This window comes from Perca flavescens, chromosome 8 (assembly GCF_004354835.1).
Source record: "Perca flavescens isolate YP-PL-M2 chromosome 8, PFLA_1.0, whole genome shotgun sequence".
Lineage (NCBI taxonomy): Eukaryota > Metazoa > Chordata > Actinopteri > Perciformes > Percidae > Perca > Perca flavescens.
Window position 1 is genome coordinate 17,036,362 of NC_041338.1, and position 112,930 is coordinate 17,149,291.

The 112,930-nt window shown below is 40.6% G+C and overlaps 3 protein-coding genes across 4 annotated transcripts; all 3 read left to right on the forward strand.

Annotated features, from left to right (window-relative positions):
* Positions 1-51,001: 51,001 nt before the first annotated feature.
* pparab (peroxisome proliferator-activated receptor alpha b) lies at positions 51,002-87,234 on the forward strand. 2 transcript variants are annotated; one of them, XM_028585828.1, is made up of 7 exons: positions 51,002-51,252; positions 66,545-66,793; positions 68,539-68,702; positions 72,701-72,839; positions 79,754-79,953; positions 84,656-85,109; positions 85,354-87,234. In XM_028585828.1, exons 2-7 carry the CDS (start codon positions 66,586-66,588, stop codon positions 85,596-85,598), a joined length of 1,410 nt encoding a protein of 469 aa, XP_028441629.1. In that variant the 5' UTR covers positions 51,002-51,252; positions 66,545-66,585; the 3' UTR covers positions 85,599-87,234. The 2 variants fall into 2 exon arrangements, with proteins under 2 accessions (XP_028441629.1, XP_028441630.1); XM_028585829.1 differs by lacking the exons at positions 51,002-51,252; positions 66,545-66,793; positions 68,539-68,702 and adding an exon at positions 69,349-69,544.
* A 4,136-nt stretch (positions 87,235-91,370) lies between these two features.
* Positions 91,371-97,793, forward strand: yars2 (tyrosyl-tRNA synthetase 2, mitochondrial). Its single transcript, XM_028585827.1, has 5 exons — positions 91,371-92,354; positions 93,658-93,825; positions 94,363-94,518; positions 94,702-94,872; positions 97,034-97,793. Exons 1-5 carry the CDS (start codon positions 91,567-91,569, stop codon positions 97,191-97,193), a joined length of 1,443 nt encoding a protein of 480 aa, XP_028441628.1. The 5' UTR covers positions 91,371-91,566; the 3' UTR covers positions 97,194-97,793.
* Positions 97,794-99,766: 1,973 nt separating this feature from the next.
* cdkn1bb (cyclin dependent kinase inhibitor 1Bb) lies at positions 99,767-102,663 on the forward strand. Its single transcript, XM_028585429.1, has 3 exons — positions 99,767-100,589; positions 100,838-100,965; positions 102,392-102,663. Exons 1-2 carry the CDS (start codon positions 100,148-100,150, stop codon positions 100,951-100,953), a joined length of 558 nt encoding a protein of 185 aa, XP_028441230.1. The 5' UTR covers positions 99,767-100,147; the 3' UTR covers positions 100,954-100,965; positions 102,392-102,663.
* Positions 102,664-112,930: the final 10,267 nt, after the last annotated feature.

Here is a 112,930-nt window from a genome sequence, read left to right on the forward strand (position 1 = left end):
GAATTTCTACCCATCTGACACCCGTTGTTGGAAAAACCAAAGTGATACAATGTGTTTTTCAATACTTTGGTGTTTATGAAGAAGCCGTGGGAAAGGTAGAGGCAGGTCCATCCAACACATCACCGTGAACTGAACTAATTGAAGATTATGGTGGGGAGTATGCCATGTCTCTGCCAGCAGATAATCCCTCATCAGCTGCCGTCTTGACTCAGAATGAGGAGTGCATTTCATGAAGTAACTCCCCCCATGGAGCTGCAGAAACTGAGAGGCAGCCCTGTTTAATTACTGGCCACACTAACAGCACTTAGAGCAGGTGGAATACAGAGACTGGGGTGGGACAGCGGACCGAGGTTCTGGGAGTGTTATGGGGTGGGGGTGGGCGAGGGTATGCCTAACCCCCCACCCCCCCACCCAACTGTGGAAAACAGGAACAATGAGATTTTCTTTAGACTGAAGGCTCTGCAGCTTTGCTTCAGTTGCCATTGTCTCCCATGCCTTTTCTTAAACCCTCGCAGGTTACAAATCCAGACGCACATTGAGTCATTCATGCATCTGTCAATGACAGGGTGAAGCCCACGTAGGGACTCCTGCTGGGAATTTAATGAACATGTCTTCCTACGGAGGAAGCTGAGCTCGGGAAGTTAACAGACTAGCACAAGGGAGAATGTGAGAAAGTTAGCGACAGCCAAGAGTCTGAGGTCCTGTGCCAGTTTTGGTTTACAATCCTGTTTGATTTCATGCAGTAGCTATTTTAGGAGATGTTTTGTCAGTGAAGTTGACACAATGCTCAGTGCTTAATTTACTAAAAAAGGCATGCTTTATGCAAAAACAGTCCCATTTTCTTAATTCGGAGCAAATGAAGGCCTCTACTACAAATGTAAAGTATAAAAAACTGAAATGGGGTCCAAACATGGGTGCGAATGGTTTCTTTGTGCAAAGTGGTCTTATTCAGAGGCTGGAGGGTGAGCGTCAAGAACTTCAGCAAAGCATTCTGTTTAAGCATGTCTTAGTGTGCAACGAGCCTCCAGACATTCTGAGGTCAAGGAGCATTCAAGCAAAACATCTCAGCTTTACCCCAAAGCTGGAATTCACATGCTTATGAATGATGGTGAACACCATTGAATTCTGGAAGAAGCAATGAGACAAGTAAGTCGTAATCCTTAATCTAAATATCAAGTGGTTTTGCATTTGCAAGCATGTTGTGTCTGGACTGTTGATCAAGCAGCATAAGAGATTCATTGTCTGAAGCAGAGTATGGAAACAGGGTGCGGGTGCGTATTCAAGGTCTGTTGCACAATTGTTGGAGTGACTTTGAATAAAAAAAATCAGAATTTAGCTTTTTAACTTGTTTGGTGCTGGAGTGGGTGGAGACCAAGAGCAGCTATCCTGGGGAGAAAAACAAGGCTTTCATTATTTCAAAGTAAGTATTGATTTGTGAAAGTGGAATGGTATTGTGTGCACAATATAAATAAAATATATAATGTAAAAATATTACAATATATGAAATTTCATAGGTAAATACAATGACTTGGCAACTGTAGGCAAATTGTGTCCAAACTTGTCCAATGCACAAATTCACTTCAGCCATAAACTGTCATTTTTTTTTCTGTCAGTACACCCCCTCAGGAAATGCACTTATGATGCAGAAAGGCCTGACAATCATGCCCAATAATGATACAAAGCTAAATACTGCTAAATCTGGTACAACTGCTTGATCCAGTACTAAGCAGATTTATCTCCTTTACAGTTTAACATCAAGTCGACAGAAGTGATTTGATATGACAAGCAGAATCCTAGTTGTGTCTTTGTCCTTGTGTCTGTGTCTGAAGCAGCCAGACGGGTGGGTGTTGAGGGCAAAACCTTGTGGTGATTCCAGAGACTGTGTGAGGAGTCAGTGTCAGTGGTTCATCTACTCTAGCCAACAATAGCTTTTTGTATTGCAAACACACATCCATGAATTCTTTGTAAAATAAATAAATAAATAATAATAATAATAATAATAATAAAGTTTGATACCAGAGTATTTGCCTATTGAAAACAATTAACGTTCTTTTTTTGCTGAATGAAAGAATAAGAGCTTCTTTCGTAACCTGATATTTTCTGTGGACATCCATATACATTGATAAATTAATCGTACAGTAAAAGCGGCAAAGCTTCGAAAACTCCAAAAGACCAGAATGCATTGCAGCCACAAGACATGCTGCATTTCGAGTAAGTGATAAGAAATACCCCACTGTTCATAGCAAGTAAAGATTACCCATAGAACCATATTCACTACCTTCATTCAGAACAACAAGTTATATCCTTTATCTGGCATTCCAGGACATACAATGGATGGTTAACGCATGGTTAATCTGTTTTTTTTTTTTTATTTGTAGATACCGCAAAAGAAATTGAAATATCACTGTGGATTACAACATGGCCCAAAAGCTGAACCATTTGTCCCAGTGCATTCAAATAGGATATACCAAATATAAAAAAGAGGCAGAAAGTTCTTTGTGGAAACAGGCAGAAATCCCAAACATTATATGCCATTTCCTTTGGCACAATCACGTGGTGCCTAGCTCCTGCCCTGAACTTGCCTCTCTGTGAACCCAATCACCCCGTCCAGTAATCCTCGCTCTCCTAACAGCGGTGAGTTTGTCACTTGAACTGCAGAGCCTGCAAGCTGTGCATGCACAATCAGGAGAAGACGCGTCACAAACGACAGTCACACTCATGCACGGCTAATCTCATTACATTTGTATCTATGCAATAAGGGGTCAACAGGGTTTTGTTGCATGGGCCACTGCCATGCACTGGGATCAAAAGGACCATACATTTCAGTAGAGGCCTCACAGAAACATGAGTCTCCTTAATGAAGGAGGTGGTGTTCGTATTAATAGATGCTATCAAGCGGCATAAGTGACCTGGCTTTAAAACACAACATGTTGCTGGGTAGACTTTGTTTGTGTGCTCAGGATGAAAGGTATGTGCAGCCTGTGTTTACTGTCTGTCAAGTCTGGTACTCTAGCACAGTGCATGCAACAGGTGCAACTTAAGATACAGTGAGAGTTATTCTGAGTGATAGCTCAAGTCACCATTAAAACATCCCCAAGGCCACTTAGTTTAAAGGATTGCAGAGTGACTAACTTGACTGCTTAAGTGCACAATGAACAGAGGATGCTTGGTGCTTGACTGCCGAGATATCGAATTGGAATTTATTCCAAAACTCATTTAAGAAGCACTTGGGATACAACTCAACAAATTTGATGAAATGAAAGAGTGTTCCAGTTTTTCTGACATATGATTTATCTTCAAAATAGGGCATCCAACTAGTGACATACAGTGGAAATTAGAAAGTATAATGATTTAAAGCAAAAAAGCGGTGTTCACCATTTGTCTACACTTTGCATTGACAAAGGCTGAATGTTGCATTGATCACAGTGTCAAGGCTGTTATTTAACAGTAGTTCATGGGGTGATTTGGTATTACCAAACACTTTTATTTCACAACTTTAACTTTATTTTTTAATTCCTGTTATACAAACCTACGTAGTCTAAATATCTATCAGTTAAAACATGTTTTATGACACACCAACCAAGACTAACAATTTCAACAACTGTTTTCACTGACTATGTCACTGAAATACCCTACTTTTTGAGTCATGTAATGCTGATTAAGTATGATACTGACAATTTATGGGCATTAACCTTAAATGCCACAGTAAATAAACCCCATGCCCAAGTCATAGAGCTTATTCTACAAAACTATATGATGCACTGGTCATTTCCTAACTCAGTTCTTCACCAGAGCAGATGTGTGGTATTGATCAGTCTTCTGGCATCAAATATTAACTTCCATTCGTCCTGCAGGCGGAATGTAATGTAGGCCACATTATATGACAAGCACTGTCTGGGCATCATGACTCCACTATATGAACCTCAAACTCTGCAGTCATTGTCTGCCGTCAAAGCCACTGCAGGACTACACAATCCTCCACAGAAAACAATTATCACAGACGACACGAGGCCCCAATATATATTGGTTTCCCACAAACGTTACTAGTCAAAACCCCTGTTGACTGTGATAATAGCTTGCAGTCCAGAAGCATTCACGCACAGTCTGACTCGCCATGCAGCCGTGCGGAGATATTGAGGACAGCCTGCGCAGCGGATGAAACAGATGAAAAGCTTTCGCCTGGATGTGTATAATCCTGTCCTCAGGACAGTCGTCAGACCACCTCGCAGATTATAACTCGCATTGAGGATCACTTTCTAGGCTATTTGAATTACACGAAGAGCGGCGGTGACACGCACAGTTCTTAAACTGCCCTTTTCCTGACTTATTTCTGAAGCACCAAAACAACACGCAGCAGCTGCAGCCGGAGAGAATGCCAGGATATGCCGCTTTTTTCTCTCGGTTTCCACTCATGCCTGTTGCACTGTGGACGCGCTAGGAGGAGACAAGCAACAAGCACATGGTGCGTTATTATGGTGAGTCCACTGCATGCTTTCTTTGTCCTGCGACGTGTATTTGACGTGTTGTCGCTTATTCTGAAAATCTTTTTAAAATTATTATTATTATTATTATTATTATTATTATTATTATTATTATTATTATTATTATTATTAATGTAGGCCGAAATATGTTTTACACAATAGGAACTATCTGTGGAAAACGTATATAAATAGTCGTAGAATATTTGTAGTAGGACTTGTAGTGTGTCCTTTGTGTGCATATTCGAGACTTCATGGTAGTTTTCCTCTAGTGTCAAAGTTATTGTCCAATAAAAAGTCCTCTTCTGTGTAGCACGGAAAGGAATTTAGTATATCATATTATATATATACATGTTTCTAATATTATATGGGATATTATAATGTTATACTAGTATTTTAGACTAGTTTACACTGGTGCTGTGGTGGAAAGTGTATTCCGTTGTGGTTGTTCTCTTTTTTAGTTTATTTCCTGTATTTGTACACAGTGCCAGCATGTGGTTTCAGGTTCATGGGAAGGGGTAAAAAGCATCTCTTTAAAATCTTGAAAAAGAGATGCAGTTTTGCAGTGATACTGGAAAATACTATTCCATCAAGAAAAACAGAAAATGATTTGTTCAGTATTAGTATTGCAGCATAAAGAGGTGAGGCAAAAATGCACTCCCTCTGAGTGGTCTGGTCCAAAGACTTAACAGAAATTTACAGAAATATAATTTACTGAATTTAAATGAGACTCTTGGGTCCCATCAACCTATGGAGGAAGAGCACCCAGTAAGACATTATTGAAAACATAAAACATCAAGGTAATAATAATCAAAATACAGCACAAAGTACACATTAAAGTAACTTGAATGTGTGTTCGGATAACACTTTAGTACTGCAAGATGCATAGTGTGGAGCAGGTGGCACAATCACATTTGAAGTACAGCATTTAGGGTGTCATGAGACCTGAAAAAAACTCAGACCTGAGTTGTGTAGTTATAAAATAAAATAAAATTGCAACTTTTCTGCAGGTTGAATTGTTCTACATCAAAATGTCATTTTTGTTGTATCTGTGGCTGTATTATGTATGAGGTCAAAATCAATCTACTGTAATTTAATGACCTGTCGCTGACGACTGTTCATAACCACACTGCATGGCTTTTACAGTGCTTTAGACTGGACATTTCTCATTTCATCATGACAACATTTTTTTTTCTTAAATACCAGACACTTTGAAGTCAGTTGAGAATGAATTTGGGATTTTTGTCAAAGTCTATTTTCTTACCAAAACTGGACACCAAACTCAAACTCTTAATCCCCATTCTTCGTAAAACTGCACATTCAAACTGATAATGATAACACTGAAGCCCTTGTTGTTTCTCATAGTAACTTTAGGGATTTTCTTTGCTTATTCCCCCCTAACCTCCTTGGTGGTCAAAGGTCACAGAGTGAGTGCTTCACTCAAAGACCCTTCAGCAGCTCTGCACTTTGTCTTCAATCTTACGTGCCGTTCCTAACAGAAAATGCTGCGTTTCTTTATTTACAGTTGCAGAATAGCAACGTCTGGAACAAAATTTAAGAAACCCTCTTTTAAAAAAGTTGAAATAAAGTCCTGCTTTCTGTCATACACTCATACAGAAGCCTCGTTGCCAAAAACAATTTTGGCAGCCATCACAATACTCACTATTCATCTTACCTTTTGAAATTTGTAATTTAACACTTGTGTGATCTGAAGATATTTGACTGATTACTGTTCATATATTTATGTATTTACCATACTTTTTGTAAATCAAGGATTTTGTGTTTTCTGCAACAACATTGGAGGTTATATAATATGACGCGGCCTGCTTATTCTCACTTCCAACCTCCCTAACGTCGTCCAAACACTTCCATGCCTCTGTCCAGGTGTGTGTGTGTGTGTGTGTGTGTTTGTGTGTGTGTGCGAATGTGCGTGTGCATATCTCTTAATGTTGCTGAATTCTGTTTTTCAGTTCTTGCGTGTAGCGCTCATCAGTTAAAAGCTACAGTATGTGGAGGAATAACATTAGGTGAATCATAATTGTATTACAGCTGCTATTAAAGATTTTTCAGCATAATTTGATGACTAAGCACTGAACAACAGTGAAAAGATAGACAGTACAGTGATAACTTACGCAATAGATTGTGATGAATGTGTATCTTCAGTCCTTGATCTCCTCCCTTTTCACTGATCATTCTTTTGATCTATTATGATATCTGTGGCATACTATATGACTGATGCACTGCAAAGCAGCTGCACAAATATATACTGCCATTAGTAGTAGCATAGTTATGCGTGCTTGAAAATCTCCTGGCAAAACCATACAGAAGGCTTTTATCTTTTCTATGTAACCTAATGCTTAATGTTTGCTTAGTACAAGATGTAATTTTAGTGGGAGACTTAATGAGTGGATATTTACAAAGTGAGCCGCCCTCCTCCATCACTAGCTTTAGATATCATGTTATGCTGACCTACAGAAGCAGACTGTAATTTTTTTAAGCCGTGTTGTATTTTTGATTGTAATTTTTGATTGTGTATTGATTTATAACTGCTGCTTTTCCAAGGCAGTCTTTGTGGGTGCTAAAAATAATGACGAATAAGTTTGAGCTTCCTGTTCTTGCTGTGCTGCCTGCAGCAGACTGTTGACTGTCATCCTGCAGTGGATGAAGGAACAGGTGAACACTGTCAGGCAGCTGAGCCAGACAAGCCAATAAACTACCCTCAGGACACTGCTGACTGATGCAAAACTTGCCTTTAGTCCTCCCTCATTCCTCAAATGTGCTGCTGCACTGAAAATTGAGTGCATAGAAAACACTGTTTGCCGCATTGTTATGGTACAAGCTGTTAGTGTACAGTACAGAGTGCATGCAAAAAGGCCCTTCTTGTTTGGGTTTTTCTTCCATGTATGTGGTTTCCCCCTGTGACTTTGAAAATGTCTTTTTAAAGTAGCGCATGTTTATGTGTCTGTGTTTTGCTGCTTGCATGACCTAATTCCACAGTGAGCAAAGAATCTGCGGTGATGGCTGTGTGGTCATGTGTAGGTGTGGACACGTGTGTGTGTGATTGAGTGTGCAACCGTTTTCTCCCTCCCCCATCGCTTCCTATTGAAAGCCGACAGAGAGCACACTAAGTTCATCTGAGGACAGGGAAATGCTTTTCTTTCCAGTGTGAATCATTTTGGAAAAATGAGCCTCTGAGCTGAATTGCCCCAGCAATTTGGCATGTTTCTCCATTCTGCTTTATTGTCTATTTTGGCTGAACTTGCAGTTCTTCATTTCACTGCCAAGAAAACTTCAGGTCCTATACAACAGGCACAGTTTCTGAGTCAACTGCGGCCTTTAGGCAAATAAAATAAATCTCTGCAGAATACTGCCATAGCTTCCTGTTTAGTTGTGAATTCCAAAGAGAAAAGAGCGAGCCATGTCTGTACTATAAATCCAGTGTTCCCTACACCAAAAAACAGCGTGGACAATACCCATCTACAAGCTTTACTCCTTCATAAAAATTGTACAGGTAAAATAACACAAGCCCATTTTTCATAAAGCCATTTTATATGTTTAGATTAAGACCCTTCCTCTTTTGAAAGCCATTTTCTCAGCACAATGTCTCTGCTCTTGCGCTCATGCAGTTGTAGAACAAAACTCTGCAGTGCAGTGAAAATAAAGTGGGAGTGGGAGCGGTTTTGGGATGTAGATAAGGAGGAAGGGAGGGAGATGGGGGGGACTTTTTAATTTTGCAGTCAGCCAGCCCCCCTTATAATTCTGCTGGTCCCCCCAGCAGAGGGAGAGGAGAGGAAATGGTCTGTGTTGAGGTTTGGGTGAGCCAGTGGTGGGCTGTGGCAGCTGGCAGCTGGGCTCTCACTACCTATGTCCTACAGCTCCAGCCTGAATTATGAAGGCTTGGTTATGGCAGCCAGCCTAATTACAATGACTGATTGCCCGTCTGTTGGCATTTCTCAGACGGTGATTGTCGTGTGTGTAGGATACAAGGGGAAGGAGGAGGGCCATTTCTCATTGGCCTTCTCCTCTCTTTCTTTGCATGAGAACAGCCAGAGATGGAGATCTGATTGGTTGCAGGGAAAAGAGATGTTTCATGATTTGATGAGGCAGAGATGGTGTAAAGCCAGAGACAGGTGATGTTGCACCAATGATGCATTGTAGCATATTCAATCTCTGGCACAAAATCCTTAAAAAAAACGTGTTTCACCATGAAAGACTTATTCTAGTTTTTGCTGTCGTGTGGAAATACTTGAAATCCTTTCAAAAAGTTTTTGATGCTGATAGTAATCATGTGAACATCCTGTGAAGAATGTAGGAAACATTAACTGATCTCTAAATACACCAAATCTTCAACCTGTTGACTTCTTACTGTGTATCTTGAACGTTTTCTTCATCTACCCATCCTGGCATTGTAAAAAATAAAATAAAATAAAAAAAGGAAAAAGAAGAGGTATTGAATTGGCCATTTGTATGTCAGCAGAGCACTCAGAGGTGTGATGTGTGTGTTAAGTGGAAGCTGGTTTGAGTTGGTCTGCTCCGCTTTGTCCAGTACTTTGGCTTTTGTTCCTCCAGTAATGAATTGTGGAAGCCTTGGCTTCAGCTGGAGTGTCTCATAGCAACTGAAAAGAGAGAGGGAGAGCTGGTAAATGGAGAAAAGGCCAGGGGAGATCATGTGTTTCTTTCAAAAGGGCAAGATAGACCAGAGCATAGTTTGGGCATTTCGTAAAGAGGAATAATCAAAAACTGAATGATACTTCTCGTACCCAGGGCAAAATTATTTATTACCTTTATTTCAAATGACTGCAAATGCATTTTGGGGTCTGGGAAAGCAGCATGTGTCCTGTAAAAAGATGTATTTTACCATAATATTTACATACATTATATTTACGCTCAGAAACAGGCAGATCGCTCTGGTGGCAAAGACGATCTTGTGAATGAAAAGTCAGTCCCCTGTAAGTGTCCTCTCTACATGTTCTTTCCATCGACCCCTCTAGTGACATGTACATGGATTATTCATTTTTACGTGACTAAATGAATCGCCATCCAAACATTTTACTGTTTAATTGCTGGGCCCTTTTACCAGTCACCTGTCACTGGGACTCATGCTGTTAATACGTAGTGATGGGGTTTTAGCCATCTTGAATATCCAGTGCCACTGTTGATTAACTGAAACCCAGTACCGCTCTGTGGTCATATCAGTTCAACTTTCACCTGAACCTTTGTGCATGCATGTACATTCACATTTGCATTTTTGTGAATGCACACATGCGTTTGCCCAGATGTGTGTGTGTTCACATTAGGCAAGTTTTTTATTAACCAGCGGGCAGTGCTGAAGCCTGGCCATGTTTGCCCTGTGACCCAGACACTACCTGTCTGCTGTCATGGTTACAGGGGACGGAGCAGGTTTAGTGGCCTGACTCCAGGGATTACTTTCCCTGGTCTTAACAATCAGGCATGTGCCCCAGTGTCTGTAAAATGGACGAAACTGCACCCTACCAGTTAATGGAGCTTTGCAGTGTGCCCCGGTGGCCTTTAAAACTGTCCTAAGTGCTGTGTAAGGGATTAGACCTGTACAATGTAATTGCTTTGGTGTCAGTGACTTTCCCTTTGTGATCTGGTTCACTTGTAGTGATTAGCTCTCATAAATGAAAGAGCTAACAGCACACACTGGAGCAGGTCTGAAAGGCTTGAGCTAAAACACATGTTGAACCATTTCTTTGTCTTTGAGAGTTTAAGAGTTTGTCACCAGACACAATTTTATATTTATGCACAGACTGACAATGTTGTTTCTTTCTGTTTACCCAACAGATCCACAAATGAAGAGGAAACGAAGGCCCTGAAACAATCACTGTAAGTACTTAATATGTACAGATGGTCAACACAGTAACATCTGTAAAATATAATACCATGGAATATATACTAGTTTCTTTAAGGTACATATTGTGTGTCCGAGAGCTTTCTTTATGTGGTTTTTGAGACAATTTAATGATTGGATTACAGATTGTAATAACAGAGGCACTCTAAATTGTAATAATAATGATAATATATAATACATAAAAAGGCACAAGGCAAAAACACACAAACTATGCCCTCAATTATCAATACAAATTGAACATTGTGTTTTACAAGCGTATAATTTATTTGTTTAAAATATATATATATATATATATATATATATATATAGATGTTAAATTAATTGTGTCTACGTTTTATATATCTGTATGTATGTGTATAATATATGTATGTATGTATGTATGTTTGTGTGTGTGTGTTGTGTGTGTGTGTGTGTGTGTGTGTGTATATATATATATATATATATGTGTGTGTATATATATATATATATATATATATATATATATATATAATATATACATGGGGTGGGATTTCCTGCCCACCCCAAAAACCTGGTCTTTGTCTGGCTGACCAGATTGGTGTTGATATTTGTATTTCCATTCACTGACTGTTCATTGATATTTATGCTGCCTTTGATTTTGGGATTGAATGCTCAGATTAAATATCCCACATGGCTGCCGTGCTGAAAGCTGTGGAACTGGCAGGAGCACTGAGGGTCAGTCTGGTCCAGATTATTGGTGATTTAGCAGAATCACAAAGGCTTCTCTTATTCACTCCAGTGACTTGCAGTCTTACAGGTGTCCACCAGATGCTGCAGGCAGCCTGTACTGTCCCTTGCATGTCATCCAGTGGAGATGTGCTATCCACTTCGGAGCAAAGAGTTGGAACTGTTTCCATGGTGTTAGGATTAAATGTAATTTAGTTGTGCATCAGAGAAAATAGGTCCCATTCTAGGCTAATAAGTAGCTTTGATGATGCATCTGTAAACTGAGGACAGTGTAATTGAAGACATGTGTTTAATTCCAGTGGTTAATTTAAGTATTTGAAGAGATGATGAAAAAAGGCATTCTGAAATAAAACATTATAATATGTCAGTTATGACCACAGTTTGGAGGTTAGTGCGGTTTTTACAACCACAGCTTTCAAATTATAGTCATGCAGAAAAAGTTGTAAAAGATTCTTGAAAGCATTTTCAATATTCTGTAAATTCTGTAAATACATATGCATGTGAAAACTTAATTCTTCTCGTGGTATATTATGTTTCTCATGTAATCCTGCACGGGTAAGAGTGAAGCAGGGTCTGTACTGTATCTCATGTCGAGCAGAGCAACTTCACAGTTAACTTTGTGAACAAAGCCATCCCAGCTGAAAGGCATGCTGGGAAGTTTGGCTGCTGGTGAAATTGCCTGCCAACGTCCAGAGAGCGGCTCTGAAAATTTTTGCAAGGGCTGAAAATGAAGTTTGAAAGTAGAAATAAGAGGAGCAACAAAGCAGAGAGCTCTCACAGCTGTAGGCTCAGCCTTCTCTTAAAGAGATATTACCAAAACATTCCTCAGTCATGGACATGGAGATGGGGCTGTACACTGAAGTGCAGTTTAAACGTACTGTACGTCAACAAATCAGATCTTGTTTTTAGAGCTACAGTTAAGTTATGGCCCGATTTGGATTTTAAAAAGTTGGTGTTCTCTGATCTGATTAAGCGTCTCACTTTTGCAGTATCAAACTGCAGTTTAAAAAAAAATTAAATATGCTGTTGCAGTGATATTGAAATAACCAGAGAGAAACAAAAGAAAAGTGATTAGAAAAATATTAAGTTTGTACACTTGGCTGTTATTATCAAAAAATACTAATACCAATTTACTGTAGTAATCTTTTTTTAAGTTTTAGCTTTAGAGAATTGGAGAAATATCAATGACTGAACTAGTGTAACTTGGTTGTTAATGCTTATGAAATACCAATATTGTTTTATTGGAGCTATAATTATTATTAAGATTATGCGATTAAACTATTTTTGTGTTCTACTGTAGCTAAAAAAAAATATCTCCAATGTAAAACAAAGACAGAAAACTTGGTTTTACAGTACAACGATGACAGATGCAATAATGAAACCGAGAAAGGAATTAATCCATGTTTTTGAATTTGATGTGATGTCTAAAAGACACCTTGTAGCATTAGCATTTCCTCTTTTGACTTAGCCTATATCTAGAAATGAGTAAGCATAAAGGAGCTTCAGTGTCTTGCTCAAGGGCAACAGGTTACATTGCTGTTAATTGACATTCACTGTTGCAGGAATCAAACATTTTACCTCTTAAATGTCAGATTTGCTGTCTAACCACAGGAAAAACATACAGTGATGTGGCAAACCTTCATAGTTTAAATACCTCCTTTATAGTTTAAAGACAAGTCTTCATACAGTTTACAGTAAAGTATTTAAGATCAGAAAGTAACTTTCTAATCTTAAAGTAAAGTTTTCAAATTTTGCGGGGTTGTGTGCCTTGTTCATGTCCACATTAGTTTCTTTTATATCATTTTTATTTTGTATTTGTAATTTCTTATTTAGATTACCATTTATAATTTCGTTTTGAGTTTAGACCTATTAGTGCAGTGTTAGCTAGGCATTTCCGAGCAGAGAACTGTAGCGGTGGTGGTCAGCTTTGTGCTGTGGAAGCAGCCGAGGCTCAGCTCAACAGAGGCAAGCAGCCTGGAGGGTCCTGAGCCTTCACTTCACAGCTCCCTGTTTGGCTCTCACGCATTGTGCCATTCAGAGCCCAGACCGTATATTCACCCTGCTCTGGGCACCCCACTATTGTGAAAGTGAGTTCATTTCAAAAGCCTTAAGGATTTTTTGATGCGAGCAAGTCAGCGCTATTTGCATTTGTCCCAGTCTCAAAGAATTTACAGGTCAATAGAGACAAGCGGATGTCGAACATACCAAAGAGAGTTTTCCTCTTCATCATCCCCTCGTCTTCATTTGTTTCACCCAGTCTTTGTGTGTCACCAGTCTCGATTTACTAAAGTACAATACATTAGCACTAACTATCTGCTTTCTGTGAGAAATCAATATTAAATATATCCAGGAAAGTATTTAATCATAGATTGATTTCACTTAGTAAATGCCCTTAAGTCATTGATATGATGAATAAATATAGAAGATAGTTTTAAAGCAGTGATTTAGCTCAATTTGGCAATTTGATATTATGAAAGTAGTCCTATCACATTATACTATTTTGAATTTAAGCCCTCCTGCTGTACTTTCTATTGCAGACAAGTATACCTCCATATCTCTCTCCCTCTCCCTGTCTGTTGATAAGCGGCAGAAATACCTTTGTGGGCATCTAGGGTAGCAACAGGGGATCAGATAGAGAAGAGAAGGGTAAGTGCCAGCCTTTCATTCCTGGCCTCCTGGCATGCTTACTGCAGGCGGGCTGGGCATGAGTTAGGCCAGAGCCAGCAAACCAAGACAGTGCTCAGACAAAAACACCTAATCACTTTAATTACCATAAGCCTACCTTGTTGGACTAGCCATCGTGTGTGTGTGTGTGTGTGTGTGTGTGTGTGTGTTCAAGTCCAGTCTCAGGTTGTTAAGTTAAAATCTGAGATGAGTCAACTCTAGGCCTACATTATTGTTTAGACTTGACAATATGGCTAATTAAAGAGTTTTACATATATGTAAAGTTACCTAACATTAAATCAAATCAAAAGAACTTTATTTTTCCCGTTTGTGGTTACGCACATTCAAACACAACATACAACAATACGTAGTCCGTATTAATCATACAGAATAAAGAAGAATAACATAAAAAACACAAAAAAATAACTGTATTTTTAGACAGTTTTGGAATTAGGGGTTTCAGGATTCTCCAAATCCTCGATTCAATTTTGACATTCAATTTTAATTTCAATCAAACATTATTTTGTTCAGCAATGAGGGCAATGCCACAATACGAGCCACTAGATGGCAGAAGGGGGCTTTACAACAACAGTTTAACTTTCTCAGAGTTTACGTGGTGCAATTGAATGCACCATGAGTTTAATGTGGGGCATCTGAATACACCATGAAGTCATGTCGGAGCCCACGCGTTGCTTGTTTGTTTACGTAACTCCCTCATGGGCAAGTCAAAATGTTGCCACACCAGTGAGTTCAGGAAAATTTTAGGATTTTTCAGTTCTGTTGTTTCCCCGTCATCTCCAGCTCCGGCAGTGACCATGGTGTCTGGAAAAATGCAGCTGCAGGCTACTGGTAAGCTAACGTTACACTGTGTCTTTAGCTGCATGCTACCAGCTGGTAAGCTATGCTGGCTGTGTTGTTGTTTTCTTCAGACGTGCGCAAGTAGGTGTGGAAAGAGAGAAAATATACTAGGGGAAACACGATATTGTTTTAAAAAAAATTTAAAATCAAAATCTTGACACCCCTAATTGGAATTAATAATGGCCCATACCTGCAGACAGATATGGGCTCTGTTTGGTTGCTCAGCCATGTCATGAGAAAAACATCTTGTTCTTTGGCTTGCTAAATATCTGTCGTTCTTCAACAAGCATAGTTGTTTACTTTGGCTCTCTGCCATGTCCGGATTCCTGCTGGACAGGTAATGTACAGTTAGCTTGTGTTAGCTCCTTTATTGGGAGTGGCTCTATGCTGCTCCCGTTTTTATACAAAGCGCCAAGCAGCATTCATTTGGTTTTGATAGTTTGGCTAACAAAACAAAATAAACTGGCTGAAGCTGCGCAGACCTGAGCGTTAATTGTCTTTGGGATAGACTACTAGCAACCTTTTTACATTAGCATGAGTCATTTGATTAAATGTTTATGTTATGTTAAATAGGCTAGCAATAACAGGCATAATAAACACACCATTAGCATCATTAACAACAACCCTCTAATATAATATATATATAATATAAACAAAACACAGTCATTTACGATTGCTGTTTTTGCTTTCAGGTGTCCATCTCATAAGTTTGACCATGAACCTTGAACCCCTTGTACTTGACCGCCAATGTTAAAAAAAAACACATGCTTAAGTTTCATTTGAAGGCAAGAAAATTGCATTATAGTGGGAAAAACTGTTCATGCCCCCCTCTTTTGCTAGCAAGCTTACTATAGTGAGATGTAATAATAATAATAATAATAATAATAATGACTCACTCGCTAGCTAACATTCACTCATTTGATTAACTATCAAGCATGTTAGTTAATGCTTCCCCAGGCAGATCTCTTTAAGCAAACTCTGCACTTCTAATATCTTCCAAGTCCTTTCATTTGAATGTTAACAACTCTCAGCTCAGTGCAAGTGTATCAGTAGCTTCAGCCTTATGTGAAGGGGTTAACGTGACTGTCAGTGTGGGGGGTGTTGTCCATCTGTGCACTGGTGAAAAAAAGGGCCATATGACTTTGTGCTCTGGCAGGATAGGAATCTGTCTGGCTGTAGTGTTAAGATGTCCTGGTCAGTGGGAGGAGGCTGCTTAAAGGATGTGACGTCTTCTCAGCAGATGGGATGTCAGTAGGAGTCACCTCTTCTCTATGGGGAGAGGTGGCACCAGGATAGAAGAGAAACTTTCAACATTTAGCTGACCGTCTTATCTAGAGATTGATAGATTGCAGTCATAACAAAGACTGTACAAGGGTCAAAGCAACAGCACTGAGATAATAGTGCAGCAGACAGTGGCAGAGTCATCTATGAGGGAATACATTTGAAGCTGATCCTTCACATCAGGACTACATGTACTACCTTTTTCAGCTGGTCAAAAGCACAATGGTGGTTTTTGAAAAAAGGTATTAAGTGATGCTTATGTTTGTTTAACCTGTTAGGAGCATGTGATAGTTGGCAATAAAAAGTAGGTTAAACTTCTCTAACCCAATAATCCTGAGTTATCAGATAAATTTGACATGATTTCCTGTAATTGTGTAAACTCTCCGGTAATATGGCAAACCATGCTTTCTCAAACAAACATGACAGATTATTTGCAAATAATATTTGACCCTGGTCCACTTGTTAGACAGTAGATGTGACTCTCTCTCTAATCCCACTATGGGGTCACCAGTTTCGATATATCCTCTTAGCAAGCCTTATGGCCCTTCCTCCCTAATGTATGAACTTGACAGGACCAGGATGGCTTGGTTCAACTTTTCAGTGCCCCCTCCCCCCACCAGACACAGTGATGGCACTCAGTGCCAGCGACACCCCTCCCGCCTCTCCCTCCCCTTCACCAACACTCTCCTCTCCTCTCCTCCCTCCCTTCCCTCTCCGCCGCAGGCAGACCCAGGCATGGGATCTCCATCTGTGCACAAAGGAGCCTCCTCTATCTGCATACGCTGCACATAAAAGGGCCTTTTGTCATGAGCTCTGCACACATGACCGTCCGCCTTTCACCCCGCTGGAAAAAAAGATCACTCTCTCCAGCAATCCAACCCCACCCCCAAAACCAGACTCAACCCCGACCCCCACCCCGCCAGATTTTCGTCTGGAGAGAGAGAAGAGAGAGAGAGAGAGAGAGATCCACTCTCAACTTTGTCGAATAGAGACAACAGTCCGATTAGGCTGCTTCCATCACTTTTTCCCCCTTTATCATTTCCCATTTTTCATGTCCCTGTTCTCGTTTTCTCTCTCATGGTGTCCTTGTGAGCACTCAGTGTGAGGCATCAACACATTACAGCATCTGCCATACTGAAATATGAATGTGCTCTTGTTTTTGCTGTCTCCCTTCCTTTCTGCTGCAGTCTCTGGCATTTAAGGGGCATTAGTGGTTGGTTCTGTGCCAGGTTATAATCCCCCCCCCATTACAGAGGCACTGGCTCAATTGACAGCAGTCCGAGAGCTGATGCTTCCTCTCCCTCTCATTACATTGTCTCTTGCCTTTTAACTTCTTGGGCCTACACTGCTTGGCAGGTGTTTGTAATGTGTCGAGATAATGACAAAAAAATGTTTGTGCACATGAGAACCATATCAAAATGAGGTAGGACTCTCCATTGGGACAAATGGGCTGCATGCCACTTTGGCTACTAAAGATGACATATATTGGTGTTGAGGGATATTGAGTAAGGGTGGGGACGGAGCAAAGACACAGAGGCAGGCTAATACACTGTCAAGTGCACAGTTGCCTTCACAAAAAACGCTTTCCTCAGCGTTTCCTTTGAAATACACACGGCCCTGATGCCTTGCTCCCAGCCAAACGAGTGTGGATTTTGGAAAGCCGTGTAGCTCATCTTGCTGTCGCTGCACACAGGCCTGTGGCGGAACGGAAGGATAAGATTGACTTCTCCCTTCACCGCCATGTCCTCTGAATGACCCTCTGCCTCTCTAAGCTGGTATGAGGGGTCAGCGGCTGTCATATCACGGTTTCCCGCGTGCTGTCCACACCTTTACCCACATATGTACAATGTACAGTTTTAGAAATGTACAGTGTCTCTTTAAAAGAAAACCAATTTGGCATTTGCTTCTCTTAGAAATGATATTTTACTGGAATTGAAAGAGCCACTAAGTTGGCCAAAATAGCCTTCAGAGTAATAAAACCTCTGTTTACGCTGCTCCACGTCCTATGAAGTGCTGTTTTGGATAAATATCACTCTGTTATCATTGTGCACATCAATTACAGCCTGCCAGCTCAAGTGGAATTTTCCTAATCAGTGTTTTTATTCTTGTCACTTTCATATCAATAATACCAATACTTTGTCCCCTTTTAAAGGATACCGCATATTGTTTTACTATGCATAAAGTTAGATGGTTATCAAGCTCATTAAATGGCATTGCTGAATTCAATTCATTCATTCTTCAAAAAAAAATGTCAACATCAAAAAGTAACGTTACGTGAAAACAGCGTGTAGTTTCTTTTTAGAATCTCACATCACACTTTTCAGTCACTATGACCACTACTACTACGGTCAGAAACATTGTGCCAAAATATGAACAATAATGTCGCTGTCAACAGGCTTATCTGCTAATGTTAGCTACTGACCGTTACCTTGAAACCATCCAGCAAATAGACGGTAACGTAGGGTGCCATTACCTGAAACCGGTGACAGACACAGTTTAACAACAAAACAAAACGCTGAGTGAACATTACTAGCTACGTTTTCCATGTTGGTTTTGAGCGGTATGCACCTTCACTAACCTAGAAATCGGTTTAAAACAGTAACGTTAATACCGCGTGTCGGAGGAATACGGCGTCTCCTGCAGCGGGGAGTCAAAGGCAGAGGGACCGCAGCATTCGCTAACGTTAGCTTCTTGTCTCATCTGGGGTCTGATAAACAGTAAATTCATCAAATTCAGTGTCCACAATGCTATTTTCCAATAAACTGTAGCTGTCATATTTCACGGGACCCGCGTGAGTGCGGATTTCATGTCGCGGCTGTCGTCGCTGTTTGTCACTTTGCCTAAGATTGTGTGACAAGTAGTTCTCGCCCTGTTGTTTATGTGGTTGCCATGACTTCGCGATTGATGACGTCCTGTCACTGTTCCAGTTGCTCACCCTAAAAGGGGAGAGAGGGCGGATGACAGTTCGGTTGAGTTTAGTAGAGCAGACGGCTCCGCAGAGTCGTGTAATTATGACTTTATGACTTTTCACAAACAGCGGAAGGAGCGGAAGGAGCGGAAGGAGCGGAAGGAGCGGAAGGAGCGGAAGGAGCGGCGATGCGCGGTGTACATAGCGGAAACCCTGTTGTGCGTCTGCCCTATTTCTGATACTGTGGCGGCAGAAATTTTACCGTGGTGGCTAAATCAACATAGAGGAAACACTGGACTGAGCTAACTTTACTATGGTAATCAGAAGAGAGAACAAGTGATTCAGTGGGTGAAGGCTCAGTGGCTGTGTTGGAGAAGACACCTGGAGGAGAGCATCTTTATGAAATGGATAAAGCATATTAGGTGCATTTTTTGTTGTTCTCAGTAGAGCAAGGATGCTAGAGAGAGTGATTACAAAACAGTGCACATGAAGTGTTTGTTGAGGCAGTGAACCGCCGAGTGTGTATGCCTTGACTGTTGGACTCCTTGCAGCCCTGCAGTGCAGACACAGGCGTTGTGACGTGGCCCCGAAAATGCCAGGCCTGTGCACTCCTGGCTTAGTGTTGAGGAAGAATAAAACAAAATGGCCAAGGCTGTCTAAAGTAGGTATTAGCAGCCCTCAGGATAAAACTGCAAAGGGAGAGTTCAGGTATGTAGAAGCCCGGCACAGTAGTGAAGTGAATTAGCTTTTTTATTATTGCGTCTCATTGACTTTTGAGAATTTGTTCCAGTAGCTCAGGTAATGTAGTGCCTTAGATCATTGTTTTTACAGTGCAGTTTGGGTAACACCACTTAATACCCATTATTATTATTATTATTATTATTAGTATTATTATTATGTTGCTGAAATTATATATTACCGCATAATGACCATAATAACATGGGTATTACAATTTGATAAATAACTTTTAAATGGGTTCTTCAATTAAACTGAAGTACATTTTTGTATATTTTAATATCATTATTTTATATTATAATTAATGTAATCTCATGTTAATGCAAAACATATTTGTGCTTACTTCTACTATGATATAGTTTTGTCACATAGGGTCAAATGAAAATGTAGCTCTTCAGACTCTGATATATGGTTAAATCGGTGTACCATGTATCAGAGCTTAATTATGGTCTTGTAACATCACAGGATGAACAAACTAATTGTAACCATGTATGTAACACATAATAATAGGATAGATAATATTTAATAAATCATAAATCTACGCTAACTGTCAGGAGTATTCCCCTTTTTGTCTCAGATGGCTCAAGGTGTAGAAATGTCAGTTTAATCTGTTTTAGTCTGAATCACCTTAACATGTTTAAATATGATAAGCAAAATCTTGACGGTATCGTGGTTTACAGCTAAATCTATACCTCATTAGGAAACACATTAATTTACTTTTAATGCATCGTTATCAACTTTTTAATGCCATTATTGATACTGTAGTTTGATGTGATTTCTTGCCTGAGCTGCCCTAGTTCGATGCTGCCATAGGAAAGCTGCCCTGATCCAGGACAATATGTTTGGCTGTTGAAGGGCTGCCAGAAGTAGTTGTTAGTTACAGTTAGGGCGCGTCCCTCTTTGGATAGGTTGTCCACTCTGAGGTCTGATATCGAATAGGTCCATAATTTCCAGCTTGTTCCCAGGAGGAACTTTCCCTTTCTCCTTTTCTCTCAGTGTCTCTCTTCCTCCTCTTCTTCCTTTTGAATCCTGTGAGAAAGAGTAAGGTGAGTTAATTCCTGCTTTTAAAAACCCTATATGTCTTTTTTCTTGTTAGGATGAATCGATGCAGTGTGCATTACCTTTCTTCAAATGTAGTTCTTTAGAAAATGTCTTTAGATTTATGCAAAACACAGTTCTTACCACTGACTTGACTTAAGATGTTAAAAATGACAGCAGCAGATTAAAAGATAACTAAATTAAAAAAAATCCCTGTCTCTGCTTTGCGATTTGAGATTAGAAGAGTGCACCACGGCACATAGAAAAATATTTCCGGCAAAATCGATTGAACTAAAGTCTAATAAAATAAATGCAACAATTCATGCATTTACAGGCAATCAAGTGATTTTGAAATATGCCACGTTTAAAAATCTGCCACCAAATAATCAGATCTACTTCCAGGGAAATAAGTATTGCCTTCAATTATTACATTTATAATCATTAAAACAAACTGTATTAATTTAAATCCAAATCAGAATGCTAATGGTTATTATTACAGATGCAATTTGTAATAAAATATAATTTGGTCAGAAGTTTATTGTTACACACTTATCTTTTATATAGTTTGCTGTGGCTAAAATCAGTTTTCTTCAGTATTGATATAATAGCAAACTTTAATGTAAACAATCTAAACACCCTTTTGTGAAGCACAAATTTCAATAATTCCTATTGAGTTTCAGTGTGTGTATGCTATCTCTGCCCAGGGAACTGCAGAAGTATAGTATTAGACCACATGATTAGGGGAGATTATATATTTATAGGTTGGATATGTGTTACAGTGTTATAATTTTTTTCAGAAACAAAATGAAATATGATTGTAAAAATAGATGGGTTTTATACATTATACAAACCCACACATTTTATACATTATTGAATATTTGCCCAAACAAAATCCGTCTACTTGAAGTGTTTATTTCGTGATAATAAATCCCCTCTTATACATTACAAAGAAAGCATACATGAAGAAAAAAGAATATGTATATTTTAGATGTTAAATTAACTCAAATATTTCACATTTGTTCATAATTTCTTTCACAATTACATACTCCTCATAAATTATAATTTAACATTGACCGTCTCTTTTTATTACAGAATGAGCAGCACTTACAGAGAAAGCAAACAGACAGAAGTGTGTTGGCTTAATCAGCGTTTTAACCTAACAGCAAATTCAAACTTAATCTATATTTATGAGATAAATTAAATACTGGCTTATTCGTTTTGTAATATGTCGATTTTAAAATGTCCACAATACATTCAACTATTGAATTACATATTTTTAAACAAGTGCTCAATTGTAATACAAATTTTACAGGTTTTACATGACAAGACAACTTTTGGGAAAAAGTTGTATAATTACATTTTTATTTTACATTCCCTGCACAAACATGGACTTGACCTTTGGAAAATCCACAAATTGTTTTTTGTTCTGATTACCTTAAATAAATATGCCCATGCTATTTTATCTTTATTTTATTTGCAAATTATCTGATCACACACAGTAATTTCGGAGATGATGAGTGGGAATTATGTCTCATTATAAAGTCTGATCGGTTTGCTCTTTCTGGACAGGTAGGGTTAAGTAAGCTCAGCACGGCATTTTACTTTTACCTCGCTGCTGATGCAAAAGTAATGTTTGAACAGCATCATGGCAGAGTGAAGTTTGTGAAGAAATGGTCCCTTTCTTGCTTTTCATCATATGATCATCTGGAACATCAATACTGCGCATGTCTTGTGTCCACCATTTTGTGATGAGAACTTTATTGCACATGCTCCCATTTTATGAACTTCGGTAGAACACAAGTATGCTTCAGAGTCTGAGGCCTTGAAATCAAATTGCTCTGATTGATCATGTTTAATTAGGAGGTGCTACTTAGTGGAACTATTACTCAGATTATTTTCAGATACACAGATGATGCACAGTCTGCTAATGCAGGTCAAATGTGTCATGAACAGGAGTGCATTAACACTGAAGATACTGTGCAGTGATAACACTGTATCATTTATTCATGTTGGTCCAGAAAACAATTGTTTTTTGCAAGCTGTGCTGCACCTTGTCACGTGTGTGTGTGTGTGTGTGTGTGTGTGTGTGTGTGTGTGTGTGTGTGTGTGTGTGTGTGTGTGTGTGTGTGTGTGTGCGCGCACGTGCGCGCGTGTGTGTGTGCGTGTGCGTGGCTGCCTGAGGTCAAAGGCCAGGTTGTGTTAATAAGACGTGATGTGCTGCCCTGAGACCTCGGTCCCATGAGGGATAACCCCCTAATCGGCATTAGTTAATGTGTTAGTAACCTTTACCTTCTTAAAGCAAACAGCAGTGCAGCATTCAATGGGCTTGCTTGGCCTTCCGTGTAACGCTTTTGACCTAGGGGTCATGGCCTTTGTTCCCCGCTCGATGGGGAGAGCCCTCAAAGGTCTCGGGTGTAATAGAGAAGTTGTTTAGACACGTGCGGGGCTTAAGCAAGACCACCTCATAGACTCCGCTCCTGCTCCTGGAGAGCATAAAGTCTCCCCTCGTAGTGTAGGGATACTTTTGTGGTTAGCTTTTATCCCCTTGAATAAGTCCATTAGAATATATATGTTTTTATGTGCCACATATCATGTCTAGTATGTTGATGTATTGGTGGTTGCTGACCAAGCACAGAACCCCCGCCCCCCCTCACCCCCCTAACCTCCTAATGCCTCCTTGATGTTTGCAAATGACTAAGTGCAAATATAGTTGGTCTTTGCTGATCCCCTGCCCACTGCAATTTCTAATTTCTCCAGCTTGCCTCACTGTTTCCTGTGGCCGTAGAAAACTATAGAAAAACAACGTCTTCATAATGTGTCCTTGTCCTGTCCCCTTATCTGTACTTTCTGTAATAGAGTGATTGTCCATGACTGACACTTAAATATGTGTTTATTGTGTTCTCCTGACTGCAGCAGACCACAGCACTCATGAGGCCAATAGCTTTAATCAGTGTGAGACTGGAAGTTCATTCAAGGCCCTGACACCCATATTATCATTTATATTTATATTCAATTAATATCTTTAAATAATTTTAAACATATTTATTCCACTGTGTAATCATTTTAATATGCTTACTGTGTGCTTTTTGTAAGATACAAAACTTTGACATTTTAATATAACATCAAAAGAAAGTTTTTCGTATCTAAAAATTCGAGTCAAATGATGTCAAGCAGGGTCCATAACATGGCGCCGTCTGCCATTTTGTTTCACATGGTATTATCAATTGGCCTGATTGACTGCTTTTGTAACACACAGATGTTGCAGCCATGTACTGCAGATGAAAAGCTGTTGCTTCGCTCTTCTTAAAGGTAAGTACATCAAAGAGCAGTTAAAGTGGTGTGTCATTATTTACATTATAAAATGTTGATTTTATTTCATCTGAAAAAATGTTGCAGTAGTAAAAAGAAATTAAGTAAAGGTTTGCACTTCATATGCATTTAATCTGAAACTGATTTAATTAACCAGTCTTAGTTGCTAAATTATTGTAAATTATGACTTTAAAATTGAAAATGGATCAATTATTTTGAAATGCAAACAGAGGAGCGATGTCGAGGAGCACAGTGGTGAGAGCTGGCAGGTGACCCAAAACCAAAATTGTAATCTCCCATTAACTATGCCATGCAAAGTGCACTATTGCACACTAAGCATAAATACACAAACGTCTGTCTTTCTAAAACAGCTATGTTTAATTATTGGACCTCTAACATATTCTATTTTATCATCCACATTATTCCCAAATATGGTCTCTGAACATATACAGATTACAGCTTTATACATTGAATCCATAATGAAGTCATGGGTTTCTCAATTGGTTAAAACGCATGGCGAGATGTGACGTAGAGCTGGACTCTTTCTAATAGGATTCTATAGCTCATGCCCATGTAGATGCCTGAACCGAGCTCATAACTCATTTAGGGAAGGAGAGAAAACCGAGAACAAAAAAATTGCAGTCCAGCCTTTTCCGATTCAAATTAGTGTCAGTGATGCTAGCATTTTCTATTTGCACACCGTCAGTGTTTAGCCTGTGTTTTTATTGAAACCTGTGGAGCAAAAAAAGAAGTGCAGAGAGGAGAATCGTTTTTGTGGAGAATCCAGTCTCTGTGCTGCTGTAGGGAGGAAGAGAGCCGGCTAGGAACGGGGTGGTGGCCGTGCTGTGAAAGCAGTCCTCACAAACTGTGCAGCCTGAAGCAGTAGCAGCCATGTTAGATACATTTGCGTGAGCTCACTACAGTAATAATGCAGTGTCCTCCAAACAAACCAACAGAAAGTTTTCACAGAGTAAAAGTAAGAAAAGTTAAACCCCACCTTTTGTTTCTGTTATTGTCTCTGTTAGGCATGTAGTCCCCTCTTGCCCTCTTTAATTCTCAGCAGTTTATAAAGCAGAAATGCAATCAAAATAGTTCCTCAGCAACAGACACACTTTTTATATCTCGTTCCTCATTTTCTTTCCTTCTAGAGCTCCTTTAGCTTAAGGCCGAGGGGAAAAAGTTGAAGCCACAAGCTCTGCTTTTGCAGTTTGTAGAACCAGAGCCAAAAGAGGCAGGAAGTTGTTGTACAATAGCGTTACAGTAATCTGCCACAAATGGAAAAAGCCAAATGCTGATCGCCGAGTAGAGAAGGTGGCAGAACAGAGGCAGAGAGAGGGAGGGACAGAAAGGGAGAGAAAGAGAGCTAGCGTGAGTGTGTGAGAGAGACAGACGTTACAGCGAAGAATAATCAATACAATCTAAGATGGTGGAAACAGCCATGCTGTTTCGGTCTCTCTCTCTCTGGTTAACTATTTGGCTTGCTTACTCTTCGTGTAAATCAGTTCATGGATTCAGTTAGGACAAATGATTAAGACCATCTTATTTTCTTATTTTATTCCTCCTCTATTTTAAACAAGAAGAATCAGCATCTCTGGGGGGGCTTTCTCGGAATTTTGTCCGAACAGTTGAATGCATTTTACCGGGCAAGTGGCAGCTGTTTTTCCTCGAGGAAAAGCAGTGAAGTCTCACCCAAAAATGCTTATCAGCCTTTTGACTTTGTGCCAAAATAGCTGCAAGGGTTCAGCTGCAGCGTTCAGCTCGCTTTGTGACAGAGCTGGGGCAAGGAGGAGGGTCCTAGCCCTGCGTTCTTTGCCACATGTTACTGAAATAAACACTGTTGAAGCTTATCTTTTTCCTGTGTGTATGTGTTCGTGTGCGTCTGGTCTATTCTGTGCATTCACGCCAGTCATTGTGGCATGCTAAAGAGTTAATACACTCTGAGAGTGTGTCCTCCTTTCAGAGTGTGCTTCCAAGGCTGTTCCAGCGGCAAGAGCCCCACTACAGTAAGAGTTAAGGTTAATAATTTAACCAGCTCTCAGAAGTGTTGCATATTTCTAGGATCCTTCGACAGGGCAGTCCATTCTGAATGCATTCTCTTTTTCCTCTTTTTTACTAGTTCATATAGTAGCTGAGGTACTGTATAGTGTATCCCAGTATGGCGTGTAAGTGTGTGGACTGCGTCTGCGCACTGCTGGAGGAGTGGATTTCTGTGTCATTATTCCTCCTCCACCCCTCCCACATTTAGTGCTTTCCACCCTCCCACTCTCCCTCTCTCTCTCTCTCTTTCCTTCTGTGTCTCCGTCTCCCACCCATCTTATGCTCCCTAGCTCCCTCCCTCCTTCGCCCCCGTCTCCGGTGCAAATACAGTTCCTTGCCGTGTTGGACATGTAATGAAAAAGTGACTCGTTCGCGCGCTCCGCCGCACCTCCTATTTCATCATCAGCGGAGCATTTCTCCCCTTCACTGTGCGCTCGCTGTCTCCTCCTCTCTTCCTCTCTCTCTCTCTCTCCCTCTCTCTCTCTCTTCTTTTTCTCTCTCTGTTTCGCTTGCTCCCCTCTTTCTGCTCCAGCCACACGCAAGGGGGAGACTTAAGCTCTGCAAGAGGAAAAAAAAGAAAAAAAGTCTGCTGCTATTTCTACAGTCAGGGCCTCCCCACAGCCCGCCCTTCCATAGACGGAGCTTTTTTTCACTCACTACTAGCTGGATTTTAACCCTCTGCCTCCAACTAGCTGCACAGCAGCTCTGCAAAACCTGGCAACAAGTTGCTTTTTAGGGGCCTTTTCTCACTTTTGGCACATTGATTTTTGCATCACTTTGGATTTGGGTGCTGTTTTTTCCACTCTTTGGTATTTTTTTTTTTTATTTTTTTATGGATGCACTGCATCTTCCTATTTTTTCTCTGCTGATGGGTTTCTAGTAGTATGTACTGTATTTAGTTTCTTTCTTTTTGGATGGAAATTCGTCAAGGTGGTGTTTCGCCATGTGATGGGCCTTGTTCCACCTGGAGTGTTGAGGCGCCATTTCTGACGGGTAACCTGCTTGGGGTTGGCTCTTAGTCTGGATGACCACTATGGATGACAAGCACAGAATTTGACCAGTATCTGAGCGCGGTACACATCTGTGTTTTAAAGACCTTCATCAGCAACTGGCGTGAAGTACTGCACCTCCTTCATCTTTATGCCTGTCTGTCCTTCTATTTCCTTCCCATGTCCTCTCTCTCTCTCTCTCTCTCTCTCTCTCTCTCTCTCTCTCTCTCTCTCTGTCTCTCACTCCCCCTTGTTCTCTCTCTTTCACACTGACTTGCTCTCCTAACAGGAGAATGAGTGGTGTGCTGAGCCGGAGCCCTTTCTGGGACAGGTGCCAACTGCAAACAAAAGACATTAAAAGGCAATAAGAGAAAAAAAAAATTGTAATTGCGAAATATTATCATATTGTTGATAGCGAAATGACAGAAGTAGCCTTGCATGTTGTGTCTCTACATGGTCACTTTGCGCTATTATTGCATATTTGTATGAAGTATGAAAACAGATTTTTGGTAAAACAGAGGTTTGAATACTTTGCCACACTTATTCTAGTGAAGGCATTTCATTTGGGAAGAGGGAGGGAGTAATGTGGGAGAGCAGCATATAGACTGCTGAATTATTCATGTGCCCAGCCAAGGCTGTGACTGGACTGGTTGTGCTATTTGCATGCATCAGACATGCTGTTTGTCTGTTTGCTAACATTCCTCATTCAAAGACTTGTTAACTAGCAGACGGGCTTAGCTAGAGCCTTGCAGACAGCCTCATGGCCTCCCATTGTTTCAGGCCTCAGCAGGCCTGGACCAAGCCAGTGGCGGGCGAGCCGTGCAGCCCTGAGCTTGTGGCTCAGAGTGTGGTTGGAAGAGGGAGTGAGGCTGGAGCTGAGATTCAGGCTGGGGTTCAGGCTGGAGCTGGGGCTGAGGGGACAGGCTGAGGGAAATCTCTTCGTCTAGCAAGAACCACCAAACGAGAGCTTATGGCTTTCTCCTCTTCTTGACAGAGATGTGGATCAAAGCGGGAAGAACATGCCGAGTTTCCCATCCCGACCGACATTTGAAAATTGGTGAGTAATATCTGTTTTATTTTGTGTATGCTTGCGTGGTTTCGATGGAAGTTTATCCGTGTGTGTTTACTTCTTAGGCTTTCAATGTTTAACAGGCACCCTGTTGTACACAAAGTTTCTTTGTATTAAGTGCGCATTTATACGTCTGGATGAAAAATTCTACATGCTCATGTAGTTTAGGAACATGTACAATAGCACATATAAGCAACAGAGCTATTCCTTCAACTTTGAAAGTGCTTCTCTATAACTTTTCCCAGCCCTCCACAAAACCTAGTAGTTATTAAGTAATGCAAAGACAAAAGTACAGTCATTAATAGCACTTTGATTGCTGCCAGGATAATCCTACTCCGTGGTAATGGATGAGCGGAAGGCCACGGTTGTGGAGGTATTTCATATGAGTGATGTGGTCCGGGCTTAGTATGTAGTGTATGAACAGAATTAATGTTCTCAAAAGGTTGACTGGAAAATACAGGTCTACGCCTAGTATTTGCCAAGTTTCTATTTCGTTTAAGAAAAGAGAGAAGACAGAATAGAGAATGAATATAAAATAGTCCATCACTTTGCTATTTGTAAGATATTTGTCTACACACACTTAATTGTAATGTTGATCGCATCAATTCCTGATTTTTCTTACTTCTTTGAATACAGGATTTCACAGGATTTATGCTTTGCAACATTTTGTTGCTAGGGTATGCAAAGACTTTCTCAAAATGTTTTAGTAATTATATTAATGAATGAAAACAGTCCCTTGTTTTCATTTAAAGAAAGAACAAACCTCATTGAGCAATAAACCTGTATATGCAATCATAAAATAATTCCACAAAACAATTGTACAATGATGAGCTTGACTTTAGATAAGTTATTTTGGACAAAATGTTCATTTACTTTGGCTCTTTGTCAGGTACTTGGTAGTTAACTTTATCAAATTAATGGAAAATTCAGGTTGCATAAGTGAATAAGACGTACATATGGCAATTTACAATCCCCAGGTCTATTCATCACATTACATTGTAGCATTACCTGTAAGGAGAACCAAATACATAATAATCACTGTTTTTGAATTTGGTTTTTTTAACCTGACATATTAGCAGTTCATTCATAAAGGTCTTACATTTTTAGTGTTATGGTATAATGTCTGCTCAGATGTCCATCTGCTTATCAGGGTTTAAATAAAAGGGGACTTTACAAAGCCGACCCGATATTACTCAAGGCTTCCAGGTGATTCAGGTTTGGTTTTTCCATACATAGTTGATTATGTTCATACATATGGCTATAAGGTCTGCTTAACTAGCAGTGGACACATAGTTTTGGCTGGCTGAGTATCACACTACTCCACCCCTAAGGCCTTTTTGGCTGTAGATGGCAGGAGTCCAGGGGAAGGATGCATGTTGAGAGGCAGATGGCAGGGTGGTGAGGGTTTGCAGTATTTTCACTCTGTGTAAAAGTATACCTGACCAATCCAACAGCCTGGTACAGTCCACAATTAGGCATTCTGTGAACTTCAGCTTTACTGCAGCGACATAGCAAATACAGCAAAGCCAATAATGGGACACACACACACACACACACACACACACACACACACACACACACACACACACACACACACAAATACAAGTGCACAATCAAACATACATATTTGTATGTATAATCAAATTATTTTCATTGTGCAGGATGTCAGATATTACATACTTTCTAACAATAGTGAACATACTTTTTATATTGTCTGTTTTTGCACTTTTGGTGCTTGACGAAGTGGTGTATTCAATTCTATTAAACCTGAACAGTCAAAAGTGCATTTGTAATTGATTTTATCAGTCTATATATTTCATATATTTTCAAACTATTTTTAAAATATAGCTTTTAAATACACGAGTACCAGTGTTTCATGAATATACTGCAAAAGCGGCGCTAAAGGAAACTGCAGACCACAGCTAGAACAATTTCCCAAACTTGAACTTGACTTTAACCTTGTACTTGAATGCGAAATTTTTATTAAATTATATAATTTAAATCAGTGTTTGCTTTATTATAGTACTAGTTACTGCTAAGTATTGTATGTTTTTGTAAAGATGCAAGAAAAAAAAAACTCATAACTTTTTAATGCTTATAGGAATGGACCAAAACAGGCCAGCGAGCACTCTGGAAATGAATTATACATTGTATAGAATTGTATTTCTACAGTGTTCACAATAATTGTAAGTAATTGTTACAATATAAAGTAATTCATGCTTTTAAAACAATACTTGAATTATTTTTCGTTTATGGTTGACCTAGCTGTGTTTTTGGTTTGATTTATACGTATTGTGAGTTTGACATGAAAATATTGTCGTATTTAGAGAGAAAAATATTAAATCTTGCGAAATAATGTATTCCCTTATTTTTCTTTAAAAAAAAAAAAAAAAAAAAAAAAAAAAAAGTTCTGTCATAAAGTTCAGAAGAGGAAATACTTGCAGAAAAAAATACCTTCTTTTTTTTATTGAATAAGCATATGTCTAAATAGAAGAAAATATACCCCAGAGAGCATATGATAAGGTGTGTGTGTGTGTGTGTGTGTGTGTGTGTGTGTGTGTGTGTGTGTGTGTGTGTGTGTGTGTGTGTGTGTGTGTGTCCACTTTCTTGCTGGATCACTTTTTTATAATATTGACATTATTGCAATATTGCATGTTTTTTCATCTTTGATATAATAACCAAAAATATATCAAGTGTCTCATTACTATTATTTGACTTCTAAAGGGTAATTCATGTATTTATTTATTTAAAAATATTCTTGTCATTTAGTTTTTCCTAATACTAATCTAGTTGTGCCCTTACACTAGTGTAGAAAATGATTATGTCAAGGCATCTTTTCTTAAGTTATTTATTCTCAATAATGTTATAAGCTCAAAAAATATATCGACGTTGAAGAAAAAAAGAGTTGCAAACTGCCAACCTTGAGGCATTGCCACATGTCTGAGTTAAGCATACCTAATATTAAAAATGAACACATTAACATTAAAACATTAACACATGGAATTAACAGATGAAAATAATAGAATTTAGGGGTGTAATATTATTGTTTACTTGTGTAATCTAAATAAAAATGAAACATTGTTTTGATCTCTAGATTACTTTTTGAATAAGATGTTTCCTGCAGTAGATTTTAATGGTCATGTGTGGTGCCGCAGCACTGTAAAGACGGTATGTTTCTAGATCTGACTATTTCTGCCAGATACTTTTGAAGTGTTGAGTATGTGGTTAGGATCATGTGCCAGTGCTCAGTGTATTCTTTCGAGTGCAACACAGTGAAAATGAGTCACTCACCAGAACAACACAGCAATAAGCCACCAATACACTGCTTCATTTGTTAAGTGGATTAAATTGGAATTTAAGATTATGTGATTTTGTTTCATTTATGAGCTTGCTGTGATGTTGTGAATTCCATCCAATTTCCTCCTGGCTAATATGAAATCCAGATTGGAGTGGTGAATGGGGGCCAAGTAAGCACTCACTGTAAATATATGTTTCTGCCATAATTATGAAGCCTCTTTTATTTGTCCTTCAGTGTGCAGTTTTAAGTACAATAAAGCTGAGATTGCCCAGCATAATGAAAGTTATATTGTATTTCTGAGCTCTCTGGAGGACTGTCAGGGTTAGGGATTTGATTGACATATAGTAATGCCTGGGTTGCCTGTACTTGCTGTACTGTACATGCATATAGGTAGTCCTGTAAGGGGATTTTCTATATATTCTCCAACTCATTGTCATTTTGTTATCTATATGTAATCAACAATGATACAATATGTATTCATTTTAAATTAGACTTTTTTTGACATTAAGAAAGGAAATATTTTCAAGTCAAATTATTGCTACATAAACCACATGGCCAGAAATGTAGACATTTATTGTGGAACTCCCTTGCTGCAGCAAAAGCAGCCACATTTTCCAATTCTTAATTTTTTAATTTCAAGTAAATGGATACTCACTCCATTTTCTTATCCATAACATGAAGGACGTGGGAAATAAAATCTGAAATTATATTATGTTGAAAATATGTTTATATAGGGTATATGTCAACTTTGCAGTCTCGCCTTAGATTTAGGTCCAATTTAAATTTCCCACTTTGGCAGCATAGTACTTCAGAAGGTCACACAGTGCATTCTGCAAAAACCTGTGAGACAATTTCTTACATTTTACATTGCTTGTGTCAATCATAGCTAACCTCTGCTTCAGGCTTTCATTTAGCAGTTGTAAGTTAGTGGAAAAAGCTGTTGAAATGTCCTCAAGGTGAACGACAGTGAAGTCAAATTGGGTCTCTGCGGTAGAAGCTGGCCAGGCTCCCTGTTGCCCTCCTGTACTGTGAATGTGGGAGAGCAGATGAGTGGGTCTACAGTGGCCACTACAGGCTGTGGCACACTCATACAGAATAAGCACTACAGTACAGTAGGAAGTAGGCCAAGCCTGAAAAGAGAGACTGGACAAAGAGGCCCGAGACCCCGATACGCACGCACGCACACACATACTGTACGTTTTTGGGGTTAGTGTTGTGTATACGAGTTCCAAAAGAATTGCACAAGAGCACAAATTTCAATGCTTAATAAACAAAGTAGTAACACACATGTATGCTGATGCACTCACACACCTATTATATTTGTGCACATACACACCAAAGTCTCTAAACCTGCTTTTTCTGGCTTCTCTCGCCTTACATGGAAGCTATTAGTCCATTACCCCGTCGACTACTGAGGGTTGTGGGCCATTTTATTCTCCCTGTGTTAATCAGGATGTCAGCTGGGTCACATGTAATTTATCCACAAAACCACAGCAACTCCACAGAGATGGTGAGCACAGTCATAATGACATAATATTGGACTGGGGGAGAGTTTTTGGGGGTGACAGATGATGTCAATTTTCCTTCCCTGTACCCCTTTTCCTCCAGACGTTCTGAAATGAGACCTATGCAACTTTCACCTTTACATGATGGGCCCAAGGTGTTTTTTTTTTTTTTTTTTACCCAAGCCCAATTTTCTTATACTTGCTGTACTACGGGACTCCTACTGTATTTGAACTACTTCATCAAGGGAATTTGTCAGAAGTTTGACTGGCAGAGTGATTTATTTCACCCAAACCGACTAATATTTAGAATAATTTAAATAAAACACGCTTTTCTTTGCCTCTGACCACTCAATGTATTCAATATGTATTTTAGAGACTCAAGTCTACAGCATCACGTGTGAGTGTCTCTCAGTACACATTGTCGGACTAGATACTTGTTTTATGTACCTGCCAGGCAAAGCGATATTCCAGATAACGCTGAGCTGCACCCACTCAACTTTTCCTTTGCAATGCTCATATATTTCTTCAGCTTTTGGCCTCTGCTGTCGCCAAGGCAATTTAGTCAGAGAAAAACTGCAGAATCAGCTAAATTGTTTCACTTGAAAGTAGAGCTGGAAGTGTTGAAAGGCCTCGCCTGCAACTCTCCGACAATCAAAATACTGTAAATCCCTTCCCTCACCCCACCTCCATATTATCACTTTCTTACTATTCATCAGCGCTGAGATGAATTAAGTTGGCTACATTTAGTAATGAAAACAAATACACTGGCTTGAGCTGTCTTTGTGTTACTCACTTTTCTACGGAAACATTAACATTACATTACTATGTGCTTTGATTTGCCATCACCTACATCCTTTACTGATTTGACTGCAATTTCTACAACTGTAGTACTGATTTGTACTGTATAATTCAGCAGTCTAGTAATTTATATATAGAGAGGTTTCCTTGTTTACACTGCTATGCAATGGTAGCATGACCAAAAACTTCAGGGTTTAGAATCAAAGACTACACAAGTCACACTGTCTAACAGATTACTTTAAAACTGTTGTAGAGAAAGAAAATGTGTTGTAATAGAGATCAGTTTAAAAAAAAAATGTATACTGTATATTCTGGTCTCTTGTAATACTTGCAGCCATCCATGTGGTATAGACTAATATACTGTAGACTATGCCCTCTGTACATACTTGCCCAGGCTTCATGAGTCATCAACATGCATACACACAAACAACACACACACTCACACACAGAGTGCAGTGAGTGCATAGAGTGCACAGCTCGGGCATGAATCTCCCTCCACGGGCTGGAGGAGTTGGGTTACTCATGAGCCCATAAACATGTGCTGGCGGCAGTCCAAGGCACTGCACTGTAATTACAAACGCTAGAAACAATATATAAAAGACCCTTCCCCGGCAAGGCCGTGTCCCACGCTGCAATTAGTGTCCTTGTACAGAATTATCACCCTTCAGCAGCCGCCGCCACCACACTAAGTGTTCGTTTACATGTACCCGTGTACATATGCCGTCGGTGCTGTCAAGAGCATGCCAAACCTGTAGGTGGCAGCGTAACAAGAAGCGCAAGCCCAAGTTAGCTAATCAGAATCCCGAACTTCCTCTCTCTTCTCTTCCTCACTTCCTCGGCGGCCTAAACCTTTGTCTCAGTTTACATGCAAACGTGCAAACGAAGATTTCCAAAATCTCCACTCTGGCCGGAGGTTTTAGAAAGACTCGTTTTCAGAGGCAAATTCTCCATTTGTGTGTAAACGAAGGGCCCAAACGAAGGGAAATGTCTCAGTTTTTCAAAATAACCATTTACGTGTAAACAGGGCCTAAGTGGAGGCCTTTAACTAGCAGCGTCCTCTTTGGTCCGCTAGAGGACAGCCCTCACGTCTCCATTGCCCTCTTTATTTTTCTGCAATCTGAGATTTGACTATTGATGACTAAATAACTCAGTTTTCCTTTGTCCCCTTTCACCTCCACACATTGGTCCTGACATGAAACGCCTACATATGCACAGGATAACACAGGCACATGTCAAAAGCTGCCTTGTAAATTTAACGCAGTCTGTACATGCCCTCCTGTGTGAACATGAACATACGGTGCTGCATGTGCAGAAAATGTTTTATTTATTATGCTCACAAGTACAAGGCATACGCACCACTTCACCCACGCACATGACACTGTAGGCTTTCAGTAATACAGCATGCCAAAGTGTGTGCACGTATGCAGCGAGTGGGTGCTACTGGGCAAGGCGAAGGCCATGGAGCTTGTGTGTTGGTGTTGGGTGAGCATGCGGCAGTGAGAGTTGGCCGGTGTACAGGCCAGCAGAGAGGGTGCGGTGTGTTACATGTTCCACTAATGAGTTTCCTTGGCCAGGCAAGACCGTGGGGCGAGCTTATTAGTAAACAGGCTACAGAGAGGAGCCCCTACAGCCCTGTGCTGCTGCTGCTGCTGGCTGTCCAACTGATCACTCTCTCTGCTTCTCTCTATTGTTTTTCTATGTTTTCAATTCTCTACACTCACTCTGTCTTTCTTTCTCTATCTCTCTCACTGTTGTAGGCAGTAAGATGGGGTTGGATTTCAGCCACAGGCACAAACAATTTGACCAACAAGTGAAATCATGGACAGACAGACTGGCGATTGCAGCAGCATTGTAAGTACCATAATGTATTGTAAATTGAATATGCTGTTATTTAATGATGTATTGTAATGCGGTTCTATTGTCTTGCATTTCATTTAATGAGATAAAGGCTGTAATTATGCTTCATAAGTTTCATTTGTAATATGCATGGCATAAGCTGCTTTGTCTACATATATTTTCTTTCTCTTCCTTCAACTCATTTTAATGTGAGCCTGCATTAGATTAAATCATAATGGCTGTATGTTGTGCCTTTATCCCATTTGAAAGGCCAAGTGGTCCCAATGGCTTGTTAGTGCAGTAGATAAATAAAAATAAATTAAAAAAACATGCACAGAAAACTCTCGGGGTGTAATCTTAATTGTCCACTAGGCATAGGGGGTCTTGACTCTTCCTGCGTTGGGGTCTGGTCTGTTAGAAAATGGCTTCCACTCGCTGCCTTCCAGCTCTCAGCTCCCCGCCGCCATTTTGTGTATCACTGCCAAAGTAGTCAGGTAGCAGGATGAGAGGGACAGAGTAAAGTGGGGGGAAAACGGGGGTGACACTGGATGCTGGGTTGAGGAGCAAATTAAAATAAACAGAGAGGAGCGGTAGGAATTGAAGAAAAAAGGTGCTCCAATGTACAATGATAGAACACTTGATATGTATTTTTCTGATGGAGAGAGGTTTTTAATTGTTGCCGACTGACTGCATACAAACAAGCAGCCTCCCCTCTCGACCCTTCCCAGCTCTTCTTCTCAAAGGGCTGACCTTGGGGGGACGCCATAAACGGTTCTTTTCTATTGGGGCAAATGTGCTTGCAAGGCCCACAGCTGCATGACCCCCCTTCCAGGCTCCATCAGTCCTCCACACCAGCCAGAGTCCTCAGCAGCATGGCCCTCATAGTAACACAACCTGCCCACCTTTAGTGCTATATAGCCATGGGTAAAGCTTTAACCTTTGCTTATGTACATGTCTACACCCTAACCACAGCACACTGTTAGCTGTAGCCTCAACCCAAACTGTGCCTGTATCATATGCACTCAGTAACCCCAGGCCCCACCCTACAACCTACAGTAGCCAGCTGCCTGCGGCTCTGGAATTCTGTATGTGCCAGGCATTTGATTACATGTGCAGATGTTATTAAAATCCTCCTCTCATCTGCCCCCAATACCACGGATACTATATCGAGCTTTCAGTACGTAGGTGTCTGCTGCTGCTTTTCTTTTGATCAGCCATTGCTAAACTTACAGACCCACACAAGATCATCAAGCATTTTAGCTTAGAATATGTTGAATCATAGTGGAAGATTAGTGTAAAGAGGACCATCGTTAAAGGAGTAGTTTTTGTAATTTGTGGATTTTGTCATTTGACCTCCATCAAGATTAATTTACTTAATAGCTGATCCAGTCCAATTTACTTTTTGCTTTTATTAATCTGTTGTACACTTATTCCACTAGCCACCACAATCAAACTTTATGGAATTAGCTTTTTAAATATTAAAAAAAAGAGTATTTTTTCTTGCTTGCTCAAATTCAACTTACAATTAACTCATGGAAGCACCCTAACCAGACACACACACAGGATTTGGGTGTCTTATTTTGTAACTTAACAGGTAAGGTGACCAGTGTGCCAACTCATACATTTGGTGATTTCCTATTAAGGAATGTAGAAGACATCAACATGTGTATATGATAAATGCACTGAAAAACTTGTCGTCAATGGGGCAGAACATATTGACAGCTTATACAGAAAAAACTTTATCGGATTATGGCTTGAAGTGATACTGTAAAAAGTATTACTGTATCAGTGTGTATCTTTCTTGGCATGTAACTGATATAGACTCTTGGTGCAAAATATAGCAGAGGTCCCTCCAGCAATAAGACCTGGCCTATTTAGGCCTGTCACAAACAAGCTCTCATTGAGACATACAGTCAATGACTTTGCTAACAGTTTAAAATGCACTCTGTCCCTTTTGATTCCCCAGTCCTTAATCTGGCCATGTGTTTGCATATGGGACAGAGTGGCCTCCATATTGTGTTTGTGGAATGAATTATGAATGCTATTGCATAACCGTGGTCTATTTCTAGGGCATATCTCTACAGCATCTACCCAGAGACCAAAGCATGAATACATTTACCCGGCACAGACCTCTTGGAAATGATACTGTGAAGCTGGCCTGCCTGCGTTTGTTTATGGTTATATAGAGCAGATGGCCATGCAACATGGTCACATATCACACACTGGCTGCCTTGCTGGAACTGCCACACATACAAATGCTTACAGGCAGAAATGTAGGACTATTTGAAGGGGATTCAAATCCACAGAAATTCATTCATTATTCTTTTATAACTTACAGAGTGAGAAGTGTTAAATCTCTTTTTAAGTACATTGCTATATATTCTCCTTCATGTTGGCAGCTGTCCTGGAACTCTAGGCACTGGTGGTAATAACTGCTGCCAAATCAAGCTTTTCAATGCTAACTGTGGTTAACTGTGCTGTATTTACAGCCTTAGCTATAGCTCTAACTGCTAACCACTGTAGTCAGTCTGACTACTGCCAGCTGTAGCCTGGGGATAACGAGCTCTTCAAGGTAACAAACTGTACAGATTTATGTCTGCCTACTCTGGCCCTCTGTCTGTCAGCTGAAGTTCATATCCAGTGAGAACGGTATTTGTCCCACCCTCTAAATATAGCTGGCGACAGATGCAGCTTGATGGGGCACTGCCGAAGCTGAAAGGGGCCCTGCAGGCAGGCCAGAGCAGAGCTAGTTTACAGAGTGCTTCACACTAGCAAAAATAAAAGCAGAATCCAATAAAATGATACTACAATAAAAGGAGACTAAAAAGAACCTAAAAGTAAAGAAAAAAGTAAAGCATACAATCAAATATAAAAAATATAAAACATTGTAATTGAATATTAAACATAGCAAGCAATTGATTAAGCAAAAGTGTGTTCTTTAAAGTTCGTTTTTAAAAGAGGACAAACATGTGGCTTGCCGTTTCACCAGCTTTCATTAGCATGAAGTCCCAAAGACTGAGCCTGTGAATATTTACATGATCAAAAAATTTATATTAGATGTATTTCTATTAGTGCATTGTGGGAAAACATCACAATCTGTGTATGTGTGCACACACGTGCAGGCATGTGTGTGTATGTTTCTCTGTGTACATGTGACTGTATACTGTGTGTGAGAGATGAGAAGCAGCTGGCAAGGTTGGACGGAGTGGTCTGGGCGACCCATGCTGCGTGCCCTGTCATTACAATGATTGGGGTCGTTTTTTACCTCTAAAGATGGGGCCGGGGGGGTGCACTGGGATCAGCTAACTCTGCCTAATCCAGCCCTCTTCACCTGGCATGTTTATGGCTGTGCTGGGGGATGGAGGGGTGGATGGAGGTGTAAGTCACTGGGTTCGTCTCACAGCCTGACAAGCAGACACACATATTATGCACGTAGGCGTGAGTACATGCACACTCCATCACTCATGTGTACATACACATGTTGATCTATCTGCGCACACACACCACGCATACTGTAAGCTTGCACTAATGCATACCTGTAGCTCCATATACAAAGACCCATAAGACCATACTGTACATTCAAACACCTTCATATACACCCATACATTCCCTCTTCTTTCACTCCTCACACACACTCACACAGGGTTTGAGAGCTCAATATTGGCCTCATGCAGAGGTGACGGGGAGGTCAGCCTGTCTGACTTTGAGCAGAATCCCCCTGTGGCTTGCCCCAGCCATCCCCCCTGGCATGTGTAACAGGACCTACACATGCAGCCTCTCCTTTTCCCCTGCTCCTGTCCTCCCCCTGTCTCCCCCCTGGCCCTGGTATAAATAGATGGGTCATGCCTGCTGTGCTACCCAGAGGGGGCTGTAAGGGGGCACAGAAGCCATGCTTCCCTTTATAAATGCTCCACCGTGTCTATCTGGATTCCTCCTGTCTCTGCCCAGACACCACTTCACTTGTACCAGCGCACACATATAGATGTATACAGACATAAGAGAAAAATATATGCGCACAAGCGTGTGATGTCTCATCTCACCGCATGGTTCGGCTCAACTCAACTCACTTTTGGAACAGGTGCTTTTCTCTATTTCGTTTCCCAACGCAGATAGTATCCTCTCAGTGTAGGAGGGATTCTTAGCTGATCGCCATAGCAACGGTGCATAAAACTGCCGTGACTTCCTGTCTTCAACTTGACACTCGCTAGATCCTTTCATCGGCAATGGTGCATTTCGTAGTTTTGCGGGCTGCCATTTAAAAAAAATCTGGGGCAAGCTACAGTGAGCAGACTTTCTACACTGGATATCATTTGAATTATTTCCGTATTAGTGCCAATTTAAAACCTGGGTTATGTTACCAGTACCTTAGAGAACCTTAAAGAATATAAGACTTGTTTCTACAGAACACACAAAGTGGCTCAACATACCCCTAATAAAATAGTCTAATAAAATAGGCTATAAGAAAATAATCTAAATGTGGCTAGTTATGATATAACTACAATGTTTGATGATAGGAAGTGAACAATACTCTAAGTAAGCATTTTGATGCCAACTTTCTGCAATACTGCTACAGGCACATTTATGTCTACCTAAAAGGTATTGAGGTTTGATACGAAGCATTATGTACGGGTCCTACACTTGCCTAGAACGTCAGTGGATTTGCATGATGACATTATTTGCGAAATGTAAACTGTGGTGCCATTTTGACCAGGACACTCTCACAAAAGACACATTCTGATCTATGGTCAAATAAAGATTAAATTAAGAAAATGTTAAATGCATAAAACTCCACACCCTAAAACACAGGTCAAGAATCTAGGACCTGGACTAGTGGGACCACATACACACTAAACAAATTACTGGATCATAATGTTTTTAATTATAGCTATGTGGATGAGTAGAAACTGATAGAAAATAATGAAAATTGGGGCTGCATAATGTGTAAATGTCCAGCTTCTTTTTCCGAATTACTTGCCGCACTGACTGACCACAAACCACCAGAACCCCGAAGATCAGTTTACAAGGTTACAGCACTCCATCTTGCTATCACTGCAGTGAATCTCAGCTTCAGTATTGATTGAAAGGCACTGTAGCACTTAGACTGAAGTGTGATTGAATTAAAGTGGATTTTTAAGCAGTGTGTGCCTTTGCTGTGTACGCTGTGTGAAAATGTGACGAGGTGAATAAATATCATGTTTTGCCTTTTCCTTCTAAAGGGTATTTTTCCGTGTTTGTTTGTGAATGTGTGTGCATATGTGCCTGTGTTCGAAACTATGTCCTTCTGTGTGCGTGTTTGTATGAGTCCCTGTCACTCTATGATAGCAACTGGCATCACTTGAAAGCAATAGCTTTCCTGGACATGCACTCTGTTGGTCAGGGCCCCAGAACCATCTACTATATTAGATCGAAGTATGTCCAGTCAGCAGACTGAGAGGACAGTGTGCCTTGACCTTACCTTATGAAGTCTGGACCCCACACCGCTGAGCGTTTTGCAGGACTGCACAATGAGAATAGACTGTGATAGGAATGGCGATATGCTTTAGGCTGAGCAGACAGTTTTGTAGTGACTGTTTAAACACTTAAAAGAGAGTAAAGCCTAAACATTGCTTGGTTATGATGGGAAAGGTTCTCTATGTGCTACTTGGGTTTTCTGCAAAACGGTAATCTAATGCTGCCGACCTTTTTCAATTTCACAATGTAAACAGTACATTTTATTTTGGTTTCTCATTGAACATTTAGCTTAACTATATTAAAATAAATCAGTTAGCTTTATATTAAATATATTATAAGTAAATTAAGTCCCTGTTCCTTTTTTGTTCATTTCTGTCTGTCATTACTGTATGTTTACATGTATGTGTGTGCATACTGTAGGTTGCCATCCTGTATCTTTCCTTCTGTCCGCAAAGTGTCTGTGTGCTCCTCGTGTGTGTGTCTGTTAATCTTTAAGGGTGTGTGCTTGCGCATACTTACAATCCACTCATCCAATGCTATGGTGTAAGTACAGCAGTGTTGAATAATGCAAAGAGCCTCAGACTCACCACTGAGCAGACACAATGGGGCCTCTCAGCCCAAGACATGCCATTCTGTATTATGCTGTGCTGTACATTTGTGCCTTCACAGACCGAATAATGTTACTGTAGAGGTACGTGCTGATAAATATTATCCTGATTTGACTTTGTTTCAGCAGATTGTGTGTTAAACATGCAGGATGGTGTGGTTTTTCTCACAGAAGTATGAGCTATACCAAATTCCATACAAGCATATTGTAAACACACATAACCACATATACAAATTGCAAGCAAACTCAGACGATGTGTTTTCACCCGAGAATCAAAAACAGTCTTGTAAAGACTGTCAGCCACTGGAGTGTTTGCGATTGATCTCACAGAAAGCAAATCTAAAAGTCATTGTGTTGAAGTATTTCTCCATGTTCTTTGTTGCAGAAGTAACAGATCTTCCCTCTCTGGGATTTTCAGACGAAGGCTACCTGACATGCTGCTGAAACCGTGATGGAGGTTTCACCCCCCCCCCCCTTCGCTGCGTGTTACAGAGCAGGTGAGAAACATTAACAGCGGCAGCATCTGCGGCCCTCTGCTCTGCACATGTGGGATATGCGCCAGCTTAAGCTTGCCCACTGTCAGCACTGGTCACTTTTGTTAACACGCTCCTTTCTGAAGCACACAAACAGTACTGAGAAAGAAGGGATACGATTGTTATACAATTATTTACTTATATTACAATGTATTGTATCTACTTGCAACCTCACGTCACATGTAGTTCAACCAAAGAGGGATTTTTCATTCACAAAAATGTGGTCTGCTTATTTTAAAATGGACAATATTTAATGAAAGGAACATTTTAATAGTTTTGAGGTTTAACAATTTCCCGTAAAATCCTTATTTTGTATTTCACAGTACCCTTTAAGTTATTTGCTGGTCACATTTGAATATGGAAATATCTAGTCCTTACAATTTGTTTGGGACATATCCACCTTGTTGGTTCATTTGAATTCCCACTGAGCTTGAGCTATGAACCCGAGTGACCCAGTCTTCACATTGTGTTCTGAACACACAGACTCCGGTCACACTGGTGAGGTGTCCCAGAGGAGAGTGGCATGTGTATTTGTGTTTCAGTGAGTCATAACCGCTGTTTTTGCATTCATCGAAGTGTGTCAAAGCGGATTACCTGCATGAACGGGGACCTGAAATGATTTAGTTATTAAAGACTGTCCTTTGGGGTGAGGTAGTAGGTTGTATAGTTTTAGGGTCATACCCTTCCTGTCAGATAACTATACAACTTACTGTCTTTCCTGAAGTGGCTGTAATGTCATCAGATGCCGTTGTTGGAGCTTTTGGATCTGGATCAACACTGCAATGTGCATGTTTACTCACTGACTGCTAAGAACATAACTCATTTACAGCATTTGATAGTGCTAGGTCATTTAGGATTCTAGTTGCTGTATGTCGTTTTCTCATGATTTTCATGGTTGTACTTTAAGACTTTATGATCAATAAAAAAAACGGCAAAAATAATGTCTTCTTCACTGTATATTGTGTTAATTTCCACACAAACCTGCTCTCATCTGGTTGTCATCCTCTTTTCTTAGCTCTTCTTTCTGTCTTTTTTAATTGTCTGTTATGATCATCGCAGGATTTTAGGATTTTGTCAAAGCTCTCTGGCTATCCTCAAACTGTTCTGACTGCATGTAATGTTAGTGTTTTAGAATTTAAAACTCAACTTAGTCATCGTCTGTCATTGTTAGTTGACTTTTAGATATCAAGTGTGTTTATCTTCAAAATGTAAAAAATGTATGAGGATGTTTTATAAGAAAATGTACAGTGTTTATATGTCACTCCACCTTAATGCTCTCCAGTACAAGTTACACCCAAACTTGCCAACCTGTACGACCTTTCTGATGTTCGAACGGGATGAGGTAGTAGGTTGTGTGGTTTCAGGGTAGTGATTTTGCCCAATCAGGAGATAACTATACAACCTACTGCCTTCCCTGAAGGGCAGCAATACGTCACCATACAGACGACAGGGGGCATCTTATTCACGGCATCAGAAAAACTCCCAAAATCAACAAACCTGCTCCCTGTTAACTTCTTACCTGGAACATAGGCACGACGGCAAATCATAGCAGCAGAGAGGATCAGCGGGTAAAGTCTGTTCACTATGGGATTTGTCTTTGATTTGTTTATTCAAACTGTGTGTTTCAAATGAATAAAGAATAAGGTAATTAATACATTTTGTCTTTGGCTTTTATTTCTGTTCTTTGTTTCAATTTAAATGTTTCAGACTTTCAGGCTATCTGCAGTGAAACGACTGCATTGGTGCCCATTGGTTTCTAAAGCATTGTCGTTTCTGTGATGAAGTTTACATACAGTATAGATTGAAGGAGTGCTTGCTCTTTTCTGGTGAAAGCCACAAACCAGTCATCAACTACCAAATTTTAGTAAATCTTCAGTTGGTGCTACTAGTTTATCGATTCTACTAGCCTGTATCAAACGTAACCAAACGTTTTTATCGTTGTCTGTTGAATGGTTGACATTTTTTTGGAAATGTCTCTGAAATACCCTGACTTGATAAAGTTCATCCTTTCCTGGAATCAGCCAGCAGCCCAGAGCAGAGCAGATGGAAAGAAGAGCCATGGCAGAATCTCACCTCCTGGGCTACAGCATGATTCATATGGCAACAGATGATGGTTACAGTATTCTGACACTCTCTCTGGCCAACAGCTCACATAAATACACACACACACACACACACACACACACTCAAAGAGAGATAGATAGATGTGAGTGCCAGCCGGTATCAGGCCAACTTGGGCATCAGACATGCCTCACTGTCTGAGACTGCAGCCCTGTATCTCATATCAAGGTCAGACTTGGGGGTTGTCATTCACAGTGAGAGCCCTCGCTCTCGTATCTTCACTTTACAATCAAATAACCAGTGATTAACTTTGTGTCACAGTAAACTATTTGTTTCACTACTACTATTAAAGTATTAATAAGCATTTTACTATGAATATGTCCACTGTACACACTTGTTCATCCTGGGTTTGCACTTACTTTGCATGTCGTGGTTTCACACATATTAGTCATACCAAACGTGCTAAGCTAGTAACACATTCACCAAATGTCTGTGACACTGAGAAGGATTATGTGACATATACATCACAGGAGTAGCACAGCACAGAGGAGTAACATTGCAGCGTGGGAAAACAAAATCCACCACTGTACTGTATCCTGTGTCTAGACCAGTGTTGGATGTATTTCTATGTGGACTGCACCCACTGCATAGCTGTCCCCTGCCAGCTACCATATTGAATTGATTTGAGCTTTGGCCCTGGTGATAGAGCAAAGTGAGCTGAATACTAAGCCTGGTGAGACAATGGCTCTGTGTGCATCCTGTCTCTGGGGTTGCATCTCTAAAGGCCATGCTCCATCCTTCATCTCCTCCCGCCTCACAGCTTCATCGGAAACATTGCAAAAAGCTTTGACATCCACCTTTGGATATTCTTTTCCCATGCAAAAAGGCACTAATGAAAAACTTTTGAGACTCAGTCTAAAACATATGAGTCAGAATTCAATAATATGTTGTTGTTTTATCCAAAGTTTCCAGGAATTTGACAACAATAACACTCATAGCACTGCTTTTCTATGATGTCATGGCTGTATAAATGGAATAGTGTTATTGATTGAATGTAAGTGGATAGGATTGAAGGCTTTTTGTGAGCCACTGAGCAGAGTGCATTGGCTGAAATGAAGAAAAGCTAGATTCAGGCACATTAATCTGTGCCATGAAGATTATAAAATGTAGCTAACATTTAGTCTGAAATGTAGGGCATGTATATTAAATCATGTGTCTCTGTTGCAATATTTTGTCCAAATTCATATTTAGATTTTCTGCACGTAGAAACAAACCATTTAAATATAGTTAATAACCAACAGCCGTTACCGGACCTCACTCACTTATACATGTGGCAAAAGTGCCACCTAGTGGATGCTAATTCAACATTCTTATTCATGCTGTATTCATATACAGCATCTTTGCACATTATTTACCTACAGTAGTGTTGTCATTATCTTTCTCTACATTGTAATTGTGCTATTGTTATTTCTGCCTACTCCTAGGGCTGCAGCCAACGATTATTTTCATTATCAATTAAAGCTTTAAGTGTGTAACTTTTTGATATTAATGAACGCCCCGTTACATTCAAGCCATTGTCAAATGAGTTGCTACAAAGCTAATTAAGACCTTCAGCTCCACACAACTCTCTTTATATTTCTCAGTCTGGCTATGTTCAGAAGACTGTGGCATCCGGTGACTTTCCTGAAAAAGTTGCTGATTAATTTTCTGTCATCAAAAAATTTAGTAATTGACTAATCATCTACTTTTTTTCCTGTTGAAAGAAACAAGAGTCTACAGCTAGAGGGTGTTATAAAGCCATTTGGGGCAAATTTGTGATTTTGTTGTATAGCCTAAATGAAATAGATTGGACCTAACATGCCACACATTTCTGGGCAGCAGGTGGCAACAGAAGCCTGTCTGCTGATTAAACCTCAACATTGACCCACTTACTGTACTTCATGGGTCATCATATTAACCCTTGTCAAACAAAGTACATGATAGTCCCCTAAATGCCTCATACTTTTTCTATAAAAGGCTACAGCCTTTTTATGTGACTGAAAACTAGAAGGACTACTTTGATTGAAAATAAAATGTCAAGGTCAAGTCTGATTTGACCCGTTTTTGTTAAATTGTAAGGTTGAATGTCATACAATATTAACACTAGTTCATGCTATTACCAGAGGATAACGCACACAAGTACTACAAACACTAGCATAATCATATTTGCATATTTGTTTATTTCATTACAACCAAAAATTCACATTTTATGGTTTGATTTCGTTTGAGGCTTCAGAAACAGGCAAATCCATCTTGGCAAGCCGGACAGTGAAGCAGTAAGTCTTAAGCTATAATTCTTCCATTTCATAACCATAAATTACTTCATCAAGTTTTTTGCTCCTTTATTGCAGCCAAGTTCAGTTCAGGGACGGACATGTTGTAAGCAAATGGGGCAGTTGTCATTAGATGTGGAAAGCATTCTGATTCTCCCCTTAATTGGGAAACCAGCTGTTGTCCAGACAGAATGTCTTGACCGTAGCCCATTACTGCGGACTCTGTTTCTGCCTGCTCTCTTGAGTCTTGTTGCAACGAGCCGTAGCTTTGGAGTCTAATGTTTCTCCATGTCCTCCTCACATGGAGAAATCACCAGTGGCTGTGGAGGAACTCAGTGCACTGCAGTTGACATCTGTGTGGGTGTGCGTTTGAGATTTATCTGTTTCGACCAGATTTTGCATTAAAATATTCTATATTCCATATATGTAATGTAGACTGTTTCTCCCTGATGCTCTGTTAGCAGGCACACTATAGCTCTACTGCAGTGTTTGCAAGGGCGTAACTTTGGGTTCAACATTGGGGTAGGGGGTTGAGATCTTCAACTATCTAGGGAGGTCCCGGGACATGTATGAAAGATTTTTTTAAAAGCGACAAAAACATCAAAATTGTCCAAAAAATACTTGAATAAGGCAACAAAAACTCTGAGAGTTTTGATTATTGTATTGTAAATTACGCCTATGAGTGGTTGAATATATGAATTATACAAAAGAATTGTATGTATATAAAAGTACATTTACTCAAATATTTAAGTGCAGTTTTGAGGTATTCATCCTTTTACAACTATACTTTTACTTACCAACTGTAATCTAATGACCTCCCCGATTTACTTCTAATCCACTACATTATGTTACTAGTCACTCTGCAAATCAACATTTTAGATACAAAACATACGACCAGCCTATAAAATATGATCCATTGTTATAGATTGTATTACCCAACAGTATATTAGTTTTGACAAACCAATCCCAACTAAGAAATCCTAAAAGTGCTATCTGAAGAATGCCGAATGCTGAAATCCGCTCGTATGTCAACAGATCCATCTTAATGACAACACAATCCACTGATGAAAACCGTGGCATATGGTTGAAAGCTCCATAGAAAGCTAGTAAGTTACTTTACATGAGATTGTTTTGTCTAAACTACTAGTTCTAAGGTCAAAAATGATCTCTTGTGTATACAAAAAGTAGTTAAAACTATCAACACTTGGACCAACTACAACACTGAAATGCTACTTACACATTAATCCACCAGTATTAACAACTAATAATAGTATATATAAGACTCACAGTTTAAGTATTTCTGCCTAAATACTAGTATTTTCTGTAGTATTGTAGTATGGTATTACTACTTTAATTCATGTAACTGATCTGAGTACCTCCACGATTGTATTGTTTTGGTCTAATGTTTCTTCATGTTATTCTCCACATGGAGAAATTGTTACAGATTAAAGTGCACACCATAAAGAGGCACAGTGAACTGGATTTTAGATGCATCAGTACTGATGTTTATAATACATAGTACTGCAGTAATTACAATCACCAAGATGTTACTTTGCAAAGCACACTTTGAGTTAAGGTGATGCACAACTTATAGAGGAGGGAAATCTTTACTTTGCTTTCACATGTGGGCCTCGAACGCAGGGTCTCCAGTTGGATCCTACAGAATCTCTATTGATGTCACCATTCTGCAGAAATTCTCTCTATGCAGTACCAACACATCTGAAGAGTCGTCTTCAAGCAGTATCTGTCTGTTTGGAAAGAATGAAAGTAAGTACTGTACTTAAGTACAATTTTAACAAACTAAAATTCGACAAGCTTTATGTGTGTATTTGATTAGTTTTTGTCCTAATTCACAGTTCAGAAGGAAACATTTTACTCCCCTTCATATTTTTGGAAAAGCTCTACTTACTTTGCCAGTTAAGATTTTAGATACAAAACAGATGACACACTTACAAAATATGCTGCCTATATGTTGCCTATAGTTTTATAGATCCAACAGTAAATTATTTAAATCAACTTCACCTCAACCAATTGTAACATTAAAGTGCTGCTCACGCGATAAGGCATCAGGCAATGGTACAATTTCAAATGAATATTTTTTTTAGGTGTTCCTTTTTCTTCTCAAGAAAAGGATCTAGCTACTTCTTCTACCACTATGCAATGTTAGTGCGGAGTGTGCCTAGAGGTCGTGAGGGGGTCCACTGTGGTCCTAGAACTCATACAGAACAGCCAGTATCCGCTTCCAGGCCTTGGGCCAAGCTGTCGAGTGACGCCCACATTGCTTTGCCAGAGACGTGGACAGACTGTGATGGGGAGCTGGATGAGGAAAGAAGAGAGCAGAGAGATGCAATCTGCAAACGGGGTTGCACACTCAGCATCTGGCGTGAGCGGAGAAAACAGAGCTGTTTCATTAATGGGCCGTTTATTTCAACAGTTTGATTGGAAACACTCACAAATTGGCCTGCTGTCAGTGAGCGACACAATGTTTCCCCCAGCGGCCATTTGATTCTCCTGAAAAGTGCATAGGGGTTTTTATACACAATTAGCAGGACCATTGTCAACATCCCATAAACTACACCATGCTGCCAAGGCATCTGGGAATTTAAAGACGTTGTGCTTTTGCTCAGATGTGAGAGAATTGTGTGATCAACAAAAATCTTGTCAGACTCCTTCAGTTCTCAAGTTTTCACATGACGAGGCATGTACAGTACAGGCCAAAAGTTTGGACACACTTTCTCATTCAATGCGTTTCCTTTTTATTTTCATGACTATTTACATTGTAGATTCTCACTGAAGGCATCAAAACTATGAATGAACACATATGGAATTATGTACTAAACAAAAAAGTGTGAAATAACTGAAAACATGTCTTATATTTTAGATTCTTTAAAGTAGCCATCCTTTGCTTTTTTTATTAATAAGGGAAAAAAAATACAATAATTAACCCTGACAAAACACACCTGTGAAATGAAAACCATTTCAGGTGACTACCTCATGAAGCTCATTGAGAGAACACCAAGGGTTTACAGAGTTATCAAAAGAAGCAAAGGGTGGCTACTTTGACATATTTTGAGTTATTTCACACTTTTTTGTTAAGTACATAATTCCATATGTGTTCATTCATAGTCTTGATGCCTTCAGTGAGAATCTACAATGTAAATAGTCATGAAAATAAAGAAACACATTGAATGAGAAGGTGTGTCCAAACTTTTGGCCTGTACTGTATATAAGCAAAAATATCCCCCTGCATTTAACATGTGTTTTGCTTGTTACTTCACTTAGATGTTTGTGCTTCACCGTACAGGATGATTTATGTGCCGTGTTTGACACTACTGTAGAAGGCTTTTTCTCATTCATCAGCAGAGGGGAAAAGTTTCTCTGGGCTCACTTTAAATCTCAGTTTAAGATGACTCTGTGTCATCATCACCACCAGTTTGGAGGCCAATCTTGGTCCAAAATGAAACTGACAGAAGTGTGATGTAGAAACTTGAAGCCTCCATTGCGCATACACTGAGAATGGGCTTCTCAGTGAAGTAAGAGACATCCTGCTTCCAGCCACATAGTCATAGATACTGTATTTCTCATGAGAGCGAAGCAGTAAAGTACTACATTTATAAATTGTCAAATTATTATTAAAGCAAATGTGTCTTAAATGTATGGAGGTAATTTGTTTATCAGTCAAAACAGGTTTGTGATGAGATAGAGGTAAATGTCCAGACAAAATATAACCAAAACCAAACTACAGTATATTACTTTCCCGAAATTTTCAGTCAGACCTGCAGTAATATAATATAGTAACACTGACAGAGGCATTCTGCAGTTACAGTAGTTTTGATATGTTATGTACATTTTCCCGTTAATACTGTGCTAATGTACTTTTGCTAAAGTAAAATTCCAAATGTAGGACTTTTGTAATGGGCTATTTTTTATAGTGTTCGTACTGCTACTCCCATCTCCAACATTGTACCCACTTGCCTGTCCTTAAAAATGATATAGATCTTTGTTTAGCTTTGTTGTCTTTGTGCAGCTGTTTGTCCATATGTGTATCCTCCTGCACATGTGTATGAGAGTAGGAGTCCATTTTCATGTCAGTCATGAAGCAACACAATTAGGATTTTCTTTAAATTGTGTTTTTATACTGTATTTTTCCAGAAGTGTCTTCTTTCTCTCTCTTATTGTGAGTGTTTCGCAGCAGGCTATTCCTTTTGAAGTATTATCAGTAATGACTTTTTTATGTATATCACTGTATTATTTACTTTTTTATGGTTATGCTTTAGAAACATGTTTGAACAGAGCTGTATGCCAATAAAACGTCATTGAACTGAATAAGACTGCGTTGAATTGAGAGCAAGAGAGAGGAAAACAATTCATATGCTGGTCATTTGAGGACAGTGTCATTGGTATGCAAATATTCATACAACACCATTGCATCTGACTACCACAGTCCTATATTCTGACCTTCTATTTTTGCAGTCGGCGCCTCTCTATTTGTTGTGTTAGCATTGTACTGCAGGAAAGCGTGTATACTGTGTAGAGCACGTTTAGAGGAAGGGGCTTTTTTTTTCTTGCTGTCACCATGGTTAGGGGGCGTCCGTCTCAAAGGAAACGGCTGCGCTCTCTCCATTCGCTGAGACTATAGGTGTGTCGGGGGGTGTGCGCCTTCTTTCCTCCAGCTGTCAGTCATGAGGTCACTTCCTGCGGGTGTGAGCTCCACGGCTCTGCTTTGTATGGACATGGTGGGGGATTTTTGACAGCGGCAGCGCTGCTGGGAAACAAACAAGGACGTGGTTGGGGTTGGGGGACTATTTCTTCCCTCCTCGCTCCTCTCTCGATCCCACGCCGACCGCTTCTCAACCCAGGGAGATTTCCAAGGATATGGCGGCTTCGGATTGGGCTGTCTGTTGTAAGGTAGATGTCTTCATTTGGCCTATTTATCCAATAAATGCACCCTCCTGCAGCAGCTGAGAGGCTATCTTTAAGGCAATTTTGTTTAATTCACAGATGACTGCAGCCCAGAAACGGCGCATGCATGTTCTCCACTTTTAGAATTTGTCCAGTTTGCAGTCCAACACCTGCACACGAATGTTTACAGGCAACTGGGGCACATTAATAAATTCTTCCAGGATTATAGGACCATTGTTATTGTGTGGAGGCAGGCTAATCTGATTTCAGTTTGCACGCCTGCGCAGATTAAGTGGCGCTTGTTAATCAATATGCAACATCTATATTCATTAGTAAGCCATTCACTCAACACAAAGGCTATTTGTTGGCTTGTTGGTGCGCCCAATTACTCTAATAGCGGTTTTAAAGAGGCTCTGTATTACTTATTATAATTGTTTGTTATGGAGGCCTTTGGTCAGTTTAATGCACCGGGGCAGTGACAATGTCAGAGGTCAAATCTGTGTGTTAAATTCACAGTAAACGTTAAGACTCTATTCAAATGCTGTTTCTGCTGTAATGCTGCAAGTCTGAAGCACTGGAGACATGGTGCTTTAATTGCTAGAAGCACCTGCATAACACCTGCATATGGTTTCTTGAGAGTGAATATTGTTTCCAAAGTGTGTAAAGGAGCTTCATATTAGAGATGGATTTTGGGATTTTTGCTAGGGAACTTCTAGTGAGGGGAGAGGACAGGGATTGTTATGCAACAAAGGCCCCCAGCTGGACCAGGCGTCCAGGACAGGTTTTAAGTATTGTCTGGAAATCATAAATCTTTTTGATTGCTTATGGTTGTTGATCACTGCTTTTGCAGAAGGAACGCTTTACTGTGAAGTGTTAAAAGGACGAATGTGCAAAGCAGCGGTTAATATGTAGCTGTGGGTGCTCTGAAGTAATTGCTGAAATACCCCTGAAGCATCTCTCTCTCTCTTTCTCCGTCTCAATGACTCCTACTCCCCTTGTGTGTGATCATTCATAACTAACAGAAGTCACAGCATCAGAAGAGCTCAGTTACATATTATCCATTAATTAGTGCCTCTCAAACATGAAACTGTAGTCGATTACTGCATGATCATTCCTGATTGAAGTTCAAAACTCTACCCAGGCAAAAACACATTGTCATATTTAGATCACCTTATTTGAGAGATTGTGTGAATACTGTGTGACATTCTGCAGCTCAACTGATAACGTAGTCTAAAGAAAGTCTAAGAAAATTGACCGCCTGGCAGCGCTCATCTCAAGGGAAATTTAAGCCAAATCCTGCTCTACCTGTCCCGTTCCCTTAAGCAATATAAGAATGTATACCTCCCCACCCCCCCAACTGCAGTCCAGTTCTCATCTCAGTCCTTTGTGTACCCCCTCTGCTAACCCTTAAAGCCTCCACATTGATGTGGCATTTACCTTCAGATCAAAGGTCTTCACTCAGAACCACCTTATCATTCTGTTGAGTGTGGTTAGAAATCCATCAATAATCATGTAACGTTTGACGCAGCCTCAAAGTGACAGTTTTTTTTATTTGTATTGAGGGAGTAAAGTTAATTGAGAACAGGAGAAATTATCTCTCTGTCTGCAGAACTTTTATTGCACTTGCAAGTAGCCATGTTTTTCTTTTGCTCTTTTCTAAAGGTGTGGTGAATCTTTTAGTCCTTGTAATTCATCTTCAAACTTCACTATTAGTCGGAGGGAAACAATGCATTTAAGATAGTCTTATCTCGTATGCACAATGCATGAAAAATGTCTTTAGCAATAAATTGTCTGAACTCTGCCCATGCTCAAAAAAAGTGTTTCTTTGAGTCAGCCTTAAGTTTTTTTCAGTTTAGTTTCTGTCCAACTGTGCTGCTGCACTCAGACAGTTTTGTCTCCAGGAACCTGAGACCTGTAATCAGCTTTTGCCTGGTTGCATTCGCAGCGTGGAGTGACAGTTTAAGATGCAGAAACAAGAACAGAGTGAAAGGCACAGATATTTTTCCTCGCTGCTCCTCAAACAGGACTTTCAGGTTCTGTTCTCAAGTGCACAGTCTCAAGAGTTCATCATTTGTCTCTGTTATGAAAAGATGTATTGTAAGCGTGTTTAGCAACAAAACCCTAGTTCCACTGACCTATTTTCAAGTCCCTGCATCACTGCTGGCCAAAGAGCAGTGGAAAACATGTTTGCATTGGGCATAGTTTATAGAACACGTGTAAGCAAAGTCACTATCTTTGACATACAGCTTTGTTTTGTGTGCATAAAAAATGATTTTGAGGACATGTAACTCCAGTAGCCTCTTCCACCTCTTGTAGACACTCACTGGAAATGATCAACGGTCAGAGAAACCCGAAGGAGTCGACAGGTTTTACCAAGTGGTTGTACCGAATGTCATTTAAAGGCAACCGTGTTTATAACCGTTCCAGATGGCTACACAAGAGCGGTCTGAAAAGCCTACCCACACATAGCACTGCAAGCCAAGATGCAATAATCATTCAAATGAGAATGAAAGGGTGCACTTATTTGCAGTATCTCCTCAAGAAAGGGTTGCACTCATTCGAACGCAAGAAAATCCAGATGCCGAGAGGCATGGAGGGAGGTGTTTCAGACGCTGCTTGAGGATCAGAGAAACATTTTGTATGCCGCCTTGAGGCTGCATTCAGAGCGACAATAGCATTCACAAAACGTAACCTCTTCATTCACGTCATCGAGGCCACAGAACTGTCACAACGGGGGTCCTTGGATGGCTCCTGCAAAAGAATTAAACTCGGCTCAACTTGCAAATACATACTCGTAGATTACATTGTAATGGCAACAGTTTATTTCTACTGTTTACTTCACAGTCATGGAGATGGAGGATAAAATTAATACCACTGTAATGACTTTCCAGAGTTGTAAAATCCCTCAGCTGACCAGTGTTGTGGCTTCTGATAAGCCTTCAGACATGGATGTGTTATTTAAACCTGACCTCTTGAATCACATTTCACCCTCTCTTTTGGTACCTGTGGTAACAAACCCACAAAACTTTTTTACACAGTGCTATTTTCAGTCTTTGCGGCTGTTTTTAGACACTCCTATGGTCTGTTTGTTTTGCAACTTGTGTCCTCTATCGCCCATGTTTGACCTTCATTTGAGCCAAGTCTATTCCCCTTTGAGCCTTCATTAAGGTAAAGTCATCCTGGGTTGAATAGGATTGAGGCCCTCCAGCCAGACTTACAGTAAGCAGCTCTGGACAGGAGATTGACCTGGGAGGGATGCTGTATGGAAGTGGAATGTATATGTTGAACCACGTGGGGAATAGACAGGAGGATTTGACGGGTCTCTTAAATAAATGTCTTTCTTTAATCCTCATTGTCGCTCCCAATCTCTTCAACATCCTATTTGTCTAAGACCGACCCATTGTTGGAAGGTTTACAGTCTCTTCCCGTACTCAAGTGGAAGTACAGATACTTGTGTTAAAAAAAAAATGCTCTGATAAAAGTAGTACTGATTTGAATTGAAAGTAACAAAGTACAGGCTTGGAAATTTAGTATAAAGTATAAATGTAAAAGTAGCCTTGCGAATGACAACTATTTTTTTATGCAAAGCTACCTGGACCACACAAATGTTACTAGAGTGCAAGCTGAGAAATTTCAGTGGACGTGGAAAAAAGGCTCTTTATATGCCATTGCATACATTTTAAATGGATGTCTGCCAATAGGCCTAAAACATCGCATATATGATTATTGTGACAAAGACTGGGACTCCAGGTTAATAAGACTTTGACTGAGTAGCAAGATATGAATTCAATTGTGATTCTGTGAGAATTCCAACATGAGTCCTCTAACTTACGTCTGGGAGGTTTGAGACATTAACGTTAACAATAGGCCAAAATAAAGTCGATTTGAGACAAGATCAAGTAACCTAAGTGGTCTCGAAAACAAGAACGGCCTTGAGTAACATTAACGTTACTACAGCACTGTTACACTAAATCAAGTTACTGAATTTGTTTTTAATATAAAGCTATACATGCTGATATTGTATCAAATTTATTTTCAAATAAACTGAACGCTCGCTAACCTTAACGTTACTTGGGTTATTCACTAAATGCTAGCGAACCAAGGCATCATCATTGCTAGCAGGATAAAAAATGTAACTGACCATGAACGTAAACTTAATAAAGTTACAGAAACAAACAACAAATAGCTTTTGATAACAACAAAAAGATGCATGCTATGTGTTTTTTCCAATTTGATGGTTCTTTCAATTCTTAAAAGCCAGCAGTTTGTGGTGTTTCGGTTGGCACAATTTGCAGCATATTATAACCTATTCCCATCCAATTAGATTGAATCAAATTGAATTCGGTATTGATGACGGTAACTCCACTGAAATTATTTGTAAAATGTAAGGAGTAGAAACTACCGATCGTGTTAAAAATGGAGTAAAAGTAAAAAGTCGGCACAAAAATAAATAGTAAAAATATCTGAAAAATCTACAGTAACAAAGTATTTGTACTTCGTTACTTCCCATCTCTGTAGGTGAGGCAATGGGGTCTGAGCCTCATCCTCGTGAGCCACGGCCGGTAGAAATCCTCATCAGTGACTTATTCCTGGTCTTATCTACTACTTATCCACTCTAAATCTATTACTGGCGAAGCCCACTCTCTTACAGCTCCACTCATAAGCTCAGACAACGCCATCATCGGTTTTACTCGAGGCCTCTTCTGTATTTATCTGATGTCAGTTCTGTTTGTTTTGGTGTAACAGAGGTCTTCGACACTAGCATGGCAATTGGCAGTGCTTATTAACATGACAAGAAGTTTTGATTGATTTTGGTTTTGTTTTAAAGATTGCTAAGAGAAGCAGCGTAACCATACTACTGTGTGTCAGCTGTATAGCTTACATGGGTGTAATGAGGTGTTATAAGGTGATGACAGAGTGTGTGTATATATGAAATTAATGAATAGGCCCTTGGAACACCAACACTGATTTGCTGATTGCAGCTTTTGCTCGCTTGCTGAATGAAGGAAGCTAAAAGAACCCTTTGGGTTTTTGTCATACTCTGTGATCCCGTTACAGTAGCAAACTAGTGTTGTTCTGTCACCAGGCCTGTGTGCTGCATGCCTCCCCACAAACATGTAGGCTGGTTTGGCAGCAAAAAGGGGGAACTCAGGACTCCTGTGTCATGCTGGAAAATGTAATATAATACACACAGCTGTCTGAGTAGAGAGAAATGCTTCCAGCGTCATGTTGTTCTCATCTCAAGTTCTGTGATTTCTGTACTCTGGCCCTCCCCATTGTTTTCCAGTAATGCAGAAACTCTCGTAAAACATGTGTTGGAAAGTTCTTAAGCACGCCTTTAGCATGATTGTTTGGGGCAAAGATGAAGGTAGCATGGGAGAAGGTTGAAGACTCATGCCTTATTAAAGTGGAGATACTTTGACTCATCATTTCAGCCCCTAACTATATACATGATTTCTCCCAGAGTGATTCCTGCACATCATTTAGCATCATGGTGAAAATGTAAATACCCCCTGTAATGTTGTAGCACATGAACTGTCCTCCTAAATCAAGCCACAGCATGTAAAATGTTATATATTTCTTGGCAGCATTGCTCTCAAGGTGGTCAGTCCAAGTCCACAGGGCTAAAGACTGAGAGCTGTGTCTGCTGTCCAGAGCAACTGGTAGAACAGTACAGACTCTCTTGAACATTCCCTTCTCTTTGGCACTTGCCATGATTTGTACATTGTACTGATGATCATGTGTACTTTTTTTTTTTTTTTTCTGGATGGGAATGTGCACCTTCCTAAACACAGTATGAGTCTGTACTGATATGTAGAGCACACATAATATTCAAACTTGCTGGTCTCTGTTAACCTGACTCCGCCAGATGGATTGCTTCGCATTTGCTCGGCATATCCATCTGGGAACTTTCCGTTGGAGAACTTTTGGGAAGGGGCGGAATACTGGTTATTTGATTGGATGAACCATCTGTCTATCACCTATGTTGGTGATAGACGGGCCAAATCAACCAATCAGATCCACGAAGCGTATGAAAATACAACCACAAGCCCGCCCCTGCTGCTGCAGGCAAAGCATAGCTCGTAAGCTCAGCATGCAAGCAACATGTTGGTAAAGGATATTTGCCGTTTGTGTAACGAGAATTTAGGAATAAAAGGCACCATTTCAGGTTCCCGGACCATATTCCAAAAGAAGGATCCAAGAGAAAAAAAGCATTAGCGAGCGGCTAACAGAATTAGGGCTACCGCTGGCTGATAATACTGGTTAGCTGATTGGATAAACCATCGGTCTATCACCACCTAACCCACCTCAAAACCAACGCTGATTGGCCCGGTCGTTTGGCTAACGGCTCCAAATTTTCTCTGCCTCAAGATGCCAGACTGATCTGCAAGTGGAAAACTGGAGCTCGCGAGATCAGGACGGTCTCACGAGGCTAGGTCTCTGTATCCAAGCCTAGAAACTTCTGAGAACTAGAATTTTTTCCACTCTAAAATAGTTTACAAACACGTGCATATAAGTTATGGATACAAAGCCATATCCACATGTATTGCATCAATGGAAAATGCTAAATACTGCAATCTTTTTATATTTGTGTACAATATTGTACAGTTCTGCCATCCAGTACAGTTGCTGTATGTCACTACAGGAGTATGCAATGGGAGAAAAATCAGTAGAATTTAACACAATATACCCAGAGCAACAATGGCATAGATCATAAAAAAGGGGAAAGTTAAGGTGACCTGTACAAGCACTTTATGGTGTTGTTGGCCCAGTTTAATATATGCAAGTGCCGCTTGCTGTCTTGTTACCCCTGCCTGACATCTGTCATGTGATAAAAGCAGCTGGAACAGATTGCAGCAGTTTCCCCCCGTCTGAAATGTACAGTTTGGATGCCCCGCAGGGAGGTTTTGTAATAGTGGCTTTCTTGATCCTTGTGACTGGTTTGGAAATAAGCGCTAAGGGGCAGCCAGAAGCCAGCGTTTGGCACCAAATGGAGGGTTTGCTTAAGGACAGTGTTGTTAGCGATTGGTGATGTTAGCAGCTGGGAACAGTGAGGGTCGAGCCTGCCATTCGTTCAGCTGTAAATACATCTTACACACTGGGGTAGCCAGTTAAGCTGTGGCTATACTGCTGGTCAAGGTTAAACAGTAGCAGTGTCATTTCAACATATGACCTCACTGTTGTTTACACATCAGACTCAATCCAAAGCAGAAAACATATATTCTTATTAACAACCAGGATGTCACGACCACTTGCTCATATCGTTCCCTGACAAAAATGTCCCATGCATTTAGATTTACTGTAAATAATATGCTTTTTAACACAAATGCTCCATAAATGCAATGCTCAATGCTTCAGCATGCAACCTTATTGTGTTTGACAGGTTATTGGAAACTAATATTTATCTATTACTTATGGTAAAAAATGCTTAATGTATCTGCCAAGTAAACAGCCAGAAATGCCTCATCCATGGTAAGTGTATGAGAAACAAAACATTTCGAGATAATGGCAGCTGGTCAAATTAAACATACTTTAGAAAATATCCAAAGAAATGCAAGTATTTAGAAACTTTGAACTTGCTCGAAATAAACCGGAGCCAAAAATATTTAGGATAAATCAAGTTACCACGAAACCTTTAGAGTTTATTCGAGGTCACGACAACAGGCCGTCCATGTGTCTAAATTCAGATTATTGAAGCGTTTTCTATGTTGCCACCTGTTTCACCCAAACTGACAACCACGTTTTTTTCACTTTGCAAAGTTTTTGTTCACTCTGAGAATATCACCACACATTTTCAATTCATGTGCTTGTTTTGAGTCCACAACACACGCACATGCAGGCACACTTTCCATCACGTCATGATCTATAAACAGCCAGTGTGATGGCTCAGGTCAGCGTAGACCTTTTGAGGTAACTTGAGCCACTGTCACATAGCACCTTCTGCAGTTTTTCATGGTCAGATTGTAAGGGCTCTGTCTTGTGAGCGTGTGTGAACATTTTATTATTATTTTTGACACTGAACACGCTGTCAATGCAGAGCTCAGAGTCCACTGGGGCTTATGCAACTTAGTGTTTTATTTCTCAACTCGATGCAACAGTGGGTGTTTAATATGCTGACAGCCAAAGAGAGGTCATCTTGAGTAAGTTTTCATTCAAATCACAAGTATTGTCCATTTAGAAATAGAATATGTGAGAAACACACAAGTCTCAGTTGGGAAAAAATGTGACTTATCAATCAATCAATCAAATCAATCAAATCAATCAAAATGTATTTGTATAGCGCTTTACAACAACCAGCAGGTATCCAAAGTTCTTCACATCAGGAACTAAGAATAGAACAACATATCGTGAGCTTAGAATTATAAGGTTCTATCTCCACTTTTGGTCGAAATTGAGTTTTTGACATAATCTGATCCATTCTGTGTTTATTAATGCCTGTGCTGTGTTATTTTTGTAAAAACAATATTTTGTTAGTTATTAATAGTAGATCATACTACATAACAGTTTCGCCAGCTGGGATGTAAAAACTTTGATGCTCAATATCTCAGAACTACCCTAAACGGAGATAGAACCTTATAATTCTAAGCTCACGATATCTTGCAATAAGAAGAATGAAACGTAGAAAACAGTAGAATCATAAAAAGGTTACATACAGGAAGAGGAAATTGTCACACCACTACTGAGTATTAAAAGCCATTCTAAACAGGTAGGTTTTGAGTTTAGACCTGAAAAGAGCAACATCTGTAGTTGTGCGAATATCAGGGGTTAACTTATTCCAGAGTCTCGGGGCAGCAACCGCAAAAGCCTGATCACCCCATCGTTTGTACCTTGACCTTGGCACTTCTAAAACCAGTTGGTTAGAAGACCGCAAGGACCGACTGTGCTCACGCAGGGTTAAAATCTCAGACAAGTACTCCGGGGCCAGGCCATTGAGGGCCTTAAAAACAAACAATAAAATCTTAAAATCTATTCTAAAACAGGGAGCCAATGTAGGGTGTAAAGAACGGGAGTGATGTGTACACTTCTAGATGTATTTGTTAAAAACCGAGCAGCAGCATTTTGCACAAGTTGAAGGCGTGAGATGGAGGTTTGATTCAAACCAACATAGAGAGCATTACAGTAATCCAACCTTGAACTAATAAAAGCATGGATCGCCTTTTCTAGATCATGCCTGTTAAGGAATGGCTTAACTTTAGCTAGGAGACGGAGCTGGAAAAAGCTCATTCTAACAACATTGCTGATTTGTTTGTCGAATTTCATGTTGCATTCAAAAGTAACCCCCAAATTTCTGACAGCTGGCTTAAAGTATGAAGCCAGTGCTCCCAAACTCAAAGATGGACCGTTTGTCGTGGCTGAAGTACTGAAGATGATGCACTCCGTTTTATCTTCGTTCAAATTAAGAACGTTTTGTGACAGCCACAACTTAATATCATTAATACAATTAAGCAGGGAGTGTAGTGTGACACTGTCATTCGGTTTCATAGGCAAATAAATTTGCAAATCATCTGCATAACAGTGAAAAGACAGGTTGTGCTTTCCTATAATAGTCCCCAACGGCAACATATATAAAGAAAACAGGATGGGGCCAAGAATTGAACCCTGGGGTACCTCACAAGAGAGAGGAGTGGTTGACGAGGAGCAGTCACCAATCATGACAGATAAGCTTCTTTTCGCCAAATAGGAGCTAAACCACTGAAGTGCCGAGCCTCGAATGCCTACGCACTGATCAAGGCGAGAGAGGAGGACTGCATGGTCCACCGTATCAAACGCCGCTGTGAGGTCCAATAGCACTAAAATAGTAGGATTCCGGGCATCTACAGACAGGGCAATATCATTGTGCACTCTAAGCAGTGCAGACTCAGTGCTGTGACGTGATCTGAAACCAGACTGAAATTTTTCAAGCACAGAGTTCATTTGCAAAAAGGCTTGTAACTGTATAAAAACTTTTTCTTGGTGTCATTAAAAACCTCCTTACTTATCCTGTTGCACTATCTCAGAAAGCAATGTCAGAGAAACTGGCTGAAATTCCTCAAACACAGCAGAATGCATAGGAACAGCAGGTACAAACACATTAAAATTAACATAGCATCCCGTTCCAAGCAGCCATTATTTCCATCCATTTCTATTTGATATGAAAATCTATTATCTATCTATTATCTATAGTTGTGTAATCCTTCAAGTCTGCATTATTTTTCTCAAAATTACATTGCTGTTATGAGGCAATATAGTGTGATATAGAAGTTTAAGTGAACTGCATTACCACATAACAATAATGTATTATTTCCATAGTCTAATGCAGGCATAATGTTTATGGGGATGGATTAAGCAACTCATAATAATAATAATAATAATATAAACAATTTTAAATTGACTATAAACATGTAATTGGATGATGATATTAGGATTAACAAAAATCATATCACATATTGACCCTGAGATGAAAAGGTAAGTGATCTGATCCTGATCTAACATAATGATTGAACTGTTCAACGCTATCTGCTATTATATGGCTAATCTGTTGGGAACTACAGCTAAAGTCCAATGTCAATCACTTCCCCTGTACTTTGGTCAATCTCCATAGCGATAAGAGGGCACCAGCTATAGCATATCAGCTCTGAGTGATAAGGGTTCAGTTGAGTGTTTACACTGTGGGCACGGTCCAGACTGAGCTCATAGAGTGAACTCTTCAAACAAATTGACAGGCAGAGCTGGCGGGTCAGCCCCATCAGCCCATATTCCTGCTCTAAGACCACCGTTATGCCCCTAAGGCCCTTCTTCTGACAGGCCTGTTAGCACTCAGACCACAGGATTAAACATTAACCTGTGGTCTGCTCTCTCTCACACACAAACCCACACGCGCACTGAATGATCATACAAACTTGTGGAAAGAGCTGGATGTCGTGTTGTCAGGGACCACAGTTACATGGAAGCCCACATTTTTGGATGAGGAAGGTAGGGAAGTAGTGTTTGTTTACTTAAGTTATTAATGGGTTTTCATATTCTACAAACTATACTTACCAACAGTCTTTGAAAAAACACATTTTATAGACTGGTAGCAATACTGAAGACAAACAAATGGTATGTAAGCAGCTCTTCGGTCTCCTCTCATTGCCAAGGTATGTTCTCCTGTACTTTGGAAGGACTACAGTGTTTTCAGTAATGTTTTTTTTCCACGCCTTGGTGAGACAAGCCCATACACACCTTTAATGTCTTAGTCTGCTGCCAGCTTTATCTGTGATTTCTTGTCATCACAGTCTGCTTGCTGTCCTCATCGTTTGATGGATTTGAAGAAAAGCATTGATGTCGCAGAAACATTAGTTAGTCACGGAGGCTGTGTGATCTTTGATTATACTTTTCAGCTATCAGCTATAGCCTGTGTGGATTTAGAGATGCCACAAGATCAGATAACTTGAAGTGCACTACTTCTTGAGTGGCGGGTATTGCTACTGAGACTGTCGGCTCAACAGTGCTGGTGATTTATCGATCATTTTCTTAAAGATCTCAAACGGCTGTGTAAACTAACTTCATGCTGTTCTATGTTGTTTCCGGTAGGGAGAGTAGGAGGCTATCCACATGCCTGGCTCTCATTCAGAGCATGTTTATCTGCCTCAGCCGGAGCTTACTAGCAGTTTCATGGCCTGTCTGTCTAATGTGGGTCTTCACTGAGATTGATGAGCACAACATGGGGGGGCTGGATGCACATGCTCAGCAACTGTGCAGAAATCAATCGGACAGTATGGATATTTTTGCTCCACATATACATCCGGCCTTGTGATCACCAGCACAGACCTGCTAATACACAAGTCTGTAATGGGATTTATTGGTTTTGATGATGAGCGATTGAATTCCTGTTATAGTTTGTAGCTGTCTTCACATGCCTGCTGCCCGCCCTCCGCCGCTGATTTCAAAGCGTTATCCATGTGTCGGCATTGCCATGGCATCGTCATGGCGACCTCGGTGGCTCTTGGTTAGTGGTCTTTTGTCAGTTTAAACCCCACCCCCTCCTCCCCTTTTGGACCCTAATTCCAACCCTAACCCACACAAACACGTTGCTCATCTTCCTCTCAGTGTGCACAGTGCCCTCAGCAGGCTTGGTTGAGTGAGCACTTGAGAGGGCTTGACCTTAAAGACAAAGGCTTGCTGTTACCGTAGGAACCGCTGTTTTCCTTCTCTCTCTCTGCCTCACATGCTCACTCTGTCTCGCACGTTGCTGATAAAGACCCTGTAATGTAGCTTTCCTGACATTCCTCTCCACCCCCTGTGTCTCTCTCTGTCTTTCTCTGTCTCAATCCACAATACCTCTGCAGTCTGCAGCTAAGCAGATCTGTGTGTTTTAAATTGTGATGTTACATGGTGGTGGCAACACAACATTAGCTTGGTCCACTTCATAGCTGCTGGTAGGGACTCATGAGTTCAGAAAAGGACTCCTGTCATGTCATTTGATAAGAAAGTCATGCATGCAGTGGGTGTGTGTTGACACAGAATGTTTTTTTTCGGATATTCTGTAAATCCAAAGTTATCTCATCTTACCACTAGATATAACGTGCAGGTTAATGGAGTGTAATCCAAATAGACAGCATGGAGGTTAGTCCAACTGTAGCCAAGACGCATCTTTATTTTTCCCCTTGAAGCATTATTATGATGAGACCGTGCTCAGTGAAGTGAGTGTATGAAACAGGATGTCCTCCAAAAGAAGACCTGAGGGTCAGGAGCTAGCGGCTGAATGCTAAAGAGGTTTGCTTTATCATAGCAGAGCTAACACTGCCTCCATTTAGAATTGCAAGTGTATGGAAGAGTGAGTAGCTCAGTAAAGCTGCCCGCTCACATGCCAGGATTCTTTTCATGTAAAGTAGTGTTTTTAACGAGTGGGAATCTGCAAGGTCGATTAGATTCTGTTTAGTTCCTTGGGGCTGTGATTCTTGATGACACAATTAATTTTATTGCAATGCGATTGTTTTTCTCTGCTTCTTGACCCGGTTTTAAAATCTAAAAAACACTTGCTGTGCTGTCTTTCCAATGGCTTGAGCCCTAAAACATTTGTATTCATATTCATCCATTAGCCAATATACAAGGCACCATTACAATACCAGTGTCTTCAGTAGAGTGCAGTTTTAGTATTAGGGTGTCGTATTGCCAAAATTCCTAACCTCAGCATACCAGAACATACAGTTGGATGCAAGTTACCATCAAGTTCCCTCTTTAATATATTTGCAAAGGCTGACGTTTCCAGTGCAGGAGCAGGCAGAATTTTTTGTTTTTTTGTTTTTGTACATGGTAAATTGACTGCACTTGTATTGCTTCTCAACAAGACAGAGTTTTATTAGACCATGTGCTCTGTGATTTTAAAGGATGGCTTACCGCTTATTCATATCCACATTCATCCAAGTCATACCAAGTGATTAGACTTTGAGGTCTTGTTGTTGTGCTGTTATTACATATTTGTCTATATTTCAGTTCATTAATCTTCTTTTGGTTATTCTGCCCCACTCACCTACCAGTCCTGAAAGTAGTAGGGACCTCTCCCTCCTACTTGAAGGTTTTAAATGTCACTGAAAAATAAATTAATTCTACTATTATTAACCGTCACATAACGCATAGAATCACGTTTAGTTCATCCATTTTATTTGCCGTCTGCACTCAAGGTTAAACTATATGCAAATTATCTTTACTTTCTGTAGCTGCTTCAATGAAATACCATTCATGTCTGTCGTTAGATCTTTTAAATAGACTCACAGGGAGCACGGAGGGCAGAAACGTTTTAAGCATGCAGTCGGTCTTTCTTCTCAAACAACCTACAGTACATTGCACAGTACGGGGTAAGTTAAGGTTAAACTAAAAGTGGACATGTGTAAAGGTGTAGAATGGCTGATAACAGCCAGCAGCTGCTGTCTTGTAGGTGTATAGCCACCCTCTACCGCACCCCCTCACCTCCCCCTCGTTTGATGTTCTTAGTGGGGCCTGATGGAAAGGGCTTACTGAAGATTGACCCAGTTTACATGCGGATGTATGAAGTTCTAATATGTGATGTAAGGTCCATTCCCTCTGCTAGTCTTAATCTTAACCAACAAGCTCCTCCCGGTTCCCACTGTGCAATTCAGCAAAATCTCACCCATCTACTGCAAGCCAGTCTGTCGTGTCTCCTCTATTAGCCAACCCCAGAACTAGCCTATCACAGTACAGCCTAAGCCAGCCTAGTGACCCACATTCATCCCACATGTCCCTGTGCTTCACTTTCTGTCTCTCTGTCCTTTGTCTTTCTATTTTGGGTGCACTATGAGGTTTACAAGGATAAGGTTACTGTATTAGGAGTAAATAGCTCATGAGCAGAGGGGTCTGTGCTATGTCATAAAATACTCTGTGTGTCCTTCATTCCCTTACTATCCCCCCACTATAGCAACATGCAGCACCTGTTAGTGTGGATGGCCACACGTTGCATCAACAATACTCATTAGGCCTGAATGCATTATGTATGCTGTGTTGAATCATGTGCACTGAAAAACAGTAACAGCAATGTTACTCTGTGGTGTTGATGGTGATAATGATGTAATCAGTTATTAGCCATGCTTGTGGCTCAGCTTTGTGGATGGCAATGGTCAGTTGGTCCACTATTTTGATCCCGACTGAAATATCTCAACATGTTTGATGAATTGCCAAGGAATTGTGTACAGACATTCATGGGGCCCAGAGGATGGACTGCCAGCATACATTTTCACTTATCTAGTAAAATATCTCAACATCTTTTAAATGGATTGGCAAAACATTTGGTACAAACATTCAGGGTTCCCAGATGATGTATTAAATGATTGTGTAGATCTCTCTATTTTTCCTCTAGTGCCACAATGAGGTTGTCATTTTTGGTTTTGACTGAAATGTCTTAACGATTGCCATAACATTTTGTACAGACATTCATGTCCCCCTCAGGATTAACTGTAATCACTTTGATGATCCCCTGACTTTATGTTTTAACCATCATCAGGTCAAAGTTTTAATCTCTCCAATAATTCAAATTTTGCCATACATTTTGGTTTATGAAGCAAGTCTAATGACCACTTTGTGTTCATCGCTAATTACCAAATGTTAGCATGCTAACACACTAAACTATGATGGTGAACATGGTAAACATTTACACCTGGTAAACATCAGCATGTTAGCAAGCTTACTCTCTAGAAATTCAGACAGAGGTGACCTTAGAAATGAATTATCATCTTTATTTTCTCTGTCTGCCTGTTTGTGTTTCCATACCCTCTTTGACCTTCTTCTTTTCCCCCTCCACCCTTCCCCTGTCCTCCGTCCCCAGTCTGATGAGTGAAAGTGCCACCGACCCGCTCCTCCACCGTTATGGTCGACATGGAGAGCCATTACCATCCCCCTTCGCCCCTGGAGGACTCGGTGCTGGGCAGCCCCCTGTGCGCCAATCACGACTTCATAGGCGGCATGGAGGAGCTCCAGGACATCTCCCAGTCCATCGACAACGACATCCTCAGCTCCTTTGATGTCCCCGAATACCAGTCCTCCAGCAATGGCTCTGAAGGTTCCACTGTTCTAGGTGAAGTATAATTATCATTAAACTGAAATGATCTATTTATATTAATATTGGTGAGATGACAATTTTGGGTTTGCCCCTATACTGTCATTTCACAGTTTAAAAGTGTCTCTGGCAGTTCAGTGTAATCTCCTTGCCATTGCTGTTGCCAGAGCAGGGGTCCCTCAGTTTACCCCTCTTAATCCCTTGTTTGCTCCAACTGAATGTTCGGAGAGGACATACACTTTGGCTAATTTAACCTCTTGCTTTGACCTTCAACAAAGCTGCACTACAGTACAATCCTTGAACAGCCCTTTGTTTACTCAGATTGTCTGAGATTGCTTTACCCTTTTGGGCAATAGTCCATTGATCTTAATCAGTTCGTTCTTCTTGTCTCTGATTTATTGAGCGAGTTGATGCATTTTCCTGCCAATTTATTTCCCTATTTCCTCCCCATGTCTTCTTTTCTTTCTCTGCTTATATACTTCTTATTTTCTGTCCCATTGTTTTACCTCTTTGTCCTCTTCCAGCCCTTCTCGTTGACCCATATCCATTGAGAAATTCATACATTTTGCTACTGTGTTTCCTCCTAAATAAAAGACACATGGGCATCTCCTACCCAGTTATGCAACAAGTGAAGAAGTCATAAATAGTACAGAAAGATAAACATGTAATGAGAGAATAGAGGGTGTGAGTGAGGGAGATGGAATGAGAGGAGAAAAGTGAGGGAAGTATGGGGAGAAGTCATCACGGAAACATTTGATGATGTCATGGAAAAGTCAGTGAGAGGGTGTTCAGGATTTATGGGTGTTCAGAAGTGCTAAGAAGCAGAAGAAACACTGACATGCTTTTCTTGTCCACAATCAGTTAAAACATATGCACTTGTACCATGCTGGAACACAGCTCCAGGTCCGCTGTCAAATGCCGCTTATCCCCGTTCTGGCTTCTCTCGACCAACTCATGTGGCTTGACTTAGTGCCACTGTTTGGTACCGTTTCACATTTGCTATTTGTGTACCAAGCAAGTTCTACCAACCATGCTGCCTTCACAAGGTGGAAATAGAAAACTGTTGGCAACCTCAAGACCTGTCATCCACGAGGAGGATCAGTAATACTACTCCAACACTGTTATGCTTGTGACAGGCAACCCAATGCAAACAACATGCGATTATCTCTGAATATCTAGTTGCTGTGATGGAACAGACTGTCCTTTTTCAGGGCAAAAAGTTCAAGCTGTACTTTATATTCCACTAGTTCTTTGCCGGAGGGAGGTGAGACAGTAGAGATGCATTCATTAAGGCAGAGGAAGGTACATTTCTTTCAAGATTGTGACTCAGTTTGTCGTCTGATTGTTGTGACAAGATCAGCATGTATCCTGTGTACTGCAGGCTATGACAAAGTATGATAGGCCCATCAATTGTTATACTTAAAAAAAAAAAAAAGTATTACATTGCCTACACTCTGGCACCATTCATGAAACTGAGCAAAGCAAACCCCCATTTACAAAAGACCGCTTGAGAGACAAGTTAAAGTTCCTGTATACTTTCTCTCCTTTACACACCTGGCCAATCAGTGTGTGAAGTGGGCCTGCTTGTCGATTTGGTTTTTCCATGGGATTTTGTTGACTATGAGAAACATATACAATATCACCAGACTTATCCAGACTTATTAATTGGCTACCAGTGCAGTGTTTGCCTTAAGATGTGTGTATTGATCAGGGGGCAGTAATGCAATGACACATGTAATCATCCATGTGCTTGTGTTTTGTAGATGCCCTGACACCAGCATCCAGCCCGTCGTCGGTTGTTTACGGGATGGCAGCGGGCCAGGATGAGTTCTCATCTGCCTCCTCTTCGCTCAATCTAGAATGTCGAGTTTGTGCTGACCGTGCCTCGGGCTATCACTATGGAGTCCACGCATGCGAGGGCTGCAAGGTGAGACGAAGATTAATTGGTTCTATCTCAATATTTCACCTTAGACGTTGGCAAAGACTAGACCAGTGTACGGACGTTATTGTGAGGATTGAATCTGAAGTTATCACACATGCCTGGTCTCTCTTAACTTCTCACCCTACAATGTGTTTTACTTACTACTGGTTTCTCTCCATCAATCAATATTTTTGTCAATATCCATCAATCGCTCTCTCCCAAAGTAACCCACACTCAAGTACAGACAAGCCAAGAATCTCAAACCGCCTTTTGACTACACATTAACCAATTTCAAGACACTGAAAAAAAGTAGGACATGCCAGAAATCCAGAGGCAGTATGTCTTGTGACTGATTATACTTTCTTAAAGCTTCAGAACTACCAGGCTTGGCCTTTACACGTGGTCGCTCAATAATCTTTGAGTTAATTGTTTACCAGTCATGTTGAACAACTCAAGGATCTTTTTTGAGAGGCAAGGACGAAGATAGTCTAACTTGAGGTGTGTGTGCATGTGTTTTTGAGCTTATGTTGGTGTGTCAGTATTGTGTACTCTTTATAAATTTTTTCTTTTCTATCAGTCGCTGAGGGGAAAGTAGCTGAAATGAGCGACTTTTCTACACCTCCACACTGTGAATCCACTGGGTGCAGCTAAATGTGTCAGCCAAGAGAGCAGTAGGAGTATGAATGTCAGGAAGTGATACATAAACTCAGCAGCTCCGTGCATCAATACAGATGTATCTACACTGGACAAAGGCCTTGGTCTTGTCCACAGGGCAGAGCCAAAACTATGTGACCTATGCAGAGTGAAGTCGTAAATCTCTAAAACAACACGTCATCACAAAAGCCAAGGTAAATTTGTTTAGTAACAACATCTATATTTAGGAGGGGTGATTAAAAGTACATATATCAGAAGTGACCTATGAAGTACCAAAGGGTAATGTGGAAGCCCCTTTTTGCGATAGCAAATCACTGGATATATTAATCAAGTCTTAAAAATATGAAAAAGTGTTGCACACCCTGGCTCCAAAAGCATTTATGGGTCTGTTATTAGAGAATAAAAAGAGATATGCATATGGAGCCAGAGTGTGCAACATTTTTTTCTTATTTTCAAGTCTTATTTTCAAGTCTACCTCCAGTGCTACCTCCAACGCTTTTATATTACAAATCAAGTCTGTCATAATAGGCCAGCAAGGTTTGTCACATTTCAATTTCAATCAAGAATTCCAGTTCCATCTTTAAAAAAGGAAAGAAAAAAAGTTGGACAGTAGAGAGGTGTCAGGAAATGAGAGGAGATAGAGATGCAATGCAGAAAATGCAGTATACTGTAGGTTGTCCACTGGGTCTTAAAATCCATCCATCCATCCATCCATCCATCTTCGTCCGCTTGTCCGGTGTCGGGTCGCGGGGGGAGCAGCTCCAGCAGGGGACCCCAAACTTCCCTTTCCCGAGCAACATTAACCAGCTCCGACTGGGGGATCCCGAGGCGTTCCCAGGCCAGGTTGGAGATGTAATCCCTCCACCTAGTCCTGGGTCTTCCCCGAGGCCTCCTCCCAGCTGGACGTGCCTGGAACACCTCCCTAGGGAGGCGCCCAGGGGGCATCCTTACCAGATGCCCGAACCACCTCAACTGGCTCCTTTCGACGCAAAGGAGCAGCGGCTCTACTCCGAGCTCCTCACGGATGACTGAGCTTCTCACCCTATCTCTAAGGGAGACGCCAGCCACCCTCGTTCTTTCGGTCATGACCCAGCCTTCATGACCATAGGTGAGGGTAGGAACGAAAACTGACCGGTAGATCGAGAGCTTTGCCTTCTGGCTCAGCTCTCTTTTCGTCACAACGGTGCGATAGATTGAATGTAATACCGCACCCGCTGCGCCGATTCTCCGACCAATCTCCCGCTCCATTGTCCCCTCACTCGCGAACAAAACCCCAAGGTACTTGAACTCCTTCACTTGGGGTAAGGACTCATTCCCTACCTGGAGAAGGCATTCCATCGGTTTCCTGCTGAGAACCATGGCCTCCAATTTAGAGGTGCTGATCCTCATCCCAACCGCTTCACACTCGGTTGCAAACCGGTCGCAGGCCGATGATACCATCAGGACCACATCATCTGCAAAGAGCAGTGATGAGATCCCCAGCCCACCAAACTGCAACCCCTCCCCACCCCGACTACGCCTCGATATCCTGCCATAAATATTACAAACAGGATTGGTGACAAAGCGCAGCCCTGGCGGAGGCCAACCCTCACCTGAAACGAGTCTGACTTACTGCCGAGAACCCGGACACAGCTCTCACTTTGGTTGTACAGAGATTGGATGGCCCTGAGTAGAGACCCCTTCACCCCATACTCCCGCAGCACCTTCCACAGTATCTCCCGGGGGACCCGGTCATACGCCTTCTCCAAATCCGCAAAACACATGTAGACCGGTTGGGCATACTCCCAGGCTCCCTCCAGGATCCTTGCGAGAGTGAAGAGCTGGTCCGTTGTTCCACGACCAGGACGGAATCCGCATTGTTCCTCCTCAACCCAAGGTTCGACTATCGGCCGAACCCTCCTTTCCAGCACCTTGGAGTAGACTTTACCAGGGAGGCTGAAAAGTGTGATACCCCTGTAATTGGCACACACCCTCTGGTCCCCCTTTTTAAAAAGGGGAACCACCACCCCAGTCTGCCACTCCTTTGGCACCGTCCCAGACTTCCACACAATGTTGAAGAGGCGTGTCAACCAGGACAGCCCCTCCACACCCAGAGCCTTGAGCATTTCTGGACGGATCTCATCAATCCCCGGGGCTTTGCCACTGTGGAGTTGTTTGACTACATCAGTGACTTCCGCCTGGGAAATCGACAGTCCCCCGTTATCCTCCAGCTCTGCCTCTAACATAGAGGGCGTATTAGTCGGATTCAGGAGTTCCTCAAAGTGCTCCTTCCACCGCCCTATTACCTCCTCAGTTGAGGTCAACAGTGTCCCATCCTTACTGTACACAGCTTGGATGGTTCCCCGCTTCCCCCTCCTGAGGTGGCGAACAGTTTTCCAGAAGCACTTTGGTGCCGACCGAAAGTCCTTCTCCATGTCTTCTCCAAACTTCTCCCACACCCGCTGCTTTGCCTCTTTCACGGCAGAGGCTGCAGCCCTTCGGGCCCTTCGGTACCCTGCAACTGCCTCCGTTGCAGGGTACCGAATTATCAGAATTGTTATATTTTTGTATATAAAACAACTTGACATGCACACACATATCCTCTCATATGCATCCTTCCCCTTCAGTAATAGGAGGAGGCCGACCTCTGTGTTGTCCGCACACTGATCCTTTACGACAGTGAACACAAGCAGCGTCGACATGAAGCCCATGTAGCCTGACCTCCGTGTGTGTGTGTGTGTGTGTGTGTGTGTGTGTGTGTGTGTGTGTGTGTGTGTGTGTGTGTGTGTGTGTGTGTGTGTGTGTGTGTGTGTGTGTGTGTGTGTGTGTGTGTGTGTGTGTGTCAGGGTTATGTAACACGTTATGTAACACGTGGTTGAAGTTGAAGCGTTTCCCACCGACACTGCTATGTCCCATTATACCATGTGTAATCTTGTATTGTACGAATATTTTCCTGTCTTTCATACTGTGTGTCATTTGGCACGCTGGGTGACAGTTTTGGATAAAATTGCAAGTTGCTATGAAGTATGGCTAAATATGTTGTTAAGCAACTCCCCGGGCCATGTTCTACCCTCTGGCCAACCATAGACATGCCACTTGCTCGATCTGTTCCTCGCCAAAGTTAAATGTTTGTTTTTGTCAAGCTTGTGTAAGCGAGGATGGTATGGGAATAAATAACTGCTTCTCTAAAAATAATCTTCTTTCTTAATAAAGAGTTAGTTAATAGTTTTTTTTTTCTGGATCCTGAAACTGATTTCATAACCGCACAGTTTATTAAAAGGTAATTTACTTGTCTCTCTAACTGTATTATGTTTTTTGGTTCATGTGAGCAGTATTCACATTTTAGCAATGTTTTCCCTTCATTCGTTCAGGGTTTTTTTAGGCGGACCATCCGTCTGAAGCTGGAGTATGACAAGTGTGAGCGTCGCTGCAAGATCCAAAAAAAGAACCGCAACAAGTGCCAATACTGCCGCTTCCAGAAGTGCCTGTCAGTGGGCATGTCCCACAACGGTGAGTCCTACAGGGCAGGGTGGGTCTAGGCTGTGATTCAAAACCCAGCACATGTGCACATGTGCACATGTGCACACACACACACACACACACACACACACACACACACACACACACACACACACACACACACACACACACACACACACACACACACACACACACACACACACACACACACACACACACACACACACACACACACACACACACGGTTCTTGTTACTTGTAAACACACACTACTTAACAGAGTACCACAGTCGTGCGGATGTGAACAGGCACATATACACATAATTAGCACAAATAAGAAATCTAACACCTCAGTTGAGTGTTAAGTTGCATGCTAAGGCATGTCTCTAACTGAAGACTAATCCAGGCTATTTGACAGCTTCTTCTACAGATACCATCTGTAGATCATCTGTATTTTCCTTTATTCAGAAAAATACATCTTAGATCTGCAATTCACTCATGTGCAGTACATGGTCTATCTGTGTCTGTGTAGCCTTTGCAGTGCTGGATTCATGTTGAATTCCAATGGCTGAACCCTTTTGTTGGAAATATGATAAGTGAGTCGATCCACCTGATTATGTGACAGACAAAACCCATAATAGCACACCTATATTTAGCGTTGCTGCAGCAATAGAGGGCACATGGTAAGAGCTAAGGGTGTGACGAGATCTCGTTTTACGAGATCTCGCGAGATTAAAACGTGACGAGATTTCTCGTCGAGGTGAAAAGTTGTCTCGTGAGGCGATGTGATGTCAGCGTGATGGAGCGTGAAATTACTATTGAAGATCCCCCTGCAACTTTTAAATCATTTGTGTGCAAACATTTTGGTTTTCCTGCGGAAATAATAAACGGCGAAAGAGTGACAGAAAAGACGAACACAATATGTAAACATTGTAAGAAAAAAATGCCGTATACCGCGGCTAACACGAGCACTATGCAAAAACACTTACAGCACCACCACAGCTCTCTACTAACTACTGCACCCGCGACGAAAACATTAAAAGGGCAAACAACTCTAAAAGCCTTTGCATCTCTGCAAATAATTGCCGTGCAAGAGCCACGGCAATAACGAGGGACATAGGCGTTTTCATTGCAGCTGATATGAGGCCATTTTCTGTGGTGGAAAATGTCGGATTTCGGCAACTCCTAAATATTGCTGTCTCCACTTGCCAAAGCATACCTTTCCATCCCTGCTACCTCTGTTCCAAGTGAGTGTGTTTTTTCTACTGCAGGAGACATAGTTACTGCCCAAAGGTCTCAACTGCTGCCAGAAATAGTCGACATGCTTATATTCTTGAAAAAGAACATGACCATATCTTAGGCTGTTCTGTGTAGTTTATCTTATAGAAAAAAAATTGTTTCGGTTTGCACTTGTAGTTTTGAGAGAGCAGTACTTTGGTTATTGATACACTTACTGTTTGCATTTAAAGTTTTTCTGTTATTTACACATTTATTTACGCATACTGTTTATTTTTTTATGTTCGATTTGTGGAAAGGAGTTAGATTTCTCATGTGAAATTGTACAGGGCAGAAGCCAGTTGGTAGAGTTTATACAAAACATTTTGCAGTGTTTGCACGTCCTTTACTGCATATGATTCATTAAAATAGTAAAAAAAAAAAAGTAAATAACATTCATCATTAATAGTTGATTTCAAAATGCACACAAATTGTTTTGCATTTTGTGATTTTTCAGTTGAATAAAAAAACTATTTTCCATTCATATATTTCATCATTGAGGATTTCTTTAAAAAAAAATTTAAAATCTCGTCTCGTTCTCGTGAACCCAATCTCGTGATGTGTCTCGTCTCGTGGAGTAAGCGTCTCGTCACACCCCTAGTAAGAGCCCAAAATGTAAAAAACAAACAAAATTAATGTTAATTAATCACATATGCTAAGAAACCTTGTCATCCAATAACTTAAACCATATTGCATTTGTATTCATTTTCTTGCTGGAAGAGAGCCTGCACTGTGTTTTACAGCAATCATATTTTTTTGTTTACAGTGTACATTTCCCTGTGAAATCTGAGATTTTTCAAACAATTATTTGTAATATTTTATTATAATTTTGAAGGAAAAAAAATATTAGGTGAATAAAGTCGTAAATTCAATGTCAAATTAAGACTTATGGTAACACTATCAAAATGACTTTTTTCTTGAAAAAGTATGACTTCATCTTTTTTTTGTAATATTGTGACTTTTTAAAAATTGTGACTTTAGTCCCATAACATTGCATCACTTTCTAAAATTATTAAGAGTGTATTTTTAAAATCTCAGTCTCAAAAAAATGCATCAATATTTTGTGATCATTAATCCAGCCAACGCAGTCTGTTTCATTCTTGACCGTCGCAGACAAAGCATTTGCACATGCAATATATGTGCACACTCTAAAAAGTATTGTCTTAAAAGCCTTACATCAGACGTGCAACTCAGCATTGCAATATCTTTGTTTGGAATACAGGGATTTTGAAGTCAAACTTTGTGATTCTGGTGAATGTTGTTTACTCTGTGTAAACGTACAACATAGCATGCTGACCCTTGGTCATGGTCAGTGTCCTGATTGGGAAACAAGCACTGAAACTGTGTGTGTGTGTGGTGTGTGTGTGTGTGTGTGTGTGTGTGTGTGTGTGTGTGTGTGTGTGTGTGTGTGTGTGTGTGTGTGTGTGTGTGTGTGTGTGTGTGTGTGTGTGTGTGTTAGAACCATCAAAAAGGGTCAATGTAATCGGTGGGTTTACTTATAGTCTGTGCACACTTTGCAAATATCCCACAATGCTGGCAGTGACCTGAGGATGCAGAGGCTGGGTTGAGCATCTTATTTTGACCCATGGGGTTATTGACATTTTGAGACCTAGCCCAGATTTTGATGATGATATGGTAGTGCCTTAAAGTACTAGTATTTCTGTAAGCTCGACTTCCTTTTACAATTTATATGTATTGAGTTTCATGAGCTAATTGTAACCGTAGAGGGGGAGGAAGGACATTTGAGACATCTTTTGGAGTCTGGTGGTTGAAGAGACTACAAGACCGCAGCAATGCTAATTTTGGAGCTTTGTCCCTCTGTTTGTATCGACGGACTGAAGATACTGGATGTTCCTGTGTTCCATTTTGTTAAGATATATTACTTATAACAGTAGGCTCTGTTGTATTCATTTCAACATAAAATCATATCTATCTGTCCAAAACTTGTTGATAAGGGGCCATCGTAACAAAAATGCAATACAATCTGATTTTGGCTCAGTAAAACAAAATGTATATCATTTATATTTTGAGCACATTGAATGCCTTTATTCTAAAGTGGACAGTGAAGAGGGGAAAGTTACATTTGTATTGTAATGACTTAGGCCACTCAATGTTGTCTTGGGGTAAAATTGTATTACAGTGCTTTAGTTTTCTAAAATATCAACATCTCTTTCTTGCTGTTGCAGAAGCAGCAACATGCTTTTTATCACACAACACACAAGTGATTGAAAGTTTCTTGACTCCAGCAACTTAATAATGTCTCAGATCTCATGTACTGACGACATGCGCTGCCATAAACACATTATTACATGTTTTGGCAGTTTGTGAGAAAATGGCCACACTAACCAGTCTTACAGTGGTGTGGTGTGGTGTGGTGTTTAATGGCTGAAATGACTTAATAGAATGACAGACTGTCCCCCTACCCCCACCTCACACTAGATTTTAGGAAATTGACTTATGCTCAGCTTAACATCACTCACTTCCTCTCATCTTAATTAGACTTGGCTCCTGCCAAGGTGCCCACTGTGGAGCTTTACCAGCTTCAGATGATCCATCCACTTAGTGAGCAGTAATCTAATGGGCCCTCGTGCTGTCTGCTAGCTCGGTATCTTTGCTCAGTCCGTCTCGGTTGGTCTGGATTTGTTTCAACAGTGGGCGGCTCGTTGGAAAACAGGGAAATCAGATCTCCTTTTAAGCCTTGATGGTCTCATAAATGCAGGTGGTAGGTGCACCTGAATGTTGGGTTCTCAGAGAGCTTATGTGTGTGGCATCAGCTTGTGCACATTTAAATTGGTGAGGAGGGGTTAAATTCTGTTCACCTCTAATCTTATTAGTCAAATGGGATCAGACCGTCTGAGAGATGCTGGCATCCTCTAGTAGAAAAACAACTCTTGCATAATGTTGAAACACACTTCACACACACCTTGTAATGTGTAGTGCCCTTTTGTGTTTATTCCTATTTTTCTCATTGCTGTAATGCATTTCAAGGAAAGTCTTTATTTATTTGTTAAAATATGTTTCCCTCCTTTCTGTCCTTCTCGCATAAACTTTCTCCCCGTCTCACCAAGTCCAACTGTGATGACTGAGTGGACCCCATCATTTCTCTATTCTTTCAGCACCAGATTTCTTCATCACCTCCATACATTTCACTTGTTAAAAGTGAAATATTTGGACCCAGATTTAACCTGAATTTAATGTGTATCTCACCATGGTGTTTCATAGGGGTGGCCACTCACTTTAGGGTGGCAAAGGAATGAGGGCTAGATTTATCAAGCCGTTTGCGCCTGTTTCCAGGCGCCATTTGGTCGTAAAGACGGACGTAACCGATGCGGGCTATTTACAAACAGGGCGCACTTGGTTAAAACCGCAGATTGTCTGCCACATGAGCGAGAAGAGACAAGTTGCGCTTTCAATATGCGTTCGTGGGAGGGTCGTGGGGAAAGTGGGAGTTCCACCCAAAAAGGTGGGAGGATAAGCGCAAAGTGCGCCTAATTATATATTCCGTGGTATTTACAAAGACTGTCCGTAAGAGCGCGTCTCTATTCTGCGGGGGAAATTCTCCGCCTCTTAAAAGCAGGTCTAAACCAGCCGCAATCGAGTTTCCTCGTAGACCTTTATGCCGCTGGTGAAATGGCAACAGTAATTTGAGCAAGACGAAGACATAGGCAAGGCTGAAAATATTTTTAACACAAGAATCACACTTTGTCAGTGAACACAACATCATTTAGCGTTACAGATCAAGCAGCCATGCAATATTAGAGTTACTGGAAGAAATCAAAGATGACATTGAATCTCCCACTCAGCGTTCACATTCCATTCCAGCAGTTGTTAAACTCCTCGCTACATTACAAATATTGGCAGCCGGATCATTTCAAACAGTCATAGCATCAGCAGTGGGAATATCTCAGTCTGCACTCAGCCATATCATAGCACAAGTACCGCTTCGCTACAGCGCAATTTACGGTATAGTGGGCGGAGAAAGACGCTGATTGCCTGATGGGTGTCAGGGTTGATAAATACTACGCAAAATGTGGAAGCATAGCGTGCGCTATTACCGAACTCGCATAAACAGACGCAGAGCAAACTGCGCTAGTGTTAGTAAATCTAGCCCTGAGTGTCTTGTTCAGTTTTTCTGTGTGGCATAGCAGCAGTTAGACTATGATGTTTGCTTATGGCCCAAATGTGTGCATCTAAAATAAACCCCTCAGGGCTTTTTTTGGTTATTGTTTTTTCTTCTTCTTCCAATTAAGGTTTTAAAGCGTTCCTTATTAATAAAAAATGTGAATCTCCTTTTATTTAATTAACTTTGTTGGGTGGAATTCAGGCTTACATTGATGAATTAGTTTATTTCAGTGTTGTGAGGGGCTGCTGGACCTGTTGCATTATGATCCTTATGCAAGATTCACAATATTTATTTGAAGTGATTTTCTTGCGTAACCTATTTCTGCTGTTCATATTCACATAACAACCTATGACTATACATTTAAATATTCATACCATGAAGCAAAGAAGCACATTGCATTAAAAACCCAACAAACCAACACTCCCCACCCTCGCTTCATTAAATCCCTGCTGTTTTGCAGCAAAAATAAATTGCACGTGTTTGACTGCAGTGTTAAGTTATGTCAGGGCAGTACTGAGGGTACATTGGCGACCCGCAGACTTTACCTCAGGCCACCACCTGACTCCGCCAAGTGTTGTTTTTTTTTGCACAGAGGACTCTTGGTGCTAATTTTGGATGATTTTACTGCCAATGTGAAAGAGGTCTGCATCTGTAAAACTTAAATAGTCAGGTAATGTTTTTGTCTTTTAAATAACGTTCTATGGCAAACTGGTCTGTGTTTTTCTGACCTTTTTCTCAGTGGAAGATTGTTTTCATTAGAATTAGTGTGTCTAATGCTTGCATTTTGCTGTTTACAGATCTAGTTGCTGCTGTATTGTTTTATAGACCGAATAAATAAATACATAATCTTAATAAAAGTAGAATTTAGCTTCACTGACTTTGTAATTAAGGTCTGGGACTAATTGTATTATGGCTAATGGTATTCTTTTACATTGACATTAAAAAATTAGAGATTCAAGTAGCATCACTGGTGGACATCTTTGTGCTCATCAAGTCTTTGATCGAGTTGATCTGTGGTGCGGGCGTAAAGCCAATTGGACTTTTGCTGAATATGACATTATGTTTGTCAAGGAAATGTGAGATTCTCTTCTTTAGAATACTACAGAATACTGTCCTTAGATCCATAGATTGGGAGAAATAACTTTTTGGCACATTTTCAGTAGTGCTATTTTAGAACATGTCATTGCTACTGGGTTAATTTCAAGTAGTGGGTGTGTTTTTGTAGAGAATTTGAAAATGATTCCTCCAGATATCACATCTTTAATAAGTGATTATTGTGGTTTTGTGGAGTTCAAGCTATTTTACATTTTCCAAAACTGGGTATGTTTTGAAGCACTCTGTGCCCTCTCTTTGTTCTTATACAGTAGTTTTCTCTGTTTTATTGAAAAGGCTGTTTATAATCATATTATTAAATCTAATATTTACATTGCATTTGTTTCATTTTCTGCAACACCTGTTACACTGTATATTTGATCTGTGACATGACAGATTTGTACGGGCATAAATTCTGTAATCTTAGTCTGACTTCCTGTCTGCTTTGTTTACAGCCATCCGTTTTGGTCGGATGCCCCAGTCAGAGAAGCTAAAGCTGAAGGCGGAGATGGTAACGGGGGACAGGGAGGTGGAGGACCCCCAGGTAGCCGACCAGAAGACGCTGGCCCGGCAGATTTATGAGGCCTTCCTCAAGAACTTCAACATGAACAAGGCCAAGGCTCGAACCATTCTCACCGGCAAGACCAGCACCCCTGTACGTTAATTAAGTGAAGTGGGTTGGTGAGTGAAAGGTGTTGCGAGTGTGGATTGCGCGTTCGTGGCTCTTCTCATTACCAGGATTTCCTCACAAATCAAGGTCATGTTGTCTTGCAACTTTTAATTTATGTCTTCCCCATTGGAGTGATTTGAATCCCCTTCTGAGCACATTGAAAATTTGTAATCAAACTAATGTCTCAATTTGACCTCACCTCAGAGTGCAGCCAGCCAATGACAGAAATAACTTGCTCAATCAGTAGTGCAAGCCAACACACAGGCTGGACGAGGACACATCTGTATCTGTATAAAGAGCCACTGTATGAGCCCCTCACTTCTCCCTCCGCTGCCTGTTTCCCTCCATGCCTGCACTCTTTTCATCACCCATCCCCAATCTCATCAGAAAAATTATCTCGCAGCCTCGTTCTTTTCATTTCTTTTCATCGGAAAAGAGGGGCCGACAAGGGGAGGGTCAGGGACTGCAGACCAGAGTTGTTGTGAATTCTAAGGGTGGATGTGTGTAGGTGTGAAATAGGTCAAGAGCGACAGGTCAGTCCCAGTGCACATCCATGTTCAAACACAGACCACACCCAATGCTTCTAGAGTTCAAAGTTTCTAGATGGATAAGTGTCCATTTAGAGTCCAGAGGAGGTCTGGAGTTTGTAGCCATTGGAAAGCAGTCCGTTGGAAATGCACTGTTGTAGCCTATTGTTTGATCCACCTCTTGATTTTTGTGTTCATTTATGGTGTTGCAGCACTTTTATACATGGGACTTCCTGTGAAAGTCATATTGTACTGTTTGCCACAGCTTTGTGTACAAATTCTGACATGTTGCATAACTTTGATTCTGAGATTGTTGGCCTACAGTATAAAATGACAGCTTTCTAATGTTGTTGTATCTCACATTATTTTAATACTAATTTGAATGAGTGGATAAATACTATAGAAGATACTGTTCCAAGATCACGTATGATGTAGAAAATATTGAACAAAATATATTTGAATCCCCGTTGTGGAAAAACTGGATCTTCCATCAACTTATTTGGACCTGTAACTAAGCCAGGAATTTCCCGTCAGGTTTGACTCAACAGTCAAGAGCCATAATTGTGTCACTGCTGGCTCTGATTTGTTACAGCGAAGTTTTATCGTCTGACTTAGCTGGTTTTGCTGTGGTATGATTCATCTTAAACAGTTTGTACAGTCTTGACTGGATGTCAAAAAGCAGCTACAGAAATGTGAAGCTGTTGCTGCTGAGTTACACTGTATACTGGATATGGATATACCCTGAAGTTTATTGGGAAATACAAGAGGGAGATTGCCTTTTACAAATTATGACTGTTCTCAGTAGGGCTGTAACTAGTGATTATTTTCATTATGGATGTTTTTGCTATTACCTAATCCTCCAATTGAGTTATATTTGAAGGTTCAGCATAGTAAATCATAAGAGGAAGGCTATACATTGTTCTTAGTTTAAGTCATGCTAGCAGCGTGGCTCTTAGGACGGCCATGTTGCTTCAGTTGGTTCATTTGGGTTGGTCCACCACTTTGATCCAACTGTACAACTGTCAATATTCTGCACATAAATAGTCCCCCAGAGGATGAAGCCTACTTTGGTGATTTCTTGATTTTTCATCTAGCAGCATTATCAGATCAAATTTTAATAATATATTAATATTTTGGTTTATGACCGAATACATACAGCATTAAATACATTCCCATCAACTACAGCTGTTCATAGCAAATGCTAGCATGCTAACATGCTACAAAAAGACAGATAACATGGTAAACAATATACTAGGGCTGCAACAACGAATCGATAAAATCGATAAAATTCGATTACTAAAAAAGTTGGCAACGAATTTAATTATCGATTCGTTGTGTCGCGCAACTATTAGGCCACCTAGTCGCGGAGATAAAAAAAACATTGAGTTGAGCGCAGAGCGGAGCAGCGCGGAGCGAAAGAAAAGAAAAAAGAGCAGAGCGGGGGTAGAGGAAATACGGAGAGAGACCGGAGAGACCCGTAACGTTGTTCTGAAACACTCGGCGGAGGCAGAGAAATCAGTACGACCTAAGTCATCCAAGGTGTGGGAGCATTTCACACTAAATAAATCAAAAACGTGTTTATTGCAAGATAAGCAAAAGCGACACGGCATGGCACGGGCGCACCACGGTGATGAGTCAGCACCTAAAACGTAAACATGTTGGAGTCCTTGATGAGGAGGAAGGGAGTTCAACAGCAGGGTAAAGTCACTACACTATCCTCCTTCTGTTCCGTTCTGAAGTGAGGAACGTACCGTCCCTCCAGTAGCTCTTCTGGTGCTGCTGTTTACTCGTTATCCAGCTGACTAGCATGACAAGCTAGCGTTAGCTCGGTAATAACCGTAATAAAGCAGGGGTGGTATAGTTTCACTCGCCTTTTTTGGCCCATTAATTTTTCAATCTGTTATGTATATATTATGTGCTTTGTCCCATATCAGTTATTGTTGACAAATAAAATAGTGTGTGGTGTATAAACGAACTTAACTTGCACTTACTACAATGATGGTAATAATTTAATGAATAAGTGTGTGTGTGTGTGTCTGTCTGTCTGTCTGTCTGTCTTGTCTGTATCTGCTATTTGGGTTACTTACCTTTACACAACTATTAACTAAAACAATAAGTATGCATGTATTGAGTTGATGTAAATTAATGCTTTTTTTTTATCCGATTCATCGATTAATCGAAAAAATAATCGACATATTAATCGATTATTAAAATAATCGTTAGTTGCAGCCCTACAATATACCTGCTAAAGATCAGCATGTTAGCGTTGTCATTGTGAGCATCATTGTGCCTACGTACAGCCACCTAGAGTCGCTAGCCTGGTTGTAGACTCTTCTGTTCTCTTCCAGTAGCTGTAGACAGCTTCTGGAGCATACATAACATTTTGATAAGGCTAAATTGATCCACTTTTTTTCTCAAATGTGTTGCAGCAGTTAGTCAGGTCAAGTGTAGTGCTCTCAGTGTAGCACCCCTGGCTCTGCTTCCAGTATAAACTGTATTAATATGTATAGAAAATGGCCTACAAAGCCCTTTGACCATCCATAAGGTTGTCGCTGCAGGGTCAAGGAGAGCAATTCTGTCATCATGGAAATCTCAAGAGTCAACCAGGGCTGTGGGCTTTGTACCTCTCTCTACCCACTGAAGTACCTTTCCACTGAAGTACAAGCGCCTGAGGTTATTGTGACAATAAGATGACAAATGTGGCTTCCTTACTTCTGCAGAATCACATAGCATCAATCCAGGCAGTGAACCCCAAAAAAAGAAGAGAACAGCCATTATAAAAATTGAAGACTTACTTATTTACTGTATACAACGTGCATGCAGTTTCAAGGCAGCCTGAAACCGAGATTATTATTTCATGAACAAAACTTAGATTGTACCTTGTTCAGAAGAACATTATGTTTGTTATATTGACTTCTTTATTGTAACACATTGTTACACATTATGTGATGATCAAGTGTTTAAATGATGTAGAAGTAGTACAACCATAGGTGCCGATTTATGTTTTCCTCCGTGGGTGCTCACACGCGCACACCCTTTTAAAAAAAAAAAAAGTAGTCAAAAAATGTTTGCATTTCAGAACCTTAGGAAATGGACAGCGGCCGACACGAACACACACGCCATAATAAAGCCGTAAAGTAGGGTATCTTTCAACTCAGGACAGCGCCACTTCTCACAGATACAGACAGGATTGGAGATGAGAAGTTTAACTGGCACGTATAACCGCGATCAGCTTCGTGGGAAAAATAATGCCACCGACATAACCAATCGCACTATGACAGACGCTCCACTTAGCACCAACTGCAATGGTTAATTTTAAATGAATGTAAAAATGAACTGGCAGTCTGGTACACGTGGGTGCTCAGTATTTTCCGCGGGTGCTCGAGCTCCGGAGCACCCACGGTATCGGCGCCTATGAGTACAACAAAATTAAACAACTCTGTGTCACGACCCTTACACCTACACCTGCTACTCTAGCCCACATTTAGCTCAGCACTCATGAGTCAGAGCTCTGATCTGATGTGCAGCAGCAGCTGTAGCTGCTCATCAGATGTTTTGTCACTTCAACTGTGAGAAGAGTGACACAGCTACAAAAAAAACACATATTAGCTGGAATCAAGGGCATCAGTGCTAGCATTAGCTTACACAGCTGCTTACCTTTACATACATGGATTCCTCCAACGACATTATTGGGATTGTGTATATTTCCATTATAAAAAGAAATTGCCAGCTGGGCTTTTTGACATTTTGAGTTTGCCCTGGTAGGCCCTCTTTGCTCTGACACTGCTTTACTTTCACCATTAGCTCTGTTCTTAAATTTCTAGGCATTATTTGCACCTTAAATCTCTTTTGAGTGGCCTATAATTATATAGCTATAGAGTCAAAAAGAGTAATTATGTCATTGTGGAAATATGTGGGCAATAACAGCTCTGGGCTTAGCCTCTCCTTTCAGTAAGGACTATGGGTCGCTACAGTTTTTCATGTAGAGAGGTTTGCTGACTCAGCTTTTCCACATTTATGTAGTCAGGTTTATTTATGTAATGTATGCCAAAATCACAGTACACGCTGTACTGACTGTGTTGCATTTCAACTTGAAAACCCAGTTATAACCATACTTTACACATATAGCTCATAAATTTGTCATTCGCCACTGTCCACAGCCTTTCGTCATCCATGACTTGGAGACCCTACAGCTGGCAGAGCAGACGCTTGTGGCAAAGATGGTGGGCTCAGCAGGAACGCTAAAGGACAGGGAGGTAGAAGTACGGATTTTCCACGTCTGCCAGTGCACGTCGGTGGAAACCGTCACCGAGCTCACAGAGTTTGCAAAGTCCGTCCCCGGGTTCTCGAGCCTGGACCTCAATGATCAGGTGACTCTTTTGAAATATGGCGTGTACGAGGCCCTCTTTGCCATGCTTGCCTCCAGTATGAACAAGGATGGGCTACTTGTAGCGTACGGCTCTGGCTTCATCACCCGGGAATTCCTCAAGAGCCTGCGGCGGCCGGTCAGTGATATGATGGAGCCAAAGTTCCAGTTTGCAATGAAGTTTAACGCGCTGGAGCTGGATGACAGTGACCTGGCACTGTTTGTTGCTGCTATCATCTGCTGTGGAGGTGAGGATGCAGGAAAAATAATGTTTATAGTCTTCATAATCAAACTATTAATTTGCTGTATGGTATATTAGAATTGTATTTCTCCTTTTACTCGTTGGGAACGTTTAATCAATCTCTTCATATATAAAATGCTTCCTATTTATTCATTCTGGTACCACCTTGCTATAGAATTATTTTTTTATTCCAACAGGAGACAATGGTTAAGGAGTCTCACTCAAGTTTATTTTGCTTCCTCTGTGATTAGACCGCCCAGGCCTGGTGAATGTGGCGCACATTGAGCGAATGCAGGAGAGTATTGTGCAGGTGCTACAGCTCCATCTGCTGGCCAATCACCCCGACGACTCTTTCCTCTTCCCCAAGCTACTGCAGAAACTGGCTGACCTCCGGCAGCTAGTCACTGAGCATGCACAACTGGTGCAGGAGATCAAAAAGACAGAGGACACCTCACTGCACCCACTCCTGCAAGAGATCTACAGAGACATGTACTGAGGGTTGTGGAGGAATAACCAGGAGAGGCACTCTACAAATCATCTCCTTTTTTCAGGGACACAAGAAGAAGAAGAGTCCTCCATAAGCTAGGTTGAACCACTTAAACCCCCATAATGCAGCAAGAGTTAGCTTTGGCTTCTGGTCAGCACAAGAGGTCCCGTTAAGGTCCTGGCAAGAGGCTGATGATTTTCTTGGCTTGACACAGTGCTCTCCACTCCATTGTGTGGACCTTCATTGGCAAAAAAGTCATGTATGCAAAGATGTGACATACACAACTGATTGAGCCCCTATCTAGATACCAGTGTATGCAATCTCTGACCAAACACTTAATGCTAATTTGATGTAGTTGAGGTGATCTACATGGTTATCCCTATCCTGACCCTTAACGAGCCCTAAAATGAGGAAAAAACGTGAACTTGATAGTCACCACTCCAGCAGTATGCTTGAAAGTAGATTTTTATACTGATGTCAAAGAGCAACAAGCCATATACCTTCACAGCTAACAACGCCCATATGACTTCAGTAGGCAGCAACAATAAGACAGTAATGATACAGTTTCCAAGCAAGACAGCTACTGCCAAATTGGCTGTCAATAACGGGTGGTGATGGTTATCAATGCACCCCCTAGCATGTTCCTTCCCCGTTTGTATACCCAGAGACATAACTGTGGTGCCACCAGGCTCCTGAACATAAACATGTATTTGTACTGTAAGCCTTCTAAGCCATACTGTGTTAATGATACTGGAAATGATTTAATGTTTCTTTTTTTCAAGTCTTTCATTTAGTTGCCAAGGTCATCCAGTCTTTTTTCAAACAAGTCTTTGAGGTTGCTAACCTCCGTTAGGAGTAGCTGTGCCCAGTCAGGTGTTTCCTCATCATTTGTTTGATTGCCGCACGCCACTCACTTTTCTTTGTTTTGGCTCGGGTTTCACAGGAAAAACCAGCAATAGAAATGCAGATAGGCAACTATGTTTTAAGCAGACAAATCCAGATCTTTAGTTTAAGTAAATTGTCATTTGGAGGCCCAACATCAAGTTTTAAAGGTACATTGTGTAGGAATCTAGCAGTAAAATTGTATTTTGCATTCAAACGAATAGTGCTCTCTAGCACCTCGCTTTTTTAAATGCGTATTGCAACTACGGTAGCCGTTATGTACCAAGAAGCTATTCATCGAGTTTTCTTTCGGGTGATGAGGTTCGTTATTTCAAACAAACTGCAAACTGCATTGAATCATTACTGTGAGCATGTATAAGTAATTATCCTTGTAATTTAGACCGTAACATTGACTTGCCTGTCAAGAAGAAAGCCGGCAACTTCAGCGTCCCTTTGAAAGTCTTTTTCCTTCATTAGCTCTTTCCACCTGGGAAAGGCTACCTCGATGTTTACCCTCGTGTTTTGAATTCGCTGGTCACGTTGACTTTTTAATTCCCTTTTTCGCTTTTTTGGCGACGAGGATTCCTTCTCCTGTGGCTCGGCATAAGTATGATCCATTATGAACTAAAGTGCAGTGCAGGCTTTCAAATTTGCCGGGGCAGTGACAAGCGCCTCTCACTGATCTCCTTCTCCGTTTCAGCTGGTTTCAGTCACGTGACGCTGGCTCTGAACGAAAAAGCGTTGCTAGTGCTTTATGTCCCTCTCAGCGATTTATAGTTTTTCAAAATGGCGGAACGACATGGAAGCCTCCTTGGACTTACCCGTCCAATGTAAATACAGATGAGAAATTCTTCGCTTACGGGGATAAGTCATATCGTTGGCAGAGGTAATTTTACACCAATGAGGACATATTTATGAATGATGACATTGATATTAGTTAATACAATACTTAAAACGCTACACAGTGTACCTTTTAAGGACAGAGCTGTGCAGGAATATTCAGCATGCCATTCCTCTCAGTCCAACAACAACAATGTCTTTTGAATTCTTTTCTCTTCCTAACAAGACATTATCAAGACAAGGTATTGATTTTCATCACTTATAACTCAACTTGTATAGTATTTTTACACTTCAGAAAAGTATAGCAAAATCTTACTTTGCGCCAAAACCCCAAAAATCCGGAGATATCCTCTTTTTAAATTCCTGCAGAATCTGGATCATATTTGGCACATATCTGGAGATTTTTTTATATGCGTTATGCCAAGTCAAATACTGAGCCAGATTTGCCTCATGTAGTATACTGTGTGTGTTGCATACACATTAAATAAACACTTTTTGTCATTGAAGCATATATGGTGTACAGATATAACACTAGGTGATATTTTGACTTTGATATTTAACTGACATGAATTATATACAGAGCAAATAAAAGTATGAATTGTTGTGCACCATATCTGGGGCAATACTAAGTCAGTATTTGTGTTATGGTAAAATACGATGTCCAGGAACATCATGTCACAATATACGAATATGACCTCATGGCAAACATCAAGATATCTGAACTAATTCAGGTATCTTCATATTTATCTTCATGTCTGTAATTTTCTACATTTTATACTGGACCTCTGTTAAATGCCTTTTTCACAAAACACATGCACAGACATTTGGCACTCCATCCGGTTTTGTGTTTCTGGTATTCAAGGGCTAACACCAAGATAAACCTTGCAACCTTGCATTGCAACCTTAATACAGGCAGACTTAAAGCGGATTTGCCAGAAATTAATTCATCCATTTCTTAATTTCTCACTTGTTGAATGCCTGTTCCTCCAAAACACATCACATTATTTTCATCATCAGAAACTTGTAATTTTGGGTGAACAGAGTTCTATTTTGCTCTTGTAGTTTCTCTAAAATTGCCTGGTCATTTTTGGCAAGAATCAAAAGACAAAGGCAAACACAAGCATGTGGCTATCTGCACGTATTGATTATTTGAGTAAGATAAAGCCCGTCAGACTTTTTAAAAAGCTAAAAGATGAGACTTTTGTAACAGTTAGACAAGTGTCTGATGATGGATGACGATCCTCTGTCATGACGACAACGGTGCATGTGAAGAGACCACTCCTGTCTTTTGTTGATATACTGCCTTTTGAAAATGAACATACTACACAGAAGACCTACAGTAAGGGAATGTTATTAAGGATATGGTGAAAACGTGCATGGCTGATAGTTTGGATAATATATTTAAATCTGTGACAGAATGCTTCCCCTTATTTCCTTATCCAACCAAAATGTCCTAAAATCATCATGAATTTATTTAAATTCAGTCACAAGAAATGGACCTTGTGTTTATAATTACATCCCATTGTATAAACAGAATGTACTGTACATAGCTGAAATTATCACATTAACTTCTCGCCCCCACTTTTAACTCATGAGATATATAATGATGATCTACTTTTGTATTGTTTGGTAAATACTTTTAAATGTTTGAAATTTTACAGTAAATGTAGTTATGTTCTGTATGTTGTTTTCCTTAAATGCCACATACTTGTGTTTCAATTGAATTGGATTTATACTAAAGTATATATGTATGACTAAATCGGATAATTCTGTATTTGAAACGGCAGGATTGAAGAATGCAGTGTAAATAGACTTAAGTGTAACAGGGTGACTGGTAATCTGAATATCTAAGGATCTAAATCCCATTGAGGACATTCCTTTTGTTAATTGCTTTTAGATAGAGAACCATCAATGCTGCAACATGCATTCAGTTCATTTCAACTGTATTTCATTTATCTGTTAAATTAAGCTCTTGTGATTTAAAGTGAATATGTGGGCTGTACAGGGCTGTACTAGCTCACAACCTTGGGTAGTTGATTAAAACTTGACTTTATCATTTGAAAAATCAAGCTAGCACTGTAGAGCAATATTGGTCTCCTCTTTTTATACTCTGTTCTCAGGTTGCATATTTAAAAACATGGGGTAATATATGCACAGAATCTCATTATCAGAAATCATCCATAGTTGCTTCCTGTTGCTCAACAAACCAACATATTTTTTATAATTATTCGTTTTTGTTTGTGACACATCACATCTCTGTTGATTAAATGGAGAAACATAATGCACTCATAATTAGCATCACATCACATGCTATTACAGTTTAAGTAGATGCAGTATGTTTTATAATCCTGTTTTTGTCATGCTTTATGTCTGATGTTCCTCTCCTCACTCGCTGCTAGATTGTACTAACTCACCAAACCTTTCTTATGCCACAAATAGATTACTGATCTTCAAGCTGCTTCTACTTACTTATTATATCTTCTCACTGAATGTCAGTTCCACTTGCAGAATTCATTTAACACAGCTCGGTTTTTCTCCTTGCAAGATTCCTGGGACTTGTAGTTCCCAAGTACACTTCGGGATTAACCACAAACTATCTGTGCCTTAGCGTGAACCCATGCCATAAAGCACTAGAGATTCAGAAAAAGAAAAAAAAACTTGACTTGTGCACACACACTTTTAGACAATATGGCCACACAGACAGGAAATTATGTCACAGCAGATTTGGGAAACTATCCTATGTACAGCAAGAGGCTCAGACGTGCTATTGAAGCTTCATTTGTACGGTGCAGAACAGTAACAATGAAGGATTTGCTTGAAAAAAGGACACTTAAAACACAAAATGGTTGAAACACTAGAGCCCTAGAAGAGAAGTCGTTAACATTTGTGAGGTCTGCTTACCTTTCGGAATGTCTGTTTTGCATTGAATTGACAAGGGACTTTTTAACTTGTATCAGGGAAACCTAGTCTTCCTTTGTTGAACTAGCTCAGGATATAGAAAGATACTGTTCCTCCTTCTCTATCTCGGTCTCTTTTTCTCTCCTAAATGAGTTTATAGTGCTCTGCCTTACAGCACACAGACACCACTAGCAATATTGATATTTTTTTTTTTCTTCATGGAGTTTGTTTTTGTGGCTATAGTCTCATGCAAAAAGACAATATAGACAGTCTTTGGATGTGTTGTTAATGTGTACTGTGGCTTGGTAACAATGCTGTAAATGTTTGATGAATGTATATCTAGTCATTTAAACAATGCAACAAGTTGATGTTAAATGGATTTCAAAATAAAATAATTTTTAAATCCAATACATTTTGCATTTTGTAAGTCTGAATTGAAATGGATAATAATAGAGTTAATATAACTCCCGCACCCTCTTTTCCTCTAACACCTAAACTAGGTTTCTAGAAAGATGTGCTATATCTAGCTTTGCTTATAAAAATGCCCAGAGACAAATCAGGCTGCAACTCTGGGCCGGTCAGCTAGACCTAATGCAAGTTCGCCATCTATTGGTGTACAGTCAAACCTGCAACTAGGCCTACAGTATACTGCCTTTGCACAATTGAGTGAACAATTACAAGTAGCCCAAGTAAGTAAGTGCACATACTGCATTTTACTTTTTTTAATTAAATGAATCAATAGTATACAAATGCATTTGCAGGTGTGCAAAGGTAAGGTACTACTGCATACCCCCAAAAGGTCCAGGTTCATGTGTGTATGGTTTGGGGAAATGTTATTAAACACACCTATGGGGATAAGGGATATGCCCAACTAAATTACAATATCAACTGAACCTAAACATTATTTATTTTATACTTTTTATTTATCCCCAGTGGGGCAATTACAATTTATTATTTATTGTTTATTATCTAGTCTTAAAGCCATGTCCTTTAGTTTTAATACCTACAGGGTGCACATTCCTATATAATTCACTTTAAATTATGAGTTTACTTGGTGACAGTACACAATGCACAGATAAATGGTGGTGGTGCAGGGTGTCAACCCGCCATTGCTCATTTTTGCCCCAGGGTCCCCAAGTGGCTGCCTGGAGCTTCTATGGCCCCTGGAGATCTGGGATCCCAGGACAGTGGCTACAGCACTGTGGAGTCTGGTAATGCGAGACTACAGGACAGTTGCCACTTTGCCCGGTTGTTGATTACCCGTACTTGGGAACCAGTACACTAGAGGCGCTATGCTCACAACAAATTCCTGATTCTCAACTCCTCCTCCTCCTCCGTGTTCTTGACACAGTCCAACATGGCTGCGTCCATGGCGAGGACCTGCCGTTATTTATCGCGGCATGGGTCCTGTATTCTGCCTAGGCGAACAAACGTGTGTTTCACACTCAGGTCTAAATTCCACTGTTCTTCACCTGCACATAACGGGCTTCTGTTTTCTCTAAATAAACGCGGTATTCTGAAGGACTCTTTCCCAGAAGACGCAGCGCAGGACCGGCTCCCTCGGTTGCTCAAGTCCGGCGCCCAGACTGTATACTGCGGCTTCGACCCTACGGCCGACAGCCTCCACGTGGGCAACTTGCTCGCTATCATCGGTCTGCTGCACTTCCGAAGCGCCGGGCACCATGTCCTCGCTGTGCTCGGAGGGGCCACGGCACAAATCGGAGACCCGAGCGGGAAAACGAGCGAGAGGGAGCGGTTGTCCGCGGACGCTGTCGAGGCGAACACACGCAGCATCCGGGAGAGCATTCACAGGATTTTCACCAACCACGAACTGCACTTTCAGGACAGTTCTAGGAAGATGGGTACCGTGACTGTACTGAACAACCTGAGCTGGTACAAGGACTGGGGCGTGGTGGGCTTTCTGTCGGAGGCGGGAAGGCACTTCAGGATGGGCACCATGCTCAGCCGCCACAGCGTGCAGTCCAGGCTGAAGGGCGCAGACGGAATGAGCCTGACAGAGTTCACCTACCAGGTGTTCCAAGCTTACGACTTCCACCACCTGAACCAAATATACGGCTGCAAGATTCAGCTCGGGGGCACCGACCAGCTGGGAAATGTGATGTCCGGTCATGAGTACATTCACAAGTAAATCCATCAAGAGTGCAACAGGTTATTGCAGCGGCAATATCTCTGTTTGTTATGGCCAGAGAGCGTTGTTCCAAACCTCGTTGAAAATGCTGTACATTTAGTATCATTGGTCCTTGGTAATTGTATACACATCAACAAATGTGACTGGTCTTGTGTAAATTCTTAGGAGTGACGCTTCAATTCTGCATACTTACCAAGCTACCAAGTAGGGCTTGGCGATATGGAAAAAATCAAATATCACGATATTTTTGACCAAATACCTCGATATCAATACCGCAACGATATTGTAGTGTTGACTATTGGTGCTTTCACAAAATATTTACACAATGAGATTTTTTTTATAAATAATGATCAGTATGTGGATGTAATGACTAAGTGGGTAAAGGCAAATAATAGAAGAGTTACAACAGTCTGGTAAGTTCAGAAAAGTACATAACTTTACTGTAATGCAGCCTTTAAAACCAGGAAAAGATACTACTTATGCCTTATTGCGATATCCAGAATCTAAGATGATATTGATATTATATCATGATATTGATAGATTGCCCAGCTCAAGCAGATTACCAAGCAGTTATCGTTCTCAGTAAAACACATTTCAACAATTTCAAATGTTTAGATTGATTCCTGCTTTGTGCACACCTGCCAAGCGACCAATGCGACATTGTCTTAGTGACTAACACAAGTTATGAACATTTTCAGAAACTCTCTTGAATCGCATTTTATAGCGAAGTGTAGTTATCGAACTGGAGGTGATCTTCTGTTAATCAGCAAAAGCATACACAATTTATTTTCTACCACCTGAACCAAATGTAAAGCTGCAAGATTCAGCTTGGAGGCACCGACCAACTGGGCGATTTGATGTATGACTATGAGTTCAATAACAAAAAAATGTCCTTTATGACTTTATTATATCACTATATTAATGACAATGTTTTATATCGATATACCGCAAATGTATCCACAATAAATAATCGTAGGAATGTTTAATACAGTGAACCGTGTTCTGCTATTATGCAGATCATACAACACTTTTTTTACACGTCAAACAAAATCTCCAGTATTTTCCAGTTTGAATAGCTTTAATTAAAATGTGCTTGACATCATGACTGAATGATGAAACAAATTTGATGAAATCATCCCTATTTGATTCCGCATTGAATTATTGCTCCGCTGCCTTGTGATTAAGCATGCGAAAAAGGCACTAGCAATTCATCAATGTGGACCATTCCACAGGCACATTTTAAAATGCTTACACCAGACATGCAGCGCCTGTGGTTAATGAATCCTGATTCCTCTGCAGAGTGAGCGGTGAGGAGGTGTATGGCCTCACCATCCCGTTGGTGACCAGCTCTGTGGGGGACAAGCTGGGGAAGACGGCCGGCAATGCAGTGTGGCTCAACAGAGACAAGACGTCTCCCTTTGAACTCTACCAGTTCTTTCTCAGGCAGCCTGACGCCAGCGTGGAAGGGTAGGTGAAGATGAAGCCCCTTTGACAGGTTTTGCATATCAATGGACAGCGCAAGACCTGAAAGCATCTCACAAATGGTTGCTTTTACACGCATCACATAATAACCGGGGGGGTCGCTGGTTCAAGTCCCCATATGGACCAAAGAACACTGTTGGAATGGTAGCTGGGGAGGTCCCAGTTCACCTCCTGGGCACTGCCAAGGTGCTCTTGAGCAAGGCACCGAACCCCCCAACTGCTCGGGGCGCCTGTCCATCGACAGCTGCAGGCAGCCCCCTCACTCTGACATCTCTTCATTTGTGCATGTGTACGTACTGAGCGTATGTGTGTATTTCAGGCCTGTGTGTAATGTTTGTTCTATCAACAGAGTGAAAACATTTTAATTTCTCTTGCAGGATTAATAAAGTATAAATTATTATTATTATTATTATTATTATTATTATAATCTGGCTGGTTGAGGTAGAATCTAACATACAGTGAATGTAGTTATTCTGTGCACTGTAACAGGAGGCTGATGCATATTGTGTGGTCTTTTCCCAGGCACCTGAAGCTGTTCACCTTCCTGCCTCTGGCGGAGGTGGAGAGGCTGATGGAGCAGCAGAGAGCGGATCCAGGGAAACGCCTCGCACATAAACGGCTGGCCGCAGAGGTGACCAAACTGGTGCATGGGAAGGAGGGCCTCGAGAGTGCTAAAAGGTCAGAACATGCTGCATGGGTTTGTGATACATGTGATATGTAATGCTCTTTTCTACATGTACATTTTTTTTGCGGGGGGGTTTAGCAGTTCAATTCATTTTGTTGGAGAATAAATGAGTGTAACTGAGAAAAGAACTCTGAACACTGTCATAAATATTAATGAATTCAATATTATTGTTGCAGATGTACCAACGCACTGTATCACAGCAGCGTGCAGGCCTTGGAGGAAATGAGTGACGAGGAGCTTCAGGAGCTCTTCAGGGAGGCTCCCTTCCATGAGCTGCTGTTGGAGCCGGGTACCACTGTGATAGACGCCTGTCGCAGGGTCAGCGCCATCCCCGAGGGACCCAGAGGGTAGGTACTCTCGGTGGAATCCTCAGTCCAAAGGATTAACATCTGCGTTATAAAATGAACTGCTAACGTTGGCTGGAAGCTAAAGAATATGCTGTTGAAATATCTGCAGCTGTTACCAAAGCCCTGTATCTTGGGCGGCGCTAAGCACCGGACGGAGCAACGGTGCCTCTGCAAAAGAACCTCGGGAAGGAACTTGTTTTGGTGGAATGTGTACGTTCAAAAGTTGTTTTAGTTGTGCAACAGAAAACTCAGATTGGACAGATAGTCTAGCTAGCTGTCTGGATTTACCCTGCAGAGATCTGAGGAGCAGTTAGCCATAGTCCTCAGAAATCGACCGGAGTTTAGAATGCCAACACAAAGAAAGCAGAAGGTGAGGGACATTCAGCGGATCTTCCGACGTCACCGGAACTAACCAGTAAATGAAACATCTTTTGATATAATAAAACTAGCCAATTATGTGTTACAGGGTAAATCGTATTTTTTATTTTATTTTTTTTTATTTTATAAATCACTAACTTTGTTCATCGATGGCCACCATGGAGAATGCTCTTCAAGTCCGCGTTGGTCATTAAATTCGCTCTGTTTAAAGCCTCGGACCATTTGTTTTTCAACAGTTCCGCCTGTAGAGTCTCGCGTTCGTTCAGTTGAACTTGGATACCCAACTCTCCGAGCGTAGCGGCCGCGTCTGCAAGGGTCGGGAAGGTCTTTGTTCCGGATTTCAGGTTAATTTTCAGCGTGGCAGGAAATGGCGATTGAGCTTTGATGTTCTTCTCTTTAAGCAATTTCATCACGTCTCTTACTTGCTTGCCTTTCTTCTGGGTGTCTGACGTGTAGTCCTGGTCAAAGAAAATCCTCTGTCCGTTATATGGCACTCCTCCGCGGTGTTTCCATGCTGGATTACCGTTTCTTTGATTCTGTAGTCCAGAAATCTAACGATAATTGATCTCGGGGGGCTCGCTGCGTCTTTCTGTTTCATAGTCAGTGAGCGGTGTGCTCTCACTACATTTAAGTTGAGCTCCTCTGGTAATGTCAGTGAGGTTCGGATGAGATCATTTACGAAACTCAGCATGTCTTTGTTGGTTTTCTCGTCTTCTTTCACGCCGTATATGCGGGCGTTATTCCGTCTTGCTCTGGACTCTAGGTCTTCACATTTTGCAGACAAGCTGGCATCTCTTTGTAACAAGTAATGAAGGGCTCGCTCGTTTCTTTGCGATTTATCTTCTGCATCACTCAGCCTCTGTTCGTATTCAGTCATACGCTGTTCTAGTTTCGTCATCCTTTCATCTACTTTGGCCAGTGCGGCTTCTACTCTTGTTAAGGAGTCTTTAGGGGCTTCAGCGTGCTCCTTTCTTAGTGTCCGCAGCTCGGCTAGCACTGCTAGCATGTGCTCTTCTCCTCCCTCGTCCTTTGGATTCGGTTGTTCATCTTTTTTCGATGCTTTACCCTTCTTATCCGTATCTTTTTGATTGCAGGCCATTTCGATGGATTAATGTGAGTGTTTTTTGCAGAAAATAAGGTTTATAATTAAGGTTTGGCTAGTTTTTACAAATTCTCCTCCGGGAGCTTAAAAATCCGGCTGCTGCCACGACCATGACGTTCCAGGAAGTCCAGTGCAGCACTTTTACATGTAAATTAAGCCTATCATTGCCAGGGAAAGCTCTCTGTATTTCTCAGGATACCAGAGTTGTGGTGTCTGTTTTGGGGGCCAACATTCTCACGCCGGCGCATCCGAAGGATGCCAATACAACCTATTTGTACTTTGTACTGTACTGTAATTAAACCATGTAAACCTATTCTGGTACAACCTCTAAATACAATTATGAACCTGGAAATGAGCATAATATGAGCACTTTAAGTGACCGTTTTAGCAGTCAGCTGACTAGTTACTTAAGCCATGTGTTGTCTTGTGTGAGCACAGTGCACTGTATAATCTGTCAGGTGTGCGATATGCTGCAGTTTTGATAGTGTTTGGAATTGTGATCATTTACAGCCATACTTTTGTTAGATTGTAGGCTTTAGAATACAACATGTGTAAAGATGGGTGACGGTTAGGTAACTTTGCATGATCATAATGTTTTCAAAAGGTGATGTCCGGACTATTCCAGACTGGTAATGTAGAAGAAACCCTGTACTAACTGACTGTAAAAACGTTTGTGTGCAGGTATCAAATGGTTTTGGAGGGAGCCGTATGGATCAACCACAGGCGGACTGACAATCCAGAGCAGGTGCTGATCCCCAAACTCCATATCCTATCGAATGGACTTACCTTGTTCAGAGTGGGCAAAAGGAACTTTTACATCATCAAGTGGCTCAGTCTCTGAGGCTGTCTGCTCTCGCAAGGGACCAGTCTGACCAATCATCTATGATGGACTGACTGGGATGGTAGGCGACTACACCTTTGCAGGATCAGTGAGGAGATGTGGATGGACTGATATTTTGGAACGTACTCGGTTTTTGGCACAACCTTAAGTTGTGGTTGTCCTATAAATATGTATATGTACAGATGTGAAGTTTATCTAAAGTTATGGTATTAAAAGGTCTTTGATATAAATATTGTAGCCTGCTGACTTTGTACAGTTGTGGAGATCTTGGAAAGTGAACACTAGGGGGCAGCGTTGTCCCAGTCATAATGGTGATGCTGCAGGCACCCACAGCTGCACCACATACCCTGCTGTGACCCTGTAGGTAAATACTTGTCCACAGTAAAATTAAATTGCATCATTTCTCGCAAACAGGTAATAGTTCTTTTTTTAAGTAAATTATGTTTTTGTTTTGTTTTCAATTTGATGTGAACATGAGGTCAACATCTGTCCTAATGTGGCTGTTTTTTTCTGTCTTTGTGGTGAAAGGTGTAAACTGTAACAAAAGAATGAAGTTTTGGATAAATTCCAAAATAAAGTAATCTTGCTTGTAGATTTTTATTTTTAGATTCCATAATTTTGATACTTTCATTAGTAGAATCGTTTTTAGTTGTTTTATTTATAGTTAGTTTATTACGACTGGCATTAGATTTTTCCCTACAGTACAAAGTTTTCACTGTGGTGTAAATACTCTTAATACCTTTCAGCATTTAAGGGCCTTTGCCGGTCATTGTTTGTTTCTTTTTTGTATTTTTTTTCCGTATTTGCAGACTTCTTTATGTGGAGATGTGCGTGGCTCTCTACTCCTAGTAAATCTGTTCTTTTTTTCTCCTGGGGGGCCGGTGGATATGAGGACAGGGTCTGGTGTGTGCTGACCTCGACTCACCCCTCTCTGCTTCAGAGGTGGAAAAACCATGTCATTAGGATACACATTTTACTTTTCTTTTTTTGTGCCATAGTTGGATAGATTTGACATCGAGGGGGTATACCTACTTCAACAGAGGGCCCCCACCTTAAAGCTTTAGGTCTAGGTCTTTCCAGAACAGTAATTTCTTTTAAGGTGGAATGTTTAGAAGCAATTCAATGTGTTAGATTGTTAGTGTAAACTGCCTCTACAACTTGTTTTGTTTAAATCTTACTGCATATTGTTTTGGCAGCCATTTAATTTGTATGCATCCACCTACGACGACCACTGTGGTCGGAGGCGTTAGTTTTCACGTTGTCCATCTGTACCTTTCTCATGAACACAAGCTCTCAGGAACATCTTGAGGAAATGTTTTTTATCTTTTTTTATTTGGCACAAACGTCCACTTGGACTTGAATAGGAACTGACTAGATTTTGGGGAGTCAAAGGTCAATGTCACTGTGACCTCACGAAACATTTTTTTGTCATGACACATTTCACACCAATGTCTAATAGGATAAAATGTTGAAGTGATGACATTTTATATGCCAAAGGTCAACTTTACGGTGACATCATAATGTTCTGCAAAAACACTTTTCTGGCCATTATTCAACACCGTAACTCAGGAAGAGAAGGGGAGACTTTTGGTCGGATACTGAATTGGTGACTAATCTTGGGTGCCCACCTTGAAACTGGTGATTGTATAGATCTTTTGTGCTGTTGGGTCTTAAGATGTTTGTGAAGCATCCACATTTTAGAATTTGTAGCTTCTTTGCAGCAGCATCCATATTTGAAGCATTGTCTACTGTCATGCCTAAAACTTTGTGTTCTATCCCGTTCCTCTGGTAGTCCACCACAGGCTCATTGGTTTTACTGATATTGAGCCTCAGTCGTGCACCATGTGCATTACTTCAAAGTCTTTGATCTGATTTATTTAATTGTAACAATAATGCCTTACACGTGATAAAAAGACATAAAATACAATCAAGGATAAAAACACAATAAAGTCCAGGACTTATTTCCATTGTGGTCCTCACTACTTTACTACTTATAATTAAATGAGTCTGAACAGACATGGATGTAAACAGCAATTTGACTGGTTGGTGGTGATTTAAAAAGAAGATGCATGAAATGTAGTTGGGTCAATTTAAAACAAAGAATTGTAATGTCTCAAACTACCCTGAAGTTTACTTTGCTATTTGGATGTAGTTTTTAAAATTGCATTATACATGCCTACCAGCCATAATCAGTCTAATTTCATAGCTGAATTAAAAATAAATAAACTAATTAGAACATTTTTACACTTTTCTTGTTAGACTGAAATTAAAATGCAACATGTTAATTTCTAATAGGAATTTGTCACACAGTATTCAAAGTAGTGTTGTGTTAAAGCAGTTTTGAGTACATGCCAACGGTTGCTATTTTAATTTCAATGTTTTTGTTGGCAAAGCGGTCTTAAATTTGAAGAAAAACTTAGATTTGGTGTTATATACAGACTGGATGTTGCAAGCCTGCTGCAACTAGCTGGTCTACCTTAAGAAAAGTGGGCGGGTTTAAGCGATTTGACCAATGAACGGCCTTCTTCGCATTTAAATAGCTCTGTGTGTCAATCGCCCTCCCCCCCCACACACATATACACACCCCCACTCACCCACCCCTCCACCCCTCCGAGTCAAACTCCACTCTCAATCCCAAGTACATCTCTAAATCGCCATATTGGGTACTGAGAAGGTTTGTCTGCAGTTCCTCTCACTACGGGACGAATTTGACAGAGCGGCTTCAGTTCCTGGCCACTTTGTTTTGATGATCCGCGGAGACAACTTTCGGCTTCAAAACACCGCGGCCGTTACCGTTTCCAGCCCGACGTATGCATGGCATAAATCGTTTTATGCTTGTTTTGGATCTTGCTCAGCTACGAGGAGATACCCGTTGTTTTTGAGCGGTGGGTTTTTCTTTTGAAAACTGGACGCTGCAGGCTGTTTGAAAAAATTCTGTCTTAATTTAGGGGGAAATGTCAGATGTTCGACTATCAAACGGGAGCCCGACTTTGGAGCGGACGGACTCCCGGGTGTCGGATCACCCAAAACCGTCAGCTTGCAGAAGCCTCTTCGGCTCGGTGGATCACGAAGAGTTAAAGAGGGATTTAAAGGGACATTTGCGGGAGATGGAGGAGGCTGCCTCCGCCAAGTGGGGCTTCGACTTCGCCAATCACACGCCGCTGGCCAACGGCAGGCTCAAGTGGGAATTAGTGGATTGTAGAGACGTCCCGGATTTCTACAACAAGCAACCGCGGAGGGAGAAGAGAGTCTTCTCTGCTGGGAATAACAATGTGGATCTAAATGGGAATCATAACTGTGTTGTGGTGGCTCCGAGCGAAGACACCGACAGGTCTGACGCGCAGATGGAGTGCACGGAACAGTGCACCGGGCTGAGGAAAAGACCTGCACGTCACGGTAACGTTAATAGATTTGCAACAAAATGACCACTATTTTCACCCGACTGTAGCTATGTCTGTGTAAAGTTATCAGGTAACCAGGCTGGGTGCTTATGTCGCTCAAAATATATATATTTTTATTATCTCGAAAATTGGGACCTAATGAAAATGTGCGTCTTAAAAATGTGACTTTTTTATTTTTATTTTTTTTTATCTATTTCTTTCAGTAGTAGTCAGTTTGACTGACTTTTCACTTTGCTTTTGCAGAGCCCTCGGCCCAAAATAAGAGGTCACACACCAGCTCAGATGAGGTTACTTGTCCAAGCCTGGGCCACTCTACAGAACACACACCCAGAAAGACCAGTCCCAAGAGGCAAACGTGAGGGCCTGGAACGGTAAGGAACTATTTTGGCTTTGAAGCAACTTTTTTTTTTTTATGGGCTTAAGCATGGTGGAACTGCAGTTGGTTGTTTATCAATGTGGAAAATGCGGACTACGTCCCCCTCTTCCAGTTGCTGTTTGCCTCGAAAGACAAATGTAAACTAGGCAATGCTAATAAGTAATAGTAGCCTACAGCTGTAGTGGGAGTAAAAGTGGTTGCCGCAGCTGCTAGACTTCACCAAAGCTTTCAGTCGTGTTTTTGCCCTCAAACCTGTTTCGATTCATGATCGATGCAAGAAGAGTTATGAATAAAACCAGGCTGCATATTTACACCTTTTTTTTATTACAACCGCTGCCTGCCATGGCGAGCCTGAGTTTCTGACTAAACTGTAAACAAGTGTACTGAACAACAGTGTAGTAGTAACACGTCAGCAGCCACTGCCCTCGGCGCAGGGACGGGAAGGGGTGTGTGTGTGTGTGTGTGTGTGTGTGTGTGTGTGTGTGTGTGTGTGTGTGTGTGTGTGTGTGTGTGTGTGTGTGTGTGTGTGTGTGTGTGTGTGTGTGTGTGTGTGTGTGTGTGTGGGGTTGCGTGTGTGTGTGTGTGGGGTTGCGTGTGTGTGTGTGTGTGTGTGTGGGGTTGCGTGTGTGTGTGGGGGGTTGCGTGTGTGTGTGTGTGTGTGTGTGTGTGTGTGTGTGTGTGTGTGTGTGTGTGCGGGTGTGTGTGTGTGTGGGGGGGGTTGTGTGTGTGTGTGTGTGTGTGTGTGTGTGTGTGTTGCGTGTGTGTGTGTGTGCGCGCGCTGTGTCTCTGTCTCTGCCTGCGGAGTGTGTTCAGAAGAGCCGTGCAGCTCTGAAATCAAGTGCGCTTGTTTGCCACGGCGGAGGGAGAATAGGCATGAATTTCGCATTGTCGTGGCAGGATGTGAACTGTCAAGGCTGCAGTGGAGGATACCTAAACTTGTAGTTTTTAGTTTATATTTTAATTTGTGGAAACGGGTCAAGTATTTTTAGGGATGGCTAAGATTATAGTTCTCTGAAAAATATCCGATTTTTTGTTTACATGCGTGCTAGTTGTTGTTTTTGCCTAATGATAGACACCCTCTAAAAAAAAATCCTACAAATTTATTATTAACAGTGCAAGTGCTCATGTATGATCACACCTGCTATTTTTACACCTATCATTTTTTGCACAGAGTGATATGACTGAGCGAACAAACAATTCTTGCATCAGTCCAATAACTGTCAGTGGAAATTGCAATGCATTTGTGTTTTTCACACTATTTTTGGATACTGTCTTTTTGCTTTCAAATAAATCGTCCTCTTTGTCAAAGTGCAAGACAACATTCTATCAATTCTCACTCATACATAAAGCTGTATCATAAGTTAGTATCAACCATCAGCCTCTTACTTTTTTTTTTTTTTTTCATCTAATTTTCCCCACAGAGCCGAAGATGTTATTTCCCCTGTTACGTGGGAAACCTCAGTGTTGGCCGATTTTGGAAGAGGAACTACACAGCATCAGAAACATATCAACTCTCCTGAAGATGGGGGAGGACGCTGTTGAAGCACTGAATAGAAACACTAAAGTTGTGGCACTCAATTAAAAAGTTACTGCCTCTAAAAGCAGTCAATGTAGCAGTATGCAATTAGGTTTGATTTCCTTTTTTGCTCATTTTTTTACTACCTGTGTGTAAATAAATATACATATTATATTATATTTCTCTCCATATGTAGCACATAAGAAAATATTATGATTTGAACACAAATCCTTTATGTAAAAAGGTGTGAATTTTTGATTTGACTTGAAGAATTGCAGTGTAGTTTGATACATGTTTCCAAAATGCTGTTCTGTTTTTTTGTCATTTTATTTTTTGAAAAGCGGTGTGACTTTGGCACTGTCACTAATTGCTACATGTTAAAACAAAATCATGGGTTCTTACAGTTTCTTAACAGTGTATCTTCACTCCGTCATCTTCCTAACTCAGCAGTGAAGAATGGTACAAATGTAGCTCATCTTTTTTTGTATATTTTTTTTTGTCCTTTGGTCACTTCATTTTCACCAAGTGCAGGTTCTCCTATTAGATCTATTTCCCCAGGAAATCAATACAGACAAAAATAATTAATATTTCTGTTAGGACTTCCTTTACATCATCTGATATTTATTTTTTGAAAGGTGCTTTTAGCATCAATTGAATCCTGGAATATGATTTATTTTTTTTATTTTTTTATCAAGTTCTCCTGCACACCTCAGCCACATGTAATGGTGTGTTTGATTTGGAGTTGTGAGGTACTCTGATATTGAAGGACAAAGACCATACAAACTGCACAGCTTGTGTTGTAAAGTCATCCTCTCCTTGACTTGATTCCTTTTTGTTTCATCAGCCTTAATACTCTTCACAGAGGAGGTATTCTGAAAAGGGTTGAATGTCCTAGAATACCAAAAACATGGTTGCTTCAGTATGGTTGCCAGCACTGCCTGTGCCCCTTAATTGACTTCACATTTTTTTTGTGATAACCTAGATATAAATTTCCATTTGTTTGTACTTGTTTCACCAATGTTGTTAGCCTGCTGAGGATGCAAATGTGCACATCACAAGCATCTAAAAGCTTCCCTTTATTTGCCTAAAGTGTAGGTTATATTCAAAGAGACCAGTGTACACCTGGATGGAGAGAGAGAGAACAGAATTGCAGTCACCATGCCTGTGTATTTGTGTAAATCTTTGCAATGTACCTATGTACATAATTTTGTAAAAACACTGAGAAATTATACTAACTTATTTATGTCAAGCTTTCTTTTTTATGTAGAATAAAAAATGGGGTTTTGATTATGGTTATCCAAAGTGGCATTTACTTTATTATAATTGTCGTATTTTGTTAAAGCATATTTTTGGTAGGTTTTTTTTCTTTTTTCTTATCAATAAGGTTGCAAACTGAGCCTGATTAAAATATTTGATGTGCATTTTGTAATGTGTGGTTATAAAATGTGTTGAAATCAATTAAAAGAGAAAATTATATCTATCTGACCTGTGGTTGTTTTTTTACACTTGGTGTAAATTCACCATAACATGCACACACATTGGTTTGATCTATTAAACCTTCAGCAAGCTAACCCGAAGAACAAAAACTGCAGAAAAAAATATCAGTTAAAGTCCAAAACGTGCGTTTAGAAGTGCAGTGTGTTTTGCAGCAGTTGTGTGAATGCATTTCTGTGCATGAAGGCATCCTTTGTTTTCAAACTTCATTTAGAACAATTCAGTACATTACAACTTGTCTGGTGCAATGTAGTGACACTCCCAATATGAATCCGCCAGCATTTTGAGCAGGCTGATGATTGACATTTTGGTCATTCAATGAAAAGGAGATTAGGGAAAGCAGACCACTTGTTGCAGCCAGTAACATTCAGTAACTTATCATGGGAATGGCTTTCATAGGAAAAAAAGTGTAATTGCTTGGAGCTCAGAATACGATCCTCAACAGTAAGGTAAATACTGCACCATGAATTATTTTTTACTATTTTACTAGCCTCGGTACCACACAGTACTGAGGCTCAGTACCACACACACACACACACACACACACACACACACACACACACTGTGTGTGTGTGTGTGTGTGAGAAAGAGAGGCTGTGTTTTCACTTATGAGCCTTGTGTAGTGTGTTTAAAATTATATTTTCATTTTAAATTGTTCCTGCCGATAAGTTTTCCCACTATTTTAAATTATTGAAGACAGATGGATTTTTTTGTAAAATATGCTATGCTTACTGGTGAAATTGCATTTAAGTTAGGAAGTGTATTTTAATACCTCTTGCCTAAATCTAAAATTGTGGATTCATGATTTAAAATAACATCTTATATCGTCTTAGATTTAAATATGTTATACATAATTATTGATTTTGTTCAAATATTTAGTGATGGGATCCTGATATAGATATTATGAAACTGAAAAAATGTAATAGAAACATAGTAGTCACTTAACTGCTTCAAAACAAATCCATGTTTGTTCTAATGGAACTTGTAATAATTCATTTTTTATTTTATTTTGCATAAACATTTCTTGTCATTGTGAGTGATGTATGTAACAGCAGAGCCCTGATCCATGGCTAGACACTCTTTGAACTGAAGTAACTTTACTATGTGTCTCGGCTTCTGTCACGGTACATCTTCTGCTGAAAAACCCAAATTAATCCTTTCACTGCACGTCATCCTCCTGCTTCCTCCTCATGCCACCGACACAGGAAGACACCTGCAGCACTTTAAAGCTGGATGGGTGGGGCTTCTGTGTGTGTGTGTGTGTGTGTGTGTGTGTGTGTGTGTGTGTGTGTGTGTGTGTGTGTGTGTGTGTGTGTGTGTGTGTGTGTGTGTGTGTGTGTGTGTGTTTGCGTGGGTGGGTCCGGTCCTGAAGTGTGCAGGTGGGTGACCTCAGCTCAGCTGTCCACCCCCACTCTGAGCCCGACCCATTGTCCCAGTGTGGGCTTTTGTGTGGAGGGCCATTGTGAGGGCCGAGGCCAACCACTGTTGTGTCTGGGGCTTCTCTGTTCAGACAAAGAGCCCGTCTAGGAGCCTCCACCCCGCCCAAACACAAGACTGACTGACTGACTGACTGACTGACTGTCTGTCTGACTGCTTGACTAGATGGCTCACTGCTGGCCGGCTAACTAACTGGCTGACTGGGTGTCTGTTTGGTTGACTGATTGATTTGATGGAGGCAGAAAAGGAGAAAGTGTGTGTTTCAGCCAATCTGCAATATTCAACTACAAAAAAGTGTTAACTATTTTGAATAAGATGCCTTTAGTACTCTATGCAAATTATTTAGCATTTTAAAATGTACTTGCAAATTCACGTTAAATGTAGTACATTTTTAATGTAATTATAACAATTACTGTGATTTTTTTTAAGGACTAAAAGATTATGGGGAAAATAAAAGCTAAATTGAGCCATATTGCATTTGTGGGCTGCACAAAGGATTGCCAGGGAATTATTCATAATTTATATATTAAATATACGACAATGAAGCAAAGACATTTGTAAGTATAATAATTCCAGCCATACATGTAATTGAGTAAGAGCATTGCGTGGGCAATCCCATCCATACTATGCAGCATTTTAACAAAGCATTATTTTGTATCTATACGGTGAGCACATGTACAGCAATGAGCGGTCTTAACGGCCTGTTATTATTACTCAAGTGCAACATGGGCATTTTCTTATTTCTTCAGGCAGTAGGAGGTATAATATTACACTGATGTACTAAGTACACACAGTGACTGAAAAATTATGTTTATGTTTGTAAATGTCTGACAAATTTCTTCATGAATTACAGATATTTCTTTTTGGCTGAATTCTAGAAATGGAAGGCTTGCGCAGGCCTGTCAATAGCACAATTGTATCATGTTCTTCTGTCCTGCATGTGACTTGCATATAACCCCTTGACAGATAATGCCCTGTCATTCCACGTTATTTCTCTCTAAATGGCTCATCAGCACAGAGTCAGAGCTGAACAACTTGTAGAGTATGCCTGCTTAAACTCAACTGTTTATATGTAAACATCACAAAAATGACCACAGATAACAAAGTCATTCAAGAGGGGCATTGATAAGACTGACCACTATGATGCAACAGTATCCCTCATTGCATAAGAAACACCTTTTCGTTTACAGCAGGAAGGTCCCTGAAAGCATTCCTGTAACACTCCAACACTCTGCCACAGCCACCCAAACAAAACCACAGTGAACTCGAGGAAATTCCAGTGAGCCAGTCAATCAGAGATGTGGCAGGCATCGTCGGCCTGTTCTTCTCTGCAACCTCTCACATGTGCCAAGAATTCACACTTCCTTGCTATATCAACAGAAACAGGTTATCTTTTCCTGTTAACCGCCCCGGCACTTAATATAAAGTCACAAGTTCCTCCCCATGTTTCCTGCCCAGGCCACAAACCACGTCATCAAGTTATTCCCTTGGCACCTCAGGCTCTGAATGAAGGGAAAGCAAGTGCCCACAAACACCTAACATCACTCTCTCTGTCTTTCTCCCTCTGTTTCTTTCTTTCTCCGACTTGCCTCTAACAAGCTGTGAGCACGGCAAATTGCATCCGAAATTACTGTAGTTTTTTTCTTCTGCTTCTCTGAACGTTTGTTTTAGCCTGCCTGGAATGCCCTGAGTGGTTGGGATTTGAATGTTTTTTTGGACAGCTCAATTGGATTCATCGAGCGAGAAAAGCTGTATCATTACAGAAAAAAACAACAATTGCATTGAATAGCAAATCTCTGACGTGCTTTGGTTCCTCGAATGTTGCTGTGTGTGATATGCGGAGCGTGTGAGAGAGTCTGGGCATGAGTGACAGGCAGGGAGGAGGGGGAGGAGACGTTAGGGAGATGCTGCAGAGCAACGAATGACAGATGTGCAGATGTGCATCTGTGGTGCGTTTTTGCAGGGAAAAAAGGGGGGTTGGGGGTGGTAATGCTCATTAAAGCAGCGCACCTGCAGCCTATCAAAGAGCCTTTATCTTTTATCAAGACAAATCTGCTCAAGCACGCAGCGCAAGACGTGAAAACAAGCAGGCTGTGCTGCACGCTCACTATGACTCATTCTCTCTTTATCTCTCCTGATCAGTGGATGGTACCTGGATTACCCAGTAATCCCGTCAGGAATGCCCAAGGATGCGTTTAGATGCATTTGGCCGAGAAATAGAGGAAGAGCTTCCAGCTGAAACATCTGTGCAGAGCAGATAGACAAGAAAGATGTTTTTTTCTTTCTTGGCAAGGCACTCTCTTATTGTCAATCTCACTATGGTCCTCTTTCATTAAATGTAATAAATAAATAAATAAATAAATAAATAATCATCTTTAGCCAATAGAAGGGAGCTGCATCTATTAAGCTGTCCCACTATCTGCCCAACTACCCCCACTCTCTGATCACATCTTGGTTATTGTAATATTAGGTCACAGGATATTTGAATTCTGTACCCCATGTTCAAACAAAATTGGAAAAACTTGCAGTGTTCCTTATTACAAAAAGTTTTGTTTAAAGATTTTCACAATTTTACACTCAAGCACTTTGAATTGCTTTTCTTAATGTGCAACCACTATGTTGTGTATGTAAATTGGGTGTTTGTAGTTTGTAGGATTTCTGTGTTTTTGTGCATGCTCAATGTTCTCTTATGTAAAGGGTTCTCTTGAAAAAATGGACTTTGAGCTCAATGAAACAACGTGTTTAAATAAAGGATTATAATAAAACATTTATGTAAAACTATACCTGCAACTGATTATTATTTTATTATGAATTAAGAAGTTGTTGTGTTTCTTTGAAAAATCGATTAAGCACTTAATCTGTCAAATTTCATAAAATAGTGAAACATCTCATGTTCCCATAACCCAAGGTGAAATCTTCTTATTGCTTGTTTTGTTAGACCAAACTCAAAAATATTAAATGTAAAATGATGTAAAACTGAGAAAAGCTGAAAATCTTTATATTTCTGAAACTGGAAACAGCACTTTGGAAATTATTTGCATAACACATTTTTATTATTATTAGTTTTGTCAATTATGTTTTTATTGACCTACAAAACGATTAATTGACCAAGCATTTGAACATTAAAATAAATGATTAAATACATACCCATTTGACCTGTTAGGGCCAGGCTCCGACATACACTCATAGGAACAGTAAAGTTGGAGGAACTCACTTAATTAATCATTTCATTGACAAGGGGGATTTTGTCTGCGTGTGTGTGTGTTACTGTAGTGATACGTAGCAGTTCCCCGTGCTGGAGACAGCCCTTTAGCGAAAGTCAAATTGTGTGTGTGTGACTTTTACACGCACACGTTTGTCCTCTATTATATCTGCATATCCCTATACCAGATGTACCTCTTCTCTGAAATTGTTTGTTATCTGTGTGGTATAACTTTATGCATAATGTACAGTGACTGTGTGTGAACTAGCAGAAGAGCTTCTCCACACAAATGATAATGACAGCGCATGGGTGTGTTAAGATGTGATGTTAATTTGACATAAAGCAATATCTTTCCATATAATGCAACTTTTTGTAACATTTGCAGAAGTGTATTTGGCAATAATTCCAGTCAGTCAAAATACATCTGACAACACTGACCACAGTATACATCAAATTACATCCCATCCACCGAGCCGGTCTGCCATAGTGTCTAAACCAATGACACGGAATGGAAAATTGTCTTCAGCGTTGTTTTGGATTGGTACCAGAAATGCATCAACTTTCCACTTTTCATAAGCAATAAATTGGTCCACATTTCATATGAATATACCCTGACTTCTCTCTAACTTGCCTTTTTTGTCTTGCTTCTGCTGCCCTCATCAGGAGGCTCGTGGGGCCTCTGCGCTGCAGGGTCTTCAGTTCTGGTGTTGAAAAGATTCCTGCCGTAAGAATGAGTGAACATGTTCTCCAACACAGAGCTTGATGAGAAAAGCAGACTCTTCACCATATGAAACCTACCTCTTCTTTTGGACAGCCATGGATGTGGTCCATTGGCTCCCCAATATTACATTTTTCACTCTGTTTTCAATTTTCACTCACAGCAGATTACAGTGTTGCTGGTTTGGGGATTTTGAGCTGCCTTGCGGTGCAAATTTAACAAAGAGGAGGCAGGTATTCAATCTAAAGATTGATCTGCTTCTACACACATAGGACCTATTACTCTACTTGTTCAGTTAATAAAGACTACTGTAAATAACGGAAGAGACAGAGGTGGATCTGGATTTTGATAGCGGTTGATGGTTGGATAGAAATCTGTGTCGACCGTATCTCCTCATCATCCTTGAAACCTCAGTTTTTATTCACTTCCGAGAATTCGTGTTGAGTGTAATAAGAAGTGTGTAATAGTGAAACCTTATTACACATAACTGCACAGCAAGTTTTTCTAGTAATTCTTAGGCCATGTTCATGCTGTTTTCACTTCCCTTTTCTATTTCAAAATACTTTTACAAATCTAAACATAACACCAGCCTGACATTCAAAGCTTGTACAGTATATAATTTATGTGTTGTTTTGAAATCACGCCCACCCCCCTTTCTGTCTTACAGTAGCTCCGTGGTGCAGCTGTCCACCATGCCTAACATTCTGCCTCGGCGGGCCAAACCCCAGCGCACCACTGAAGTCCTTCCAGTTTATAGCCGGGAATTCTCTCCCTGTCTGGGGGAAAAGTCCCCAATAATATGACCTGCATAGGAAGCCCCCAGCTTTCCTTTGCCCACTAACAACACATTAGCAGCAGTGTCACTTAGCATAGCCAGCCCAGGGTGGGGTTTCTAGGGCTGGCTGGACCCAGGATGTGAAACTGAGCAGCTCAGACGGATCTTTGGATCTGATCTGTGCCAGTTTTGTGCTGTTGCTCTTGGATGCTGAGCTTTCCTCTGGTCACGGAGAAGGATGGGGCATGGTGAGCCACAGACATATGGCTGAGGGAAATCTCGTAAGGACAAAGGTCACGAGGGGTCAATCTAACCTCCTGGCCTCTGCTTGATTTATTATCCCATGGCGTGATGTCGCCCTGCTCAGACCAAACAGGGAATGGGTCAAAGGGCGTACTGTATATGTTGCCGTTGTGAAAGGCTGAATAGGAAACCAGTTTTCTGAGTTGGGGATAAGGGGGCGCAGAGGGCCCTGAAAACAGAGCCCCAATGTGGGTCCATTTTAGTTGAGCAACTTTACCACTGTGGCATTTCCCACAAGAAAACCATGGAAACCAAGTCAATTCTTAAGTAATGAGAAGGCTTAACAGTGATATTGACATCTAAGAGGTGTTAGGCGCAAAGTGAATGGCTGTGTCTCATGTTACCTGCTTTCATACCAAATTGCCTACACACCATAATCATAAAAAAGTATGTACATTATTTTTTCATAAGCCAACAAAAATTCTATAATACAAACTGAATATTATTCTTCCAATCAACTCCCTTTTGGTTTCTGTATGAGCTGATGTTTCTTTTTGGTAGCAAATTGCTACTTGCCTCTGGGATCACAGGTGTGTGTTTATTGGGTGTTTTATGATGGTTTTGAGCCAGACTAAGCCAATCAGAATAAACTGGTCTATTTTCTGATTGAAGTCCAAAAATGGGAATGTCAAATATTCTATGGTAAAGAAATGCGGGGGAGGGCAAGCAACGGCAACAACTGTCCTCTAAACAACTGCTGGCCTCAGCTATTTAGGGACAACTCCTGACAGAGTGGCTGGCATCAGCTGCTGCTGACATTGTTTGTCACAATCTTGGTTGATGCGGTCCACACACACACACACACACACACACACACACACACACACACACACACACACACACACACACACACACACACCTGTTGACCCATATCTGCTTTCATATAGCACTGCTGGGCCTCTACATGCCTGGGCCTCTCTAGACAGGTGGCCCCCGAGCACTCCCATGGTGGGCAGGCACGGCCTCACAGCCTGATAACTACCCCCCGCTCACCGGCCACAGCCTCTCAGCTGAGCCTGTTTGGCTGTTTTTTTTACATGTGACTTTTTTTGTGGGACGCAACAAGAATTATTGGTCTCCAAACCATTATTCATTCTGGCCCTCTCACCTACATATATTTTCACTCTCACATTAATTAATTTTTTTATTCCTACACCTACACATTTTTATTCTCATATTTATATATTTTATCACACATATTCATACATTTTCAATCTCATATTCATTAATAACACACACATTCATACATTTTGCTCTCATGCAGTCAATGCATTAAAAAAAAAAGAATGTCTGAAGAAAATATGTGTCTTTAAGAAACAATGAATGCATGTGTGTGAGAGACAGAAGGCAGGTCATTTATCGTGCTGCTGAGTTATTTTCTCAACTCAATTTAACTCCATGCAATACAACCAGTTGTTCATATAATATTTGCTTCTCAGCAAATCATGTATTCATAACCATACCTTTATTCAATGAGCAAATACATGCAATCTTGTGTTTTTATCAAAATGAACTGTATAAAATAACAATAACAACTTTATTTGAAGGTATCTACATAGGAGTGACATGACACTGTCATGAACGTGTCATAAACATTAAAAATATCATAAACTTTTATGACATAACACTTCTTTTACTAAGTGTCATTTGGTTTTTGTCAAGACAAGTTATGGTTATGGTTATGGTTATGGTTAGGGTTATGGTTAGGGTTCATGTGTCATGACTGTGTTATGTAGAAACCTTCAAGTAAAGTGTTACCATTTTTTCTTCATACTATATAAATTATTTTTTTATCACTTTTTTTCAAAATACTATACTATGTATTTTATCGCTTTTTTTCGACATACTATATGACTTTTTTTATCTTTGACATGCCTATGACTTTTAACTTTTTCAAAATGCTGTACTATGACTTTTTTTGACGTACGTTACTATACATTACTACATTTTTACGACAATGACTTTGTGTCAGGTCAGATAGCTTAGGGTGCTAAGGGAATGATTGAAAGACAGAAGGTTGAGTATTCAAATCTTATATGTTTCAGTATGTTTGGAGGTACAATATACTATGTGAAAGAGAGAATTATGCCAAAAACATAAACTAAAAAGGTCAGATAGCTTATGGTGGTAAGAGAATGATTGGAATTACTTTTTATTACTTTTTTCAACATACTATACTATGAATTTTTTTTTCCACACGCTATACTGACTTTTTTGGACATGCCTATGACTTTTTATCACTTTTTCGACATGCTGTACTATGACTTTTTTGCCGTACGTTACTATGACTTTTTATGACACTAACTTCTTGTCAGCTCAGGGTGATAAGAGTTTGATTGGAAGACAGAAGGTCAAGTGTTTAAATGTTACATCTTTCAATACGTTTTAAGGTCCAAAATACTATGTGAAGTGTTGAAGAGACAATTATGCCAAAAACATAAACTTGCTGCTTAGGTCAGATAGCGTATGTCGATAAGGGAATGATTGGAAGATAGAAGGTTGAGTGTTGAAATCT

What these genes read in the sequence shown, in the direction of transcription:
- yars2 (XM_028585827.1), top strand. Translation starts at nt 91,567, where the DNA reads ATGGCTGCGTCCATGGCGAGGACCTGCCGTTATTTATCGCGGCATGGG. An exon ending in CCTGACGCCAGCGTGGAAGG is followed by an intron (nt 93,826 to 94,362) that starts GTAGGTGAAGAT and finishes GTCTTTTCCCAG; the next exon opens with GCACCTGAAGCTGTTCACCT. An exon ending in GGCCTCGAGAGTGCTAAAAG is followed by an intron (nt 94,519 to 94,701) that starts GTCAGAACATGC and finishes TTATTGTTGCAG; the next exon opens with ATGTACCAACGCACTGTATC.
- pparab (XM_028585828.1), top strand. Translation starts at nt 66,586, where the DNA reads ATGGTCGACATGGAGAGCCATTACCATCCCCCTTCGCCCCTGGAGGAC. An exon ending in ACGCATGCGAGGGCTGCAAG is followed by an intron (nt 68,703 to 72,700) that starts GTGAGACGAAGA and finishes TCATTCGTTCAG; the next exon opens with GGTTTTTTTAGGCGGACCAT. An exon ending in TGCTATCATCTGCTGTGGAG is followed by an intron (nt 85,110 to 85,353) that starts GTGAGGATGCAG and finishes CTCTGTGATTAG; the next exon opens with ACCGCCCAGGCCTGGTGAAT.
- cdkn1bb (XM_028585429.1), top strand. Translation starts at nt 100,148, where the DNA reads ATGTCAGATGTTCGACTATCAAACGGGAGCCCGACTTTGGAGCGGACG. An exon ending in GAAAAGACCTGCACGTCACG is followed by an intron (nt 100,590 to 100,837) that starts GTAACGTTAATA and finishes TTGCTTTTGCAG; the next exon opens with AGCCCTCGGCCCAAAATAAG.